This window comes from Barbus barbus, assembly GCF_936440315.1.
Source record: "Barbus barbus genome assembly, chromosome: 22".
In the NCBI taxonomy this organism is placed as follows: domain Eukaryota; kingdom Metazoa; phylum Chordata; class Actinopteri; order Cypriniformes; family Cyprinidae; genus Barbus; species Barbus barbus.
In genome coordinates, this window is record NC_136750.1 from 2,982,957 (window position 1) to 3,127,135 (window position 144,179).

The window sequence follows — 144,179 nt, forward strand, 5'->3', positions numbered from 1 at the left end:
GTTGTGCATTGTCAGAATTGATGTGTAGTGCATGATATGATACAATTAATCTTTGTTTATGGTCACTGAATCATACCATTTACACTTTCCAGGGAGTCAGCCTACAAATAACTTCTGATTATTAAGCACAAATATTTTAATATTCAAAAAAATCACTTCACACTTAACCCATAAAAACCTGGACCAATTTCTTTTTATAAGAAAATTATGGGGCATATAAAACAAACCAAATGGACCACTTATAACATGTTTCTGCAGTTGTTTCTGAAATACAACCCCTCCTTGTGAAAGATCTGTAATGTTACATATATGACACATTGGGCGTTTATGATACATTTTTCATGTTACATATATGTTAAATTGGGCGTTTATTTCTCAATTGAAAAAAAAAAATACATTTTATAATTTTGTTTTGCTAAATAGTTTTGTTTCTGTGTATTTGCTTTTCCACAACATATATTAAAATGTTTAATTTTCTGGGAAGATAAAACAAAAACCTTTTTCAGAAGTAATACAGTTTTGTTTTTGTTTTTTTATTTGCTTTGCCACAACATATTTCAAAACCACATAACTGTGACCATTGAGTTTTACAACAACTCTTTTGTAACATATCAAAATTCTACCTTTTCAGGTATATGGTTTAAACAGAAATTAATAAAAAAAAAAAATTCACAACTCAAAAATGTGCGAACTGAATAAAAATAAATAATTACCTCACACTGGAGGTCAACATGTTAAACGTGCACGTAGATTTGTTAAGATATGCTTTGAAATGAGCAGGAGAAAATATATAACACTAAAATAACTGAATCAGCTAAATTAATTGAGCAGCTCATTACCATTTTTCCTAAAGGGATAGTTCACCCAAAAATGAAAATGTTATCTACCGCAAGGGCATCCAAGATGTAGGTGACTTTGTTTCTTCAGTAGAACACAAATCAAGATTTTTAAGTTAAACTGTTGCAGTCTGTCAGACATATAATTGCAGTCAATGGGACTCACGGCTTTGAGAGAAAAAAAACATACACAGACAAAACCAAATTAAACCCTGCGGCTCCTGACGATATCCATGCGGCGGATCAGAGGTAAAAAAATATATAAATACTGTTCAGTTTCTTGCACAGATCGATCGTTTCGTGTCTTTAGACCTCAATGTATCATGATGAGCTGCAGGGTTTAATTTGGTTTTGTCTGTGTATGTTTTTTTTCTCTCAAAGCCGTGAGTCCCATTGACTGCCATTATCTGACTGAAAGACTGCAATGGTTTGAGTTAAAATTATGCGGTGAGCAAAGGCGCACCTCACAGTTATCTTAAAATCCTCAGTGATCGTGAGTATTTACACACAGAGATATGAGTCTTCTCATCTTTCTTCACTTCCATAAATTGAAAGCTGCCCCTTTCTGTCCGGCTCATCACACTGCCGTTGTGCACGGGGTCGAAACTCTTAGAAATGCAATCTCACCTTTAACCTCACTGATGCTGATGGTTCAGGCACGGCGGTAAAGGAAAGTGCTGCCTGTGCTAGTTTAAGCGAGAAAGAGACGACATGGACGGGTGATTCCCAGTGACCCCAGAGAAAGGCTTCAGGGCAAAGGCAACTGCCGTCTGTACTGTCACCTTCCGCTAAATTGCATGAGGAAACCCTTGGGGCCTTAAATAACTACTCTGCCAGTTTTCTTCCATTTCAGTCAGGCTTTGCCAAGTTTTATTTGCTTATTCAAAGCCATAAATTACGCAAGGTTTTGTTGACCGGACTGAACCGCCTGGTTAGTGTGTAAATCACAGACACCTTCTTCTCTGGTCAAGGCTGGATGGTTCATTTAGCCATTTGATTCATGACATGACTGACAAACCAAAGCAATTGGTTGTGCTCGAGCTTGCCCCCTCCAACGCTGACTTGTTGATTTAGAGGCTTTTCCATCCTTCTACAATCCCACATACTCGAGGGCCACATCAAGTTTTCCACATTAAGTGAAGGGCCGCATAATATGAAGCTTTGATTTATTTTTTATTTTTTTTCTAAATTGGCACTCACTTACTACTGTACTCTGTATACTTATACCTACATGGCATTTCTATTCTTGTATCATCTCTACCTATTTTTTATGAGCACTTTGACACACAGATCAGTGTGCAAATCAATTAATGTATAAGACACATTTTATAATTTCATTCAGAAATAATGTAAAATAAACAAAACGTTTACAAACATTAGAAACATGTTTTTATATTCCCTACACTCCACAAACAATCCTGTAAATTTAGCAGTGTTCAGAATAGAAAAAAGAACGAAAACATAAGTAAAACACAAACACAAATTATAGTGGCATTCACCATATTATAAACGCCCAGTCTAAATATTTAAAGCGAAACTGAAACTAGCGGCGTGGCTGCTGGAAAATGAACAATACAAACTCAAAACAAACTCACTTGCCTTTTCTCATTCATCACCAATCCTGATGTGTGCACTTTGCACTTGACCTTGATAACTTTATATAAATCGCTTTGAAAATCGCAGCACATTTCAGATGAAAAACGCAATTTATAATCCAGAAAAACAGTACTATATCAATTTTCATAAAAATGTGTGTGGAAAACGGAAGAAAGCATATCTTTGCAAGATAAAACGACAAATTATTTCCATGTTTTTCCCACAAAATGACAGCACCCGTGAGCAGGAGGATAACACTGGCATTTGTTCTGATACTGGAAAGTCTTTTAAACATTTTTAAAATAGTTCCAATACAAGGCATTTTTCAAAACAAATGAACACTTTCACATTTTTAAAACATGTAACTTATTTACAATGGTGCCAGTTTTGTAGTGTATATTGCTATTTTGACTTTTTATTTTGTATTCGCTGTGCGGCTTGAACACGGCGTCCGTCAAAAATAGACGCGACGCCTGTCTTTAGTGAAGCCGCGTGGAGAGCCACTTCTGAAACGTGCCGCGGATCGACTGGAGCGGTGGGATGGTGTAAATCAGGGGTTATATACTGCACTACAGGCTACAGCGCCATCTATTGGATTTTACTGATACTGCCCACCTCTGCAGATTCTTATCATTTTTTTTTTAAATCCCTTGCGGGCCGCCACAGGAGTGATAGCGGGCCGTAGTTTGGACACCCCTGATGTATAGTAAAGACAATCTCACCGTGTCTATCTAGTCATGATGAAGATGTAAATACATTTAAATTTCAGCAGGCAACTATTTTTACAGCTACATTATTATTCCAGCCACAATTAATCACAACAATGTATATGCAATTACAAATGATTATATATAAATTGTCAGTTTGTTGTTTTACACACATGCACACAAGAAATCTTCAGACGCGCCCATAACAACAAAAGACAATACTGTATTGAACCTTTTCTGATAAGAAGTGTGCGCTGCAAACGCAAGCATTTTTGACAATCATTTCTGTCCAGTCCGCTCGTTTTATCGTATTTAACCACAGCTGTCGTCAATTTTTTTTGTCTGGCAGTGGCAGCAGGTGTGCGATCAAATTTTTAATTTGAGGCTGTATTACGTCGATTCTGGCACCCAACATTACAACAAGATGATATTTTAAGCTCCTTATGTAGCCGAATCTGCGCTGGTTTGAATGGGCCGCCTCCAGTTTTCCCTTTGTTTTGCCGTAATTGATGTAATTGTGACGTCGGCCCTACATTAGCCTAGTTACCTGTGGTTGGCCTAGCCGTGCGTCACTCAGAAAACAACAGGCCAATCAGAAGATAGGCTCATGAATATTAATTAGACGGGCCAAAATCGACCTGTTCTAAGCCTGAGAGAAGAGCTGTAAAAATATATTGAGATGGTTTTTGGTACTTATACCGCAAACATATATTCCTAATATTAAAACTCCAGAAAGGTGTACAATATGGGACCTTTCAGGAAAATGTATATATTATTATTTATTAATAATAATATATACATTTAGCAGACGCTTTTATCCAAAGCGACTTACAAATGAGGACAATAGAAGCAATCAGTTGTAGTATTAAAACAATACTATATACATATATTATTTCATTTCCGTTTGTTGAAGTATTAAAATAACTCGAATTAAATAAAACTAAAACTTAATAAAAGACCTATACAGACATAATAAATTCTGACATAATTTAACTAAAATTAAAATAAATAACAAATACAAATCAAAAGACAGTAGTTTATCAATAATGCTAAGAAATAACACTACCAAACACACATGCTAAAAACACAAGAGTGTCCTAGCAATGACAACTGCGCTAAACACTAATAAGACAAGTAAATACACTTATGAGCTACTTTTAACTTCCGCTGATAAAGACTGCCTCTCTCAAAGAGTATTTCTTTACACTGTTTTCTGCTGGCGCTTGAACACACTTTCCTTATTTTTCCACAACAACTGGCCAAGCAAGCGCAGACACTGACAAGATACGCGATACAGAGCGAGACCAAACTCAATAATGATAATAATAATAATATTATGATAATAATAAACGAGATATATGCATGTAACAAAGTTCAAGACTGAGGGAATAAGGATGCATACACTGGTAAACATAACTTTAATAACAAAATAAACATAATACATAAACAACAAAATTAAAGTAAGCGAGAGCCACCTCACAGCAGGCTCCAATGCGTATTTGTTGTTTGAGCTCCGGATTGCATCAAAGGTTTCTATTTACAATGTGATTTTGCAGCGTTGAACATTGTAGCCAATCACCAACATATCTGTTGATTTCTGGAACACAATGGCCAATCGGAGGTGTTTCAGTTAGTCAGAATCCATTCCAGTTTGTTCAGTCCTGAGTTCTGGGAGCTTTTGAATCCATTTCACGTGGTGTACACACTGCAAAGTTTTGAGAGAGGCATCCACATATAAATGGGGCATTCCCTCTCGAAATCGCACTGATTGACATAGAGATAATCATAACAATGGACTGGACAAAATATAATGTGTCAAAATAGATGTTCATGAAGGCTATATTACCCTCACTAACTTCAGAAGCACCCACAGTGATTTCATCCTGAAACAGAGCCTGATCCTTCTGGAGCTTCTCCGTCCTCTATATGCTCATTAACATTCGCTCCACCAGCCATATATATTTATATACATATATATGTACATAGATAAATAGATATGCTTTACTTGCTACATGTAAATGGTTGTATATATAGTCGCGTCAATTTAAAAAGAAATAAATAGGGTTTGTAACGTAAAACGTAATATGTAATTTAAAACAAATAGTTTAATTTAGCTCAAAGGGAATTTGAACAGAATCAGTGTTTCACGGCTGATCACTGAGGCGGCAGCGATTCATTGACCAAGCCATATAACATCAACTCTGCACTGGATATTAAGATCCAAAATATAGTGAAAACACTATTTAATAGCACAGTAACAAGATCGGCAGATTAAGACATTAACTTGTAAGCACAAAACACAAGATACTTCTCTTTTCAATATAAATAAGATTTTATTTATATAAACCTAAGACATAAACGAATCTAACACATGAACACAAGCATTCACACATTCACACGTTGCAGAAAGAGAGAACGTGAGGAAAGGGTGAGTTTAAGAGAAGGAAAATGTGAAATCCCAAGTTTACAGCAATATGTGCAATTGCATAGACCAGAACAAACATCAATCACTTATTTAACCCTCGCTTTGAGTTTCTCAATGAGGCTAAAATTTGTATTAACTGCACCAATTCAGTTAGAATTTGGAGGTTACTTGCTTGTTGCTAAGGGAACCCCTTTTGTGTCGTCGTTTCAGGAAAGGGTGTTCCCCGAAGTTGCTGATTGGCTGAGAGTTCAGTAGTCGTGAAGTGACGTCTTGGGAAGCCAATGGTTGGGCGTTGGCTGAGAATGTGGAGTTGTGGTAGAAGTTTTGAGGCAGTAACAGGCTCGAGTTGAACTCGGAGACGAGGCGTGGCGGCAAAACTTAACTGAGTACACGAAACTCGTAACGGAAAAAAAAATAAAGTAAAAGAATAAAGGGATGTAAAGAGACTAGGTGGGCTTTCTTCTCATCGTGGTGTTAAGTAGCCGCTGGCATGTAGGCCAGAGCATGCTCAGAGAGCACTAAAAGGCAGCGTCAAAACACTGTGAGAGGAGACAACAGAGAAAGAGAAAGAAAAAAAAAAAAGCTTGATGGAGTCCTGAGTTTTTAAACTCGGCTTCTGGACACATCCCATTTGGTGTCTTGACCAATTAGATACGGTCCTGGCTCGGGGTGTTGCTCTGTTCCTCCACCCAATCAATAAATCAACATGTTATCTGATCAGTCACGTGTCCGAACCTTACAGGCTCTTGCAAAGTATACTTTTGAATGTGATTTCTATAACCAGAATATGATATATTTCACAAAGAATTAATTGGAAGAAACATTTAAAGCATGATTTTTCAAACTCATACATACCAAACACGCATATGAATCCTTCAGCTATTCAATAATGATTAAAAAGACATACATAATATTTGATTAAAACATGATAGTCTAATGTGTGGGTTACAAACATAATATGGGGTTCTGCATAGAAATGTCTTTTTAGGATGTCTTCTATGTGGGGGAGAAGTCAGTCTAAGGAAGCTCGTGACTTCCAGCGTGGAACCCATGTGATGGCCATCTCTTTGACCATCAGTCTTGATTACTTGCCCCCAATCCTGAACTGGAATCATCAATAAGTGTTCTTTTATCTCAGTGTTGCGAGCTGGTTTGTGAAAGAGTTGGTTAGTTCGCTTGCTTCAGACTAGTTGGAGCTAGGAATCTGATTTATGACGTCCTGTTACAGCTTTGAGGCCCCTCTGGAATTTCAGCTTCAATGTTTCGATGTTCTGATTCTTAACTTTGTCTGACTCGGTCTCTGATATCCTACAGGTTGCTCTTAAGCTTTGAAAACCACTGCTCTTGTATACTACATATGCGAATCAGCGGACGGAGCTAAAGAGGCATTAATGTAGATCAAGGGTAGGCAACGTCAGTCCTGGAGTGCCGATGTCCTGCAGAGTTTAGCTCCAACCCTAAAAAAAAACACCACCTGCCTAGCCCTAGTAATTCTGAAGACCTTGATTAGTTTGTTCAGGTGTGTTTGATTAGGGTTGGACTAAACTCTACAGAATAGCGGCACTCTAGGACCGACATTGCCTACCCCTGATGTAGATGTAGGCGTTGATCTTCTTCTGCAGAGGCGGTCTTATGTTGCGCTATGATGTCATAATGTGACAAATTCCAAAATAATGATTTTTCAGCTTGGTTTCAATAAAAGCGAGAAAGTTTTGAGTTCTGAAACTTACAGGATGTTTTTATAGTACATTGACCTGTTATATGTCAAAAGATCAAGGGAAATTTGATTTCTCAATTCATGACCGCTTTAAGAGTGTAGTCGGAAAAGGTTCTTTAGATGATTAAAATCTTGGCACTAAAAAACATTAAGAAAAGTCCTTTGAAGAATTCAAAAATGGTTCTTCTGCAAAATCCCCCATTGGAACTTTAATTTTTAAGAGTGTTCAGAAGCGTAAATTCTGTACGTCAACAGCCATCTGTGATTCAAAGATTACCACATTTTAATTAACATAAGCAGGGTCGCTCTCATCATTAAACGAATTCATAAAGGACAGAAATGCTTTATAACTGAAAGAGGATTTGGCAGAATTCTCTTCAACTCTTTTCCTTATCAACACACCAGCTAAGGAATCAATGTGTTCCATTTGCATCTAAATCCAAGGATAATCAGCTAATTAATTTAGTCATTCATTTGATTCAATAAAGTAGTCTAAGCTATGCAGCCCGTCGCAGTTGCTGCTCAAAAGTCCTTATATAGGAATAAAAGCTTCCATTTTCCCAATTACCCACATACGCTGGGTTTATTTGAGTGGGGTTGGGGTTTTTGGGTTGGAAACCTGAATGTTATTGGCTGTGATTAATCTACTCGTGGATGAACTCCAACAGGACGTCACAGAGGACAGGAAGAGCACTGGTTTGCATCTGGTCAGGGATGGAGTTGCGGGTTAGTGGAGGGTCTTCAGCTAACTCCATTTGGCCACAGTCTCAGCTGATCTCATCTTATTAGTGTCTCTGTCGTCTCAGTGTACCGAAGGAGGCTGTTCACCATCAGGTTCTGTAGAATGAATATAAAGAGAGTGCAAACAAGAAGGTGATGGAGAAGATGCTCATGAACTACATGAATATTCACCTAACTCTATTTCAAATAGAATGTGGATATCGCTTTATGAATAATACATGGACTAAAGGCAGAGTGAATAAACTGAATATGATATAGTGGTTTGATATACATAATTATTAAGCTCCTTAAAATGAGTACACTATGCTTTCTATACAATATTTAAGTTGGTTACAAAAGTTGCTTCCAGAGTATTGACCACTGAACTAATTTTCATAGTAGCCATAGCCATACTTCATATAAGAATTTGGATGGAGCACATCTGTTTAACGTTTTTCTGCCTCTTAGTTACAGTATCTTTATTAGCTGTAAATCAGAAATAAAGACAACATCTGGCAGAAAGTCTAAACCTTTAACATTTTATTTGGCATCGCTTTTCTGTTTGATAACTATGTGGTCCATTTCACATGCTTCATCTGCTGGGACATTTTTCCTTCCTTTCCCCTTATCATAAATTCCAGCCTCCTGGACTCTTTCTCTCTCTCCGTGTAGTAATGGGAATCTGCCCTGAATAAAAGGAAATGAAAGCACAAGGTGGACCTTTGATGTCTGTGTCTAGAACAGATCTGACGTTTCCACTCCTTTTTTTTTTTTTTTTATCAAAGTTAGATTTAAAGTCGATGATCCACTATAAAAATAAACCATTTGTTTATCTTGTGCTCATCACTACCTTCAAGATCCAAAATTATTATTATTTTTTGTTCACCTTTGCCAATTTTCTAAGCAAATTGAGAAAATGTATTAGCTGTATACAGCTATATACTGTATACTAATATTAAAGTATATTTTGCATTTATAAATAAAAAGAACTACAAATAGATATATACAATTGCCAAATAAAAGTAATTGTTTGTGTGTGTGTGTGTGTGTGTGTTTTATATATGTATTAAATCAAGATTCATAAAATAATATTTGATATAATTAAAAATAGAAAATTATTTTATACATAATAAAATGTAATACAATTATTATGTGTATAACTGTATATTTTTATTACACACATATGTACATCTATCTATCTATCTATCTATCTATCTATCTATCTATCTATCTATCTATCTATCTATCTATCTATCTATCTATCTATCTATCTATCTATCAATTGTTAGAAAAGGTAGAAATAACATATTATTATTATTATTATTATTAGGCAAGGCAAGGCAAGGCACGTTTATTTATATAGCACATTGCATACACAGTGGTAATTAAAAGCGCTTTACATAAACAAGTGAAATAGTCATTCATTAAAAGTTATAATCACAGCAATAAAAACAAGGAATTGGAAATATTAATAAAAACAAGGAATTTTAAAATGATATAAAAATTGATTTAAAATTAATTTAAAACAGTTAAGAGAAAATGATTATACATAAAATACAGTGCAATGAGTTTGGACATAACACAGTGCTCCTTCAATAAATCCACAGCTAAACAGATGAGTTTTGAGTCTGGATTTAAATGTGGCTAATGTTTTAGCACATCTGATCTCTCCTGGAAGCTGATTCCAACTGTGCGCGGCATAATAGCTAAAAGCAGACTCCCCTTGTTTTGTGTGAACCCTTGGATTTTCTGCTTCTAGTCAGAATCCTGGCAGCAGCGTTCTGGATGAGCTGCAGTTGTCTAATGGTCTTCTTGGGAAGGCCGGTGAGGAGACCATTACAGTAATCCACCCTGCTGGTGATAAAGGCATGAACAAGTTTCTCCAAGTCTTGACTGGAAACAAAACATATAATTCTTGCAATGTTTTTGAGATGATAGCATGCTGATTTAGTTACTGCTTTGACATGACTACTGAAACTAAGGTCTGTCTCCAGAATCACACCAAGATTTTTGACTTGATTTTTAGTTGTTTGACCCCTAGAGTCAAGGTATGCATTCACCTTGAGGACTTCATCTTTGTTTCCAAATGCAAGGACTTCAATTATCTCCTTGTTTAACTGAAGAAACTTTTGGCACATCCAACTGTTAATTTCATCAGTGCATTGGCAGAGGGAGTCAATATGGCTATAGTCATTTGGAGATAAGGCTAGGTAAATCTGGGGATCATCAGCAAAGCTATTATATAAATATGTGGCAGTGTATTTCTTTTAAAATATTTAAAATATGTTTTATTAATTACGCATATTATTCACACAATATGCAACACTTGGTAAGTCGCATGACATTTCCTCAACACAAAATTTTCCTCTTCACTACATGAAATATACTGATACATAAAATGATACCGGTGACATGAAAGGTAGTTAATTTTATATCAGATTAAAAGGTGCTGGATGCAAATGTGCGGTGACCCAGAGCCTGCTCTATTAAAATGAATAGGAATGTGCTTTGCTGATCCATAAACAAATAAAATGGATCAATAAGCCATGTGGCCACTGAGGCCTTGAGCCTCTGTCCATAAATCTCAGAAAGCCACCCATTCATTAAATTATAAAAGATCCATGAGCCGTGAAATTCTGAGGCCGAAAGATCCCAGCGGTGCCTAAAATAGACTTCTACTGACTTTTACGTTCATATTGTTTCTTCAGAAGCCTTTTAACTTTGTCTCTGTCCCAGAGGTCACCAAAGTCATGCATTCTCCTTCCCTCAGTGCAAATGTGTCTCTTTTCGTTTTCTTGTCAGAAGAATGCTCACACGTCTTTGAAAGATGTCACGGAGAGAGGTGTGTGTGTGCTGGAGGAGACAGGAAGTCTTCGCCGCAGCACGACTGCATGCTGACAGTATGCACACAACTCACAATTAGCATCGTGAAGCCGCTCGTGGCATGTAAGGAAAAGACTCTAAAGTAAAATAGATGCATGGGACTTTTTAAAAAATCATTCACATTGCACTTAGGAAAGATTATATTTTTATGCATGGAAAGAGTTACTGACTTACGAAGAGTCTTCTCCTCAGCCTCAATTTAGAAACGCACACTCACAAGTCATCTTGCCAGAGTCATTGTTTAGTGCCACAGTGTGGCACACAGTTTTCCAAACCAATCGGTTTTAAAAAGCTCTTTCCACCCGGATGGGTTTTTGGGACCTGCGATATAAATATCAACCATCTGTGTGACCATCTGCATTCAGATGCTACATCAAGTGCAAAGGCCAAACCACCCAACACCCTCATATCGCTCCTTCATTTTGAGCTTTGCTCTATTTTCATTTTTGTTTTGCTCCTTTTCCTTGAGGCAAGATAACCCAAGACTTATTGGTTTTGTAGGAGCCCTTGAGTTGTTCATGTTTTAGAGTTGTTTTGATGAGCAGCATCTTGTGATAATTTGTGTGCAATCGATTTACGCAAAAATAAAATAACAAAAAAAAACTGTCATACATACAAATTCTAAAGACACAGCCTAAATACATATTTGACAATCACATATTCAAGTCAGCAGCTAATTACGTTCAAAAAAAAGGTAAGTATTCTGTATTAAAAGTGTTTATTTGAGTATTGTTTATCTGGCATAGAAACACTTTGATTATCAATTAGGAGATTAGGACTAAACTGAACAGGAAAAAAGTCGAAATCAATCTAGATTCTAAATCTGAAACCTGAAAACATGGCAAACAGAAGCATTTAACTTGTAATCCCATGTGTAAGTTTTTTTTTCTTCTTTACATGAACTGGCCAAACACACTGATGTACTGAAATAAATTGGACTTCCAATGATAAGAGAGAAGAGTTTATGAGAATGTTAAATCTTTTGGTATACATAGATTGTAACTGTGAAAGCTATGAAATCTCAGAAGCTGATATATTTTCACAAACATTATTAAAACACAATGATAATAAAAAAAATATTTCTTAGTGAAGCCTGTTTCGGCCACAGAATACTCTTTTTTATTATTTATTTATATCTCACAATTTGACTTAAAATTTAAGATATAATAGACTTAAGATATAAGATTTGAATTGCAAGATATAAACACAGAATTGAAATATATAAACTTGCAATTCTAAAAAAAATAAACACACTATATGCTCAAAATTCTGACAATTTTCTCACAATTCTGAGTTTATATTTTATAAATATTGCAATTCCATTTTTTCCACCACAGAATTAAAAAAAAAAAAAGTAATTTAAAAATAACTTTTAATTTCACAATTCGACTTATATCTTGCAACTTTTAGATAAAAAAAAGTTACTTTTTAAAAAATTATTCATTCATTTATTTATCCATGGTGGAAACTGGCTGTCATTGGTTTAAATTGACGTGTAATGGTTTTCCAATTTTCATTTTTGAAAAGTTAGTAGTGCTGTTACTTTTAGTTAGATACTCCCAAACATTGCCTATATAAAACATTACAAAACTAAATGTACAAAAAGGTAAAAGTAAAGTAAACTCAAGTATATGGAAGTATGCTTTCCCCCACATAAAAACAGAAGTTGTGTTAAAAGTAAGTATCAAAAACGTTTCCAAAGAGAATGTTCCTTTGTGTGTCTCTATGTACTGCAGTAAAAAAAAAAAATCTATGTCTGTAGTCCTGTAGGAAAAGGAGAGAACAGAAATGGGCTTCTTATTCCTTAAACCTTAAGAAATAAAAAATACAATAAAAGGGAACTTCACAGAATGCATCACAGACTGGTTTATTCCTAAGAAGCAATGTGATTAAGAAGATGGAAAACTATTTCTATAGAGACCACAATAAATCCTTTTCAAAATAACATCCCCTGAGACAAGAGCTTAAAAAATAGCCTCCATGGTCAATTTATGTTAAATCAGGACACATATGTAGATGCCGAAATAGATACTTGTGATATGTGATGATACTCCTAGCAGTTATTCTGCTGATAATGGCCAGATGAAAGACAATCCTCAGCAGATCTGTGAGGGAAGGTCGAAAACAAACATGTGTGTGGGTGCATATGTACTTGCTTTCACGTGTAGGTCAAATGAGGAAGTTCAGGACTTTTGCAGTGCTGCTAAGCTGTTTTAAGAGGCGAACGCTCCTCAATGTGCCTTGAGACATGCACACCGCTGCCTTCTCTCCATCGGCTTGTTTGCCTTTCTCAGCCTGTTCTTCCTCAAACCCTCCATCTCAATTCTCATAGAAACAGAATAAATAAATCACCAGCCCTAACTGCCTCAAAGGGAACGAGGCAGTGTGGGAAGCTAGTTGAATACAGATCAAAGCTGGATTCTATTTAAAGTCAGTTTTCTAATCGTGTGCTTCATGAACTGTAACTGATTATTGCATCGCACATTATTACAAAATAATATGAATATATTACATATTATTACAAAAATACAACAGAGAGAGCTGCATCATATTTCTCATTAATAAATGTTTTTGCTATAACAGGTGCCGCACTAAGGATGAAATGTGTAACATTTTTGTTGTTCAAATACTTTCTATTGTAGCCTAAAATGCACAAACTAAAAGTAAGCCATTTGTAGGTTGATTTTCCTGAAAAGTGTTTGGTTGATCGCAGTCAGTGGTGTGAAAAAAGTTATGCTTTGCATAAATGCATGCGCTAAGTACTTGATTACTTAATGACTTAATTAATTGCTTTTCTATCTTCAGCCTCCTCCTGATTGTGAAATGTAGGTGCTAATTGTGTTGATCACGGAGATTTTCTATATGATGATGTTACATTTTTTAATGAGGAACATAATATGTGACCGTGGACCACAAAACCAGTCTTAAGTCGGTGGAGTATATTTGTAGCAATAGCCAAAAATACATTGTATGGGTCAAAATTATTGATTTTTATTTTATGCCAAACAACATTAGGACATTAAGTAAAGATCATGTTCCTTGAAGATATTTTGTAAATTTCCTACTGTAAATATAACAAAATGTAATTTTTGATTAGTAATATGCATTGCTAAAAGAACTTAATTTGGACAAACTTAAAAGGTGATTTTCTCAATATTTTAATTTTTTTGCATCCTCAGATTCCAGATTTTCAAATAGTTGTATCTTGGCCAATTATTGTCCGATTCTAACAAACCATACATCAATGGAAATATTATTTATTCAGTTAATTCGAAAAATTGACCCTTATGACTGGTTTTGTGGTCCAGGGTCACATATAGAATCCAATGCAATCATTCAATCATGTATAATTGACAACATTTGACATTTTAAAAATAGTATAAAAAATATAATTACTTTATTATTAGACAAATTAGATAAAGAGATAAATGTCTATTTTGCCAAATTAAAACTGTACTTTAAAATATGTATATTGTGTATACATTTGCTAAATATTTAATACAATATATTACAATTTTATACAATACATTCTGCATTACCTGCAAAAATATTATATTAATGTTGTTTGTTGTTGCTTTGTAGACTTTCAGAACATATATTACATAAAACTGTACAATATGGCATCAATAAATGTGAATAATGATGTGATTAAATTATATAAATATATACACTGGTACTGTAAAATGATTAATCGCGATTAATCCAAGTTAATCCACATCCAAAATAATTTGTTTTGTTTATATAATGTATATGTGTGTACTGTGTATATTTATTACACACATACATGTATATTTTAAGGAAAATTTTATATTTATAAATAAAATATTTATATTTATACATAATATAAATTATATATATATATACACACACACATGGTAATATTTTTAATATATATAAATGTATGTGTGTGCATTTCTGTATAGACCTACATAATAAATATAAACAGTATACACAACATACAAACTTTTATTTTGGATGCGATTAATCACGATTAATCGTTTAACAGTAAGATTCCCAACAACAATTATTTATTTATTTATCTTCATTGCCATCATTGTTATTATTAAGCACATTTATCACATGCTATTTTATGCTAAATAAAATATCTCCTTGCATTTTGTAATACCATTTCAACATAACTATATGATATCAGATAGCAGTAACACTCTTGTTAACATAATGTTCTTACACTGTGGCTTTTTGCATCCGCTTCCATCAGAGCACATGTGCTGTGTTCCTCTCCATCCAGACAGTGCGAGTGTGCTTCAGACTCTAGAGGTCTCCATCCTTCAGCATCCACACACGCGCTGTGCATTCTTCTGCATCGGCTACAGACTCAGAGAGAGAGAGAGAGACAGTGAGGGAGAGACAGAGGACACCGCGCAACGGCAACCTGAGACGCGCGTCCTCCGTCAGAGCGAACGGGAACTTTGATGATTTGACGGTGAAACCGATGGAAACGTGGAGATGATGTTCCAGTCCTTGATGATGGATTCGTCTTTCAGCATGTCCAGCTATGCTGTCCTTGTGCTCGTCTCCTATTAGACTGTGCTGATCCATTTTTCTTCTCAAATACTTCTGCTATATCACAGCTTTTGTGATTCCGCGTGAAGAACCGTGAAGGAAACGGGGCGCATTGTTTGAATTGTCATTTTTATAAGGACTTCCAGTTCATACAGGATTCGTGATGACTGCAACATACCGCTCCTTATTCCTCTGTGAGTAAATCGAGTTATTTATTTTACATTGTGGCAGGATTTTGGACGTCCAAGTTGCTCGTCCGCTTTATTAGTAGCATATTGTTCACCTTCATGTCAAATAAGTTTTAGCATGAGCATTGGATGACGTCTTCAATATGAAGCCATGAATTTAACAAATTTAACCTAAGCTTGGTAAGAAGTTCATAACAAGACCCCCACCCAGTTGAGTAAATCAAAGCCAGATGGTTTTGGGGCTCTGATGAGTTACACCCTTCAGACAGACAAACCTTGAAAATAAAGGTTCCGGTCAGAATAAAAAGGATTTTACAGTCTAATGTCGCCTTTTTAAGTTCAATGGAGAACTTTTTATTCACTAGTTATGTGGAAAACCATTATGTTCTGGTGCTTTAATAAACCCCGAAAACAATGGGATGGACCTATTAATGTCTGTTTTAATATCTAAACTCGGTGTAACCAAAACGGTTCTTCATAAAATATTATATGAGGAACCTTTATTTTAAGATTGTTCCATCATTGTGTTTGCGTCTGAGACACCAGTAACATAAGAACACTGGGAGAGATAGTACAATATGCATTTATGCGTATATTAAAGCGTATATCACGACTTGATGATGATTATGCATCATCCAAATACTATTTGGGTAACAAAAGGTCTCATTTGCCGATTGCGTTTGTGCAACGGCAGAAAATTGAACGTTCTTTGCAGAACGGAACAAAGACCGGGCACGTCGCCCAATCCAGATCTCTTAATTTGTTGTGACATCGGATGGCAAAAATAGATCCTCCTGTTAAACATCCAGAGCTGAGCCGGTGGCGCGAGGCGCTGGTGTCCGGTGGGCACGGGCGTCTCGCGTGTGTGCGTGTGCCGGGGTCAGACCCGGGGAGGATGTGTGAGAGCATGCATGCGACCATGGGTCACATTCGCGGTTCATTGTCCGATTCTCGGGCTGCACGCGCGTTTGTAACGGGAGTTTGGTGCGCGCGTGACCCGTGGTTTATTATAATCACTGCGCCAAACTTTGTCCCATCTTTCGTGCACTCTGCGCGTATGCATGATGCAGGATGAAAGCGGTGTGTGTCTAGTACCTGCCTATTGTGCTTCCTAAATGCATGATATTGTGTATTAAAATTCCTCGCGCATTCTCCGTGGCGTATTGAGAAGGTCAACGCTGCTGTTAAACCCCTGACAGAAGCATCAGCTTGCTACAACATTTCCAAGCACGCTTATTTTATAGCAGTAGAATTCCTGCGTTAAGGATTTCAGCAAAGTGTCGTATGTCGTTTGGTTTTGAAAGCCAGTTTCTGTGTCACAAATCTTAAAGTCATGATTACGAAAAGCAAAAAGAATGCAGCTGATTAAAAACACTCCCCAACAGCAGGACGTTGTCACACTCTCTGGAGGTAAGTTGTCACACTTGAAACCTTAAGAGTTTTGAGCTAAATTTAGTATGGCAGAACAATTATAAAAAACAAAATGATACATTAAATGCATGAAAATCTAATATCTAATATAATTTCAAATTATAAATGAAATTACAAAATGTAAAACCATGTGGCAGCCTTCACTTTAAAAACTTGACAATTTGATGACACAAATTTAATACAATTACTTACAATCCTCCCATGCATCAAACACACACACACACACACACACACACACACACACACACACACACAAATCAATCAGATAGTTCAACTTTTGGGTTAAAATCTATTTTAATCTATTTTACCTAAATGTAACCCATGCTGTATTTACTTTACAGCAAAATTAAGTGTTACTGTTATTTAAAATCTTTGTAATTAGACGTGTGAAAGCTAGCCTGTGTCTGTCTAATGGGAATATAAAATGCCTGGCCACACTTTACATTAGTGTCCATGATTTAATTAGCAATTAGCCTAATTGCATGCTTAATAGAAAATTATTGCTGTAGTAATTAATAAGCCCTTATTTACATATGTTATGTTTTATCTACATTGCATGAAAAGTGCAGTGTAGATATTATAGATATACAGAAAAGCGCTGCTTTGCTTATACTGCTAAAACGGTTACCCACACAACTATGGGATGCTGCTAGTTGGCGTAATCCCATTAGAACGATGGCAAGAGAAGACAGAGAGTGTGTTACATGCGCCCTGACATGTAAATATTTTGCCCTTATAAACACCCTTATATTTGCAAAGATGCATTTGTTTCAAGATATCAGTTATACTTATTTAAATGTAATCTAAAGGGACATTATCACATTTCACTTTGAGATGACCGCATTTTAAAGGTCATGCTTATTTGTTATTGTTTTCCAATAAACAATATTCAATCGACTGAGCCTTATTTATTTTCAGACATATTAGGTCATTTTAATGTGTTATTTGGTTAATGAATATCTTGGTCTGTGTATTCGTGAGAGAGGAATGGATTGAGAACTGATGCTGTGCTTGTAGTAGGTCAAATTGGTTTGTGCTTAAAATTAGTTAAATGAAAAAGCCTTGTAGTGTCATTATAAGTAAATTCCTTCAAGAATGTATAACTCCATTACGGAAAAAATAAGCTTTTAAACTGGTATGTTTGGCGTGTAGAGCTCATCTCATTGCTGAGAATCTTCAATGATCGACTGAATCAATAGTGCGTAATGGGGTAATTTCCATTTCATTTGATTTGATGCTTTCGAAGATCTTACATTACTTAAGTCTAGAACCCTGGAGCAAAGTAATATTTATTTAAAAGTCACATAGCAAAAATGAGCCGGCGCGAACTGCTGCTATCAGGAAATGTGCTAAAATAGGACAAACCAACCAAACTGTACAGAAACCACACGGATGATAAATCACTAGACTAACCCCTCTAATGCCGACTGACTTGAATGGAAAGCTAATAACAGATTGTAATTCACTTGTCAGAAATGTAATGGAAGCATAATAAAGAACTTTCTCCATGTCACGTGATCACTTAGTGCTCATCCAACACAGCCGAGAGTCCACAAAGTCACACTGACCACTAGATATGAGGATTTCCATCATGCAATGACTGAATGTATTCATCGGCCTTCTGTTTTGAATATCCGTTGCAGGTTGCCAGTAGTTACGCTAACATGGCAAAGTGTTGGTTAAAGTCACTCATTTTCTCATCCTGTGCTATATTTGGCTGATAACCACAGGCAGTAAGAAGATTTCTCGTATCTGAAAATGACAGGACGCTGCAGACCCAGAGGTTATAAAATGACATCTCAATGTGCAAGTCCCTGAATCACAGCAAATGTGCGCAGAATGAATAAACATGCCAAACACTTACAAACTTTTACTCACAGGCTTGCATACACGATACAACGCTGCATAATGATGAATGCTTTGGCATTTTAATACATTTTTCTTGTAAACACGGTGAATCTAAACATTGGTGCATATTACATTTTAAGAGAATTGGGTTTTTTCCAATAAATATTTATGAGAAAACTTTTGCAGGCTTCAAATAAATATGTTTTGAGTGGGTTTAAGTGACTGAAATTTTCATCTGGAGTTTTGTATTTTTGTTCGCCTTGTTTACTGAAGCTCAGATGTTTGGTTAGGCAACATAAGTAGCATTGCAATTTTCCGAGCAGTGGTTTGGTGTGTCTGGCTCTGTAGTGACATGAACATTCCTGAGGTTTTCCGTCAGGATATCAACCAAACCTATCTACATTTAGGGACGCAGTAATCCAGGTCGAACCATTTTTTTTTCCTCCTTTGGATATGCTCTTTGTCATGGGATTATATGAGTCCTCTACATTACGGACTCTGAGCTTCTAGTTAGCTGGTGCAGAGCTGTTATAACAAGCTTCTCCTGAAAGACAGTGTGCTTGTCTCCTGCTGCACCACATCTGAGTTGACATTGTCTCAACTCTGTAATGAAATTCAATATTCTCCCTGTGCTGTCACGCCGCTGCTCCTCACAGTGCAGATAAACAGCTCGAAGAGTTCTCCAGATGTGTTATTCTACTCGTTTGGCCTTAAGGAACATGTGGTGCCGTTTCATTTTGTAAATATGCTGTGACTCAGTCTGTAGGAGGTGCTTTGACTATGTAATAGAAGTGTTTTAAAGGTTAAATTTGTATATACATACACTGGCTCAACCAATGGCACGAGTTATATCTGTTTGTCCAACCAATAGCAGAGCAGGAGAGTAATAATGGAAAATAGTTTCAGAACTTCACCTTTAAATCTTAACCAATTGATAAGGTGTTGTAGATGACAAAGATAGTGAAATGTGAGTTATAGTAATGTACTATGTTTATAGTTATTCATTTATTTTTTAAAAATGTCATTTTTGTTTCACCATTCCTGACATTTCAAACCACCCTCCGCTCAGCTGCCGTCTCATATTTATAGACTAAAAGTAAATGTTGAAAATAAAAAAATTAGGTTGAGTAAAATGGTCATGTTTGCAAAAATGAATGACTATAACGCACTCCTCGACAGAAAAAAAAGAATCAAAGGAAGCCACAGTAAACACCGGGCCACGTTTGAGTCGTTCTGTAGCCTATAAATCTCAGACTCTTTTGACTCCCTTGGCTAAATTACTCCCAGATTACTTTGGAGCCGCTCAACAGGAACTGCCTGTTTTCCTTTACGGCTAACCTTTGACAGATGTTCATGAATGGTCCGGTTTGACAATAATTCAATCCAGCTGCATCTTGGTGTAGCAAAGCCCAGCTTGCTTACATAAGTCATTGGTCATGAGTGGCCCTCCGCCCCTCACTCAGCCCTGATATGCAGGTTTTGGCTTCCAGAATCGCATGGCCCAACAGGATTTTGCTAATCGCCACCACTATTTGCAAGTGAAAGAATTGTGTGCATTATTTGATGCAGTAAATAACTACGAAAGTCAATGATGCAAGGGCAATTACTTTTTTCCTGATTCCTGGAAGTACTTTGTTTGTAGTGAGTGTAAACAGTCTGATGAGGGTCCTCAATGAGGAACTGAGATTAGCACAATGATAAACAATATAGCCAGAAGAATTGCCAGTGAACCAAACAATGAATACCGAGAAGAGAATTTGCTAAACAGTCACTTTTTTATGTGCTATTTCAGGGAAAGAAAAGACAAAAAGAATGTGTTCAATATAGGTGATGTCTAAGATAAAAATAAATGTAATTTGGTTATATTAGCTGTGTCTTTTATCCTGTTAAGTAAGGTTGTTCACCCAAAATGGAAATTCTGTCATCATTTCACCCTCTAATCGTTCCAAATCTGTATGATTTTTTTGATGGTAATCATTGACTTCCATAGTATTTTTTATTTTTCTATACCGTTTAGCTCAATGGCTTGGTTACCCACATTCTTTAGAACATCTTTTGTGCAACAGAAGAAAAAAACTCGAAGGTGACAACTTGAAGGGGAGTAAATGATAATGGAATTTTTATTTTTGGGTGAACTATCCCTTTAACGATCAGAAAACGTGTTGTAATCGTTGTCTTGCGTATTTTATACCCATGAACAGCCACATATAAACCACAGCTTAAACAAATTAAACTCAATAATGCTGGTGCCTCAACTCCTTTTCACCACATTTTTTTAGTCAAACATCTTTAAGTGTTGGAGTGATGCACAGTAACTGGTAAATTTCTCAGTCATTGACTGAAATTTCTCACATTAGTTGGCGAAACACTCTGTGAAATCCACTTTGCAGTACACTTACAGCTGAATGGAACGATCATACTTTCTTTGTTAGTGAGTCATTGACTCGTTGTTTTAATGTTTATTGAACGCATTGTCGCACATGCTATCATGCTATCAGCAGATTTGGTCACTCCTTAGTGAATTCCGTGAATCTTTTTCATCACCCGCGCGGTGATGTACAACACAGATCGCACGCATTTGCTTTCTTAAAACATCCAGAAAGACCAAATAAGAACAGTGTCTTGGCTTTTGCATCATGTTGTTAGGAGTGATTTCATCATGGATGTATATTGACTGAACACTCTCCGCCTGAGCCCGAGGCTTTGCTTACTTCCTCTCAAGAAGGGAAGCAGTACCTTAATGAAATCATGCAGGCATGGCTGAGGCTGGCATTCTGTCTATTCTGAGCTCAAGCTGCATTTGATCTCGACTTTTTTTCAAGGTATATATTTCTGTTTTCAGCGAGGAGCAGTGATCTGTCTATTCAGAGAGACAATAAATAAATAAATAAATAAATCGATTGGCAAAAAGATAGCAAACTGCTCTAGGAGAAAAAAGCCTATCTTATCAAATTGTGTAGAGCGTACATGAGGATCATGGATATAAAAGTAAATGTTTGCTCAGGAAAGAATACCCAGGAGATAACCTGCTCTATTCTGAGAGATGCAGCTCAGTTGATGATCCACCAAGGCTGTTTTGTTGGAGCTAGAGAAATGGGTTTGTCTTGTAAGTGAAGACAGAGATGGCTGTGATAGAAAATGTTTCTCAGCGCTGTCACCTGATCACTTACTGTATGTTAATTCAAAATGATTTTTTTTAAGGATTAGTTCACCCAAAGATGAACCTTCTGTCATCTTTTACTCACACTCATTCATTTATCTGTCTACCAGCAAGCTCAAATAAAGCTACAATGGAAATGAATGTCAATGTCAAGCTCCAAATTCCACATAGTTATCTTATAAATGATTCTCAATGAAATGAGCAAACCAATATTTAAAGAAAAAATATTTAAAACGTTCCCTTCACTGTGCCTGTCAAGTCACTTTTGCACTTTTCAAAATGCATTGCACCAAATGTATTCGTTTTTTCACGACTAATTGACTTAATTTGATGCCAGAATGAATTTTCTGTCATGGGTAAACTATTCCTTTAAAATATGAAAAGTGGTATTTCTAAGGTATGTGGTTAGGTTTTATAATTGTGTTTTTTCTTTTTTACTCTGATCTGATTTCATGCAGCAGTTGTTTTGCATTCACAGGCATAATGTGTTTCTGTGCTGATGTTCTGTACTAATTTACTTGCCCGGTTTGGCATTTCTCTTTGTTTTCTCTGCTGCTTTCCACTGTGCTTTTGCATTTCCTTTCTGATAAGATTGCATGCACCTGCAGTGGTGTCTGTTGCAATGATGCAACATGTTCCAAATGAGTTTTTCTCCCTATAAAATCTTTTTGTAGCATTGCCACAAGTTTTTGTATATCCTTCCAAATCTACTGATAATTGGAATCCGAGAACCGTCTGCTTACAGGGAAATCAGAATAAGACAGTCTGAAGAGGCTGCTTATGTTTTGATTTTTTTAAGTTTTCATTGCCAATGCACAGAATGCCTGAAAGAAAGATATTCTATTACAGCAGGAAGGGATGTTACATCCTTAGGCAGGAAAGCATCTTCTGTCTCCCACCAGGAATTCATTAGCATGAGACTCCAGCTTTGTTTCCATCGGTTTGACAGGCAGCTGTAATTGAATTTAATTGATTATAGATAGATAAATATCTTGTCCACTGCAGACGCATGTTTCTTCATGTGGAGAGTGGCCTTTAGACTCTTTTTGTTGCTCGTATCTTTTTCCCGTTGTTCTGGGAAGGGCTGGAGACAGAATGTGAGGGGAAATGTTCCACGTCGCTCTATTTAGACACCCGCTGTTCCCTTCAATTTGAAACAGTCTATTAGCTCTGCTAGCAGGCCACTCTGTTTGCTGTTTTGAACCGGCTTGCTCCAATGTCTCACTTCGTTTCCATCTTTTCAAGCCAAAATCTTCCCCACCTCACTTGCACTTGTCCTAGACCAGCTTGTTTCTATCTGCTTTCCAAAGGTTTCCACTGTTGAAAAGAAGCATTTGAGTCACACCATGCCCAAAAAATAAAAAATATGTTGTTATTTCATGTGATGAGGGTGTATTTAAATTTGATTTGGTTTATTACATACAGTATATCGTTTGCCATTTTTAATTATATAGTTTTACATGTCTTTATAGCCAGTGTGATTATGTGTAAATCCACTTATTTAGGCCTACCTCAAAATAATACTGATCTGTCATTTTAAATGTCTGTTCAAAGGATGTCATAGAGTTCAAATATTAGCAAATATTCTAGCACTTATAAGCTTTATTTGTAGATGTGTACTTCAAAAATCACCATTCCGGAATGGAAAAGGCATCTGTTTCATAGAATGACTCATTTGTTGTTGGTGAACTCATTGTTTTACTTCTGAAAGGTCATTAATAAGTGGAAGTGATATGCACAAGCAGAATATGACTGCATCGATCGTTTATTGAACTGATTGATGAGACGCAGGCCAGCATTGAGGATTTTATGATACTGTACTAAATTGAGTTTGAGTTGATGTTTGTACTTCCAAGACGATGTGACTGTTATATATTCACTGTTCCCTTAATGGACCTTTTATGAATTTAAAATTAAGGAGTAAATAAATAAGTGAGACAGACATTAATGTTATATCATAAAATCGCCAGAGTTTCACTTATATTTGAGCTTAGATGATAATTCAATTCAAAGAGTCCAAATAACTGAATTTCATTCATGTCAGTAAATTTGTCATTAAATTTAAATTTTTCATTTTTTTTTACGGTGGTTCTTCATCTATTAATGATGACAATTCCAGTAAAGTCAGGATTAAAAACCTTTATATATTTTTGTTTTACCTTGAAACTTTACTTAATGGATGCAAACCAAAATATAATATTCATATAAAATGATTATTTGATTTTACTTTATTATTTTATTTTGGTCACAATTTATTTTAAGGTCCAATTCTTACTATTAATTGTGACTTTTGCCTCAGTAAACTTCTAATTCGCAGCTTATTAATAGTTAGTAAGGTAGCTCTTAAATTAAGGTATGAGGTAGGATTAAGGGATCTGAAATATGGTCATTCAGAATAAGGCGTTAATATGTGCTTTATAAGTACTAATAAAAGTATTACAAAATAGAATTTCTGGCCGTGAACCAAATTGCAATGCATAAAGTAGAAAAATGTGTATGGCAATTTGCTAAAAAAAAAAAAAAAAAAAAAGAAATGGATGATTTTGGACGGTCACCAAGTTAAATGGATTTTATTTCTGGATTTTATGATCTGCATAAGCATTGGTACTTGTACAAGGAAGTAATAGGCCTAGGTGATGAATGACTTAATTATCAGGCCTCAGTGTCAGACATTTTGTTCTTCATACTAGAGCAAAACATTGCATAAAGGAGTATCGCTGATCAATCGCAAGGCTGTCTGCAATTAACTCCCTATAATGCGCCTGATTACACCGACTCCAGCGTGCCCATTTAGCTAAGTGACTCAACCTTTTAAGCGGCCAGCGGCTGCACACACTCAGTGTTTGCACTCAAGATTAAACCTCTTGTCCAGGTGCTTTCACCTTGAGAAAACGGTATTGTGCGCTACCGTGCTGTAAAAAGTACCTACCTTTCCTCTTTACTCTTCGGAAACGGTTTCCGAACAGATGGCGTACCCACCCTCATTTTTTTTTCTCGAGTCGTTAGACTTGATTTGTTGATGAAATGGAGACCTTCCGCTACCCTGCTAATGCAGATGTGTATCTTTACAGTTTAATATATCTTCCGTGTCGCTGCATACCAGATGCAGGAAGCGTTGTATAGCCAGTGGCATCTCTGGACATTACACATTACATGCCATCTGACAGAGGCGATATCAGGAAGCCTTCGCTGTCAATGTCTAAAACACAGCAGATTTATTCAGAAACGCAGCCAAAGCCTTTGGTTGCTACTCTGTTTGGTTGAAACATGCACACTCCCACATTGAGACCTTGAGACTAGGCCTGCGTATGGCATAACAAGCTTACCGCACCTCAGGGAGCAAACATTAAAGCCGTTCTCTTCCTGAGTCCCAGCCTGCAGCCATATTCCTCTGTACATGCTTAATTGTTTAGTCATTTTTGGCTTCCCTTGTGTCTCTTTCCAGCTGATAATTTATGATTTTCATGTAGGATAACTGTCTCCATGCACCATCAAACTAGAAAACAGTAATATTTCAAAGAGAGGCACGCTTGAAATGGATGGAAGGTAAGCGATGTTTTGCAAGTCGGAAATACTAAAAATGCATGAATGTATTTGCACACAGTGCTTCATTCACTATTAATTGCACGCAAGAGTTCTTATGTGAACAGAAAATGTGCTCTCGGAACAAGTGCATACACACATGAATTTGTTTTATAGCCTCCTTTAAAGGGGTCATCGGATACAAAATTCACTTTTCAAGTTGTTTGAACATAAATGTGTGTTGGGAGTGTGTGTACACATCCATCCTATAATGATAAAAATCCACCCAGTTTTTTTTTTAAATCCCTATTTTAAAATCCCCTCTCAAATCAAGCTGTTCTGAGATTTCTGTCAGAATGACGTAGTTCTGGACGGACCGCTCCCACGATAGTTGATTGACAGCCGTCTTACCTTAGACCCACCCTGAGTGAGCTGTCATCCGTCTGCCATTGTGTCGCCTCTGGTGCAGGGGAAGACAAGTATGTCTCCGATTGAGTGATTGAAGTGTTTTGTTTTTGGATGTAATAATGAATATAGCAGTCGTCATTTAATCCCGACATCTGAGCCACTGAAGACGCAGAGGATTAATGTTACTTTTGCTTTGAAGTGTATGCACCGATCCCCAATCTGCCTAAATGCGTCTATGTTCGCGCAAATCATTCGTGATCCAGCTTCATCTACAGAAGAAGTGAGTATAAGAGTTTTTTATGAATCTTTGCAAATCACCTTTACTAATAATGTACTAGTTAGCCAGTTTCACGGCTAAAGTAAACAGTACCGCTTGTCACCCCACGGAAGAGAGGGGCGGGGTCAGCAGAGCTCATTAGCATTTAAAGCAACATGGACTAAAAAACGGCTTGATGAAAACAGAGATGATTTTAACAGGGTAAAGATGGTGTTTTTTTACACTACCATTGAGAAATTTTAACTAAAGTATGTTATAGACTTTTCATTAAAACCCTAAAGAATCATATCAAATTGTGGAAAATGGGCATCCGATGGCCCCTTTAATGTTGATAAATCAGGATTATTCTAAATAAGGGTGCAAGTGATCATCTCCATATAAGGGCTTTCCACACAACTGCTCATAGCCATTCATCACTCTCTGCAAACATTTCCCTACACTGTCTTAAGATGTACGTGCCGAGACTACACATAATTAACTGCATTTATTATATATTTCTGAAACTCATCCCAGATTTACCACAGCTGAAAAAAGACTTTTCAGGAATTTTATATTACACACACATTAATGTGACATGCTGTATGTTTGATTACAGTTTGTTCCAAATTTGATCTTAAATTCGGGGAAGAAAAAAAAAAAAACTCTTTCATGACTCTGGATTCTGGTTGAAAACATTCCCTAACAGGTTTTATGAGTGCATTAATTTAGTGCATTAACTTTTGAGAGTGAGATACAAAATACATTCACTGTGCAGTGCTTTGTTATATTTCTTTTTATTGTATTTTTCAAAAATGTTAGTTGTACAGTAAGTTTACTTCCAAAACGTTTGCAGTTAATTTGATCTGAGACACCTAATATACAGTTTCCAGGTTTTTGTAAACATATTTTTTAAAGAAATTGTGACCTCATAGACTGCTCACATTCCACGTTTAACCTACAGTACTGATGTCATTGAAATATTTGCATACTGAATGTGGATTGGTCATTATTCCTGCATTAATTTGCATTATTTCTTGTACAACTGTGTTTACACTGCAAAGATGGGCTTCCACTGAGTTGATACTTGGGACAGAAATCAAGAAGCGTTCATGTTTCTTCATGACAGCAGCAAAGTGGATCTGATGTGGCATTTAATTTACAAAAGAAGCTTTAAACCTTTAAAATTGTGGCTGTTTTTTGCTGCCTTGTAAGCAGTTGTATTTTTGGAAATGCACATCTAATGTTTCAATACTGTTATTGAGCTGCACTTTGTTCTTGTCACTACTGACTTGAAATTACATTTAAGAACTAGTTGCAGGTACAGTAAAATTAAATCCCATTTAATCTTATCTTTTTGTTTCCTATGTATTTTAATACAGACAAAGGATGTGAAGTACTCAAATTTGGCATGATTTATTGCCCTTGGTCCAGAGAGACTTGGTGGGAGAAAATAGCTAGGTTTGCAAAATAAGGCTTTCAGAATAATTAAAATCTGAGCGAGGATTGCAGCAGACCTTAAACAATGCTTTACAGCTTCAGTAAACAGTCTTATTGACTCTGACTTTTGATATATTGCAACATATGGAGCACCAGTACCAATTTTATTATTTTCAGCTCCTCTTGGGAGTTCATACATCTGTTAACTCATAGTTGCTCTGGTCTTTGTTTGCTCTTTGATTCTTCCTTGATTATGCAAAACCAACACTGTGTGATGTGAAAGGGCATGTGATCTCTTAGTTGGTTAACCTTTCCTCTTGGATGCTCTTTTGACATTGAGCAATGTGGTGGATTCAGCTCCTCACCAGCATCTGTGCTAATGAGGCAATTAAATCTCTGGTGTTGTGGTGCAGAGGGCTGGGAGAGAGGGAGGAAAGGGAGTGTGCTGTCTCAGCAAAGAGCGGCCCAGAATGCCTACTAAATTCCAACTGAATGCAGAAGCGGAGCTCCGCTGGGTGCCTCGCAGTTCCATTACATGTCTTCATAGTACTTCAGTTGAATCTTGCTAGAGACTTCAATCCATCCAATGGTTTGTGTTTTCCTTTTCTTTGTGAAATTTCTAGGGTTTCTGCACTGTTAGTGTAAGAACCATCCCTGGTTAGCATGCATCACTACTATGGTGATAGCTTATACCAGGGGTGTCCAATCTTGGTCCTGCAGAGTTTAGCTCCACCTTGTCCCAGCATACTTACCCAGAAGGTTCTAGTAATCCTGTAGACCTTGATTTCCTTGGTTCAAGAATTGGAGCTCAACTCTGCAGGAGAGTGGCCCTCCAGGAGCAGGATTGGACTCCTCTCACTTGTATAGTATGTAAGATTACAAATTTACACAACTTCACTAACTTCAAACCTCATACCTTCTAGTAGACATAAAAACAAAGAAAGAGAGAGTCAAGCCATATCAGGTGCTTTTACTTTTGCAACCCAAAAACTCCCTAGCAACCACGTAGCATGCATTTAATTAGAGAGCCCCCTGATAACTACCAAAGCTCTGCCGCATGACTTTTCTGCATTTTCCACTCACATTTTTCATATTGTGGTGGGAAGAGCAAACGACAGACACAGTGGGTGTGGCGTCAGGATTCGGAGAGGCTTTTATTAAACAGAAATAAAGTGTCCAAAGGGGATAAAGTGTCCAAAATAAACAGGGGATCTGGTGTCCTCGTTTTGCTGCGGGGTTTGTGAAGGAGGGAAGTGTGCTGAAAGGAAGGGTCCAGGTAAGGGGCGGAGTCTGGCAGCCGCACACGCTCCCCTCTGAGGTCCGGGGCGCGAGGGACGGTGGCTTCTCCAGCGGCTTCGTCTACCTCCAGGTCCACGGTGCTCGACGGGACTAGTCGGCCCAGCATCCTGGCCTGACGGCCGTATCACGGGTGCGGTTTCGTTCAGACTGCGGGTTCGGCAGCTCACATCTCTGGCGGGAGTCCCTCTATGCTCCCTTCCTGGACCCACGAGGACACCAGTGTGCATGCACAGGGAAGAGACCGGTCCCTCGAGGAGAGGCGCGCTCGGAATTTAAACAGCGGCGGTGATAAGGCTCTATTCGGATCAGGTGCGCCTCATCACCCGCCGCCAGACCTGGCTATTCAGCGCCCCTCCACTCTCACACACCCACTCCCGTCGGGAGCCCGGTGAAGGGTGGCGAATAAGGGACGGGGTGGTGATGATAATAATGGGGGAGGCAGCCAACTCGTCACATTATTTAGCAGCATTTTTTAGCAGCAAACAAGACTGGTACATGCATTTCCATGGTGGTTAGTACTGCTTTGCATATGTTTTTGCTGATTGACTAAACAGATGTTAAGGTGTAATTTATAGCTGACATGAGGTACCCAGCCAAAGACAAAGACCGATGTGCTTAGTACAGAATACACAATGATAGTTTTTGAGTATGAATTGATCATGTTGAGCAATGAACTCCAGATGTCACAAAACAACAAGTTATTAAACCTAACAACAAAAGCAAGTAAGAAAGTATTTATTTCAACCTCAGAACACCATTTTTCAAGTTTCACCGAAGTTAATCTGCTCTTCTGTCTGATTTGTGGTTAAGGCAAGAAGGGATACATGAAACCTTTGAAAATGGTGTAAAGGCACATGGCGCCATAGTTTCATCACTTTAGAGTGTTGCAGTGACAATCTTTTAGCAGTGAAGTACCTGTCATAGATTAATGAGTGGGAAGATGACATGAAGCGACGCGAGGCTTAGCTGCATTGAAAACAGATGAACAGACATATGCAAACATAGCTCACATTCAGGGCAAAGTTCACAGGATTTTTTCCACATAATGATTTCCACTGCACACGTTTAACTTATTATTTTATTATTTCACACTCAGCATTTTACCTTAAGTGTTGCAAGCCATGCATTCAGCACCAGACATGACAGATTTCTAGTACGCAAAACAAGTACTTTAAAGGACTCTGTTAGTTTATTGGCGTTACTGTGGCAGCAAACAACAGCACAGCTTAGTTATATTAAAAAAGTTTCAATTCTGTCGATCATTTTTACCCCATTTTAACATGGATTTCTAAGGAGATCAGCCGTAGATGTCGGGCAAGATGGCGGATAGCAGCAGCGTAACATAATATCCGCGTTCTGATTGGTCAGATCGCCTGTCAATCAAGCTCCCTGCGAACGGTCAATTGAGTACTGATTTACAATTTACTTAAAAAAAAAAACAACTTTTCTGAACTAAATTAATGTAAAAACTACCTTCGTTTTTCTGTAGGATTTTCTTCAACACAGAATAATTTTTATCAGAATATAATGCAGTTTTGATTTTGGTGCCGTCCCTCTGTCCATGTGCTGGAATACAGAAATTTGGATGTTTGATTTGTAGTTACAACAAAATATTTCAAAAGTGCACTGCCAAACGTGTCATTTTGCCTAATCCGGTGGATTTTTGGCAGATTTTTATGACAAATAAGGAGGTTGATCTGGGTCCAGGTCACATAAAGAAAGAGTATGCATTGTTAATTTACATATGAAGGGTTTCTTTGCAAAAACAGATAACTCCGTTTTTACACATTTTCAAAATTCATGTTTTTTATTATGTTATCATGTTTTTAATTGTGTTTTATTGTTAGTTAGCTTTTTTTTTTTTTTTTTTTTACCTAGTCAAAATAACCCAACTGCAGTTTGATTGAGATTAATTTTAAAGCACAATGAAAAAACATGATTTTTGAGAATTATTAAAAACGGAGTTATCTGTTTTTTCAAATGAACTCTTCCTATGCTGTACTACTAACATTGTGCCAATACAAAGCTGTTTGAAAATTTCTGAATTTATCCATTAAGATAGATCTAAGGATCTTGGTGGGGACAGTAGCATTCAAAACACAGATGGTGACTGGCTATGTCTTTTCAGCAGGGTAACTACTGGTGACAACCTTGCTTGATCTCTAATGTAGTTTCTATTGTACTGCAGAGTTTGGTTCTTACAAGCAAAGTAGTGCTGGTACCTATTTCTTTTCTTGCTGATGTTATTTGTTATAAGCAGGTCCTGATGCAGCTTCTTGAAGTTGTCACAGCAAGTGCTGCTTTTTTGGGTATAGAGGAATTACTAGTAAGTGGATGACATTTCCCAGGTGCTGAGCACCCCAGTCTGTGTTTGTCCGCCTCAGACAGTTTAGCATGACATCTCAAGATTTCTGTCCTTGGGTCTGTGTGTACTTGACTATTTAGGAGCGTTTGACCCAGGAAAGCATAGCCAAAGTGTCTCGGAAGTGGTCACTGAGCCCTTCGCTCATCGAGAAGAGTGTTTACCTTCCTGCGCGCTACCTCCATGACTTATTCATAGCACAGAGCAAGCCGCCACACTTAAAAGAGAAAACGTGTGCCCATGTAAACAGTACCGTCTGCTCTTCGGTGGGCAGGGGAAGCAATTTTTTGGATCTCATCTTTTGTTACTCACCTCGTTTTGACCTCTACAGCACTTTAGTGACAAACACACTCCAGGACAGAAGTATTGCAGTGAGTTTTCTGTCCCCTCTGGGCTGATATTATTCAGAGTTTGATACTGATTGTTTACACCGCACCACAAGTTGAGAATTGTGGAAATAAAGTGCCTCCTTTTGTGCAATTTAATTAGAGTGACATCAATTAGCTGCTAGCAGTGCAGTTCACTGTAATGTTACACCATGATGGAGTTTGCATTAGGGCGCCAGGCTAATATGTTTAAAGCAGACACAATTAAATCGAACGCGCCGCCTGATAACGACAGGCTTACAGCTACTCTGAATGAATTACGGAGTATAGCTTTCTGTCTTTTAATATGCAGCTTATCTGACAGATTCCCTCTCTTTTGCTGGCAGTAATGAATGGCTGGTGTGGCGTATCTTTAGGCAGAATGTATGAAAGGCAGCGTCTCGTGCTGAGCGATGCAGAGCAAGGCTCATTATCGCCACACAGGTGGGGCCTGGACAGGACACAATGGGAGAAACTGTCAAGAACAGACAGAATTGTTGTCTGTCTTGCATGTCGCAAGATTATAACTGTTGTTTTTTGTGTCTTCTTCTGCAGGAAATCTTTTCTGTGGGTAAATGATTTGATGCCCATTTTAAAATATGTGTTCATTATTGTTTTAAATGATTTTTGCATTCTTAATTTTTTACTCAGAATATTTTGGCATGATCTTTCATCATTTTTTAATAAAACTGCTAAGTTTTTGGAGATAAGTTTTGCTTTTCGCAAAAGTTTCCTCAAAATCAGTCATATGGTGCAATGAGTATGCAGACACATACAGAAAAATAATAATAATATAGGAATTTATATCATAGACTTGTGCATTATCATGAATGTGTGTCAAGGCTTGTGTAGCTTAAATGTTGAATGTTGAAGCTGAAAGTTGAAATGGGTTAAACTATTTTGATGAGTTCACACCGTGAACACACACCCGGAGCAGTGGGCAGCCATTTATGCTGCGGCGCCCAGGGAGCAGTTGGGGGTTCGGTGCCTTGCTCAAGGGCACCTCAGTCGTGGTATTGAGGGTGGAGAGAGTGCTGGACATTCACTCCCCCCACCTACAATTCCTGCCGGACCTGAGACTCGAACTCGTGACCTTTGGATTACGAGTCCGACTTTCTAATCATTAGACCATGACTGCCCCCCAAAAAATGTCTGCCCACAACATTTTTTTTTTATTATTCTTGGCTTCACTGGCTAAGTGTGTTTTACATGAACACACAATTAAAGCAACCAGTGTAATATTGTCCTTAATCTGTCCTTTTCTTTACGTAGACTTATTTGTCATTGACCCAAGTAAATGTGATTCTAGCCCACAAGTGTGCACCTGTTTTGAGGTCAATAAGCAAACATTTCCTTTAATTGAAGCCGAGTTACACTGAAAGATCTATGTAATTAGCCTTCGTCTATTTCCTTAGAGTCATGCTAGGCAAATAACTCCTTTAACAACCTTGGTTGCCTGTAGCATCTCAGAACACCCTGTGTAGTGATATATACCGCCTATTGATCTTTGGATCATGTGACCTGGATCAATACCCAGAAATCACTGCCCTGTATTCAGTGACAGAGAGGGGGACAGAAAGGCGGTCTGGCTTGTAAAGGTCGACTGTAGGGCGCAAGGACGGGTCCTTGGAAGTGCTCTGGTTTGCAACGGCTGAGCATATCAATTCTATCATGGTAAGAGGAAGGTCATCGGTTCAACACAGATGTATTTATGGCCCTGGAGGGCATTCAGAGAAGTTACTGCCTCTAGAGTTTTACAGAAACATCCGACTCCATGCCAAGGTTCTGCTCTGTATCACAGCATTTGGCTCTTTCATTAGAAAAGACTTGAATTGAAGTTGAAGCGCCTTGGAGAGTTAGATGTATGTCTGGCTTTAACAATGTAAGACATTACATGCTCTTTGGCTATGTCCAGACCTGACTTTGGCTGTAATGAGTGATTGACATGTGCTTGTTAGCAAGATCTAACAATCGCCTTGAAGATGGATCGACAGCATGGCACCTTTTTTTGCTGCAGCATCAGTAACAGACACATTGAGGCATGAAGGGGACAGGACTATTGACCAGCTGGTTACCGTTTTAGACTTCTGCCTGCACTCTGAGGCATCAAATTAATTCCAACAACAGCATCCTCATTGTGAAGAGCTAACATGGTTAACATGTGCTTTTGAAGTCAATGTGGATCAAAATTAGCTGCATTTTATATGATCTTAATGATTTTCCTTTCTGCCCAAATCTTCCATTGAAATGTGATAACCTGCTCCACCTCTAAAGTGACTGTCTTATGTAGGCCTTATGAGGAATTGGTTAATGTTAATGTTAAGAAATATTAAGCAGCATTCTAGTGTAGGTATCATTCTGCTATGGATTAATTCATGAAGGATAAAATCAAGACCCTACAACTTTTTGTCTTTAATTATTGTGTTTTATACTGAAGTATGTCACATTACCAACGTAAAATGGATTATGAATGTGATTCATGTTAACTTGTTCAACAAAGTGGTGCAACATATTTATTTTTAATTTTTTGGCTGAGCCATTCATGGGTCTGCTAACAAACTTTTGCTCTATTTCCACATTCTGCAATCTTTGCCTGTTGCCTGATTGATATTTCATACTTTTTTAGTGAATAAAAGGACTGTTTTTTTCTTAACATAAGAATAACTTTAGGATAACATAAATGATTATCTAAACTTTTTTTTAGAAAAAAAAGTGATAAAATGTAGGCTATCAAATATGATCCACCAGGCTTTAGAGGAGTGTCTATTTGTGTGTCTCTCAATCTTCTTTGTATTGCATCAAATTATTTGTTTTGCCCCCACACTAAAAACTGTATTGGTTTACAAGCTTTCAGAATTTCATCTTTTCATCATCTACCAAACTGCATATTTTTGCTCATTTTGTGCCTTTAAATAAAACTGAGGTGATTTTTTTCCTCCTCAAGTATGACCTCTACATTTTTATTATATCATACTATATGAGACATAAATAAATATTACTATTATTTGACATGTCAGACTTTATAGGGTTAACTCAAATGCCTTTTTCCCCTACCCTCCCTTCAGTGCCATTGCCACTCACTTTATCTTACTCTCTTGCATTTTGTTCTATATTTAACCACTTCTCACTATTGATTCAGAAGGATATTCATGCGGCATAGAGAACAGCATTTAGCCCTCATGTCCAGCAGGCAGACATTTTGATTTATCAAATCGATATTATCACGTGATAATATCACATTATAATCATCAATAGTGTCAAGATTCATGGGGTTTCCAAAGCCCCTATTATTTTTCCTTCTCTTTTTCCTTTTTAAACTTGTTTCTGCTTATCACAGGTGCTCTAGGAAGTCATTCATGGATTGAGCAGAAAACCATTACCTTCCTGTGAATTGATTGGTAGAAAGACCTCATCATGAGGAGTCCCATGTGTACACGTGTGTTGTAGAAGGAAGGACACAGTTAAATGAGAAGCACTGTGGTTTGCCCTTTATAGGTTCCTATCCTCAATGACTGCAGGGTTTCAGGTCTGACCAGATCCCCCTGTGTACTTAAAACATCAGCCCGCGGCAAATACCTGTCATTTCAAGGGTGCCACATTTCAAAATATCCACATTAACACTCCTGTGACCCTCACACACACACACACACTACTCCATCACTCCGTAAATCTGAAGCGTCAACCCCGATTCACTCTCAGAATTGGTATTGTTCCCTTTGGCACACGCCTATATGAGGAAACATTTTCATCGCCTCATTTTTCTGGTCTCAAACATGCGGCCGCCACTCTCTCGGCCTCCCGCTGCGTGCGATACGTGCTGCTGCAGGGGGCAGAGCAATGAAAATGATGATGATGGATCCTCATAATCGCTCTTGAGTCCTGCCTACCAGAGCAGCTCACGTGTCGATCTGATGGGGACCAAAACAGGTACCGTCGAGTCAAGGCTGTGTGCGGTCATATGTGGAAGTTATATATATATATAGAGAGAGAGTCATGTAACCTCATCCATCATCTGGCATCTTGGCCTGAGATTCCTCTGAGAAACTGTACAAACATACTTTTGTTCTGATAATGTGATCTGAAAAATGAATCAGTGTACAAAGAAAATGACAAGTTGTCTGTCGATGCGTGCGTTTGTATATTAAAATATCTTCTGTATGAGACTATGTAACATTTCTGATTAGGAATGGGCAATATAAGTGAATAAAAAAAAAATCATTTGGATTTTTGTAATGTCTATTTGTTGCACTGAAAGAAAATATTTGGTGTAGGATTTATTTTTAAACGATTTTCATTTAGAAACTGCTGTTAAATTTAACAAGTAATTACAAAGAAACTTTGCTTTGCCTTTTTTTTGTTTGTTTGCTTTTTTTTGGTTTTGTTGCATTTTGCTTTGCTTTGTTTCACATTTGTTTCAGTTTTGTTTTGTATTTTTTTTTTTATTTGTTTGGAACCATTATTTCAACCAAACGGCTAAAATATTCACTAAATTTACACAAAATATTTAAACACCTAAATTTAAATATTTAACACAATAATATTAAATATTTAACACATAAATATATGGATAGCAATACACAGCAATATTCTTTATTTTAATTTATCTAAATATATTACTTTGAGTAAGACATTAATATATAACATTTTAATATATAAAAATGTTACAGAACAGATTTTAAATGGTTACAAAACATATTTTGAATTAATTCATAAAACCTAAATAAATAAATACATACTCATACTCTAGTCTAAAACTAGTCTAATGAATCCCAAACGCCAAAGTAAAAGGTCATTATGATCATTACAATATTAATAATGTTACTTAATATTATATTGTCACCAAAATTCTTGTGAATATACCGCAAGTATATCATATGCCGTCCAGCTTTAGTTCTGTTCTATGCGTGTTTGTAAATCTGTAATTGCAGGCAGTTTGGTATCCTTGGGAGGTTACGTTCCCCACTCCAACCAGAAGTGTGAATCAGCAAGACCCAGTCACTGGAGAGAAGTGTGTGTGTGTGTGTGTGCACGTACAGGTGCCTGCTATGAACTTCCTTCCTCCTGTCTCAGATGGGATGGGTGAACCAAGGTCAATGCTTGTTTCTGAATGCTCAATGTCCTTTCTCTTCACACCATCCAGAAGAGAAACACTGCGGGGAATGGAGACTGAAAGTGAGTAAACGAATGAAAAGATAAACAGAAATCAGACATATTCAATTTAAATCTATCTTTCTCCCAGCTCCTTTATACAAAGTCCTTCTTAAATCCCTTTCTTTCTCGTTTCGCTCTCTGTCTCACTAATCGTATCATTTTCCATGTAAGCGGTAAAAGATGCTTGCGGGAGCTGATTGGCTGGAGACGCGTCGTTAAAATCGCCATCTATCCTGGCCTTGACCGATTTTATTACATCTGCTCAGAATACGACCTCAAGCCAAGTAAAGCCTTCCAGGTTTTACCACACACACACACACACGATTCATTTTCTCTCGCCCACTGTCTTACACAAGATTCATAGGTTGTCTGAATTGATCAGGATTCAATTGCAGCTGTGTTTATTTCACCAGGGGAGTAACTTCAAAAGACATGAATCAATACCAGAAAGCTTAACCAAGATTCGGGAATCTGTGAATTTCCCAGGCTTCCCTTGATCTGCACACACGTATGATATGTTAGACTTTAAACCGTTTTAAAATTAAATAATGCACACACACGTTCTCCCTTCCAGATGTAAGACACTTCGTGTTTCAGTCATGTGTAACAAAGTGCTGAATAGCACCTGACACTGGCTTATCGAGGAACGGTAATCTTTTTTTTTTATGGGGTGGCATATGTCACTTCATTCGATAATCCACAATGCATTTAAAGGATGAAGGCCATGTTACAAGCAGGAGGATTGCTGCTTTAATCCACCTGCTGTCACTCATCTTTCTACCCCGAAAAATTTCACTGATATAAAAAAATAAGGACAAAAATGGGCATCATAGAATATGTTTCATATCAGTGTTTAGTACATACTGTATGTGAACTGACATAATGGCTCTGTTTAAATACTACTACTGTAAGTCTAGTAAGCTTGCTGATAATCATGTGAAGCAACATGCATTATTCATACAAAAAGCTTGTTAAACTGTATGCAAAACTGTCATATGACCTCTCCACAATGCATTTTTAATTATTCAAATGGCCTCTAGTTACCATGCTGGACACAAATAGGGTTATTTGGCATTTTATGGCATTTGTGTGTTAAATGTGTTAACTTTTGGCAGTGCAATGAAATGACTCAAGACAAAGATGTTTAAAACTGTGGCTGATATCAACTCTAGCTCATCTGTTACACTATCTATATAGACTGCTACTACAACTATTATATGATTGTTGTTGTAGTTATAACTACATTAAAACTAGTATTATAATATTTTACTGTAAAATAAAAACAGATTTGAAAAATTGAAATGACAATAGCAGTATGTATGGCTGTTTTAGTTTCCTCAACTTTAAATGAAAATTAAACCCTTGTATTTTGACAGAAAACCGCAGGGAGCCAATTAAGCTTCACTGTACAGCATGCATGTTGTATTCTGTACTGATATTAGTATGCTATTTGAAACTCATCCTAGATACTGTAAATACACGTATTGTAATCTCTGCTGTGTTATGAGGTTTAATAAGGTGATGATGTGAGCCTAGATTGGGATTTGCATACTAGATGCCTAAATTCTGTGGAGTCCAGTTGAAAGACTTATTTTGTGTGTGTGTTTCTTTGAGTGGGGGGGTTGCTTGCTGTGTACAGTTTCAATCACAGAAACAGTGAGAACAAAGAGTGTGTACTAGTGTGTGTGTGTGTGTGTGTGTGATCAGTTAAGTGGGAGATGTCAGCTCAGTCAGTCAGTCATAATGAACGGTGCTGGTGCACCTGCTGCCTCACGCTGAGCCATTCACAACACACAACAAATACACAGTAAAGGAATTACACGGCCTTCTCTCATAAACGCAGTGCTGGAACGGTTTCATTACAGGACAAAAGCTGAGCGCTTCAGAAAAGAGCTCCTTCCTGTTTGTGTATGTATGTGCTTTATTCCCCCTCAGTTCACCTAAATATCACATATCATAGTCACAGCGATCTGGTCTCTGGGGGTTCTTCGGAGAACATGGGTTTTTCTTGGGTTTGGAGGAGACCTTTGATGTTCCTCTGTGTTTTTCTCTCCGTCTCAGCTGTGGTGCTAACAAAACAAACTTAAGATGCTGAACTCCGGCTGACATTTATCTACAGTCGGAATGAAACGCAAGAAAGACATTAAAATTAAAGACTAAAAAAATCTAAATGTTGCTGTATTTACTCCGGTGCCCAGTAAGAAAAAATCTCATATGTTTCTCCTAAAACAAGCAGATGGAGACTTTTACTTTTTGTCTCCTCACTGCAATTAATTTGTTGTACATTACCGTAAAATATAAAAATGTCCCTAAAATAATGTACGCTTAAAGCAAGTGATTGTAAATGGAGAACAAATTGAGAATTTTGTTTTTACCTCCTCTGTCAGATATCTTTATACAAACTGAAACACTTCTCATAAAATGCAATTTGTGTTTATATTACTGTAAAAAAAGAAAGCTTTTTCGAAATTGTAAATTTTTCCCCCTCCTTTATAGCGTTACGATCTCTGGTAGGATAAACTTCACGGAGAGCAGAAAATCCCAAACACAGTCTTTTAATAATATAATCCACACGAATAGAAGGAAATAACACAGGTTGTCTCAAGCCACGTAACAAACAATAACTGGCACTGAACTGGGGAGAACTCAGGACTTAACACAGGGACTAATGGGGTAATTAATGAAAGAACAGCTGGTAACGATGACCTTAACGAGACAGGCAAAAACTAGGTCAAAACAGAAACTCAACATACAGACATGTGACATATACATATTTTATTGAGTTGTTGATACAAAATGTAGCTTCATTTTATTAAATGTTAACATTTATTGTATTGTTATATGCACTGAAACTTAAATCTGAATCTGCTACGAAATAATGTGAGGTTGACTTAAACACTAATACTGTCTATTTTTATTACTTCTAGGAAATTTTAGGAGCAAACTCTGAGCGCGAAGGTTCTGAAACATAACAGAGATCTCGTATTAATTATCCTGAGCTATAAAAGAGCAACGTCTGAGCAATAAAATGTATCAAGCACTGGCTGCCTAATTTGACTCTCCGATTAAACCACTTCCATATTTGCAGGAAAATATACGGTGTGTGAGAGTAGTGTGTAATTACATCTTTTAAAGTAACATCATTAACTAGAACTAAATTACAGAGGCCGGGTGGAGACATGAGTAAAGACTTGATTGCGCTCTGGATCCTGGCTTTTTGTGTTGCAGCGAGCCATTTGTAATGATGGTGTGATAACGAAATGTCCCTCGGTGGGAAAGCGATCTTATCGCTCGTTTCTCAGGGCAGTCCAGAACGTTTCTTCGGTCACCGAGTTCAGACTTTGCAGTTGGCCGCCCATGCAGATACACGGACCTTGACGCTTCACACGCTAATGAAAAGCTATTTAGCAGTTCTTAATGATAGCGCCTCTGAGAGCTCTCCGTCTCCCTGTCTGCCTCTTTGTGCGATTAGCAGGAATGCTAATTTGTATCTTAACAGTCTGAATGACCCCTTTTCCTTGCACACTCCAACTCATTCATATTCTCTCAGATCTCTCCGTCTTACAAATGGTCACAGGTACATTAATCAGGAGTAACTGCAAGTTTGAGCTCCTCAAGTGCTCAATTAGCTTAATGGAGAGACGCCCCGGGGGATTCATTCACAACGGTGCAATTTAGCTCTAAATGAATTAGTGCAGAACGCTGGAACATTTTGTTTAGCGTTGTTTGTTCACTCATTTCATAATTCTTAAAAACCACCGCACATGAGTTACAGTAGCAAGGTTTTCAGCGTGCAGGAGAAATCCCAGTAGTCATTTTAACAGCTTTAATATTTCTATTTATTGAACCAGGAGCAAAATGCACAACTTTTGAAAACAAACTCTTTTCGTTGTGTTTCCAAACATGCATATCAAGAGAGAAGGTTAGATCTGCTATTTGGATGGACCTCCAAAATTGGGCGGGCTTAAATGGAAATATATATTGTCTTAAATTATACAAAAATGTTCACATGGCATGAACAGAACTGGGTTGGCTTGATCTGTAAATAAATGCCTAATTTTCATTATAGATTATCTTTTTTCACTCTCTTAAATAGCACAATATGATTTCTTGGATCAGTTTTTGGGCAAAAAATATCAGAACGTGTAAAAATGTTGGTCAAAATTGTAATCAAACTGAGAATTGTTTTAAACCCATTGGTAAATTTTGTTGTAAGCGTTGACATCTATAAGTTTTGGTTATATTTATGCATTAAACAAGAAACAATTTGCCAGTGTTGTAAACAAAATTTAATTCAAAATCTCAGAACACAAAGAATATGTTATCTCATTAGTAATTATCAAGTACAATTATACAGGTACAATAATACAAGTTTTAATGAGGTTTAGTTGATTCTTGTCCTAAATTAAATTAAATTAAATTAAATTAAATTAAATTAAATTAAATTAAATTAAATTAAATTAAATTAAACATACTTATACTTAAAAATATGTATTTATTTTATTTGTATTATTTATTATTGTGAGTATGTGAATGGAAACTGTATTTAAATGCATTTATCTGCAGACTTTGGCTACTTTTGGCACTAATATTTATTTAAAGATAGAGATTTTAGCTGATTTTCTTTGAAGTATCCCAAATCGTGTCATGTTTGTGCAGCAGAACCCTGTCCAACATGAAGTAAACAGCCCATTATGTTCCATCATGTAGACTGTCCTTTGCTTCAGTGAGAAGTGTGGTAGGTCATCTCTCTCCTCACACTCACTTAATGAAGTGTAATCCAGCCTAAACAAGTACATCTGTACACCTCAACTTCAACGAGATCCGAATCAATCTGATTGTATTTGCCTCGGACCAATCTACAGGAGTGTGAGAGTGGGGTTGGGTGGGGAGGGGGTTCAGCAGAGCACACTATATCAGCTGCAATTTCACCGGAGGATTATTACTGAAATGAATGATAACAAAATGATACAATGAGCTGTGATGAAAAGATTAGCATAAGACAACACGGAGAAACACCAAAGAACAAATTAATTGCGTCTCTGTTTCTCTTCGTTCAGACAGGGAGAGCATGTTGAGAGAGATTTGTTCACAAGTGTGCAGGATTAGTTTTCAGTTTGGCGAATCCACATATGTGACCCTGGACCACAAAACCAGTCTTAAGTCGCTGTGGTATATTTCTAGCAATAGCCAAAAATACATTGTATGGGTCAAAATTATAGATTTTTCTTTTATGCCAAAAATCATTAAGACATTAAGTAATAATCATGTTCGATAAAGATATTTAGTAAATTTCCTACCGTAAATATATAAAAACTTAATTTTTGATTAGTAATATGCATTGCTAAGAACTTCATTTGGACAACTTTAAAGGCGATTTTCTCAATATTTAGATTTTTTTGCACATTCAGATTCCAGATTTTCAAATAGTTGTATCTCAGCCAAATATTGTCCGATCCTAACAAACCACACATCAATGGGAAGCTCATTTATTCAGCTTTCAGATGGTGTATCAATCTAAATTTTGAAAAATTGACCCTTATGACAGGTTTTGTTGTCCACGGTCACATATGTTTTGTGGTATATAAGATGTTATGTCTACCGATAGAGATCATGCTGTACTGTTTATGCCGTGGTAGATATATCTGTAGTCAGGTGGTAAAAGTTGTAATGGTTGTGATGCAGTAAGGCGTTCACCTGTGAATTGAAATGTGGAGTGCAAAGTATAGGTTTTTGTAGTAGTCTTATTGTATTACTGTAAAATTCTGCTGATTTTCAGTCACTCGTATGTTATCTATTTAACAATAGCTTTAGGTAATACTTTTTTTTTTGTGCCATTTACAAAACTCTGCTTGATGTGCATTGGCATAAATGGTTATGTGTGGGAATTCCAACCTGGTCTCATGATGAAAACGTACCTCTTGGAACTTTTTCGCATGACGCGAAATACGTAACGTCATGTATGTTTCGTGACATATTCAATGTGAAATATTCACTGGGTGGAGCTAAAAGAGTGCCCCCCCCCCCCCCCCCCCCCCGAAAGGGATGAACGTACATATGGTACGTTTTATGTGACGTTGGTTTTGTATGTGTTACTGCAGTTCTGACTTGAAATGTCCGTTGAGAGGCGCTATGTTCCGTGCCGTTTTAAAATAACGTACCATCTGCACTACACCTAAACCTACCCGATAGTATAAACGAAAGCAAATGTGACGAAAAACAGAATCGCAAGCATGCCGTTTTAGCTTGTTTTTTGAGCTCTCATCTTTCAGGTCTTTCATCGTGAGTCATGTTTTTGACGGGATTTGTACCCAAGCATTCCGCTTCCTAAATCCAATTCTGTGCAGGCTGAGCTACTGTGATATGTACTTATAGGTACGTATTTTGCGTCTTGCGAAAACATTCCCAGAGGTACATTTTCATCATGAGACCATGTAGGGAATTCTTTGCAGACTTCTCTTATTATCAAATTATGAAATATGGATTGTATTTAGTTTAGCAATGAATTAATCTGATATCGTACGGACTCGTAGACCTTGACAAATCTACGAGTTTAGCCTGAACTGAGATATAAATAGATAAAACAAATCATCTTCAGTAAATTTACCCTCTTTCATGTCATCAGAAGAAAGCAGACTGATCTGCTCTCTTGCAAGGTCAATTCGTGTTTAGACTTCAGGCAAATAATCACGACGCAGATGCCATTCCTCATCATCATCACGGCTAATGTGCTAATCATGGAAAAACTGGGAATGATTGTCATGGAATGATGGAAACTTCTGTCTCTGGATGCTTTTACCAGAAATTCCACTTCCAGCAAATTAACTGTTTGAACGATTGCCGTCTCTATGTAGCAGGAAATAGTAATGAACAGAAATTACATGGTAATATCTACTGAAGCTATTCACCCCACAAGGAATTTCTGAAGCTCATCACTGTCAGTGGAGAATGATTCAAAGTTCACAAAATTGCTAAATGTGTAAATTGACAGTCATTTGTGTGTGAGAATGTCTATGTAAAACGAGGTATGCTTGGCTTACTCTGTCATTTTTTATGGCATTTGTCCTCAGAGAGAGCATGTTTTCTTGGTTCATTGCTTTTCTGAATATGATTTTTTTTTTTATGTCTGGACCATTTAGAATAACAACAAGCCTTCCAATGAGGCCCTTCAGAACGATCATGTCTTATTGGTGGGAGTGAATCATTGGAATGCCCTGGCCCGCTCTCAGCCAATCAAATGACCCCGTGTTGGCTCGGAGTCCTAGTCTATGGATCAGGTTTCAATGTGTGGTTTGGACACCAGATGTTTATAGTGTGAGGAGGAATGGCTGATGGGAGGGGATGAGTGTGTGGAGCCCATTTGCTCTCAGTCCCAGATGCGAGAAGGTTTGGCTCGGCTCACTGTGTTTTCTCATTGGCACAGCAAGGCCTTCTCTCTGCCTGAGCAGTGCAATGTAGGAGATGCCAACTCTCTCTCGGTCCCTCTGTTTTCATCCTCCCATCTTCCAAATCAGGGTTTCTCCTTCAACAAATCAGGACTTAAAAGCAAAAGCAATTAAACCCCCTCCTATTCAGTGCGTTCTCTTCCTCTTTTAAGACAGGCGCACCCACTGAAAGGCGACTCTTAATTGCCAAACTGTGGATACGTATGCTGCTCTGAATGACTGCTGATCAGGGACCCTTAGAAGTATCTTTTTATTTTAAATGCAGTAATGCTTTCTCATCTGTATGATTAAATTGGTTCAAGTCCCATCGAGTCCCGGTGTGGCATCTGAATTAATCAGAAAGGAAGATTCACCGTCACAGACCTCGCGGCTCTAATAAAGCACCTCAGATTGCCTGGATGTGATGAAGGAACTGAAGAAATTATTGTTAACAGTAGCCACCTTAGATAACCCAAAATCTGATCCTTGTCAACTGGTTTTCGAACCCCTAAAGAGAGTCAAAGTTCATAGGAGTTACATAAGCGTGCCTGATAAATTTGAAAGCTCCTTCCACCGGTAATAAACGGAAGCTGTTTACGTCACAGCATCTGATTTGAAGAGAAGGCAAAGCCTTGTATTTATTGCCAAACCTCAAGGACTTACTTACACCATGATGCTTCCAGCCCCCATTTGACTTCCAGCCTAAGACTGAAAGTGGTAAGAGCAGAGGGAAAAAAGATGGCCACTCATTGCTCTGTTAACCTTGTGGCCTCCCTGGTTCTGGTAGGGTTAAGCAGTGCAGTATTTACAATAAGAATGAGACCCTTGGGCCTCGGGCGAAGTGAGAGCAGGTCTGAGGATGAAAGCTTGTCACTGATAATAGTCCATACGGTTAAGGGAGGTTCACTGAAACATGCTACGCTCACTAGCTTTTATCTGCAGCTTTTAGGGCAACATCTCTGTATGACAGCTAATGAAAGAGTGAGAGAACGAGGGAGGAGGAATGTGGGTGAGTGACAGATAACGAAAAAAAAAGAAGAGCAACGGCCTATGCCGTTCATCAAAGAGTACATTATTAAGAGTGCATCTAGTTGTGTACCTCTCTGAAAAACTGGAAAATGCAACTTAAGATGGTAGTTATGTTTTGCATCATGGTTACTCTATTCTAGCTGGTCCAACTGGTCATTATCTGGTTCAAGCTAGCCATTAGTCTATCTAAAATAATTTGCTGGTTGAACCTTGTAATTATCTGATCCGATCTGGTCATTAACAGGTCCAAACTGGTCAGTAGGTAGTTCAATAGTTTGGCCATATTTTAAATGTACAGTATGACCATCTGGTAGCGTGTAAATTGTAATTTTATTACTTTTTGTAACTGGATTGCCCTTTATCTCCACAAGACCCAAGCCTGGTGAAGAGGAAAACTGTAGATTCATCTAATGGCTAATTTAATACTCCAAACTATATCACAGCCAGACATACCAAAACCATATGGGCCCCAGCACAAAGAACCCTTACATTAGAGCTAGATGGTTCTTGCCATGTAAAGTCAGGCTTGTGCCATTTACCTGTTTGCGGGCTCTTGACTTACTGCTAATGCCAGAGCTCCATCTGTTCTGAGAGAACGAGAGCAGAGAGAGATTGAAGAGAGAGAGGAAGATAGAAACTTGCCTCTTGCTGTGGCTCACCAGGCAGCAGCTAAAGAGATGGATGGCTGTGAATCCAAGGAAGGGCAGCTGGGAAACTCAGCCTCAAATGACTGATGGAAAGGTACATTATTGTCTCAATAGGACTGTAGGGGGAAATGTAGACTATGGTAGGTGAAACAACCCATACAGCTTACAAAAAGCATACTACATCCATGGCACTTTGATATATTTCATGATATTTTGATATATTCCAGTACCTTATACATTTTGCATTGATGGTGCAATAGCATGGTACTGGGGCAGTACTGTTAAAGGTACACCTATGGCGCTTTTCCACTGCGTGTTACGACTTGGCTCGGCAGGGTTCAGAACTGCACTGCTCAGTTCGGCTCGGTTTGCGTTTACACTGCAGTTTAGTATCGCTTTAGAGTGGGCAGCATTATTCATGTGTCGTTATAGCTGCGCCGCCTCTTCTGCCGTGACTCCTGAAAAACGTATTAATTCCGCGTCGCTCCCATATGCTCTCGCTGGATCCGCTCCTTGGCTATCAACGAGGGGAACATCTGTACTTCCTCAACAGATAACGAAAAGTGAAAAAGAAAGGTGAGCTCATTAAAAACAGTTGCGTTCGATCCTTCTCTGGCTGTGCTGATTTAAATCTAGCAGGTCTGTTTTTGTCTCGTATCGCAAGATCAATGACGCGGGCATGGACGATTTTCTCCAGCCAATCAGTGGTCAGCAGAGTATATACGTCACGTTTTGGTAACGGTACGGTTCGCTTGGAACCTCGGCCGAGGTGGTACTAAAAATTACCAGGTACCAGTTACTGTTCCCAGTGGAATACCCCCCAAAAGTGAGCCGTACTGAACTGTACTGTGCAGTGGGAAAGCACCACTAGATAAGGTACTAAAGGTGCATCTTCTGTAAGGTACCTGCTCAACAAACACCAAAGGATTCAATACACTGATCCAACAAAGTTCAGTATTTGTTGGACACTGTGAGCTGGCCGTAAACCAGAAAGTAATGTGATTGCAGGATTGTGGAACATTTTTCAAGTATGTTGTCAGAAGATGTCAGATATGTTGATTATTGTGTGGATGATTTCTTCCTTCTTTGCAAATGAGAATTAAAAACTATTACTAGGACTGTATGGCCGTATTGTGTTGGCTGGAAAGACACACATTTCTGTCACATTTCTGGGCCCTTTTGACCTGCACAACTGCACATATATACAACAGACCATGGCAGAGAGTAGGTCATCCATCACAGGAAAGCAGTCAATTTGGTTCCTCCACTCTTGCATCACTGACATGCACATACTGTATATTATGAAATAAATAATCAGATTTTGTTTGGCTATTTTGGTTGGGCTTATGCCGCTTATGCCTTTCCCATGTCTGTACAATCATGTCCTATCGTTGCTGTAACAAGTGAAGGCACTTGTTTTACTGTGAGCGCAAATCAATAAGCCGGTTGTAATTCCCATAACTTGTTTAAAATGTTGTGGCTTTTTAACTGCCTCCATTAAGGTATGTCAGTTCGAATGTTCATGCGTGGCAGCAGTTATTGTCATCCATTTATAATGAGCCCGCCGCTGTTCCCCAGAGTTGTAGTGTGGAGAGCAAACTCCTAAAGTGCAGTCAGGCAGATCGTCCTATAGGACAGAGGAATCTGCTCCATGTCACAGTTAAGTCACAGTTCTTGCTGAGATGGAGCAGCTGCTGTACTTGAATAAGGAATTCAGGCTTCTGACTTTAGTACTGACCTGCCTTCTGGACCAAGGAAAGTGAGGCTGTTCATCGGAATACATTGGTAGAATGGATACACTTGCTGATTATGCTAGTTAAGACATCTACTGGGGACTCCAGGAATCCCTATTCTCAAGTCTCCAGATGTATCTGGTGTAAAGGCTTGCAAAACATAGGTGCTCTCTAACGAAACTTAGGCAGTGAAGCTGGTGGATCTGTGTGGTATTTCTGGTGAAGCCAGTTAACCGGTGTAGTTTTGCTTATTAGGCAAGTTAAGTCTAGTGGTTACTCAAGGCATGTTCTCAAGTCTCCAGGAGGTTCATCTGATAGAATGGCTTGCTAAATATAGGTGCTTGCTAACAAAACTTGGATGGTGAAACTGGTGGATCAACATGGTGTGTCTGGTGAACCTGGTTGACTGGTGTTGTTCTGCTGGTTATGCTAGTTAAGAAGTGTTTTGGGTACTCCAGGCATCCCTGTTCTCAAGTCTCCAGAAGGTTTATCTGGTGGAACGGCATGGAAAACATAGGTACTCACTGGTGGATTAGCATAGTGTTTGTGGTAAAGCTGGTTGACCGGTGTAGTCTTGCTGGTTAAGCTAATTAAAGGTGTCAGCGTCCTTTCAGCAGAGGTAAGTCCCTTCAAGATCTTGGAAGATTTTTTATTTTTTTATGATTATTGAAACTTTCAGACAGTAATTACCATTTATTGTTTCTGTGCAGGACTTCTCAAATTTAAATTGTAATCCTTATCCCTCAAGTCTGTTTTAAGTGCAAAAATACTGCAGAGAAAAGGCAAAATCTTAAAAAAAAATCTAAAAAGTGTGGCTCTTCCACTTCCTCTTTCTGTCTCTCTCCCCTCACCTACCTCTTACCTCAGGTCAGTTTCTTTCTGTATGACGTGATTGATATGAGCATGGAAAATAACACATGACAAAAGTCCTGGCCAATTAGGCATATCTCTCGATGTCTCTCTCTTTCGTTCTCTCTCTTCCATCCAGCCTTTTCTCTCCCTTGAAAGGCAAGGGCTTCCCATCATGCCTGTATATGGTTGGAGTAGAGAGGAGCTGTTTGGCTGTGTGACAGGAGTGTGGGTGTCTGTGAGACTTAACAGGAAATGTGCGGCTCTCACAGCCACCACACCGTTCCTCTTGACAGGTTCAGGTCTGCTTTGTTTAATCCAGCAACTCTTACTAGCAACGGGAATTTTTGTGTTAGCGCACATGTTTTCAGTGTATTTGTGTCATGCTCTGTGAGTCTTTTAAACTATTCTGCTGTTTAAGGATGTAGAGATGTTGAATGTGTTGTGTTCAGGTGGCTGTCTAGTCATTGTGCGTTTGGCTTCAGTATTGGTTTGTGTATAGTCTGGTACTGAAGATGTGGAGACTGGACCATTTTAGGCTCTCACCTCATTTCCATGTGTCTGTAAAGTTGATAATGCAGTCCAGGACATCTTATTGTATAAACAATGTTTGTTCCAGGTTTCCTTACATGATTAAAGGACTGTTGCTACAACTTTTATGGGTATTGGAAAGGACAGGTAGCTGTCACGGCCCAGTGACTTTTTGTGTGCCATTAACCTTCAGCTGTGGGAACTTCAAATTATTTTGCAAAGGTGCATGTCCCATGGAGACACTGTATATTGATCATGCAGTCTTCAGGTCTGATGCTATTACTAGTTTAAAAGGCACTGCCACAACCTAATTCAAAGAAGGCACATGTTTCTAAAATCTTGTGATTAAAATATTATTTTTTATACCTTACAGTGTGACAAAGCAACAGTATTTGTTTAACCCGATTGCTAACACGTGGTTTTTGAAAGAATGCAACTGCTGTGTTTCTGGATTTAATACTAGAATGTTATGCATATAATTACGTATTTTACTTTCTCCTTTGCTAATTTTGATTGATGAACTATACTCATAAATCAAATTTCAGTTAATGTGAATTCTTAATTAAATATTCTGCATTGCTTGACAGTTACAAACTGCTGATAATAATAATAATGATAATAATAATTTTTATATATTTTTATTTTTGTTTTTATTGGAATTGTTTTATTTATTATTTTGTATTAAAAATAGACCCTTGTACCTCAAACGATTGCTAGTTGTCAGGGCTTGTAAGGCAGACTCTTATAAACGGCACGTGACCTCTGTTTTAATCATAGCAGCGATGACATTTTCCCTTTTGGTTTTGATGTTGAAACAATCAGCTCAGCAGCAGCGAGCCAGCAGAGTGTGACGCTACACCAGAAAGACCAATACAGAGGTTTCTTTTTTTTTTTTTTAAGTTTCCTTATTTGCCCGCATCTCATCTGTTGCCTTTGGACACAAACAACAGTGCCATTTGAGCAGCCAATTAAACGGCACTGACATTCAGAGTATGCAGGAAGAGTGACATTAAGATTAATTTCTTATAGAAGCCAGTGACATTACACTGCTGATCACTCGCTGAGAGCGCACGCACACCTTCACCGCTGTCCCTCTGCGGGCAACTACAGTCCATGCCCGCTCTGGAGTTTATCTGGAGCCTGTCGTTCTTGTAAATGTCATTCAAGTGTGCATGTGTAACAAAATTAGGTGTTTTTTTTTTATAATACCAATAGAGAAACACACACAAGTTAGATCTCTTTAACTCTCTAAAACATAAGTTAAAAAGTAATCAGCTTACTAATTACTTTACTTTCAAGTTACTTTCAAGTTTACTTTTACTTTTCATGTTATCAGACCTAAAAAATACACTACAAAGAGAAACTTGTCATTGTATTCATTTATTGGTGCAGATGCTGATATTTGTATGACCAAAAAGAAAGATGAAATTGTGATAGATTGTCAGTACATTTTTTTTTCATAAGAGGATAACAGACTACTTACATTAAATGCTTATATTAAGTATCTTTTGTCACTCTCTATATTTAAATGTCTTAGTAAGATGATATTTATTGTAAATAATATATGGTCAGAGCTCTGTAGTTTTCATTCAGGGGGCAAAACATATAATGCAGTCCAATACAATGATGATCGAGAGATAAATGTTCCTCAAAATCCTGATAATCATATTTTAACATGATTTATCTAAAACATTTGTAGATTATGTACAATGGGTTTTTCAGATTTGATCATGTTGCTTGTTTAGAGGCGAATCTCCAGAACAGCAGTGAGGCTAAATGGTGAACAAATTCACACTTTTGCTTTTCAGCCTGTGTGGAGTCAGTAAAGAAGTTTAGGAAAAACATCTGAGACAAAATTGATTCCTACATAAGACAATAACTCTCCTGAGCTAAGCTCTGAACAATACCGTGTTCCTCTGGGCAGCACATTTTTGTTTGGCAGCGTTCCCTGAGGCTCGCTGGCTATATCTGCAGCAGCGGCTAGTTTGATACACGCAGTATGACAGAAAGTCAAGATCACCCTGCCCTTCACGCTTATGCAAATATCCCTGCCTTTGTGTTTGACTGGCAGGTTACAAGTATCCCACTGTTATCTGGACCAGGAGAGACACTTGGCCTTGAAGGTCATATGATGGATTCTGTTGCTCTTTCCCCAGAGGCTCCAGCTGATGCTGCGTTCACGTGTGCAAACATGGTGGTATATGTGTGTTAGCTCAAGGGAATCCTCCTTCGCTCATTAAATCATGCCTGCTGTGTCTCCTTCTTCCTCACCAGAGGGTTTCTGGGTAATCTCAGTGAGCATGAATTGAGGAGACCTGTTTCTCAGGACACATTCACAAAGTCAGCTACATCAGCACCACAGAGAGCGAGAGAATGAATGGAACGCAAGCGTGTTTACAAATGAGACGGGTTGTAAGTGAGAACCCGAGACCTACAGAAATAGGCCGAACAGAGAGACAGCTAATGAAAAAGGGGCTGAGATAACGACGTACGAGGAAATTGAGTCTCTTGTAACATATAGCTTCTCCTCTCACGACCCCATTAGCGGACTCCTCCGCACCAGGCGACTTGTGACGTGCTGCACAGGAGGCTGTCCGTGCCTGGAATGATGGAAACACAAATACTGGAGCCATGCTAGGGCTGCTGAGCAGATTAGACCCGACTAATCCACAGAGAATATGGGTAATCTAAAACGTGCCCTGGGAACCATGTGATTAATATGAGCAGGGTGAGGGATGTTGGGGGAACTGATAGATTCTGCTCAGATCGTCTCTGTAAGGGTCTGGGAAATCTGAACAGATGACGACGTTTAGAATTTTTTCCTGAATTTTACGGCCTTCTGTGTTTTCACTGTACGGTAGGGGGCGCTATTACACATCTTCTCAAAGAGTACTGAATCTCAGGATCAAAACATTGTGAAGAAGAATCAGAAACATGTGACATCATATGTAAGCAGATGCATACATTTATGTAAAATAACGTGATCATCAAAAATTAAACGGCATAGAGATTCTGTTCTTTCTTTTTATATATTGCTTGTTCATACAACAAACAAATATTCCCGGGGATAATTACATTTTTGTGAAAATAAAAAAAAAATGCTGTTGTTGGCTGGCGGGGAAAGATAAAAATAAGTTTCTTATGCTTACCAACCTTGTATTTATTTGATCAAAACGCAGTGAAAACAGTAAATATTTACATAATTTTTTATATTATTTGAATATTAAAAAAAAGTAATTTATTCCTTTGATCCAAAGCTGATTTTTAGCATCATTACTCCAGTCTTCAGTGTCACATGATCCTTCAGAAATCATTCTAATATGCTGATTTAGTGCTGAAGAAACATTTGTTATTATTCTCAATGTTGGAAAAAATAGAAACATTTTATTTTAAATAGAAATCTTCATAATAAATGTATTTACTGTCACATTTGATCAATGTAATTAATAAAAGTATTCATAACTTTTTATGTGGATTTTTGGGGGAGGGCCATTCTCATTCTAGAGTGCATTTGATTGGATCACAATTTGGACACGCCCTTGGGTGCAGGATGATTTGTCAATGATTTTGGTTTGTTTTTCAGGACAAGACAGAATGATCTTTTTCTCCATTTTTAACTGCACGCTAGCATATTGTTGACATTTAAAGTTAATAGACACAGACTACATGCCACAAAACTCCATTTTTGTTTTTACGCCGTCTTTAATCACCCGCTGAGAGTGTTGTCAATGCCTTAGACCCAGCCATGCATGCTCAGCCAAAAGTAATGTTACTCAAATGTTACTCAGTGATGACACAAATACAGTCTGGACCAGAGGAGGGAGGAATGTGAGACTGTGGGCCTGTTTGGCAGATTTTCAAGACCGATTCATGCGACTGAGCAAACAGAGAGGGAAGGGAGGGAAAGAAGCAGATTAATCTCAGAGTGTATGGTTTTGTTGAAATGTTGCTTCTGGTGGTGATGACGGTGGGCAGACCCCTAAGAGAATCAGGCTTTAACTCTATAGACATCCATAGGAAAACATATGCATTGAAGTATTATGATATATAATACACTTATATAATATAATAATATGCTACAAATGCAGGATGCACTTGATATACTATGTGAAGGACACAGTGAGAGTCTCCAGGGTTCAGTTATCTGATAGCGTTAAGGTCAAACCTCTCGTTCTCCTCCTCGCTCCTCTCTGAATAGCACTTATTTTGCAATGAATTTATAAACATCCTTTGAGACTCTTTGGTATGATTCTGCCTCCCGCTGAAAAATAAATAAATAGACAACAATACCCACAATGCTTTGCTTTAAGTACTGGTGCTGCATGCCATTTAATTCCAAAAGTCAGAAATCCAAACTTTCTATTTGTAAAAGTGCGACAGAACTACTTGAAAATAATTGATGTTGAACATCCAGCTTTATAGGAAGGACATGTACTGTATCTGTTTTCCAAAAGCAGCGCTGGTATGTTGCTCTGGGCAGCATTGAAATATTATATAAATATTTATGTATTTATAATAATCACAAAGAATAATTTATAAGTATTCTTTGTAAAGAAAAAATAGCATTTGTATATTTGAAAAATGTAAAATAATATTGTTTTTTTTATTATAAATAAATGATATTTAAAAAATTAAAAATAACTGAGAAATATAACCAATAAATATAAAAAAAGGTATTCATATATAAATATTAGTGGTTGACTGCTATTGATTTTTCAGTGGCCCATGCCGATATCTTAAAGGGCAGGGTGACCAATGGCTGATATAAAGGCAATATATCACACTATTTATTTTATAGATAGTAAAATTACATGCATAACAACTACTGAAATTCCTAAATATGAAAAACAATCTTCAAATGCACCCTGAAGATCTTACAGCTAGATTACAGCTGGATCAAACAATGCATTTGTGATGTGTATTAGACATGTTGAAATGATGTGCATTTGCTGAATACAAGCAAAAAACTGATTGGCCGATGCCGATAATGAAACAAGTCAACTATCGGCCGATTAGCAAAATATCGGTGGACAACTAGCAAATATAAATGAATAAATAAAAATATAAATCTTTACTCTTGCATTCTAACAAGTAGTTCTGTATAAGTTGCGCAAATAACAATAAAGGATCTTGTCGATATTGAAATGCCTGAAGCTATCATCACTGTTTGTTCAGACAACAGAACAGCTTTATCAAAGGCGGTATCATGTAGGACTATCCTACTATCGGACTCTCTGAACGAAACACACGTGCATGCATACATAGATATCACATAGACGATGGAGTTGAAGGGAGGTCTCAAGCATACAACATAACTGGATCTGACTGTCATCGCCATTTCAGTGCAGTCCAAATCCGATTTTCTGCCTCGGAAGCAGACCTGCTCTATTGTTGTTTATTCAATATTGCTATAAAATGGTGGAGAGGGAGAAATTGCTTCACAAAGTCGGTGGATTGTTCTGCAGGGTGTGGAGTTCTTCTGGAGGAGGGTTGTTTTTTAACCTCTTTGTTGGATTCGGGAAGCCAAATGTCTGTCATTAATCTTCGGACAAAGCTCTCGCATCAGCAGAATCGAGGAGGGAGAAAGGACTGTATCCAAAGATGCCATTTTTTTGCGGTTTCTTTTACACACAAAGCCAGAAGTAGCCACACCAGCTTTAGGCTGCGAGCCGCTGCACCTTATTTCCTTTAAAACTCAGTCAAAAATATTACCCTTGGGCTGATACATAAAAGACAATGCATTTAACATGTCTAGCCTTAAATAAGATTCTTCATTCTGTTGCCAAAAATAAACCTCATTTATGTAGGACTCCAGGGCATGCTCTCTCATGGCTGAGAGGGGGCTTTCTCTGATTAGCGTAATGCATTCGCTCGCTTTCTCTCTTTTCCGTGCTTTCCTTTCTCTCGCTTTCTGTCTTCTGTCGCTTTTTAAGGCTGGGAAGGCATATTGGAATGAAAAGATTGAAGGTTTGATTTATGTCACGCTAAATGCAAAACAATAAAAGCGGACAGAAGGAATGAGAAGTGAAGGGACGACATAAATCTGTCAAGGAAAACATCGAGTCTGATAGGAAGCGATAATTATGTTTACTTTTATCTCCCAAAAGCCAACATTACGAATGCATCTCAAATGCAATCATCTGTAAATGTATTCTTTTTCATTCCTGCAGTGCACAGCCTTCACCCCACATGAGCTGCGTTCATTAATAATCAAGAGCTTCATTTGGTGGGAGATGGAGGGAGATGTTAGCTTTGTTCACTGATCTTTCCTCAGTGGTGCCACGGGGGAACATGCTGCTGTAGCTGAATAAAGATCCCATGGTATTGCTTGGCGAGTGCAGTTGGTGTTGGTGTGTTTACTATTTAAACAGGAAGTTGGGGCGAATGGCGTCTAGATATATTTTTTCCCTTCCCAGCATTATTTGCCATTGCTGGTTGGTTTAGGGCAATTAAAGGGTTGGTTTAGGGCACCATTATTTGCCATTGCTGGTTGGTTTAGGGCAAGATTTGTCTGGTCAGCATTAGCAGCTTGATCATGGTTGCTTTATCATTTTATTGGACGTGTTGATGTACTCCATCTATGTTTTGAATCTTTCTGAATCTGATACAGACAGTCGTTAACAAAACACAATTTTCTCCACTTTTTGTTCAAAATTATGCTTTTTTAATGAAATTTACCCATGATCAAGTGTTGATTAAAATTTTTTTTTTTCTTTGTTTCCTCTGTGTACTAGTTAGGGATGCGCTATTTACGAATCTTCATGGACATGAACATTTTTTTTTTTTACAAGCAAATGGGCCAATTCCAGTTGTTAGAGTTTCCAGGTTTTAAGGCAAGAAAAAAGAAATAATTAAAAAAGGGCTGAACTGGCCTGAACTTTATTACAGTTTGGAACAACTTGAGTTTGAGTAAATTAACTTTCATTTTTGGGTGAACTATCACAAATTTAATAAAATTTCATACCTTTGAAATTTACTAAAATCTGAAATATTTTTTAATAAATAATAATATATTTTCTACTTTGGAATTGATACTTGAGAATGCAAAGTATAAAAAACCTGGGTTAATCCATCTCAAATGGACCAAAAAGTATCATTGATATCCATGTATTCAGTGGCAGGATGGTTGCTAGTGAAGAGTTTGGGACTGGTTTTGAGGATGGCATTTTGGTAACACTTTAATTTGAAGGTCCCTTTTGAGCATTCAGTTGACAATAAATGTATGTAACTTTGCTACTGAGATGAATGCAGATTGTAAAAGCCCCGTATTCTAAATTATATGGTCCATTTACCTGGAAGAGAAAACCATGGTTTATTTTGTTGACTTATTTTTTTAAGTACACTAGCATGTTATGACTTCAAAGCTAACAGACGTGAATTAAAACCCACAAAACCCTTAAAGCTCAGCTATGATTCAAAGCAGGAGGAAACGGATGAGAGGGGGATGAAGGAGGTGAATGAGAAGCAGCTCTTAGTCCTATTAAGTTGATTAGAAGACTAATTGGCCTACACTTATATTGTGGGAACAAGTCTCCCGTAAAACAGTTGCTCTCAGCAGGTAGAATATTAGCTGGGCTTCCTCTCCCTCGGCATGATGGGAACCACATGCACAGATCTCCTACTCACTGCTTCTTTAGGAAAACTCTTTGTCTCTCTGCTGGGCTTTTGTAATGAGTCATTAGATGAGTGAATGGCTCTTTTGCTCGGCGATGTGGAGGGCTGTGATCTTTATTGGATCAAATGCTCGTGGATGGATCTGACGTGCTGGCTCACTTAAGGGGTCGTGACTTGTAGCACTCCTCCGAAACAACAGCGTGTTTGGCACTCTGTGTACCTCACGACACAGCAATGCCTGGGGTTTGCTCCAGAAAATAATGTGATTAACCTACCATTTACAAGGCAAATGTTGCACACATCGTAATAAATAGATGTAATAAAACTGAATACCCAAATGTGGTGAGCAAAGGAAGGCACATGGGTCTGGAGACAAGTCTGTTCAAAAGATTTGGATCAGTAAGATTATTTTAAAGAAGTCTCTTCTGCTCATCAGAGCTGTATTTATTTGATCAAAAATACAGAAAAAAAGTTAAATATTAGTACAAATCAAAATAACAGATTCCTATTTTAATATACTTCTAAATACAGAAATAAATTATACATAAATTGTATTTTAAAGAATATTAAAATGGGAAACTGTTATTTTAAATTATAACTAATTTACTCATATTTCACTTTTTATGAAGGCTATCAGAGAATCAAAGACTCCTGAATAAAAAGTTAAAAAGAACAGCAGAATATCATTTTACATTTCACCTTATATCATTTAATATCATTTAACATGTATATTATTTAAAAGTTTGGTTTAGTGTACGATAAAGTACTAAGCACTTCAACTAAAACTAAAGTAAATAAACCAGAACGTAAAACTATATAAAAAATAAAATTATAAGAAATTACAAAAACACACAACATTAAACAATTTAAAATTAATAATTTAATAAAATCTAATTATATATATATATATATATATATATTATAATATAATATAATCATATTAACAAAAACTTTAGTAGTATATTAATAATAGGAAAAACACTTAAATTGTTATTTATTTATTTGTTTTAATTGTTTGTTTGTTTGCTGTTACCAGAGTCAAAATTAATAATGAGCCAATATTATGAGAAATTAAATATACACAAAATGTCTAAAATTAAATGGCCACTTAGTTTCATTTAACTTAATTTTAGTAAATATTGTAATTAAAATAAATTAATTATTTGAAAAAAGGTTACAGTACATTTTGAAACTGACACTAGGACAGTCTAACATTTCTGTTAATTGGCCATTATGGACCAATTATTGTCTGATCTATCAATCTATCTTTCTGTCTGTCTGTCTATCTATCTATCAATCATCTTTTTTGTGTCATGAACACATTGAACCTAGTTTGTCATGAGTGTTGGGTACATCAGTATATGCCTGTATCTCTGTGCTGCGCTGTAGCGGCTTCATCGTGACATTGCTGCAATGTCATGGGAATGTGCATAGCTGGTTGGTCCGAGCTACATAGTGTTCAGCTGTGTAAGTAAGTGAAGGAAAAGAGACCTGGATCCAGAGAGGGAAAAAAACACAGCAGTGCCTCCCTAGAGGGTCCATCGGCAGTGCAACGGCACTGCAAACAAGACTTCCAGTCACCCACACCCAACCCCAGCGCACAGAGCTCCGGCTGCACGCCAGCCTCCACACAGAGACACGTGCTCGGCCCTCCACCGGCCAGCCGACTGGAAAAACAAGACCTCCGCTCTTTATTTGTTTTCTTCTGTCCTTCAGGGAATGTAAAGCCTAGAAAGAAATAGGCCAAATTGCACAATCCATTGCATTTGTGGGTTGCAGAACGTCTGCTGGTCGAACTTTGCGCCCCAAGGCCAGAAAACATGTGTCCCGTGGGGCGACGCTTTGTTTAGTAGAAAAGGAGTTGCTGAGGTGTGAAACTGTAACAGTTTTCTGAACCAGACTGCACATTGGCACTGAATACCATTTCTGTTCACCGTCGCTTAATTTTAGATCATTCGTTCCAGTTTAAAGAAACTTTCAAAAATGTGTACAGTTTGTCCTCGTTTTTATGAAAGTATTTCATCACATTGTTTCCACCCCTTGGCCTGCATTTCGCCTTCATGCCAATGCATTTATTAAAATACAACACATACACACACTCAAAGCATCATCGCTGCTATGTTTGAACCTAATTTTTCATATTAAACCTTTTTTATTTTTAAAAGCCCTTGTGAAAAAGAAGTGCACTTAAGTATACTTTTATAAAGTGTATTGCAGAAATAATATACTTTAAAAGAACACACATAAGTGCAAATTAAATGTTATTTCCGACGTTTAAATACATTGCAATTATAATTAACTTCAAATGTATCACATTTTAAAGTGATATTAAATGCAATAAGTTGAATTTTTGAGGGATTTTTTTTAAACCACTTAAGTGGTACTTTTTAGTACATCTTTATATGTACTTTCATAATTGTTTCTAGTGTCTTTAAAATATGGTTAAAGTGTACTGCTAATGTACTAACAAGCAATTAATGTTAACTAAAATACACTTTAATGTCAGTTAACAATACACTTAAGCATGCATTAAATGTAATGTTTTCGAACCAACTAAATGCATGTTATTTGTAATTGATTTTAAATATATTACAGTTTAAAATGACATTAAATGCAATTAGTTGAACTTTTGAGTGATATTTTTGAACCACTTAAGTGGGACTTTAGTATATTTTATATGTTAAAATAAATATAAACTTCCCCTTTCCCTTAAGACCTATTGTCATTAAAGTGTACTCTCTTTAAGTACACTTAAGTGGCCTTTAATTTACATTATATTATATTATCTGCAAGTGCACTTTTTAAAAAGTATACTTTTAATAATTGAAGTACACAGAAAGTACACTTTTACTGCAATTAAGCACACTTATTTTTCACAAGGGAGTTGATGACACTTCATTCAGTATGAACTAAAAAAAAAGTTAACCTAAAACACAATGAACATTACTTAATTTAAATGTTTAGTTCTTGACTTATCAGCTGACCAGTATATTTTATCAGTAAGGATTAAACACATTAATGATGATCAAGATAGAATTAGCACACATTGAAGTGAAATTTAGTCAGTAATATTAGTATTTTCATATTAATATTAATAGATTTGTTTGTGTGTGTGTGTGTGTGTGTGTGTGTGTGTGTGTGTGTGTGTGTACAGTTGTGTCTCTTTCATTCATTCATTTATTTATTTTTTCTACATGTAATGTTGTGATCAAGTCTTTTTAAATGTCAAAACTGGTATTTTTACTGTAGGCTAGTGACAGGGAGTCAACTCCAAAATATTTGATTAGTTGATTCTGATTAGTTTGATTCTTTTGGCACATACCCCAAAGGGTAATTATACTAAAAGACAGTCTTGAAGGAAAATATAAAACTGTCTCTTCTACACAGCAGCTGTTTCCAAGTTAGATGTGAAGGCTGTTTTTTTTTTCAGTGTTTTATTTTAGTAATCATCCTCTCAGACTGGGATAGAAGGTCAAGAGGGCCAATCGAAGAGTGAGGGAAAGTGTGAGTGTGAGAGCGAGTGAGCGAGGCGTGTAGTCAGAGCGGCAGAGACGTCAGTCAGAAAGTCAGTCCAGAAAGCCCGAGTCTCGATGTGGCCTTTTAATCAGCCTTTAGGGAGTGAAATATGAGGCTCCACACCCGCCGCTCCAGAGCCTCCTTCATCTGCTCTCAATCTTCCCTCCTCTGCTCCTCTGCTCCTCTGGATGTGGACGCGTGGGCCTTCTTATCAGGGACAGCCGGACTCGCGCGGGTCAGTGAGCAGAAGAAAGACAGCCAGACTTAGGAGCCATTAGCCCAGAACGATGTAACGCAGTGTAATGAAAAAAAAGAAAAAAAAGAGATGTGTTATTTCAAGTATTTGCTGTGTTTTAAGAGTGCTGGGTCAAATACTAGTGCGCAATTCCATAGAAAAACAATAGAAAAGCAGTGCAGCTGAATACTAATGTTCTGTGGGAGCAAATGAGGCCCTGTTTACACTAATGCGTTTTCATTTTAAAATGGCGTTTTAGAATGAAAGAGATCAACGTTTACACTGGCGTTTCCGCTGCATTTCAGAAACGATCTCCGTTTACACTACACAACCTAAAACGCATGTCACATGGCCATTCTTGCAGGTACTATCATAGATATGTATAGGTAGATTCCCTAATATTTAGATGGCGGACGCGTCTGCATGCTTGGAGCAGTCGAATGGGGAATCTACCCATACATATCTATGGGTACGATAATGCACATGATGTTATTGTTTACAGGGTCGTCAAGGATACTCAGAGCGAATGTGAGCAGCCACACCATCGTTTTCAAAAGTCTCTGTTTTGGTCCGTTTACACTGAAATGCAACCCCGGAATTTTCAAACTAAAACAGGGGTCCGCAGCATTTTCAAAAGTCTCAAAAGTAGTGTAAACGATAGGCGTAACCGTAGCAAAAGTTATGCATTTTAAAACGAAAAAGCACTAGTGTAAACGGGGCCTTAGTCACGTGGTCAAGAATTGGTTCTAATGTGACTGTGAATTCCGAATTCAACACGTCCAATAAAATGATAAATGAGTGATCAATCATGATTAATTGTTTTACAGCACTAAATAAAATAGAATAATTTCAGTATGTGATATGTTATACAAGTGTTGTTATGAAGTACTGCGGCAGTACCATCTGGTGTTGATCCTTGATATACAGTATTATAGTTTTGAATAACTATTTGCCAGTTACATATGCCAGTTTATGTACATGCACACCAAGGTACTTCAGAGAATACCATGGTAATACAATGGTACAGGTATAGAAAACAGACATTACCATGGTAGCATGTCCCAAAAATGAATGAATAAGGCCATAGTAATATCTTGGGACCTTTTGGAAGTATTTTTATATTGATATTTAATTGCAGTAAAAATAGTAAAATTGGTGATTCTAGAGAATTATTCTAGTGAATAATAATAATTTTTGGCCTAAATATTTTATTTATTTATTTTTAAATTAGCTCCAAGGATGAGAGCAATTTGCTTTATTGGACAAAAATGAAAATGGCATTTTTAAACTATAATAATTGAGTAGTCAACAGAACAGGTGGTAACCTGCTCTATTAGTGATCATCTCTAATTTAATGGGACCTTCATGTAAGCCTTACTTTGCCTTGGCAGGACAGGTGGCAGTTTGTCACTGTCACACTACCTTCACATCAAAGACGTGCTCATATTTGTAGCACATGAAGCTTTGACACCAGCTCAACTCCAGCGGCACAGCTGATGCCAACTAAACCCTCCGACTGAACATGCCTCATCAATCTCGTTTGCTTTTCTCCTCCCAACTCTACTTCCTGTGCTCGGCTCCTGTTGCAGATGACCATCGCTCACCTTCTCACATCAGAATGATCCTCAGATGAATGGAATAAGTCAGAAGACAGCTTCAGGATTTCCCTGTTGTATCTCATGTAATTCAGTGAAATTAACAGATTGAAATCAATCATGGAAATTAACTCATGCTGTTTTTGCACATCTTACATTATTTATTTATTTAAATATCTTAAAATATATATATTTTTAGGATTTGTATTTTTCTAGGAACATAGGCAAATAAAACTGCATACAAATCAAAGCAACATTTGCAATGTTTCTTAATTTTCCACAATCAGCAAATTCATCATGAGTGATGCAAATATTCAAGATATATTTCCCAGACTCAATCAGATAAGAATAATGGGACTTACTGTCAATTAGCTTTTATGTTCAAACATTTTTCGTATATACCTGTTTTTTTATTTTATTATGTAGTTGTTTATGAGCCGTGAACACAGTGCCAGAGGCTCAATTTTAAATCCTCCAGAGTATTGAATTGCTCATAATACAAGGCAAGAGAGTGGTGAGGATGATAGTATTTCACATTCGCATCAGCCTGCTGCAGTTACGGGCCGTCCATCAACCAATAGCTGTGAGATGCAGATACATTCTGCAACTCCATTCACCTGTAGTCAGCTGGATTGCCCATAATGGACTTAAAAAAAATGCAGATTGCAGCAAAATCGGCCAACTGCACAAAAGTTTATTAAGTATCGATCCGGGGAGGTCACTGCTGAAATTCAGCTCCTACAATGTGCGACAGGATCAGACGCCGGCAGCCAGAAATGGAGATTAGACGCTATCAATAAAAAATGGGAGTTGTCCTTCATTCTGGTGTCTCAGATCAGGTGCAGCGTTTAAACGTCAGGTGGAAGATGGAAACAGAATGGCCTGTGTCAGTGTTTTGAGTGGTTTCTGTGCCGGGTAATGAATCCGTTTTGTGAGGGATTCTGCTGAAGTCATGAAAAAAGTTCAGAGGCGTTCAGTAGTAATTTTTTGTTTTTTGTGCCACAGACAGTGCTTGCACTTTTTACTCCGGGAACTGAGAGGCCACCTTCCATCTTTCTTGACAGCAAAACTTTATTATGATATTGCAGCCAGATTTGAACGTACCCAAAGGTGATTTTTATGGCTCAGAGATTGCAAAAAAATCCTTAGGAGAAATAAAAATAGACGCAAAGAAGGCAAGTGTTGACGTAGAGTAATATGAATGAGGATAGCAGAGCTCAGATCATTTGGCTTTAGAAGAATTTTATGAAAAATCTTTGAGGTCATGATGAGTTCTCAGACTGGAGTTCTCTGATAAACTCGCAGAACAATTTGAGATCATTAAAACTCTAGAGGAAACATTTGTCAGATTAATCTGAGGATTGAAAAAAAAAAGAGAGAAAAGTCTCCACTGTTCTCCAATGTACCACTCGTGGCACCAATAGTCTCCTATTTTTTCTATTGAAATTTTCAAATATATTCTTGACATTGACAACATAATTGAAGTTGTTTGCAATTTGGGCTGTCAAGCTCCAAAAACGACAAAAAAGCCACCACAAAAGATCATAAAAGTAGGTAAAACAAAGCAAAACACACAAATTCAATTCAATTTAATTTAAATATTAGATGAAAACCTTAATGACATTTTGAAATGTTACCATGACAAGTAACTGAAATGGTTAAAAAAGTTAAAGCTAAAAGTTAAAGCAAGAAAATTACTAACTTGTAGATTTAAAACTATACTAAAACTCTGGAGTACTGAAAACATATACTCAAGTAAAAGTACCATTACCTTCCAAACAATGCAGTGTGAGTAGAGTAAAAGTACTTGTCCAAAAACTACTTGAGTAAAAGATTCGCCTATTTAAAAGTACTCATGAGTATTGAGTAGTGAGTACTGAGCTGTGGATTCTACCCCGTCATAATAAACGCTGTACAATTTAAAAAACATTGTACATTCTGTAATTCACATTATCTTGTTTGTCATAAAGAATGAAGAATATCTATCATCCAGCAGTTTTAATTTTGACTGGCAACTCTTTAAAACACATAAAAATACGGAAACAGTATTCAGTTGAAGAAAAGATGAAAGTTATTCTCAGTACAATCATCCCCGTTTAAAACAAAGTTTGAAAAATAGATTTAAAATCATGTGTAAAGCCACTGAGACAGCATGCTGTTGTTGCACATAAAATATTAATGTTTAGAACAGTGCAAATACAAACATCATTAGAAACTCATAGTTCAGCATCACACACCATGATATGGGTTAAAATGAGAGCCTGTATTTATCTCCAAAACGGTGCCAGTTTTAGCATTTTGCAATAATGAAATAAGAATAACTAAACTTGATCATTTAAGTTACAATTTTAACATAAATGCACATTGTTCTAGAAGGATGGCATCATTCCATACTTTATATACATTTAATTATGTCGATAAAACAATTTGTAAGGAAAAATGCATTAAATAGCAAAGTATTTCTGGGGAAACTTTGCTGAGCCGCGGCGGTCTCGGTGAATCAGCAGCATCCACAACTGAATGCAACAAAAAGTGTTGAACTTGAGAATTGTTTATGCGCGAGTGCACTTGCTAAATGAAGGTGGATTATAATAATACATTCAAATATCAAAATAACAAAATATCAGTTTGAAATATAAGAGGCAGAGACATCTGAGATATTAAATATATTTAGTATTTTTTTTCTTATGAGTACAAAATAAATGTTCATTTCCATTTCGATGTCCGTATATGCAGATTCCTTTTGTCTTTTACATTTGACCAGTTTTCTACCCCTCCCAAACGCTATTTTGGCTGACAAGTAAAGTCCAGGTGAGCTTCTCTCTCTTCCCCTCAGTCATTGTCCTCCTCTGAGGCCAGACCATCTGTTTGGGTGTCACGGTCAGGAATAAAGCTGAACTTTGCAGGGACAGACGTTTCTGAGTGTGTGAGAGAGAAACACACACCAGGAGTGAGAAATGGAAAAACTAGTGCTTCCCTTCATCAAGTACACTTCCAGTAATGGATATTTCCTTTTCATTTTCACAAAACCAAACGTCTGCCAGGGAAAATAACAGACTGTCATCCTTAGGTGAATGCTTTAGAGAAAACAAAAGTGTCTATATCCTGGCGAAATTGGCCTGTTTTGTCACAGGCAGGAGATGAAAGGAATGTGGCGCTTACCAAAAATAAGCTTTCCATTTAGACAGACGCAAGTATTTACACAAAGCTTTATTTATTCTGACCCACACACACATTTATAGATATCTAAATGATAGCAAAGTAAACATATGTTTCCTCTGAAGCTAATTATCCCTTGTGAAAATGTACATTTTTTAAGAGTATATATTGCAGAAATGTAATGAATTTAATTGCTTAATTGCTTGTGAAATGCAACTAAATTAAATATATTATAGTTTGAATTTATAAAAAAGCTGATTTGTAAAGTGCTTGATTTGACCTACTTAAGTAGGACTTCTGTTGTCTTTAAAATATGATTAAAGTGTTCTGCCGAATGTAAATATACTTATTAGGAAAAATAATATAGTAACAATTTAATTATTAATAATTATTAGTATTGAAACTTCTATGTCATGTATTTAGTTGAATTATATATTTGTAATGATGAATTTACAATTTAGTGTTTAAAATGTATTAACTTTAAATGCATTGATTTTACATGTGCTTTAGTATGTTAGTCAACACATCACTAGCCGGGTTTCCAAAGTTGCGAGTTTAACTTCTGTGCAAAATTGGAATATCGCATACAACATTTGCGAATAAGCACCGTTTCCATCCAACGAGTCAAAAGGAACAAAATTGTCACTTTCTGATAAACTGGCACTAAATATCACAAAGACAAGTAGGAGAAGCCACTGAATATAATAATTGTCATGTATAATAAATTACCTGCGCTTCAGAGTGAGCGTACGGAAACAGTAAATGCGGTCATTACTTCCGGAGGTGGAGTGGTTTAAGACAGTTCTGGGAAGCAATTATACGGAAATACTTTGACGGCAGACTTTGCTCAGGCATTTCAAAAAGAACAAAACATTAAAGTGTCAGGATTTCTATGAGAGAGGACTCAAATGCAGGATAGAGTTGGCAGTTTATTAATAAAACAACAGACAGGACAAGAGATGGTGAGGAGGGGAGAGAACACAGTCCCGACAATAGGCAGGGAATGAATGACGACAGGCGGCCTAGGTGAGCGGCCACAGAGTCCAGTCCAGGATGGCAGACCACCAGAGAGCAGTGAAGGCAGCAAAGCTGGAGGCCGGAGGTTAGCAGCAGTGGTCAGACACTCCACACTAGAGATGTCACAGGCTCGGCACAGGCCTAGCAGCGTGGTAGACCCAGGGAGGAGACCGGTTGCCCAGCCTGCTGGACAGGACAGAACAGGACAAAACGAGACGAGACTAGACTTGGGACTGACGAGACTAAATCTACAAACAACAAGGTAGGGAATAAGCGTTTTCACAGGACTGGTAAGACAGAGCAAACAAACACTGACGTAGCACAATGAACTGGCAAAACAAGAGGGAAAGGGAGAACAATATAAAGGACAGGAGAACATGAGGAACAGGTGACAACACTCAGACAAACAGGGACTCAACAAGGGGAGAACGAGAGGAGCACATGTCAGACAATAACAAGGACAGAGCCATGTGCTCAGACACAAAACAGACATGGAAACATGAAATACAGACAAGACTGACAAGACAGTGAGGGCGGGATCCTGACATAAAGATGCTGTGCAACAAGATCGGTCTGCTGGTTAGTCAGGTTATGCCGTCCCATAGCGCAGAGTCAAAAGAATTTTTAATGCACATGGAGGAATTTATTCGCCAAATGTGTTTCCATCTCCCATTATTCGCATTAACCCTTTTTTGCACAAATCAAAAACCACCTCAAGCCAGCGTAAAAACATTGTTGTGAATTAGGAATTTTTTTTTTTTTTTCGAAATTTGGCATTTCCGTCACTCTTTTCTGATGCGATACTTCAAAATGCGCATAAAAACATTTACTTCTTTGTGTACTTCTTTAAATCATGGCAAAAGAGCATTAAACCATGATAGAAATGTACTTTAAACTTTTACTTTGACATTATTGCAAAGTGCCCTTTTTAAAAGTTAACTTACACATGTTTAGAAATTTAGTCATGAAAGTATCAAAGAGCAAATAAGTGGCCTTTTATTTCATTAATATTACACTTCCAGGTTTTAAAATGAAAAACAACTCAAGTGAACATTCAATACAATTAAGTGTGCTTCTCTTTCACATGGGATATGACAGCTAGTTTTGGACCGGTTTAAGCAGTGTGGAGTGGAAGCAGAGTTTTGGAAACACTGTTGTAATTTCAGACAGTGGAAGGTGTGGTGTGTTTAAGAAATCATCTTGTTTAGTCTGTAAATCATCTGTTTAGTCATCATCCTCTCAGTTTGGTTTGGTGCCACTAGTAGTGCAGAAATGACACACTGCGGCTTTAAATTCTGTTAAACAACTCTGTGTTGACCAGCCATTATTTAAGGCTTCCCTGGCCTAAAGGCATCCAGCGATTAGTCTCAGAGTGAGACAGAACACTCAAAGATTCATAGGCATAATTAAAATGTAAATGCCGAACATCTATTCTAGAAACCTCTAACCGGCTTTGAGTGAAGCGTCAGACCGTGGGCTGGGTGTTCGGTGCCTGAGACGTGGGTGTGAGCTTTGAGCTTCAAATGTCCTCTACCCTTTTCCATTTTGTCATGAGCGTGTTCTAGGTTTACAAACGGTGCCAAAGCATGACGGGAAATCTGACGGTGTTTCTGGGAGCGTTGTGTATGAGTAACGCTCATTTTCTCTTCTAGTGCACAAAGTGTCCCGTGTGACGTGAATTTGGAGCACATGGCCAGGTTTTCCATGATCCAGCAGCATTCCAGAGGGGACAGACTCTACTGGACTCGTTGCAGTAAAAACACTGTTTCCTAGATACTGATTAAATCCAGATTAGGTGTTGGAATATTTGGGTATTTCCTGTATTTAATCAATAAGAGTGATTGAGTTTAATGCGTTTAGGCAAAATCATGATGTTGTTTTTTTGCGTTTTAATGGGAAGCAGATGAAGTCTATAGAAAGTTCCAGTGCAGAAAGCCACTATTAGCCACTAAACACACTGTGTTTGTCATGAAGGCTTATAAAAGCAAGTGACTTCAGTCAGGGTAGATGCCATATTTAACTAACTTGGTATATCTTGAGCTTGAGAGGATGGGAACAACAGCAAGCATGAAGTTATTGTTATGGCATCAAGACACATTTCAATCCGATCTAGATCAGACTTCTTATAAGTGTTACATTATTCATGTATAACTGTGATATGATTTAGACTTCTTTGTTAGTACATTAGTGGCTCCCTGACCGAGAACTTCTTCTAAAATAAGTATATCGGAAATATTTACCCTCCTTTTTGAACATAGACGTGAAAATGCACTTAAATGGTTGTAATTCATGAATGCTTTGGAATACAGACATAAGTTTGTTCTCTTTTTAAAGAAGAAAATCAGCAGATTTGTGCATAGATTAAAGTTTAAGTTTAGGATTGAAGTTAGATTAAAGGTTTAAGTGTGCTGCCAATAATTTGTTTTTTATAAGAAATAAACCAGGGTAAATGTCCAGTCACCCGGCTGAAGTGCATTATTCACATCCTTCACTGTTAGCATTACAGCTATCATGACCCCCACAGGCGTTTGTCAAGGACGAGCTGTGCTGGTATAACTGCAGTGTAAATGAGACGACCCCGCTGAGGTTACGGTGACCACCCATGACATTACGCATGAGGATTACGCTACATTATCCCACAAAAGCACCGTCTTTAGTCTGAAGGAACAGCAGTCCAGTCAGAAATATCTAGCATGTATGTGTGTGTGTGTGTGTGTGTGTGTGTGTGTGTGTGTGTGTGTAAAACGTAGCAGACATTTGGCTGATGAAATGATTTTGATTAAGGGTGTGCCTGCTGGTAGAGCTGTTAGAGTACTTGCAAAGTGTATTTTAAAAACTGGGAATAACGATGTTGGAAGCTAATAAACTTCGTAACAGATGAAGGCTACAGATGATCTCACCGAGGAACAAGCTCTGAGTCTTCAAAACAGCAGATGGAAAGTCTGTTTGTGTGACTTTAACGCATTTTGCATGTCATTTCTGTCCATCCAACACATTCAAGTGTGACCGAACAATCATGCACCATTCTAAATCATCTGAATCATTACAAATGTATTTATTTATTTGGAAAGAAGTGCATTTATTTACGATGCAATTCATAAAGCTGTTTATTTATTAAAAGGTATTATTATGATTATTATTATTTTGGACTATATTGTATGGAAGCCCATTTCCACCACGAAACAAAATAAAATAAATGAATTAATAAGTATATAAATAAACATACAAACCTAAATGTAATTGCAATTTTTTACACAATTCTGGCTTTTTATGATTCAGTTAATAAAGCAGTTTTTATTAACTGAATCATAAGTTATTTTATAATTATTTTTATCATTACTATTTTATTTTATTCTTTATTTATTTGGAATATATTTTATGGAAGCACATTTCTGCCACAAAATGAAAATAAAAAGGTAATGGCGACTTTTTATCTCACAATTTTTCACTGATTCATTTTAAAAAGCTGTTTGTTTTAGCCCATTTCTCCCATGAAAATAAATAAATAAAAAAAATTATTAAGACTTAAAGAAGAGCATTTATTTGTGATTTAATTCACAAAGTTGTTTATTTATTTGAGTTATTTTATAGTTATTATAAAATATAGTTTTTGAGCTTGCATAATATTGTATTGGTTTCTCCTCACACAGAAGGATACACACATATATTAGTTTTATTGTTGTTGCTGTACACTTTTTCTCACCTCATAAACTCTCAAACATATCCAGCCAAGCTTCCAAAGAAACAAAAATACTGTTTTGTCTGTTAATTCTGGCACCTGTCTGGAAGCGCTGTAGAGATGAATATGTCTGTGTTTTCTCATCGGCGACGGCACTTTATCATGTGTCAGAGAGAATCAGATGATGTGTGCTGCATGTCAGCAGCGCCCATGAATTTATTTTCATAAATGAATTGAATTGAGTTCAGTTGAGATGTAAGACAGGGCGAAGCAGCATCAGGGGTCCGAGAGTGTTTACACAAAGAGTTCAGCAGTTTTTAAAGGGACCATGAGCAAAAAGGACTATCCTTTCTCTTTTGAGATAAAAAGTGTCATGTGTTATGTAGATGTAGCCTACATTGTTATCAATGCAAAGCTCCTTCCCCATGCAGTCCACATAGATCATTAATAAAATTAAAAAATAAAATTCATTCATTTGGTTTTGACATTACTTCGCATATTTGCATATCATTGCCTATTGAGTGTTCAGAAACATAGCCTGTCATTGTGAACTGTGCATGACGTCACAACAGATGTAATTTACATACTGAGACTTGTAAAAGTACAGCACATGTATTCATTTGATCCAAAGTGACAGTAAAGACATTCATAATGACACAGGAGAGTTCTATTTAAAATAAATGCTGTTCTTTTAAATGTACAATTCATCAAAAAAATCCTAAAAAAGTAACAATAGTTCATGAAATTATGACATTAAAAGACTCAGTACTAAGTGACTATGTAACTCAGTAACACAGTACTAAGTATCAGACTTAGTACTATGTTTTTTTTTGTTGTTTTTCTCACACACACACACACACACACACACACACACACGTGTATGTATGCTGAATGACAATGGAACATAATATTTCACCTATATTTTGACATTTAATTATCACAAAGTTACCTGAAACATTAAAGCAGACACTCTACTTGCATTTATGTATGTATGTTTTTTTTTGTGTATATAAAATCACTTTTGTAAATTGTATTTGAGGACACAAAAACGGGACGTCCCATATATATCATAGTATATGCAAAAATAATGTTACCCGTTTCAGCGCTGAAAATAATAAGAAATGTCCCTTAAATAAAAAATAAGTTGAAAATAGCAGCAAATCTGCATATTAGAATAATTTCTGAAGCTGCTGAAATTTCAGCTTTGCATCACAGGAATACGTAACATTTAAAAAATGTTAAAATAAAAACACTATTTTGTAATAATATTTCACAATATTACTGTTTTACTGTATTTTGTATCAAATAAATTGCGTCTTTCAAAAATATCAAAAATTTTACCAAACCCCAAACTTTTGAACAGTAATGTGTAAAAGTAACCAGATGTAAATGTAAATAACATAGAATCTCCAACCATATATTATTTTTTATCTGATATGTTTAGTACAAGCTGTAAAGGTACAACATGCTTAAACAAAGCCTTGATGTTAGTTAATGGCAGTTATTGATTATTCTGTTAAATTCATCAGGAAGGCTGTTTCAGGGTTCAGTGTTGCTTTACATGTCAGCAGTTGTCCCCCACAGACAGAGAGCTCACGTGAGATCACGGATAACAAGATGAGCAGCATTAAGACATCTTAGCTCTTCTTGATCTTGTTCTTAATGTAAGACTCTTAGAAGTCAAAGGTTTTGAGTTTAGACCATTGCTAATGTAGAAAGACTTACGCTGGACAAAAGAAAATCAGACATGCCACCGCAAGCCTGATTTGCTTTTGTGCCAGTTCACGAGGACAGTTAATTTCTTATCATATGTAGGTTAAAGAGGGATTGTTTTGTAGTACTGTATCGAGTTTAGAAGCTGATGTGTTGGCTTGTGCTGCAGATTGAATTATGAGATTATTGCTTATTAGCAGTCATTGTTTTGACTAGTTGGCAATCTCCTTTGCTGCCTTTGTGCTCTGAATGCAATCTAGGGCTGGATGTGGTCGTACATTATATTTGCAGGGTTGAGGGCTTAAGGATGTTTAAGGGAGGTTTGAGGTATTGGTTACTGCAGTGTTGTGACTAACACAGGGGATGCTTTCTATTGAGTGTGAATTTACTGGAGCACAACTCCCCCTAGGGCATTTTCACAGAACTCTCTCTCTCATATATCCATTTCATTTCCATTATCTTTTGTTACATTTCCTCTAAAGAGGTAGTTCAGTCTAAAGGGCAGTTGAATGCAGTGAATTGACAATTTAAACACCTGCAGCAGAAGTGGAAAGAGAAGCAAAAGAAACCAGGACTTGACTGTTACTCGCCTTGAAGACTCTTTCACTCACATCAGGCCTTCAAACAAACCACTTAATGCATGTTATTTGACTTCCACATAATAAATGTTGCAGAATTGTGCTAAGTTGTTACGGAGCAAGATGCTGTACACAGTAAACAGTGAGAATAACCTTGAAGTTTGAATACTTTTAACAAAAATATTGTCCATTATTAACATTCTTGATGGCAATCCGTTCGTCGGTTTATGTGAACTCCAATAATGTCTTGTTTGAAATTTGATTGTTTGTGGCACTGTGGAAAGAATAAAGAACACATCAAATGCGTACAGTTTTCAAATCCAACATCATATCACTCTTATTTTCAGCCTCAACTGAAGTATAAAGCAGACCAATGTGTGAAGCAGTGCTATTAAACCACCTGGCAGGCAGTATGCTGGATATTTTTGCTGCTGAGCTTTACTTTCCTTGAAGGAGGATGAAATTAAAACAGCTTTCATTTTGTTCTTTGATTTCTTGCCAGCTTGTTCCAACACATTATTATGTCCATCCGTAACCGGTAGCAGGCGAGGAATGACTCAGCAAGCTGAGCTAGAAAGTGTCTAAGGAAATATGCAGTCAGAGGTCTGAGCATAGAGACACACTTCTCACCTCTAGGTCTGGATGTGCAAAGAGGACAGGACCGGTGGTTATAGCAGAGATTTAATCACACATTTCTGAATTCAGATTTATCAGCACAGAGCTAAACCAGTAAGAATGCCCCCAGTAGACTTAATCTGGCCAAACACATACCGAATGAACCAATATTGTGTCTGCTTCTTCTCAACACAGACAATTAGGAAAAATCATCAATAGTGATCAGTAAACCAATGGTGGGTTTCAGTTACTGATGCCAATAAGCTGGCTGATGATATGCTAGTATATATTTAAAATCACTACATTAATTTAAAATCCTTCAAACAATATTTAAAAACAGAAAATGCAGTATCAACTGAGAAAGTTGTAAGGTATATTTTGACACAACTTTGTTAATCAGCCTAGTACTGGCCAATGTCTATCTTATCAATATATTATGAATTCAAAATTAAATTATTCATGTTTATATATCCCTTTTTTATAGTTTCTAAAATATTTTTAGTAGAACTATTTTTTATAATCTTTCACCAAACTGTCTGTAATGTTGATATAAAAAGCCTCACATCTGAATAACAAATAGTCAACCAACACCTGTCATGTTTTCTGTAAGTCTCTTGAGAAAGCTTTGATGAAGCATTTTGACAGAGAGGAAATAGCTAGTTTAAAATCAAGTGAAAATTCTTAACTTTTCAATGTCACTTTCACAAACACTTGTATTTTTCTTTTGTTACTAAGCTGTACCATTCCCAATTAATTCAACTGAACTTCAGAGTTTAATACACACACACACACACACCTGACTATGGAGATCACACCAGATGATGGAGGATACAAGCAATGCATTAAAAAATCATGAGCAGGGCTGACTGCAGGGGAGCTCCATGCTGCTTTTTTGCTGACTCATTGTTTTAGTTTGGCAGTTCACGCGCAGAGACAAAGAGCCATAGCAGCAGAGTAATTTCTCTAATTCTTCTCACTGCCTGCAGCCTATTGAGCCCTTTGAGACTGTAGAGCTGAAACTCACCCTTAATAAGAATGACTTCTGGATATACCCTGAAGAGACCCATGCATATCTCATTTGGGTTCTCTCATTAAACCTCAGAATATGTGCAGATACTACATATCAGCATTTCCACATTATGCTAATTAAGTTCTTACTGTTTGAAGGACAACGTGTGTAGGTGCAATATGCTGTAAAATAGATGAACCATACACTTTTATTTATAGATGAAATAGGAGATGAGGAAACATCATTTGCCAGACTCAAACTCAAGCCACTCATATCAGCATCAAGGCTTTCTGAGCATGTGTGTTAAATGTGGCCAGATCTGACAAACATCAAGTGTTTGTGGCTTTGAAGCTTTTTTTATAATTCTTGAGGCTTTTTATTACTGTATTCTTCAGACAGGATAGTGGAGCGATGACATTAAAGTATTGGGTAGAGAGAGGGGAGCAGGATTGGCATAGGACCTTGAGATAGGAATCGAACTCTGGTTCCTGTGAGCTCAGTTGCACTGTATATGTCCACGCTCTAATCACAAGGCTATCAGTGTCGAACCTTAACAATAAACTACAAACATGTTAGTTTGAACATCCAAAATGCTCACAAAAGTGTCAGACTCAAGATATCCACATTAGCTTTAGCATTACAGATCAGTGACTTGGATCACTTGCGCTAAAACTGTTAGCTAGCTCTTGAAGACAACATACTGAAGAATATTTGGCTTTAAATTGGGGCAACAAACTTCAAAAAATGTTGGTTCGAACATCTAAAATGCTAAAAAAAGTATCAAACTCAAGTCATCCACATTAGCTTTAGCATTAAAGCTGAGTCTATTGGAGCTCATAAGCTAACTGTTAGGCAGGTCTGGAAAATAATGTACTAAAGAGTTTGCTTTCAATTAGGGCATCAAAGATAAAAAAGAAGGTTTGAACATCTGCTGTCAAGTGTCAGACTCTAGTCACCCGTTTTAGCATTAGCATTAAAGGGATAGTTCACCCAAAAATGAAAATTTGATGTTTATCTGCTTACCCCCAGGGCATCCAAGGTGTAGGTGACTTTGTTTCTTCAGCAGAACACAAACAAATATTTTTAACTCAAACTGTTGCAGTCTGTCAGTCATATAATCCAATAATTCAATCCAAGCAGCCGAATCCTTACCCATCTTCAAGAAACGGCTAAAAACTCATCTGTTCCATCTTTACTTGACCCTCTAACTCTAGCACTCTCTATTCTAATTTAATTTTATCTATATGTCTTTTTATTTAAAAAAAATAAATAAATAATAATAATAATAATTATCTGTACTGCGTTAGGCTAACCAAGATTTGTAATAGCACTTGCACGTTGTTGCTCTTTTGTTGCTTTTGATTGCTTCTTATGTCCTCATTTGTAAGTCGCTTTGGATAAAAGCGTCTGCTAAATGACTAAATAAAAAAAAATAAAAAAATTTAAATATATAATGGCAGTCAATGCGACCCATGCTTTGAGAGTCAAAAAAGCACACAGACAAAACCAAATTAAGATATCTGTCGCGCATATACATCTCTCATTGTTTGCATACGCCACTCATGAGTGACATATACGCACGACAGATCACTTCCGTGCATGCGTCTACTATACCAGAGCACGTTGACACATCACGCGCTGGCTGTTGTGAACGCGCTCAGGACAAGTTGGACATTGCGGTGGATCAGAGGTATAAAATGATACAAATACTGTTCAGCTTCTTGCATAGAACGATTGTTTTGTGTCTTAAGACATGAATGTATTGTCAAGAGCCGCAGGGTTTAATTTGTTTTTTTCTGTGTACGTTTTTTTTACTCTCAAAGCCGTGGGTCCCATTGACTGCCATTGTATGACTGACAGACTGCAACAATCTTTGTTTGTGTTCTTCTGAAGAAACAATGTCACCTACATGTCACTGGATGCTCTGGGGGTAAGCAGATAAACATCAAATTTTCCTTTTTGGGTGAACTATCCCTTTAAAGCTTATGTGTTGGAGTTCATATACTGACTGTTAGGCCACATTTTCAAAAAGCAATGCACTGAGGAGTTCTTGGATTTGCATTTTGACAACAAGCTCCAGAAATGTTTGTTTGAGCATCTAAAATGCAGACAAAAGAGTCAGACTAAAGTCATCTGTATTAGCATTAGCATTAAAGCCCAATGTATGGGAGCTCAAGTACTAACCGTTAGGCCACGGCTCTGGAAAACTATGTACTGGTGCATATTTGGCTTTACTTTAAGAGGCTTCAGAAAGGTTTGTTTGAACAGCAGGCTAAAAAAATGTCAGCCCTAAGTCGTCCACATCAGCAATAGCAGTGAGTATGTGCATTACGGTTAGATCACAGCTCTGAGAACTTTCTGAGTGTACCTTTGTGGCTTGCATATTGTAATGAAGACGTGTCGCGGTCACCTAGCCACATGCCCTGGTGGACTCCGGAACCGTAAATCGGATGCATTACAGCCCATTGACTTTGTATCATGACGCAGTAGGACCGGTGTTTTGGCACAGGTGGTTGAGGACAGTCACTCATGCATGTCAGTCAACTAATACCGAGCCGTACTTTGCCAGCGACACGTGTCACATGCATTCTTAACATGACATGATGATTGCCAAATGAGCACAACCAGACAAAACCCATTTAAAATGGCACATCCATCAATCCCAAGCTCATTCCCTTCCCTATTCCCGTGGGTTGAAAAGCTAAACTGAGGAAATGTCATAATATTTACAGAAGCAGAACGTATGTGTATGCTGGAATCATTTTAGCAACAGTTGCATACGTAAAGAGTCTGCAGCTATTTGTGATATTCGACAGCAGATTAAGTGTAATGTTATGCTAATGCCAGAGCTCCATAAATATCTGTTGGTTTTGCACATATAAGACTGGTGAAGCTGCGAGTATGCTTTATTGTTTGTCTTGCAAGCTCCTCTCACCAGGTGGAAGAAATTGCGCATCTCATCCTGTTCATCCCTCATGGGACCTAACTAGTCTGCAAATCCCCACGACGCCTGTCTGTAATGCTACTCAAGCCTCCGGCAATGTCCAGCAGCCAGCAGTAAATTAGCCAGGATCGCTGTGGCAGAAAAGACTCTGGGTTCATAGAGGCCCTGTCTGAAATAGCATACTTGATGTGGACTTGCCGTTTTGTGGTGCATTTGTAAATAGTTTGAAAATGTGCCTATCTGGGATTTTAGGACTTTGCTAACCTTCCAAAGTTGCACTAAAGTATTTTTACACGCTGCTGCAGTGTGTTTTGTTAGACTGAATGATCATTTCAGTCTTGTAGTAGAACTTTATTGTCGAAAATTTAACCTGTAAAAAATGTTGAGTACTTTAAAAACAACATGAAATGGCATTCACAACGCATGTAGCTTCTGAATCGTATTCCCATGTGAAACATTCAGTGAGAAATTGTGAAAAAGAGGCTTTTTATCCACCAGGATTTGATTGGATCATAATGGGATTTGATATTATTGTTTGAGATTATTTGTATCCGCCCAAAGGCCTTAATTACATCAGCATAACTAAGAGTTTAAGGTTTGGCTGGTTAGCATGGTGCAGTTAGCCCCTAATTTTTTTTCATAAGAATAGCATGACTGAATTAATCTTCACAGAAAAACAACAAAAGGTCATTGAACATTGAACCTATACATACAATTCACTGCAGTTTCCAGTTTGAAATCAACACAAAGTAACAAAATACAACAAATTGTTATGCCTTTTCGCATAAATTATGATTATGGTGCAGATTATTGATTAATAAAGACTTATTTTGTGCAGTTTCTTGCACAATGCTATGTTACGCCCACAAAATACCATAGTACGTGATTTGTTAACAAATTAATTTTAATGTTTGCATCACATAACCAGCTCCATATATTTGCCTTTTCTGGCATAGTAAAATTGCTTGGTAGCGCACCCAGTACAGCATTAGACTTGTGATGTGCAGCACTCGGGTACTAGTCCTGGTAAAGCTCAAAGACTTATAGAAGCCAGCTAAAATGGCATGGTTGTTTCAGAAAATATGTTTTGATCTCACATTTGTTTGTCTTAACACTCGGTTAGAGTTAAGTGCAGATGCTATGCGATTAACATTTCATGATATATACCATTGTGTGATCTCATGGACATGTTGTGCGTGCTTCTTTTTCTACAGTGCTGTTGAGTTTACTCTCGGCAAGGGCTCAGACCGAGATGAAGCGGGTTGTTGGGGACAACGCCACATTGCCTTGCCATCACCAGTTCTGGCAGTCGAATGGACAAACATTGGACATTGAATGGCTCCTGCAGAAACCCAACGTCAAACAACGTGTGGTGAGGAATATTTTGCTTTTTATGCCCTCTCAAAATTTGTCTTGTTTACACTCATTTTCTCTTGTTTATTTTATTTCAGTTTCACTTATATTTTGTTCTATGGACACAAGTTTTGTTTTTGCATCTGTCCTTCTGATCTCCTTCCAATCACCTCATCTTACTGTGTACTTGTGAGGTGATTTTAGCCGTACAGATACAAGTGACTTTATTTTGGATTTGTGAATGTTAATATTTTATTCTCTATATCCTGGAGAAAATTTCTAGCCAAATTACTTGCTATGTAGTTTGTTCAGGGTAATGTTGTGTTGCACAAATTGTACAAAAACTGAGTAATACTTTATTTGGATAGCTCACTTTAGACATTGAACTAATTTTAAGTAACTTTTCAGTCATTAGAATATTAGTAGACTGTCTGCTTAATATCTGCTAACATTTTATTTTGATGGTCCCCAACATACATTCGACTTATTACAAATAAATTAGCAAGTATTTGTTAAATTATTCAACTAACCCTAACCTAAAAGTCTACTAAAACTACTAAAAATGACAGTTAACGTAGTTACTAATGAATTAGTTGCCGTAGTTGCAAAGTAACATATAGAATTTCTAAAGTGGACTATCGAAATTAAGTGCAACCAGAAATTATTTTCGAAATCTTTTTTGGCAAGTTGTAAGACTACAGTTCAACTAACCTGGTTTATTTTTCAGTGTGTTACTAATGTCTTTTCCCTGTATTAGCAAAATATGCACAGTTTGACGAAAAAAAAAAAAAAGGAAATATTATTATTATTAGTGCCCAACTTGTTATAATCCTTAAAAAACTGAGAAAAGTGAACGTCTACCCTTCATTAAAGATTTGATTCTGTTTGTCAGTACTACCATGGGAATCTCTCAGAACAACCTAACAACCACCCAAAACACCATAGCAACCTAGTTTTAACTGTCGTCTCTCTCAGAGATACAGCAGTCACAATGGCTGCCTTCATGGTTTCACGGTAAGAGGTTTGTGAGCACAGTGCTTCTCCCGTCCTGTCACAGGTCTGAATCAGCTTTTTCTACACATCTCTCTTTGAAATACATACCCATCTGTATCAGTACACCTAACAGACGCTTCGCCCATCTCTCTTCTCTCTCGCTCTCGCATAAACACATTCAGATAAGAGCTTTGTCTTATCTGCCTGAAGTGAGAATCTTTCAATGTGAAACGAACATTGTTTGAACACAGCTTTGAGTTTGGTATCCGTTATGTATCAGTGCACCATAATTCATCAGGGGGAAGTCAATACGTGCCAGTCAGGCGATATACTTTCAGATTAATTTAATTATCTGATTGCGATAAGGCTTTTTATTCCCCCACATAAGAGACATCTTTTTCTTTGTTTGAATGTCAACGCAGATCTGTTCGTAATCAATTGAGATTTCATTTCAGAAGACAGAAAGGCCTGAAACTCGCATCAGAGTCTGCGAAGCCTATGGGACGGGTTGCCCATCACATGTAATATTTATGATGTAATAACATTTGAGCCGGCATTAATTAAAATCACATGTCTGAAAATTTGATTAGGAATCAAACCGAGCCCCTGGCATAACGAATAAGTCATTCCTTTGTTCCACTGTAATGCCTGTGCAACTAGAAGCGTTCGGCTTGTCAACATTTAACCACAGCTTGTTTAGTAATGTGTAGTAGACTCTAAAGGATTTTCTTCTCAAGATCATTGTCGTTAATGGCAAAGGGTCAAGGTTTACGTAGTCTCGCGTAGTCAGACCTTCAGACTGACGGCTGAAGGTCTGGAATAGATGCCCGCTTTCATTGCCCGCCCATGCCAGTCCATGAGGCCGCTTGACCGACATGTCAAACAACCAATCATAGTTCATTTAGTTTAGAGTCACGTTTCGGGGCGTGGAAATGTCTCCACAATAACAAACCGGTGTGTGAAACTCTCAGATGTATTTTAAAGATTATATGCCACAAACTTTAAATATTTCCCATACTTTTGAAAATCCAGAGTTTAGTTGACCCTGATAAGTGTTTGTCGTCACATTTGTAAACACGGTGGCTTTCTGTGCCATCTTTGTTTCCCGGCGGACCGAAAATAAACGCAACACTCGCGTCTCCCGGAAATCCGCTTTAATTCAACCAGTCAGATGACGACTTCGACATTCCTGAAGTGTTTCCAGAAAAGTGTGCCATATGCATCATATATTTAGCCAACGTTCTGTGAGGCTGAGACTAAGGTTTACATGGTTAACGTGTCCCAGTTACCCCTGCTGGTAAATGCCTTAACTGCACCATCTTTTTCCACTGATGGCCTATCAGTAGATTTTGATTATCTCTGCTCACCAAAGCTGCATTTATTTGGTCAAAAGTACAGTAAAAACAGCAATATTGTTATTAAATTATTACAATTTAAAACTAGATGTCAAGACCATGATGTTGTCCTGAGAAAGCCTGAACTAAAAGTTTAGATAGATAGATAGATAGATAGATAGATAGATAGATAGATAGATAGATAGATAGATAGATAGATAGATAGATAGATAGATAGATAGATAGATAGATAGATAGATAGATAGATAGATAGATAGATAGCTGTGGATGATTACAAGCTGGTTGTTAGGGTGTTGCTAAATTACATTTACATTTATTCATTTAGCTGACGCTTTTATCCAAAGCGACTTACAATTGCTATATATGTCAGAGGTCGCACGCCTCTGGAGCAACTAGGGGTTAAGTGTCTTGCTCAGGGACACATTGGTGTCTCACAGTGGATTCGAACCCGGGTCTCTCACACCAAAGGCATGTGTCTTATCCACTGTGCCATCACCACCCGCAGATTAGGTGGTTGTTAAGGTGTTCTGGGTGGTTGCTAACCAGGGTGTTGTGGGTGGTTGCTAGGCAGTTGCCAGAGTGTTGTGGGTGGTTGCTCGTTGGTTGCTCAGGTGGTTGTTAAGGTGTTCTGGGTGCTTGCTAGCCAGGGTGTTGTGGATGGTTACTAATTGGTTGCTGGGGTGTTGCTAGGCAGTTTGCTAGGCCATTGCTAGGTGGTAGTTAGGGTGTTATGGGTGGTTGCTAGGCAGTTGCTAGGCCACTGTAGGTGTTTGCTGGATGGTTGTTAGGATGTTCTGATTGGTTGCTATGTTGTTGCTAGGTGGTTGATAGGCTATTATGGGGGTTGTTAGGCAGTTGCTAGGGTGTTGCTAGGTGGTTGCTAGTCTTAGCTCATTTAAGATGGTCTCCCAGTTTGCTAATCTAAAAAGTACCCCAAAACTCTTTAATAATCTGGATAATAGACCAGACTGAGAGACCATAAACACAGTTTAGGAAGGTTATTTTTCTTCTTCTTCTTCTTCTTCTTCTTCTTCTCCCCTGCAATGCACACTTGCCTTTGACTTTGTGTTCACGTAGTACTATGTAGCATGTAGTTTACACAGGCAACTTCTATATGACATCCATGCAGCTGCCATTGTGATGAATGGAAATGCTAACGGATAGCTCTCTCCAGCTATGTTACACCTCCTTGGCTAATGCTAACATTACAGAAACTCTTTCTTTGAAGTGAAGCCATAACCCCATGACTCAGATGTTACTCGTGTTCAAGAAGATTATACTAGAGAAGATTATTCTGCTGTCATTTGTAATCTACATAAATAAATATGACAAAGAGCATCATGTTATGTCTGTCAGTGATACAGAATGCATACAATAAGAATGACAGATGTTTTGCCAGAAATGCAAATGAGTAGCACATCAGAGTTTTCTCCTGTTTGTCATGCTGTAGTGTGTGTTTGAGACGAGCAGCAATCGCTCTGGCAGGTGGACCCGACCGCAGGTCTGCTGATGTGTAGTGGCATCAGTGTTTAGTCCTTTACCGCAGGCATTCAGGAGGCTGTCACCGTCAAACTGTGTGTGAATGTGTGTGTGTGTTGGCAGCTGTGTTTGTGTACAACAGCCATTTAGCATCTGTTCCATGGCAGTCGGTACAGGTAGAGGTTCTTATATTAGAAACACTTTTGTCTTTTGTACAGAGCAGTACAGTTGTCGCAGAGTACCCATCAGATGAAAAATAAAGGAACAACCAGTTTTGTAGATTTTCTGAGGAAAATAAAAGTTCTTTCCAAAGCAAAGTTCCATGCTAAAATTATATATTGCTGCGAGAAGTTGCCATTAGAGCATTACAATAGATATAGATGTCTCATTAGTGGCTGTTTCTATGGGCCACTATTTGTAAAGAGTCTGCAATATTGGAATGGTTAAAGCAGGTCCGTGAATACTCCAGATTATGTTTAATGCAATCATAGTTAGTAACTGTAGTAAACTGAAAATGTAATCACATTATATTACATAAATGCTTATAATCGGATTACAGTTACTTTTTTGTAAATTACATGATTACATATTGTGCACACAATGGCAGTAAATTATTCATAATTTGATTCGTCCCTAATTCTTCATTTTTTTTTCTCTCTCACTCTCCTACATTTTCCTTTCTGAAGTTCTACTGCTTTTATACATATTTCTAAAGTAATCCAGCTTTTCATCAACTCACAAACCACCTGTAGTTTATTCAGGATCTCCAGTTTGGGAAACCTTGGCATAATGCAATGTTTAAGACACTTCAAGATGTTGATAAAAAGAATGGAATATATTTTAGGTCAAAAGTAATCTAAACGTAATCAAAAATAAGTTTCCTAGAATTTAGGTACTGATGTTTGCCTACAAGACAACAACTGGCGCTGCACCAATATACGTAAACTTGCTAGTTCAAACTTATGCACCCTCCAGAAGCTTGCGTTCTGCAAGTGAACGGCACCTTGTGGTGCCATCCCAAAGAGGCACAAAATCACTCTCACGGACCTTTTCCTGGACTGTGCCCAGCTGGTGCAATGTCTCAATCTGAGTCTTTAGCCATTTTCAAAAATCATCTAAAGACACATTTTTCGCCAGCACCTGACGAACTAATACTAGCACTTACCTATTCTATTCTGTTCTATTCTATTCTGGATAAAAGCACCTGCTAAATGAATAAATGTGTTAAATCTCGACAACTTTTACACCTAGGGCTGCACAGTGTCGTGGCATCTTGGAAATCTCATAGTTTTTACTGTGAGTGACGACACACTGACCGTTTCAAGACGGTAGATGCGTCAACACGTCTGGAGTAGTCAAATATGGCATCTACCTGTTCATATCTACGAGCTTTACTATGAGTTTGTGATGTGTTTTCAGTATGTTGCAGTTTGTGCATTCTACGTTGTGGTTGGTTTTTTAGGTGGTTGGTTGTTGGTCGAAGTCAAAATCCACCCCAGGTTTCTATGATATTCAGGTTTGTAGTGTTTTTTGTATGTTTTTTTTTTTTTTTTTTGTATCTATTAAGCCACAAATCATAAGTCTGATCTACCATTAATGCCCATTTCCTTAAAGGGTACCTTTTATGCCCATTTTTACGAGATGTAAAATAAATCTCTGATGTCCCCAGAGTGTGTATGTGAAGTTTTAGCTCAAAATACCCCACAGATATTTTTTTTATTGCTTGTTTAAGTTGCCACTTTTAGGGCATGATCCAAAATGTGCTGTTTTTGTCTTTGTCTGCTGCTTCTCACTCAGAGCTGTGTTTATGCTATTAGGGCAGAGAGAGTCACAAATGGGCGGAACTATGGTGACGTGTACCTAGGGAGAAATCTGGACTCGCTTGTTCTGGGAGTCTGTTTATGATTTATTGGGATTATAAACAAAAAATAGTGGGTGGAGTTTTTACCATTACAGGCTGGTTGTTTTCACACATTGCAGCCACACAGGTGTTCAAACACCTTATAAAAGTGATTTTTGTATAATAGGTCCCCTTTAAGATTTATTGTGTTCCTCTATCACAAATGTCAAGTTATGTGCCAAAGATTTCAAAATTAGGGTTTGGAGTTTAGTATGCTTTCCTACTACAAGTCAACCACGTTTGCTTTCATTATAGACCATTATAGTCAGAGTAGATGTCATATTTCATTTGACATGAATGAAAATAAGGTTGTGATGGATTGAATTATTTGTTTTTTTAGAGTTTTTGCACTGGAACTTTGTGGAGGGGTCAGTGTTTCATCAGCGAGTGATGCATCTTTTTTACTGAGTCCGCTCAGGCTATTTTATTTTGCGTCAACTGAAATATGGTGTCTGATTCCACTGATTTCTTTCATCTATATTTATATGAAAGCTCTGTCGCTCTCATTTCAGATCATCACGTTCTTCAACAACGAGGTCTACACTAACGACAACCATGCTAGTCGTTTGTCCTTTGCGGGCGACTACCTGAATGGAGACGCCTCTCTCCTGATCAACGATCTGCAGCTGACCGACTCTGGAGAATACCACTGTAAGGTCAAGACCGGCGGCAAATACCACTGGAGCCAAGTCAACCTCATTGTGCTGGGTAAGGCTCATCTTCCTGGAATCAGCGCCCAAGCGTTTCCTCCATCAGCCAGCCTCGCTGTGATTCGATTTGATTATTCAAATTACAAAATTTGCCCATTATTGACATAATCTAGAAATATGATTGGTGGCATTTGCTGAACAGACACTCTCAGCTCTGGTGCTGTTTGCTTCACTTTGGATGGTAAATGAAGAGAATGTTAATTTGAAATGGTGGGATGAGGGAACATTGATTGAGCTCTATCTCTTAAAAACGGAAGAGACAGAGTTAGGAGCTTATGTGATTTCTCTTCTTTTAGCAAAACAGTTTACTGTTATCCCAAATGAGGTTCAGATGAGCTTCTTATGATTTGATATTTGGCTATGTCTGGTTTCCATTATTAGACCGCAGGGTTTCCAAGCCATCATTCAAGCGCAGTATCTCTGAGACCACAGCTCTCAGCCAAGAGAAGAACTGGAAAGAAGCATGTTTCTTTGTATTTAGCCTCATCTCTATCATATGTTCTTGGTGCATAGTTCCTATTTTCAAGGACTCGCAGCTTATGCCAAGCAATTTGAAGTTGTATATCATGTCTTAATTTTATTTCTTAAGTCATTTTATTAACAGATTAGTACGCTAGCCACAGAGGGACAGGATATTGGCGAAATGTTGAAAGAAAGAGAAAGAGAGAGAGAAATGGGAGGATGGATTGATGTAAATCCGGCCTCCACCCCAGAGTTTCTCTCATTTATTAACATATCACAGAAGATTAGCTCAATACTGCCTTCCCGTAATCCCCCTTCTCCACTCCCTGTCTCTCTCGCTACTCTTCTTCCTCTTTCCTCTCCATCACTCTATAAACACATTACCGAGAGAGCTAGTGTTCACATTATTGTATTATTTTCAGCTTGTATTTTGCCAGTTTATCGAAATTTGCAGTTGAGAGCGAATAGAAAATGATCACAGTAGGGTTGAACCAGTTGTTCTCAAGTTCTTACTTGAATTAGACACACCAGAGGCTTAGTCACTAGAGTCAGGGGACTTGAACTTGGACTGAAATTATGAATGAACTCTAATTCGTAAGAGTACATGAAACATACATGAAAAATAAGTATCAACATAAAATTAAGATAACAAGACATTAAAAACTTCTCACACTCAAATTTAATTGGTTAATGATTTGGACTGGGACACAACATTAGTAAATGGTTGCACCATTGGTTTTTAAAGCAGAATGCAGCTTGTAGGATGTAAGTAATGCATAGTCACACAATATGACATTTACCTTCAGTGATCAAACAGCAGTCCTGAAATTCATTCAGTTGTAAGTGAATTTCAGTTTATAGTAAAACTAACTTCCCATTGAAATACGATACTTAATCAGGAAATAGTTTTATATGTATATGTCTGTAAGGCGCAATAAATATATGGTGCAACCAGCCCCAGTAAATTATGCAAGTCTCACAGGCATTAAACATTAGGCTGTGGGTCCAAAACTGTGATTTTTAATAAATTGCCTGCAACAATATTCCCTCTAAGCTCTGCTTGTTTCTTGAGATTTCCTGAATCAGAGCTAAATGAATGGGCATCGTTTCGATTGGAGTTCATCCGCATGTCCATTGATTTTCAATATGGAGCTGAAGCTGTGAAAAATCTTGTTTGCTGACTATTTTATGAGATAAGGACCACTTCCTACAAGAGTAAAGTTATTTCAGGTGCCAAACGGGTTTCTAATCAATACACTCCACAGAAGCCATGCATTATTATTTTACTGCCTTCTTGTGAACAACAAAACAAGGCAACATCATTATATTAAATCATCCTGACCAGTGTCATTTTAGTATCATTGAGATACTGTTGTAGATTTTATTCATTTTTAAATTATTTTTGTATTTTCTGTTTTTATTTTAATTTTGTATAAAAGAAGGATCAAGGTACGCACATCCAAAAATGTTTTGGCCAGGTGCAAGATCAAAGAGTATTATTTTAATTTTAGTCAAAGTTTTAGTAAATTTGTTGTGTTTTTATATATTGTTGATAATTATTTTTAAATATGTCTGCATAGTTTTTATTAATAGTTATTTCTCTTTTAATTTTAGTTATTTTAGTACATGAAGTTAAACTAAATGAAAATGTTGCCTTGGCAACTAACTGAAATAATATAAATAATGTAATAATAAATAATAAATAATAATAAAATTATATAAAAATTATAAAGTTAAAGGTTTTTTATATATATATATATATATATATATATATATATTTTTTTTTTTTTTTTTTTTTTTTTTTTTTTTTTTTTGTCAAAGTGTATTTTATTGAAAGTAACACAATTTTTATGGTTTTAGTTTTTGTTTTAATTTTAGTTAACTAATAGTCTTAATCCTGATACAGTTTCACCTAAAAACATAATATACAAAATTATTAATTGCAAATTATATTATCAGCATAAGAATTTGAGTCAGAAAAAAACAAAAACAAACAAAACAAGTGTATACTGTATTTGTGTGTTTTTAGTTATGGTGTAATGTAAAATGTGATAAATTGCCTAGTAAAATAATCTATATTTTATAATATTAGAATTTTTAAAAGAATTTAAAAAATGCACTGCACTATATAGCCTACACTGAAATATATGCAGTATTCTGTTCAGGTGGCTAAAGCATCTTCCCATTTACGTATAAATAGATTTTGCTCTGCTAGAACAACAATTTGAGGATATATTGACTATGAGACCTCCATATATTTAATCATTGCATATCCCATCCATGCAGATAAAATAATATTTTGGCTGTGGACCCAAGACAAACAAATATACACAGAATTGGTGCCTGTGTCCTTTTGGTGTGTTTGTGTGTTTACAGAGAGGGTCAGTTGGGCCAAAAGGGGCCACAGAGGTCTACAGGCTGTCTCTTAACTGACATTCAGCCTCCAGACAAATCCCTCTGGTCTAACTGACCCCAGAACAGTTTAGAGCAGTGCTGCTGTAAGCAGGATGCCAGTGGGACTGGTCTGAGGTCACTTGGTAACTCGTGTGAGGCAGTGAGATCTTTGATTTGGCTTCTGAGTCGATTCTGATGTGCCGCGTAAGGTCAGAGGGGAGTTCAAAGCAGTCAGCGCGCAGGACAGCAAATCCTGACCCCTGCCTCCCCAAATGTCACAATTCAGACTGATTGCCTCTTTGATATTGATTTCCCTCCAAAAATGCCAGTGTGCTGTTTTTGCAAGTTTTAGTTTCATCTGAAATTTTGAAATACTGCTTCAACGTGTCAAACTATATATTGTTTGACACTATATACACAACCAGCATAAAAAAACCTAACTCTTAATGTTATATTTAAATAAAACCTGTAACTAAATGGTAGTTGGTTCACAACCACAAGTGTTGATCCTTGACGTTTCACTGTTATAGCCATGAAAACGGCATTTAAGAAGTAAGCTGCTTTGGATATAAATATTAAATGACTAATTAGTAAACTTAACATGAACATTTTCTCGTTCACAGTGAAGCCGTCTAAACCCCGCTGCTGGATGGACGGCCGGCTTCTGGAGGGCAGTGATGTAAAACTGAGCTGTAAGTCTTCAGACGGATCTGACCCTATTCACTACAAATGGGAGAAAGTTCTGGATAAGGGCAAGAGCGTGGGAAAACTGCCTCCCCTCGCACTCATCGGTGAGTCAAACACCCCAAAGACTAGAGCGTATCATAACTTACAGTTCCTTGCTGCTGACTGTCTCAAATAATAATCTCGAAAGAACTGATGCCATGAACTTCACACACTTTAGCAAATGCATGGAGTAGATTTTGCACAGAAGTGCTGATTGTTGCAGATTAAACCTGTGCGTTCTGAATCGCAGACGTTGCATGGCACACAGACAATGGGATTAGAAGAGATCTCAACAGCTCTATTGATATTAGCCTCTATGCATTAGGGCTGTGCGGTATTATATCGGTAAATGCAGTACGAACGAAAGCACAAGCATATCACTCACACATATTTTTTAGATTCAGTTCTGTTCAAAGGTTCTGTTCAAAAAACATTAATACAAATATTAAAAACAGTAATATTGTGAAATAATATTACACATTTCAAATAAATGTGTTCTATTTGAATATATCTTAAATGTTTTCTGAAACATAAATTTTTTTTCTGAAAAATGAAATTTATTCTTGTGATGCAAAGCTGAATTTTCAGCATCATTACTCCAGTCCTCAGAAATCATTCTAATATCATGTTTGCTGTTAAACAAACATTTCTTATTATTATAAATGTTAAAAATGGTTGTGATATTCAGTATTTTGTGGAAACACAATATTTTTATTATATAAAAATATATTCTATTATATTATATTATATTTCCTGAGCATGTAGTAAATAATTGTCATCAATACTGTTTTAGTATGATCGAGATCTTAATTTTATTTGAATGTTTAATTAATTTTTGCATATTTTTTCAATATTATTTTTTATAGTAAAATTAAATTGTAGTCATTTTGCTGTGCTGTTTTTTTTTTTTTTTTCTTCCCAGTTTAGGCTTTATTTATTGCATCAAGTTAAAATGAATACAATTTTATTTTAATTCAGTTAAAGGGTTTATTCTTTGATGAATAGAAAGTATTTTACAGTCACTTTTGATCAATTGATTCCATCCTTGCTGAAGAAAAGTATTAATTTCTGGAAATTAATTTCAACTTTTGAACCTTTGTTTCCAACTGAACTATATTATGAAATAAGCTTTTACTGTGATACACTATGAAATTAGAATTACAAATTTCAGTTACACCACCCACATCTAGAATGCATCATATGGACCTTGTGTAGGCTAAAGAAATGACTAAACAATGTCTCAACTACATAATAAAATACAGCAAAAGAAGATGTTCAACAGCCTTTGGCAGTTATTCCATTAGAATTCAATCTCATTGGGTTCTGCTTGGGAAAACAAAACAACAAAAATGCAAGAGCTACACAAATTCGAGTGTAATATGGCTTTGCAGATGGGACAGAGTAATGCACTGATACAGAACGATTTCTCCTGCTGACACCAGATCATCAGAGCCTAATATTGTTTTACAATCTATTTAGCCGTATGCAGTCGGTGTGCTGCAGACCCTCACCCAAATTCAGCAATTAACCAACCTCATCAATGACCACCTGCTCACTCTAATCAGCTTTCTTTGGCCGATAAACTCTCCACCTCCCCAGAATTCACCAGATGATGGGACTGGGATGCAGGGATGAAAGAGGAGGCGTTAGATCCTGGATGAGTAAATGATCCCAGCGTCTCCAATCGCTCCGGCTGACAAAAGCTCCTCGGCCGAAGACGCTCGTGAGGTTCTCAGTTCTCAGGACACGAGCGCTCTCTCACCGGCTACAGGAAAACATTTCCTGTTCATCTCATCCGCCAGAGTTCAGCAGAACCGTGAATCACCTTGACACACTCAAACATTAATTCATTCACTGCACTGGGCTCGCTCTCACTTCACTCCCTGATTAAAACACTCTGTTTGATTGAAGCCTGTAAAGTAGTGTGGTAAAGGAAGTAGTAAAAGACGGGTAACACTGCTAACAATGTTTTGTAGCTTCAGGACTGGAGAGTTACTAATATTATAATCCTGCTTCATCAGCAATGTGTCCTTGAGCAGTGGACATAAGAAAAAACCTTCAAAATATGACAAAACACACCTATATCTAATTCTTCTTAGGGGACTGGTGGTGATTTTAACCCTTTGAAGTGGTGATTTAAAGCAGCATCAGATTTTTTTCTCAGTCGTGGTATTGAGGGTGGAGAGAGCACTGGACATTCACTCCCCCCACCTACAATCCCTGCCGGACCTGAGACTCGAACCCACAACCTTTGGGTTACGAGTCCGTCTCTCTAACCATTAGGCCATGACTTCCCCAATGTATATAGATTGTGGTTGGGTTTCAGCTCATATATTTACAGCTATAAAAATTGCTTTCTATTTTCAGATCTGAAGAACCCAGAGATCGTGACCTTGAGGAACTTGACGCAGGACAGCTCTGGGGTCTACAAGTGCACCGCCAGCAACGATGTAGGAGAGGAGAACTGTATCATCGAGGTCTCGATGCAATGTGAGTTCTGCTCTGAGGTCAGCCTGTGCCCTGGGCCGCAGACGGCTGTAATTAGTGTGGATGTTATGATACTCTGATCTCAGATCAGCCGGTGGAGCTGCTTTTAGCTTGGAGCTAAAGCCTCAGTGTGATGGATGGAGGCTGTTTCCACGTTGTAGAGAGCTGGCTTTTATTATGGGGATCAGGGGTATGACAGCAGTGGTTTGTCACACGCAGCTTAAATGTTGTGTAGTTTCATTTTATTTGTGTTCATTTATTGAAAATGTATCTTTAAAAATTATTTAAAAAAGGTAATTGTGACATTTTGATCTCAGAATAATTGCAACCTCCTTTTTTTGCATATGTGAATTTACATCTCACCATTCTGACATTATTTTCTCAGAATTCTGCTTTTATTATTTTTTCTGCCACAAAATAAAAAGGTATTATAAAGGTATTATACAAATTCAGTTTGTACATTTCTTCTCATAATTGTGAGTTTATATCTTGCAATTCTGTTTTTCCCCCAACCAAAAAAAAAATAATAATACTAATAAAGGTAATTGGAACTTTTTATTTTACATATTCAGGGAGAAATAAAATTATCCCTCGTAATTGCAAGTTTATACCTCACAACTTGAAACCTTTGGCTTTTTTTTATAATTTTGTTGTGTTTTTGAACTTTTAATTTCAGTTTAAGCAAGTACACCATTAAACTAAATGAAAATTACTTATTTTAAGTAACAGAATTTTTTATTATGATTTTAGTAGTTAACTAATAACCCTGAATTATTTTTTTTTTTTTTTTCAGAATTGCAAATTTATATATCGCAGTTCTTTTTTTCCTGCAACAAAATAAAATAGGTAATTGTAGCTGTTCATCTCACAATTAAGACTTTTTTTCTTTCTGCTGTTTTAATATCACTCTGTGAGATAGAAACTCAGAATTGTGAGAAAAAAAAAATCTGAATTGTGAGATTAAAAAATTGCAATTATCTTTTAATTGTTTTCATCCCATGGCAGAAACAAGCTTCCATTTAAAAACTTTTTTCATGTTCACTTTGCGTCCTTTCCTCTCTCTCTCTCTCTCTCTCACACACACTTTCATTGAGCACTAGGAACTACAGAAATCTATCTATCTAGTGTGGCTATTTGTCATCAGTCTTGCTCAAACAGCCATCCTTCAGTGTTTGTGTGTAATGGTTTTGGAAGAGGCAGAAGAATGTAATGCTCACCAGAGGAAAAGATTGAGAGAGTTATATAAACACTTGACAACTGTCCTGCACTTAGGCCTTGTGCTAGTCTTTCTCAACACAGTAAATGAAAAGCATTTATGTGGAAGAGGCATTTTGGGGTTGTGGCTGGCAAAGCTTAATTTGGGTCGGCCTAATTCAGTTTCAATCACAAGATATCTCATGATAACACTGATAAAGTGTAACTACCAAATGGGCTCCCCTGCTAATATAACGTTAAAACAGTGAACAAATCAAAAGCTCTTTGTCAAACAAAAATAAATGTCTCTTAAAGCTGCGCTCAGTAAATTTGATATGACAGTGAACGTATACTGGTGAATTTATAATGAATTTAGAAGCTAAAGTTTACAGAAACTGTAGAAACAATACTGTGTTATTAGCAGTCAGGCATGATTAATTTATTAAAGCTGCAGTCCGTAACTTTTTTTGGTTAAAAATTATCCGAAATCTATATTTGAACAAGTACATAACCAGCCAGTGTTCAAAACTATCGCCTTACTTTAGCCGATTCACAACGGTTAGCTTATAATAATGTTTTCTAATTTGAGTGGTACGGGTAGGTTTTCGCAGGAAATTCGAGCATGCTGCTGTATCATTACGTCACGTCTGTAAACATAAAGAAGTTGTCCCTGCTAGTAGGCTATCGCATATGAGGATCTTGCAGGTGGCAGATCGTTTATAGCCTTTTCTCACAGCAGCTGGAATAATTAAATCTATCATTTTGATGGCGGATTGTAATCCAGAAAGAATTATGTGTTTATGAAACACATGTGAATGAAATTAAATTATATTCCAGTTTTAAATGTGCATCTGATTACAAATAGCCTGGGATTACACATGATTTGTATTTTAAAGACAACCAGTTCGAAAGGAGCATAATTTGCTTTTTGGGTTAAAATAATTTATTAATATGGAATTTGAATGGTATGACAATTAGAGATTAGACTGTACAGAAATTTAAATCTACACGCTAATACACACTATACCCATAGGCACGCAATGCTGATGTTGTTAACATTAATAATAAAGTATAACAATAATAATAACTTGCACGGTTTGATGTGATATGAGCTAACCAATCTTTAGATTAAATCACTATTGGTAGCGCAGTTTATTGTAATTATTTTTTCCTCAGTTGGTCAGAACAAACGTGGCAGACTTATTACTTACTTGTTCAGATGACAATCTGGTGAAAATTCTTATTTGGGTCATATAATCCAAGACGTAGGCTAGAATCTGTGATACACATACTCCTCGAAACATTAGATTCATCAGGGCTGGAGCCGTGCCGGAGCACAGCCCACACAAGGAAGATAATTCCCCAAATAGCTACAATTGCAGGTTTTCAAACAGAGATGGCAACAAATAGGCAAAACTTACGGACTGCAGCTTTAATCAAGCAAAATAACCAATGCTCTGAGAAAAAAGGTAACACTTAAAGTCCCATAAATTGCATTAACTAACAATTACAAACAACAAGCAATCAATTATTACACTATTTAGTGTAAATAGTTACACTATTTATTAAGCTTTGTTAATAATAGCAAATCTTTAATAAAAAATGTTGTTATTAGACTCATAATATGACTGGGGCTTTCATCTCATATGAGAGGAAATGATTTTTAAGTTTTTATTGAGATTCAAAATCATTTGATGCACCTTTATGTGCTAATAACAGATGTTATATGTCGAGTAATATTTGTTAGTACAGCATTGCGTATCAAACAAATGTTATTTGTGACCCTGGAGCACAAAACCAGTCATAAGTAGCACGGGTACAATTCTAATTCTCGAAGCGCCTCTTCATTCTAGTGGAGCGCCTTCTGGAGTGGGCTCAGCTCAACCTGCGCTCGCTGAGAGCAGCGCACTTGCCGGGCAGACTGAACCAAGGAGCGGATATGTTATCTCGGAGCAACGTCCCCTCGGAAGAGTGGATTCTCCATCCCCAGACAGTTCAGACGATCTGGAAGATCTTTGGCAAGGCCAAAGTAGACCTTTTCGACAACTTTCACTGCCCAGCTTATTATTCGAAGGTCAAGGACGCGTTGGCCCACGACTGACCCAACCTCCTCCTTTATGCATTCCCTCCAGTCGCCCTGATTCCACAGGTCATCAGGCAGATCAGGGAACAAGGACACAAGGTCTTATTGGTGGCCCCCTTGTGGGAGACCCAACCTTGGTTGTCGGAGCTGACTCAGCTGCTAACCGCAGCCCCCTGGCCCGTGCCCCTGAGACGGGACCTTCTCTCTCAAGTCAAGTCAAGTCACCTTTATTTATATAGCGCTTTTAACAATGTAAATTGTGTCAAAGCAACTGCACAATATCCAAAAAAAAAAGGAAATAGTGTGTCAATAGTGTAAAATGAAGAAAGAAAAAAAATTGCAATCAGGTCGACGATATTGCTGGAAATGAATTGTCCCCAACTAAGCAAGCCAGAGGCGACAGCGGCAAGGAACCAAAACTCCATCAGAGACAGAATGGAGAAAAAAACCTTGGGAGAAACCAGGCTCAGTCGGGGGCCAGTTCTCCTCTGGCCAAACGAACCAGCAGTTCAATTCCAACTGCAGCAAAGTCAGATTGTAAGGTCTCAACTGGTTCTAGTGGTCATTTGGTAATTCTGTATGTTGTCTGAGCATTGGCATCCTCCGAAATCCTCTGAGGGGTTGGCATTATCTGTTGCAACCCCGTCCCGATCTGTGGGCCCTTCACATTTGGCCGCTCAATGGGAGCCTTCCGACCTCCCAGAGCGAGTGCTGAACACCATTTCTGAAGCTAGAGCCCTGTCTACGAGACGCCTCTATGCCCTTAAATGGTCGGTTTTCTCTGAATGGTGCCTAAACCGCGAGTTAGCGGTGATTCTGTCCTTCCTGCAAGAGCTGCTGGATAAAGGACGTTCTCCCTCTACAATCAAGGTGTTCGTAACGGCTATAGCGGCCTTTCACGCCCCTATAGCAGGCCAATCAGTTTGCAGAGACAATGCAATTGTCCGCTTTCTAAGGGGAGCCAGGAGGCTGAATCCGCCTCGGCCCCCTACCGTCCCTACATGGTACCTACCCACTGTACTGAGGGCCCTGAAGGGCGCTCCTTTTGAGCCGCTACAGTCCACGAACCTTCGATCACTGTTGCTGAAGACTGTTCTGCTATTAGCACTGGCGTCGGTCAAGCGAGTAGGAGACCTACAAGCGCTCTCTGTGAGCCCTGCCTGCCTGGAATTTGGGCCTAACGACTCCAAGGTCGTCCTAAAACCAAGGCACGGGTACGTACCTAAGGTACTTTCGACTCAGAGCTCAGGTCATTACACTCTCCGCACTCCCTCCCTCTGAGGAGGACCGGGAATTATTTTTGTTATGCCCTGTTAGAGTTTTGAGGATCTACTTTGAGCGTTCCGCCTCCTTCAGGCGTACGGAACAGCTCTTTGTTAGCTTCGGTAACCGGGCCAAAGGGCACCCGGTCACGAGGCAGAGACTCTCTAAGTGGATAGTGGATGCTGTTATGACGGCATACTCTTCTTTGGGCCTTCAATGCCCCATTGGAGTGCGAGCCCATTCGACTAGAGGCATCGCCTCGTCATGGGCCTGGTCTAGCGGTGTGTCCATTACAGACATTTGTGCGGTGGCCGGCTGGGCCTCGCCGTCCACATTTGCAAGGTTTTTTAAACTGGACGTCCCGGCCTTACAGGCCAGGGTCCTCTCTGCTTAGATGAGCATGACTTATACGTGTGGGAACAACCCTGACGAAGAACTCTTGACTGCAAAGCACTCAAGCTCTCTGGTGGGTTCCTTACATACTTCGGTCCTATATGTACTGAGTATGCAAGGGTTACATGGAACGATCACCCAGGCCAAGCATGACCTCTATGAGTTTAGCTCGCTTTAGCCCGGAATACACTATAGTGCTTCCCTATGAGCATTAAATGCTTATGGAGGTATATTTACAGTCGTTCCTCTACCTTAGCACGGCGTGATTGAATTGTGTTCCCATAGTGTCTTTAACAAGACGCAGTACGAGTGGAGTATCGATAGGGAACGTACTCGGTTACTGTCGTAACCTCAGCTCCCTGAGATATGGAACGAGTACTGCGTACTTTGCCATGCCAGGTAGCTGCACGACTCAGTCGTCGCTTCAGTCGAAGTAACCTGAGGATCCTATGGCGAAACGGCCGCTTATATAGCCAGATAGCCCCGCCCATTCTGGCGGGATCTGGCGGGCTTCGTATCTCGGTCAAATATTGTCCTATCATAACAAACCATACATGTATGTATGTATAAATCTCAATTTCAAAAAGTTGACCCTTATGACTGGGTTTGTGGTCCTAGGTCACTTTTGTTCTTACTTCACTTCAGATACATATTTTGAGAGTCAAGTTGGTGTACAAATGATTCATATCCATGTGCATTGATGTAAAACAAAAAATTACTTTGAATAAAATGAAACATGGCTTGTAGACATTCGGTTATAGTTGAAATTAGTTTTTTTTTGCTTATAAAAGCTCATTTATTGTTGTAACAAATCATTTTACCATTGATATATCTTAATAGCTATATAGATTTTTTTAAATAACAAAACAATTGTATCACAGTTAAGGATGGATAAGTCAAATGTTTCTCTGCTTTGCACTTCACCTAAGAACGCCCCTTTACCAGGGTAAAATTATTTTTGCACATTTATGTATGTGTACATTTAAAAAAGAAAAACAAAATGAAATTAAGACTTTTTATCTCACAATTCTGACTTCTTTTCTCAGAATTGATTGATATAAACCTTAAACTGCAAGTTATAAAGTCAGAATTGTATGATATTACTCCCAGTTGTGACTTTTTTTTCTATAACTTGCAATTACAAGTTTATATCCTGCAATTTTGACTTTGTTTCCTGTAGCTGTGGATTTATATCTCTTAAAAAATCGAATTGTGAGAGGAAAGTCACAATTATCTTTCCATTTTTTTTTTTTTTATTCAATTCAGAAACAAGCTTGGATATAATCCAAAATATAAGCATTTGTACTTGCGTTAGGCTTTTGCACCCTACTGTAGATAACTATAATTGTTTCATTTTGTATTTTACTTGACATCATATGAAGACGTGGTGTGCTGTAATGAGGCGTGACAGATGTGCTGCTGTGTGCAGATGTGCGGGGCATGGGTGTGGTGGCTGGAGCCGTGGTTGGTGTTTCATTCGGTGTTCTGCTCCTCATTCTCATCATCTGGCTGGTCTTCCGCAAGAAGGAGAAGAAGAAATACGAGGAGGAGGAGACGCCTAATGAGATCAGGTGAGATCTCAGTATTGATTGTGTTTTTATAGATTCACTTTAACTCTTAATATTACTGCAGCAGATAGTACTGTGTTTTTGAGTTCAGGATGGTACACTCCTCATATTGTCTTCAGGACAATCTTCATAATAAATCAGACAGCTGTTTTTTAGGTCTATAGTGACAGAACTGTACTGTTTGTGTTCACATCAATAATGCGGCCACAAACCACGGCTGTACAGTATCTCTGAATTATGCACAGACAAACATACGGAGAGCGTTCCTGTGCACGTTGACTGTCATGTCACAGTGGAATCTCTTGATATGTTCAGTTGTGGAATATTATCCCAGTTTAGCATGTTTAGCACATTTATTTTTGTAATACTGGACTAATACTGCAACCTTAATCAATGATGTCTAACTTGCAGGATACCAAATTTGTCTAGTTGATACAAATACAGCTAAAATGTAATTATTTTCATTATAAAGAAAACTAATATGTGATTGCTAACGATCTCCTTCATTATAAAAAAAATGTATAATGAAGACATAAACAAAGCAAACAGTGCCTAAAGTTTTTCTGTCTATTAGAATTAAATATTTAATCTATTTATTTATTTATAAATTTGTTAAATGGTGGCAATGGTGGTCCAGACTACTTCTATTGATTTGATTGATTGATTGATTGAATATCAATGTACCAATATTTTTTACATCTGTAACCAATATCCATATTTCTGTTATTTTTGCAGAGAGGATGCAGAAGCTCCTAAAGCCAAGCTAGTGAAGCCCAACTCCCTCTCCTCATCTCGCTCTGGCAGCTCCCGCTCCGGTGCCTCCTCCACACAGTCCATGGTGCACAACAGCGCACCCCGAGGCCAGCGTCCACGGCCACCTGCTGTCGCTACCCTCAAGGAGAACGGACAGCCCCATGGGTATCCCCAGTCTCCCCCGGCCTACACCCAGGTCGTGCCTAAAACCCCAGAAACCCCGGCCACCCCAAAATTCAGACCCCCCAACCCTCCAGTGGGCATGTCCATCCCAGCGGGCATCTTGGTCCCTGCTCAAAGCAAGGCCTTTCAGACAGTGTAGAGAGTAAAGGAAGTGCGGCCTGGTGCGGGTCTCCATACAAGACACCCACAGTGACTCTTCCAAAAGTTGCAACTATGATTGGAAATATAAAATACACAGAAAAAAATAAAAGCATAATTAAAAAATAAAATCAATCATGTAAAATCTAAAAAATTGAATGCATATTTACAAGGGAAAATACACAGTGCTTGCCCCCTTCTGAAGTATTAAAAGAAAACAAGGGAGAAACTGAAGAACAATAATTTTTTTATTCTTATTCTTTGATTCTCTACCCTTCTTTTGATCTCATGGCACAGTCTGACCCTTTTTTCACATTATTTGTTTTGCTTTCACTTTTTGAGCCCTTGAAGGCTTTGTGGGCGGTGGGGTGGAAAGATTTCCCCAAGTGAAGTTTATGTATTTATTGCATCAGAGAGGCTAAAGGTCCAAGGGCAGGCTGGGTTTATGAAATATGATAGCGAGTGGAAGGACCAGCCGACTCTGAAGAGAAATGAAGGATATTATCCAAGAACCTGTTGTTTCTGTCGGTGGCGAGGGGAACATGAACTGTCCATCTCATTCCCATTCAATTTTCCCAGAATGCAATGCAATATCGACTGTGGCTTAGACATCAAAATCGAAGGCAATCTTATTAATACCTTATCAAACCCACTAAGAAGAAGTGAAGTGATCGGAAGAAATGGTCCCCGATGGACATTTCAGCATGTGGATGATGCAGTGTCATTGATGTAGCGGCACAGAGAGACTAACAGTTCAGCCATCATGTAACACACTGTGGGGCGAATTCACTGAACAGTTTCGCTACCTTAGCACGCTATATTTAATAAAAAACACCCATTTAACTGTATTTAAATAATGCCATTGTCATTGGTTTTTGCGCAAACACACTTTTTCTATGTAAATTAGGCTGATATTGTATCTTTTCATCAAAAATCACTGCTACTAATGTTTTACTATTACTGCCCACAGATGCAGATGGTAAAAGAAATGCAGTATAAGATGTTTTCTAGCAGCGATAATTCATCAAATGATGATTAAATGATGGAAGAAGAGCATACTATCTGGTAAACCTTTATTTTGGTAATCTACTTCCAATAGCTATAAGTAACTTTGCAAATACATGTCAACTAGCAGTCATTAGAGTATTAGACTGTCTCTACTTAATATCAGCTAAAACTTTATTTTGATGGTTCCCAACAGACATTCAACTGATTATAAGTAACCTTGCAAGTTCGTTAACTTATATTAACCATATTCCTAACCTAACAGTCTACTAATACTACTGAGAATTAGTTGTCATGTAGTTGCAAAGTTACTTAGTAGAATGTCTGAAGTTGACTATCAACATCTATGTCAATGTGTCATGCAGTCAAGCGCATTTTAATCATTTGTTTCAGGTGCCTTGCATTGCTGTATGTACATTCCCAGTAAAGTACGCCAGATTGCAGTAATATGCTGTATCCTTCACAATCTAGTGCTCAGAACTGACCTGTGTAATAGCGGCGCGCATAGAGTTGCATCCAGTGATTTCCACAATTCCATAGGTGAACTGGGTGTTAAAAACACGATGTGTGGAAATCAGCAATGGCATTGGCGGGTGCAATCGATCCTTAGTGAATTCCCCCTGTGTGTCATCTGCTCTCTACACACTGCTATGATTTTTTACAGTTAAATCTATGTATATACATGGAGTGTACTGTACGTCCTTGACAGAAAGTCTGCGGTCTGGTTTCGGATGTCATCCTCAGCGTTTCATGGACTTAAGTTTGTATTACATACCGACTGCGGTATATCTGTTACAGCTGTATTTCCAATGATACTGAAACCAAAACCTGTCAAGAATACTATGAATGTGTATAAGTCGAAGATAGTTTTGTTTTTTATTTATTTTTTCCTTCTTTTCTAGAATACCCAGCGGTACTGCATAATAGCATATGAGGCACAAGTAACTTTGTAGTATAATCGCACAGTACTGTGGACAAGTAAATGAAAGGGAATGCCATAACAGGGACTTATGTACAGAGTGTGTGTGAAACTAGTGCGTGTGTGTGCGCATTTGCGGTACTCTCCTTCTAGTTCGTGTATGCACCACGGTACCGTCCCAGGACTCTCCTAGGACCCTCTAACAACAGGCTGTCTCAAGATGGCTGGCTCTTTGTGCCAGCCACCCCGCAGCTTCCTCCGCCAAGCGCTGTCAAAACCCTCTCCATTAGCGGTGTCTCGAAGCCCCTGGGAAGACCTTGCTTGGTGCATTTGTGAAATTTGAAATGGACAAGTTGCCTGTTTTGTGTGCCTTCACAGTGAATTCTTCCCTCGAGATTGCTTTTGTCCTTGGTTCTTTGCAATGTACCAGACAAAAAAAAAAAGGGAAGCCATGTGTAAAACAGCCCCTATCATTGGAGGGAGAGAGAGCACTCTGGCACAAAGAGGCGGACCAAACGCAGCCCCACGAATAATGTACACTCTGTAGTCATGATGCTGTTTTATATTGTACATACAGATAAATATACGCACACAATATCCTTTAAGTTATCAGTTGAAGATTGGGGTTATAGGCCATAATAAAGATGTAGATGAGGTATTATGCATTTTCAGAGAGTGATAATTGGTCATTGTAGCGCCTGACCCGCTAAGCTCCCTTTAATAATTAAATAATTTCCTTCTTAATGGCTACTTGTATATCTGCCATTGATGGACCTTAATATTTAAGAGAGGAAACGCCATAAGACGTGAGGAAGCAAGCATACAAAACTCTTTTTGGGCCACTTTCAAGTGTGTGTGCCAAACTTGTTCGTCATTCTTATTGGGTTGCAGTCTCTAATGCAGCCGAGTGCTGCCTATGCCAATTCTCCGCCTTCCTGTTACCTTCCCCAGCAATTGTGTTTGATACACACCGATATACTTCTTCCCAGGTGTACACACACACACTACTTCCCAAGTGTATACAGCCTAACACGACCTCATAAATAGAGACACACTCGAGACACGCTCTCCTGAGCCGCATTCTCCACGAGGCAGTGTAGGCGGTGTTGCTGGTTGAACTGTTGTCAGTAAGTGTGATGGATGGGCTGTCATGCAGAGTGGGGAGTGAATGATGGGAATTATAAGGAGAACACAGGGTCCAAACCCTACAGAGGTTCTCCTATACCTTTACCCCAGAGAGCGAGACGAAACCTATCCAATTGGGCCTTCACAATATCTAGCGTCAGCGTTAGTTCTGGCAGATGACGTGAGTCAAGCTTGCATCAGCTGACTCTCAGCTGATCACATCTACCTATAGGAATACGACACCTATCACGGCATCCCTACAAGCGCTATTCAGTATTAAGGCCCCGATATACTTCAAACGAAATCGAAGAATGAACTGATATGACGTCATTTCGAATAAAATCAGGCCGAAGCAAAGTTTGTTTTGAGTTTGTTTTGGCGGTTCGAAACAGCTCACCAAAGGGAACTTTCTGGGTGAGTTCGTTTTTGACTTCTAAACACCTTTGAGCTACCATTGGTCCGTGGCGATTATGCAGTCTGTGGGTGTGTTCTGGAACTCCGCCTTCTTTGATGCGCAATTTTTTTTTCCCGGTTCGTTTCTCATTCAACAAAGGTCAGGCAGGAGAATAACATCTACAAGTCACTAGCAACATAAATACACTGTGTCGAATAGCTCAGCTGCCACAAATATATCCGCACCTGTATGATCGATCGCGGAGAGACTTTAAAGATTCAGAGAAAGCATTTAATTCCTAGAAAGAAATTGCAATGAAGCTTGGTGTCAACGACCCGGAGTTATGCAAAAAGTGACGTAGAGAAACATCAGATGCAAGTTTTCCAAAGGCATAAAAAGAATGAAATGAAAGAGATAAGGATATAAGGTAGCAAGTACCAAATACATGTGTTTCAAATAAATGTTACACCATACTGCTGCTGCTGCTGCTGTTGTTCTTTCAAAAAGTGCATTTAAAAGGTATACAATAAATGAAATGCCAAAACAACATACAATAATAAACCTTTGTTTTGATCAAATTATGACAACACATAAAATATTTAACATGTAATAATTTATCCAGTTTAATAAAAGACCTAGATACACTATCATTGCATCGTTGTTGTGTTTAGCGCAAGCGTCGCGACACGTTTACATTAATCTACAGCCCTCCTCCAGCAGCGCGGGGGTGTTAGAATGTTCGAAAACAGTATACCGTCGCTGAGCCTTTTCAAAGTTCTTTTTGCCCCCAAACGAAGAACGAAAACGGACTTTGTTTGAAGTATATCGGGGGCTTTTTTCAGCAGCTTTGCTTGCTCGGGAGCAAATTATCTTCCTCCATCCCCAACTCCTCTTTTCTCCACAGTCAGGACTTGGCTTCTGACATTCCTGTTGAATCAGACTCCCTAAACTTGAGTAATGTGGTACACTAAATGCAACTAAGTACATTGATGAAATCTGCTTGGTTCTGTTCTGTTAACCCAAGAGGGGTTATTATTATTGCTGCTCTCCCTGCTCATTCATGACAGGCTGCATGGATGGGCAGGGAGTTTTTGTCCAGAACAGAACCATACTGCCAAACCCAACTGTATGCTAAGTGTCTATCAAAGTGTCCAAGTGTTGAAATATTGGTTCTGTTCCAAAACCTATTGAGCTGCCTTTCTGTCTACTGCCTATATAGGTAGCTGGCTCAAAGGTTAGCATCCTAATAGAGTACAATAGTGCCAGTCCACTTTCAGAGGCCTTGGTTCCTGAAGTATTTTTCCCATTGATTGATTTTTAAAAAGTCTTCATTCAAGCATTATAAGCAATGAACCACACTTAACAGTTACAAGGTAAATCACAACATTAAACACTTTGATTTGAAGCAAAAGTATATTTGAACATTGGAAAATAAGACAAAATGTACAACTTTACTCTGAGTGATACTTAGGGTGACCATACGGGCCATTTTTACGGGACGCGTCCTTGCCAGGATTTCTATATTGCCTAAAATTTCCAGGTTTTTTTTTTGTTTGCACTGTGCAGGTAGATCGTTGTGTGACATTCATGAGAGCAGAGCAGATGGCTCCTTATGCTTTCGAATCTTTCTCGCGCCTACCTTGGTGTCTTACTTGATCAGTGCGCAGCAACGTTTCAAATCGAACGAACAAACATGTGCGCATATTGAATCGCTTTGATCGTTCTCTGTAGATCTCACCTTCTTTCGTGCAGCGTCACGATTGGTCGAGTATGTACAATTCCTGCATGTTATTGGTCAAACTACTTTGGATGATTTAGGCAATATTAAAATCCTGGCCAGGACGTGTCCCATATGTACGGCACATATGGTTACCCTAGTGATACTGTATATACGTAAATACATAGACAATTGGACGGGAGCTAAGGAGTTTATTTGGCGCAGTTTGCTTGTTGTGATTCTCTGATTGGTGAAGATTCCTTAGCAGTATCATGGATAATATTATTTATCCACTGGTAAATGCAAACATTTAAGAAACAAGTTGACAATGTGAACTGATGGTGTCAACAAATTTGTTTCCCTATGGAAAACAAAAAAGAATGGGATTTTTATTTCCGGAACCCGAATGTTGAAATGCAACCCCACAAGACTGATGTGGAACACCATCAACAGAGGATAAAAGTCATTTAGAGTGTTATGATTTCAATAGAGCTTGGCGTAAGATATTGCGAAGCTAACGATACACTCTAGTTATAGTTTTTCACTCATTGTCCACCATCTTAGATGGAAGGTTTTTTTGGTTTTTTTCTCTGATCTGAAGTCATCGGGTGATTGCAATTTACAAAATGATGCCTTGCTTTCTACTACCTACATAGGTGAACAGCCTCCAAGGCTGACTTATCCTAATCTATAGCATACTGTTAAATTAGAACCATGCTAATGCCAAACTCGGAAATTAAATGTTGAGGATTTTGATTTCAACACAGCTGCTAAGCTAAAGGTACAATTGCTCCACATATACAGAGTTTCAGAATAAAAAATACACAATACACAAATATTGAATAGTCCATTTTAATTAGATTTATCTGAGCTTATTGCAATTCATCATAAGAATCCAGGTGATGCTGCCATTGGAAGGTATCTCAGAACCTTTTGGAACAACCTTATATGCTTTAAATTGCTGCCTACATAGGCAACTCTGTAGGTTTTGGAACAGAGCCGTTGTTGTATGTTTATTTTGGTCCATTTTCTGTTTTAGGACATTACAGCACCAAACTAGCCAAGATCGGCCCACTTTATTATTGCTTCTATAACTGCCTTCCAGCAGTTCTGTTCTTACATGCAGGCACTTAAGGTGATTTTTATTCCTTTATGAACCCTCCCCAGCATCTCACAGCAAGAAGAACTGGTCTATTTCCTCCGACAATTCATCTTTAGTGGCTATTATATCAACACTGTTAAAGAGCCGGCATGGTGTTTAGAAACCATCAGTGTATGTACACTCTTCCATAGAGCCGCCAAAAGTATCTGACGTGGTGCACACGTTGCAGGAGGACATTCAGTTTTGAATGGGAGCTCAATCCAGGGAATGAGTTAAGGTCCAACTGTGATGTATTTTTGAAATAACACTCTATTTAAAAGATGTACTTGACTGTCTATGTAGCCTCTAACCGATCATTGTTACCCAACACGGTTGTTTTAAAATAATGTCTAAAAAGGCTCATTCGACTCCTCTTAGAAACTGTAGCAGTATGTGTTACTTCGAGGGGTGTAAAAGGGAATTATTTTCCATTGGAAAAGCAAAGGGATTGCATGTTATGGCCTAAAGGTCAGATATTGGGAATGCTTTGCTTCTGTGTTCATACCTGTATTCGGCTGAATATGTAAGTGTAAATATGACCAACATCCTCTCTGTCTCTTTTTTTTTTCGTTCACATTGCTTTGTTTTAACATTTACTGTGCTTTCCTCTGTTATCTTGAGGGATTTTTGTTGTTTTTGTTTTGTTTGTGAATGTGGGAACTCGGGCCTGTATTTGCCTGAGAGTCCTCGTCTGGTGAGACTGAAGGGAAATTAATCACGATCTTCATTTCTCTTTGCTGTTGCACACATTTTGAGTTTTGTAAACCAGTTTGTTCATTTTGAAGAAGATCCATTCTTGTAAATATGTCCCTCGACAAGTAAAAAATTGTATATTTTTACGGACTCTGAGTTATTAATACTTCATTTGCAAATAAAATATTCAACGACAAGCTATTTCGCAGCCCATTATTTGATTAGTCCAAAGCGAAACCACACACATTTGTGTAAACAAATGTGTGTAGAGAGGAAAAAAAAAAGCTTTATCATCAGCAATGTGGAAATTATGCTGAAAACAAAAGGTGTAATTCAAATATCATTCAATAATATTATAATTTGATTTGAGCTATTATGTAGACACAGTGAAATGAGTGAAACAAGTGATATCATTATACAGCGATAACATTCCCACACTCCAGTTTCATGCATCCTTGATTCAGAAAATTATAATTTAAATGAAGATGACATTTACATTGTTGTCGTGACTTTTTCATACACACCATTTTCCAATTTGATTTAACTTTTAAAACCTTCAGCTGAGAATTTAGGACTGGGTTTCTCAACTCTTTTCTAAAGCGTAGCTCCAACCCAGATCAAACTCACCTGTCACTTTGTAATAGTCCTGAAGATCTTGATCTTTTTCAAGTATGAATACTATGATTTCAGACATATACTCTTCTCACATAACTGTTACTGTTTTCCTCCTATAGAAGTAGGCAAAGTTGGACAAATTTAAGGCCATGTATTGAAGATGTCACATAACACCGGTGTCAACTCTTCATGAAAAGTCTTTAGCACCCAAGGAGGAACGCAGACAAGACCAGCAGCCTTGGCTGCATTCACTTTATGGAGTCTAGTCTTAACTTGTCCGGTAATCAGAGGAGGTAGACTACAATTTGGCATCTTGCAGGTAACTTCTTAATGGGCGAGCAATATGCTAATGTTTCATGTTGACGTCAATATGAAACGATTTAGGATTAGTTTTTAAAAATGACTCGTTTCAATGATTCAGAGTTGACTCTTTCCTTTAAGAGACAATAACTTTATACATGGTGCACTTTCAGATTTAAAACTTTGCAGGATGTTTTCATTCACTTAGAGCTGTGTTACACACTGCATGAAAGGTCATTTTCAAAAATCCATAATAGGGGCACTTTAATGTTTGATTAGATAGACATTAGTATTTGTATTTGTATGATGTCGTCACATCTCTAATGTAAAATCTGGCTCCTGAAGCAAAACCATGTGCAAACGCAGTACTCTGAAAAAGTATATTTTATAGACAAATAGCCCTCATGTTCTGTTGAGATTGAATTTGCTGTGTTTATGTTTATGATCCCAGAGGCTCTGGTGCAAAAATAAAAACTTTGGCTATAAATTACTTTAAGAAGTTCCTCTGATGTAGCCAAAAAGCTGATATTGTTGAAGCATTAACCCGGCTTTATCAAAGTAGTCTAGCACACATGGAAATGTGAATCTGTTCTAGTAGCTAATGATGTTTATGTTTGAGGTCGATCTGACCCCAGAAAAAAAAAAAAACATGTTAGAAAAAAAAGTAGCCTGTGAAATAATAATAATAAAAAATCTGAATAAATAGCTGCACAGTTGCTAAATTGGGTGAGAGAATATTTCCATATGAAAATGCATTTTTATTGTACACCTGGGTCCTCTAAAACCCCAAGCATGCTTTTGACAGTTAAGTAGAATTTTTGCCTGAGAACAGCAAATGTCATTTCAACTTAATGCAATGTTAAATATTATATTTATTAGATTGTTTTTTTTTCCTTCGGTTAAAATTACTTTAGTACGGTGGCGCGCTGCAAATAGAAAAAAACACCTGCAAACAAAGAAACGCGCTGCAAATAAAATTCTTTATTTGGTTTTGGTGTGTGCATTTGCAGCACGTTTCTTTATTTGTTTGCATTGTGAGCATTTGCAGTGCGTTTCTTTATTTGGTAGTGTTGTGAGCATTTGCAGCGCTTGTGTTGTCAAACTGATGAAGATGTTTTCTTGATTTGCTGGTGCTTTTTCTATTTGCATGTGTTTTCTGAAGTTGCAGCGCGTTGAGCTCTCTCGGCCACCGTACTTTAGGGTCTCTTATGCGCCATAGAAAGCATGACAGACAGACATACTGTATAGGCACACACAGCAGCATTCTGGCCTGTTAGTCACTCACTCAGCTGCACATTTGTTGTCAAACTCTGCTCCCTAGTGTTTGAAATGTCAGAGTGAGTCCACGTTTACATCCTACAGGCTATTTTCAGACCATCATTTGGACTCAATTTGATTTTTCAACCAATATGCCAAACAATAAATAAACCAGCAGGTATGGAAGAGCAATAAGAGCAGTTAAGACTATTTAATAAATCAGTACTGTATATTTGTTGTGGTGGCTGACAGTTCTGTAGAATCTAATAAGTACATGAGTACTGAAGAAACAATAGTCACATACATTATCCTTTGCAACATGGGTTACAGGTTTTTACGATTGCTTAGGCACGATTTAAAAACAAGGTTAATTTTGTCAAAAAACTACACACAGTTCACACATCTACACACACAAGTAGCAGAACATCTCAGATCTTTTGCTAAATGAAACACTTCATTCAAAACTTTACAATAATAAAACCCAGTTTCAGTACCATATGATGCACACATGGTTCATACAGTCAGATTCTGTTTGAACCACTTACACACTGCTGTGCACAACCTTAAACACTTGTAACATTTCTATCTTTCTAATGATACAGTCTGGGTTTGATTTTTTGTTTTAGTTTTTTTTTTAGATATTGTTAAAGAACATGAATTTACCAAACACAATACACGAGACAAGTGTTGCATACTGATGAAATTATTTATTTCTTACCACATTGCAAAATCCTTCAGTACATCATTGCAATTAGGCTGAAAATCAGAACATATTCTAAATACAATAATAATGGATATAAAATACAATGGATATGGCCACTTCGTCCACATCACAGGCAGTGTCCTCCCTCGCAAAACAGCAAGGGAAGAATCTTCTCGAATGGCGACTTCATCCTTGCCCAGACTCTGCATCTATTAGGTCACAGGCCTCCTCCATAGCTTGAATGAGGGGTATAACATAGGGTCTGGAGATCATAAACCTTCCACTGCCATGTGGAAGGGAAAAAGGAAAGAAAGGGAGAGTGTTGTGGGAGGTACTGGAATAATGGAACCAGTTTCTGGTTGCATTAGTCTAATACCTAGTCTGTCCAATACTTAGTCGTCTAAACACATGAGTATGCGATCAGTGTTGTAAGGAGCTATTTTGCCATGCCCCCATGGAGGACCACATTCTGCGTGATTGCAGCATATATTGTGATGTTACCACCACGTTGACCCGGGACATTCAAAACAGCTCTGTGGCCAAAGATGTTTCTCCTTATTCCTCTTCCTGCACCACTGCCTTTCATTTTTGTTGAAGACAAAAATTGACCTGTTGCCTTTTTATAGTGCTTACTCCTTGATTGTTAAGTTTACAGTTAAGCAGCTAAGTGTCTGCACACCTGACGGCCGTGTTTGATCAATTGGTTCATATGTGTAGTATTTTGGATAGCAGTGCCTTAAAATGGCAAAGAAATGACAACATGTTAGATTTCGGTGTCTAATGTTGAGAATTGTGTTTAGTGTTTTGCAGAAAGTGTGAGGCTGAGAATGTGCTTAAAGTTGTGCAGATTTGGGCTGAGGTTTTGCTCCTTGGGTGTCAGGTTTCACTAATTGTCTGTTATTTTTTAATTTTAGTGTGTAAGCAATCATAAAAAAAACTGTAATACATGCTCTCTTTTGCTTAAACATAAAAAAAAAATCAACCAATCAATCAATACATAAATCTCAGTTAATATTATTTTAAAATTTACTAATATTACTAAAATCCAAAGTTGTCTTTGCAAATATGTATTAATGGACCAGGACAAACATGAACTTACACTAACAGTTGTACTTTTATGAATTAATGTTAACAAAGGTTAATAAATACAAATGAATTGCTAATTTAGCTAATTAATGCGTTAATGTTAACTAATGTACCTTATTTTAAAGTGAAAACTTAAATAGTAACTTTAACTATAATTAAAATATTAACTGAAAATGCAAAAACTAATTTAAAATATTAACCAAAACTATCCTGTATCAGATTTATGATAAAATAGCACTGATATAAACCATGTAAAAATCAAAGTTATGAATAATTATTAAGTATGACTGTGTCTAATATTCACATGCTCATGCATATTTTTGCACACTTATATCTTCCAATCTCATTTATTTTGTCTCCTGTGACACTATAGATGATGAAGATCACATTTTGTGACCCAAATTAAAGCACATTTCACCGTATGCAGAGCCTAACTACGCAACAGCTATAAAGTCAAATGGAGAAGTTAATGGGATGTTATATTTTACAGCCATTCTGCATGATCCTCCTTTTAAAAACCTACATGCCAACAAAGCGCTCAGACGGCGTTCATCAGACAGCTCACCTCTCATCTGTGTTCATATGAATGCAGTTCTGTCAGATGAGGGAAATCCAGTTGCTCATTGAGTTCAGTGGGTCGGCTTCGTTCACAGTCTTACATTTCCAAAGATTAATGGCTCAGTTTTAGTGAGCTGTCACCAGAGACCTGTGGCCCATTTGTGGAAAGTACATTGAAAATTTCACCCTAATTATACTTTTTGAGGTTAGTGATGGATTTGAGAGGAAATTGTGTGCAAGGAAAGCTGGATTACAGAAAACTTTGTAAGAAAAAAAAAATACTACAAACTTTTGATTATTTTAATATATCTAGATGTGGCATAAATATGGAATAAACAACAAAAAAGAAAAGTAAAAATATTTTCCTGACACCCTGAATGCATGACGAGCAACTGCACTTTATTTATAATTATCTTCCAAAGTAATATTTTAATGCATTTTTTTTGTGTGATAGAAACTTTTTTGTCATGAATAGCATGAATTAAATATCAAGTCCATGAGGTTTGTTTTACAATTTGACTTTTAACAATCTGAATGGCATAAACACTTTAATTAGATTCTCAAAAGCAGTTTTTTTCTTGTGTTTTCTTTTTTTCTTTATTTTTTTTCCTTTTGGAACATTATCAGTATTTTTAATCCATTTTCCTGGAAGAGAAAGCCTGTACATATTAAATCTGCTAAAATGTATTTATTTTATTGTTATTTATTTATTTATAATGGCATATAAATGACATTAGAGTTAAAATATGTTTTGCTTTTTTTTTTTTATTTTGTCAAATTTAATTTCATAGCTTTTGAAAATTGGGAAAATAAACCAAATTTGAACAAAGAGGCAGATTTGAACAAGTTGTGTCGTAAATAAATAAATAAATAAATACACTGAACAAAATTATAAACGCAACACTTTTGTTTTTGCCCCCATTTTTCATGAGCTGAACTCAAAGATCTAAGGCTTTTTCTATGTACACAAAAGGCCTATTTCTCCCGTGAATGTTGTATTTGTTGCCCGTAAATTGAATGTTCATTTCTCTACCATAAGCCATCTCCAAAGGCGTTTCAGAGAATTTGGCAGTACATCCAACCGGCCTCACAACCGCAGACCACGTGTAATCACACCAGCCCAGGACCTCCACATCCAGCATCTTCACCTCCAAGATCGTCTGAGACCAGCCACCCGGACAGCTGCTGCAACAATCGGTTTGCATAACCAAAGAATTTCTGCACAAACTGTCAGAAACTGTCTCAGGGAAGCTCATCTGCATGCTCGTCGTCCTCATCGGGGTCTCGACCTGACTGCAGTTCGTCGTCGTAACCGACTTGAGTGGGCAAATGCTCACATTCGATGGCGTCTGGCACTTTGGAGAGGTGTTCTCTTCACAGATGAATCCTGGTTTTCACTGTACAGGGCAGATAGCAGACAGCATGTATGGCGTCGTGTGGATGAGCAGTTTGCTGATGTCAACGTTGTGGATCGAGTGGCCCATGGTGACGGTGGGGTTTTGGTATAGGCAGGCGTATTTTATGGACAACGAACACAGGTGCATTTTATTGATGGCATTTTGAATGCACAGAGATACCGTGATGAGATCCTGAGGCCCATTGTTGTGCCATTCATCCACGACCATCACCTCATGTTGCAGCATGATAATGCACGGCCCCATGTTGCAAGGATCTGTACACAATTCCTGGAAGCTGAAAACATCCCAGTTCTTGCATGGCCAGTATACTCACCGGACATGTCACCCTTTGAGCATGTTTGGGATGCTCTGAATCGGCGTATACGACAGTGTGTTCCAGTTCCTGCCAATATCCAGCAACTTCGCACAGCCATTGAAGATAAGTGGCCAACCTGATCAACCCCCCCGACCCGCCCAATACAGTAAAACTGTACATTTTAGAGTGTCCTTTTATTGTGGCCAGCCTAAGGCACACGTGCAAAAAATATGCTGTCTAATCAGCATCTTGATATGCCACATCTGTGAGGTGGATGGATTATCTCGGCAAAGGAGAAGTGCTCACTAATACAGATTTAGACAGATTTGTGAACAATATTTGAGAGAAATAGGCCTTTTGTGTACATAGAAAATGCCTTAGATCTTTCAGTTCAGCTCATGAAAAATGGTGGCAAAAACAAGTGTTGTGTTTATAATTTTGTTCAGTGTAAATAAAAGTCTCTTATTATCCCAGCAAATCCTCAGCCTTGTACTCTTTTAATGATGGAAAATAACTAAACACATTTTTTTTAACAAGCAGTTAGAAAACGAATAGAGAGTACAACTGTTAGAGGGTCAAGTGTTTTTTTTTTTTAAGAAAACAAAAAAGAAAACAAATAAAATAAAAATTAGAATAGAGAGTGCTAGAGTTATAGGTTCAAATAAAGATGGGAGAGATGTGCTTTTAGTATTTACATAACATTAAACATTACATCAATGGTTTTTTTTTTTTGTGTGTGTGTTTTGTTTTTTCATCAATGCTCCAAATACAACATATTTTCTGTGAAATGATCTTTGATTTCATGGCCTTTTCTGCACCTGATGCAGACGCGCATGCGCGCCGGTGAGCTCAGCTCCTGTCACGCTCCTTTAATTTTCCCGGTAATCCCGAGAACGCCGATTGAGTGCTCTTCTCTTATCCACGGGGGAAACAGATGATGAAGGAGTCAGCAGAGCATCACACCACCGTTGCATCACTCGCTGTCCCGCCATGGAAGGAAAATATGTGCTGATTCCTCTGTGCAGCGCGAGCGCCAAAGATCTATAACTCTGAATGACAGCTGCGCTGCTCGGAACTAACCCGGGTTTCAGCTCTTTTCATTCTTGATCTGAGGACTGAAAGAGGAGACTTGGATGTTTAGATAGATGGCGTTTGGACACCTTATACCGCAGCTGAAGCTGGAGGAAGCGTCTGAGGCCAGTTTACTGAAGAACACTCTGAGACCCTTCACTCATCTCCACAAACAGAGCAGCTCACCTGGGAAGAGCAGAACTCAGCACAGGTATGACACAAAGTACTCTGACACTGCTGTACGATCGATATTTTATGTAATATAGCATCTGGAGACCCAGAAAAAAAAAAAAAAAAAAAAAAAACATTATTTGTCATGTTTGGACATCATAATATCATTATTAACTAAAACAAGTAAATAATATCGAATAACATTGTAGTAGTAGTAGTATAAATAATTAATAATATATATATATATATATATATATATATATATATATATATATATATATATATATATATATCGTAATAATTTGTATGCTATTTAATTTAACAATAGATTATTATTTTAATTATTTATTTTAATTATTAGAATTATGATTACACAAAATCTTAAAATGTGTACTATTATTTAAATAGTATATTAATATGGTTTAAATGTTTAAATATTATTATAGAATTTATTTAATTACTTAAATTCCATTATGTGCTCTTCAAGATACGCCAGGATTTTAAACGTGTGGTCAGAGATATTAACAAATAATGTGTCTGATTTATGAACAAAAGAATAACAAAGGACACAACAGGCATTGGTGTCATTGTGGTGCACTTGCTCTATCTCTACTCCTCAGCACAGGCCTGCACATGATGTTAGTCAATGAACCACCATGCTGGAGAAAAAGCAATAATCGTGTTCCATGTGCACCTCAAGAATGTGCTCAGATTAGGGAAAGCTGTCTGAAAATTTTATCACATTTCTTGAAGCTCTTCCCAGGCTGAGTCATGTCCAACGAGAAAATCAATTTGCCCTGATAATCTCATCTTGTCCGTGTTGGGGATCACAAATTACATTTTGAGCCGTGCCATTGATCCTGAAGAGCAGCACTCATGTGAGACACGTTTAAAAAAGATCCTTTTAGAGACTCACACACTACGGTATCGATTCTTCAAGAGGTTGTAACATTAGATGTGATCATCCTTTCCAGTTTAATAGAGCGTGGCTTTCAGGCCTCTTTAGGACATTTTATATGTTTGTCTACAGAATGCAAGAACTAGGATCCAGTCATCACTTTCAGGCACTAATGGCAGTTTCGTACCTGGCATTACGGTTTATCTCAGAGTTTTGTGTGCTTTGAAATACAAAATATAGACTGTAACAGCAAAGGTCACCTCGAGGATTTTTATACCGGTCAACAAAGCCATTGTGACAGAAACTGTATTACCCAGAGACTCATATAACTGGATTTAAAGGCATAGTTCACAAAAAACATCAAAATGTACTCCCCCTTAAAGTTGTTCCAAAACATTCTTTCTTCTGTGGAACACAAAAATATACATATTGAATAACTGTTTTGTCCATATAAAGATAGTCAAAGGGTTCCAAAACAACATTTAACCTCAATGACTTTCATTTCCTTGTACATTTATTAAAACATCTGCTTTTTTGTTCCACCAAAGAAAGGAATTCAACATGAGGGCAGGTAAATGATTTAAAACTATTTCTTTAAGAATGTTTCTCTCCACTCAATATTGTCACTGGATATGGTAAATAATACTACATTATGTTGATAATAACTGATTTTGGAAAAGAGTCTATTACACTCTTGCACATTGATATGCTTACACATTGCTTTTATGTGACTCTTTTGTTTTACATTACTTATAGTTATTGATTGATCTTAAGTGCCAGCTTTCATACTAACATTTATAGGCACAGTACTCTGCAGAGTAATGCAGTTTTGAAAAAGAGGTTAACGCACACACCAGTGCTTTGCTGTTTTTGCTTTAACTATCTAATTACTTAAGGCCAAAGTGTAAGGCCATTGTAAGTTTAGCTTGCTGCCCATGCAATCTCTCTCTCTCTGCTTTAGACCTTTTCTTTCTGTCTATTGTTATAATATGGGGGTTGTACTCAGCACTAACCATAATCACTTTTTGAAAATAAAAAAAGCCACAAAACATGTTGCAACTCTTTTTAATCATAGCAGGAAGCCAATACTTGTATTTGATATCAAGAATGAGTTGGAGGACAAATTATCACTGAAAATTAAAGGTGCACTTAGGTTTTGTTTATTTAGCTTGCTCTTCTCTGTGATCTTGGATGGACACATTTAAAATGGATTAAACATGGATAAAATAAAACCATTAGCTACAAAATCCATCTTTGTACTGCAGAAGTGGCACAGAAACTGCATCTGAAGGGGCTTTCAGATGTATTAACCCAGACTGTTTAATGCAGCTCAAAGATGCAATGAATGCGTTTACACTGCAGATACAAATTACAATTGCATAAGTAATGGTTTGACATTAATGTTTTAAAAATAGATTGAATATAGAACTATGAAGTGATACTTTAACCAATGTCAGAGAACTGTGAACACGCAAATGTGATAATTAATTATTAAAATATTTATTTTAAAATGTCAGGGGTACTTAAAGGGGTCCTTGATTATGATTATGATTTTTTTTTTACTTTAGTTAATGTGTAACTATTGTTCCTGGTTGAGCATAAACAACATCTGCAAGTTCAATGCAAAGTGAAATTTGCTTTTTAAGGCCTACAACAAACGGCTGGTAGGCACTACAATGAGCTTTTTCCTTGGTTTGTGATATCACAAACCCTAAAATTTACATAAACCCTGCCCCTGGGAGCACCAATCCACAAAAGCAGGATGTTAGTGAGCTCACACAGCTCTCACACAGTGTGTGCATACATCTATGTGTAGCCATTCAGCCACATTTGAACAGAATGGACAGTGAAATCCTGTAAATACAGAATGAAAAGGAAGAAAAAAAATCAAACCTGCTTTAAACACAGCAACACAACTGTAGCTGTATAACTTTACAACAGCAACACTTTTTTGGAAATAGGCTCATTTTCCAACTCCCCAAGAGTTAAACAGTTGAGTTTTACCGTTTTTGAATCCATTCAGCCGATCTCCGGGTCTGGCGGTAGCACTTTTAGCTTAGCTTCGCATAGATCATTGAATCGGATTCGTTCTATTAACATCTCGCTCAAAAATGACCAAAGAGTTTCGATATTTTTCCTATTTAAAACTTGACACTTCTGTAGTTCCATCGTGTACTAAGACTTTTCTAAGCCGATATGGCTAGGAACTATACTCTTATTCAAGGAACTTTGCTGCCGTACCATGGCTGCAGCAGGCGCAATGCTATTACACATCATTGGTCATTTTTGAGCAAGATGTTAATGGTCTATTTCGATTCAATGATCTATGCTAAGCTAAGCTAAAAGTCTGCTACCGCCAGACCCAGAGATCGGCTGAATGGATTCGAAAACGGTAAAACTCAACTGTTTAACTCTTGGGGAGTTGGAAAATGAGCCTATTTCCAAAACAAAGTGGAGTGTTCCTTTAAAAAAAAAAAGAAAACAGCAAGACTTATTTGACATCAAAACAAAAATGGAAAAAATGCTATCTAATCGCTTTTGCGGTACTTTGATGTCACACACAGAACGGTCTGTGCAGTGCTGCTTCAAGTCCAACACCTATTGTGTTTTATTAGGAGACGCAACAGTTCTTCTGTGGCTTTATAGGTAATATTTTCACGTACACAATTTAGCAAAATCAGACAATATTGTGTCTACCACATTAGTAACTTTTTATTATTGAATTGTTGTAAATAAATATCACATTTGCAACTGGTCAGTGTTCACAAAAATGCTGGGAAAGAGTGATTACTGATAAACTGTCTGAAAAAAAGAAAGTCACGTTTTAGAGAAGAAAAAAAATCATCCACTGACTTTCAAAGCTGCTACATAGTAATGACTTTCTACTTCGAGGACCTTGATAGAAATGTAGTGGAGCGAAAAGTACAATATTTGTCTTTCAAATGTAATGAAGTTAAAGTCATAAGTTTCCAGAAAAAAATATACTTAAGTAAAGAACAGACACTCAAAAAGTATACTTAAGTACAGTACTCAAGTAAATGTACTTAGTTACTGTGAATTTTATACTTCTGCAGAACGCACAAGAACAAATTCGTTTTAAACAGTTTTGTCCATATATTGAAAGTTAACGGGATCCAAAACAACACTAAACCAAATTAACTTTCATTTCATTGTACACTATTCAAAATATCTATTTGTTTAAATGCATTTTCTAAATGGTGAAATATTTGTCTCATACAATATGTCATGTGACACAATAACCAACTAGATTTTTCATCTTCTCCACATTTCTGTATATGAATGAAATTTAGGTAACTAATGACAGAAGTATCATTTTTGGTCAACTAATGCTTCAACATAAGGTGTAATTTCGACTTTGGTCGTGCTTTTTGTGCATCCATATATCCGTCTTGACTACACCATCCTTAATGGGAATGGTTGTTAATGTTATGAGTTGTCAGATTAAATTCTGCTGAAATCCATGTTATAATTATGCTGTTTTGGCTGTATGGTGCATTATACTCAATTCCTAATAATGATACATGATTCCAGTCATCTGCTGCAGGGCTCTATAATTATTCCATTTGAGTCTCAGCTCGAGATTACAGGGCCGACTGAATGTGTTCGTGTGAAATTTAGGAGTTGAAGCAGAGTGTTTAGGTGGTCCTGTAACATCAGGGCCTTGAATTTGATGCAAACAGACAGCTGAGAGAGACCAAGAGTGGTGTGACGTCTAAAGATGACTCAAAGATCGCGCATGCTCTTAATTTGTTTCAGGATGTAAATTCCAGGTGAACATGTATAGATGGACTTGTACAGAAATAGATTTCTTAGCCGAGGGCTTTAGATTTTGAAGGGCACCTTTGTTGAAGCACAGAGAAGAGAGATATTAAGAGACTAATAACTCACTCCTCATGCTTAATACAAGTCGCCTGTCCCTAGATCACTTCAAATCCCGTAACCAATATTGTTAAGCCTCTTTGCCATCGTGGTTCCTGTAATAGAGAAGAGAATTCTTCAGAGACTCTTCAGCTCATCAGCACCCTTAGTTATTCTCATCTATTCCAGATCCTTCTGAGCCTGAAACGCCTCCTCTACCCTTCACTCATACTCAGTTGTTTTGCTTTATAGTTATTGAGACATTTTGCATTTGATTTGTTCTGCCTCACAGTAATTGGTTTTAATTTTAAAGCAAAATCTCCAGGCGAACCTTACGAAGAGAGTTTTTATTACTGGGTTAATGATACGCTGGTCTCAGATGACATACCCACAGTCTGTTTTTGTCAGTTTTTCAGATAAAAATTCCACACAAAAATGTCAAGCATTGACAGGATTCACCCGATTGACTGGCCTGGAAATGAAGGCATGATTCTGAGGTATTGATTGATGCAATGAGCACTTTTGAGTATAAAGCAATAACTGGATTTGCAAAACTTTGTCAGTTTAGCAAAGCAAATGATGCGGAGTTTGAATCCGAAACATACAGTGTTTAGTCTAGTCCGATTCCTGAACAAACGACTCTAATGAAGCAGCTCTTTTTTTAGTGAATCAAAATTATACAGTGCAACTAGTGTAGTCTGATTCCTGAACAAACGACTCCTATCAGCCATTTCTTTTTAGTGGATCAAAACACACTGTACTCTGAAACAAGTGTAGTTTTATTCCCAAATGAATGCCTCTTAAGGCAATTGTTTTAGTGAATATTTTGTTTTCCTCAAAAGTACCAAGATAATTGCTCATCGTTCACAGAATTGTTAGGGGAATAAGGAAAAAAATACACCCTGTATGCATCTAAATAAGAGATGCTCATATTATATTAGGCTGCTTTTGCAAATTAAATTTGCCTTAAAAAGTTCAGCGTGGATCCATATTAATCACTAAACACACATCTGGCACTTTTCGTCAATGCTCTAATCATGATGTGACTTCACATTTCTATACAGGAAGATTGATGGTTGTTTTCAGCTGAACTCAACACTCACTCTGGAAAGCTTGTAGCAGTGTAAGCTGTCTTCCCTCCAGAGTAAATGAGCTTCTACTGTACGAGAGAGCAGCGAGCACAAGCCAGCGCTGGGGTAAAATAACGTTAGCTCTGCTCTCATTGATGATATATGCTTTGATTGAATTGTATTGACTGCTTTGTGCACTGATCTAATAAGGACAATATAATTTATGGATGTGCTGGGATTTTTTAATGTTTTTTTTTTTCAGTATAAAGTACTTGGGGGAGATATAATATTCAGTGGGTGGATTTTGGTTATCTTTTAATCTTTTTTCATGGAATCCACTTGCAATATAATGAGTATAAAGTTCTTATTCTTTTATCTTTTTAAAACAAGTTGTTAAAATCAACCAAGTAGCTTGGGGGGGTTCCGAGGGTCAGCTTGTTGTGTTTATTATGAAGAAGGTTTTGGACAATTGTATGTGGCATTATTGTTTGTTGCATTAGCACTGTCATATCTGACTATTACATGTCTATAACACACTCTCACACATTTATCATCATTCATTCATTCATTCATTCATTCAATCATTTATTTATTTATTTTTTGGAAGAGTTACATTTATATATGTGGTTTCAACAACCAGATGCATTTACATTTGCATTTACATCTGGAATGTGTCTCAGACCACCTCCTAAAGTATATTGACTAAAGGGCATTTACAGCTGGTCTTTTCACAGTCAAATAACTATTTGTTCAGAGAAAACGCATGAAGTGACCAGGTGTAAACAGGGCAGGCACATATTTAAGTATGGTGTAATATTTAACACCATGTACTATAGGGTTAGGGTTAGCGTGTAATTATGCTTAATTTACTGTTATTACTACAGTAAGTAAATGTAATGTGTAACAGACACTGACAATAAAGTGTTAAAAAAAAAAAAAAAGAAAAATTTATTTTTACTGGAGCCAGTGTCCATTTTACTACCATTTTAAGTTACAAGGTGGCGCCAGCGACTTTAACTTCTATTCTTATATAAAGATCCCATGGTGGGATGCCATCTAAAGTACTACATATGTTGCTATGGGCAACATTAAATTATTTAGTTTACCGCTCATTATATTATAATATTTGACTGCTCAATTCCATGACTGATCAGTCACAATGAAGTGCCCTAGAAATCCCTCTTTTGCAATAGAATACAATAGTCGGGTTCCAGAATGTCAAAAATGCCATTCGTTTTCTCGACAGAAGAAAACTATTTTTTTGCGATAACTTATAAATCTTTAAAAACAGACCTACTCTGAGCTTGACAGCAAATGCTTTTGCTGAAGCCGTCAGCCTGCATTATTTCAACTATTTATTTTTTTAAATAATTGTGTTTAACAGAATTGGTGAAAAACTACATTACCCATGATTCTGCAAAGGAAATATTCACCAATAAGAACACTAGAAATTGTGTCAAAAGAACACTTTAGAACACTCCCATGAAGCACTGTGAATGACGTAATCGAGTATTTTACACATTTGACATCACGCATTTTAGGTAAAATAATCTACTAATCAAAACTACTTTTTGATTACTTTTGACCTGACTTGTAATCACATATTGGTTTATAATTAAGGATTTGTATCATGGCTTATAACTCTTTAACAAAGACTTAAGTTAATTTTGAGATCCAGACTGGTCTGGTGGGCTACAATCACTTTCAAAATTCCATTTAAAAAATAAGCTACTTAATTTTTAAAAAATGGCAGCTACAACTGTACAAACAGACTTGTGTAATGCTCAGTGGGAGTTACACAAAGTCTTTGAACAGTCAAACGAGAAGGTGTGGATGTGGTAACAAAATAAGAGTCATGAGGCGCTAATATGCCTGTGTACCTCAGGAGGCATATTCTACCCAAACACATCTCTTCTGCAGGCCTCATTTGTCTCTTTCATATCTTCTGCTGTTGGCGGCCTGCTGTGAGAACTCAATTAAAGCCCTAGAGTAAACAATCACAAACCTTTATCCTGCCAAATCTAGCGTGCCAGCTTTCTCTGATTAGCTTTTGGCTGTGCCGACTTCAAAGCGCTACAACTGTGAATTGTACATTTCTAGCTCTCTTTCTCTGTGGTCCTCTCAGTGCACGGAGCTCTGTGAACTACAGGATTACCTTTTCATGGCGGCTTAAGAGAGAGAGAGAGAGAGAGCAAAAAATGAGAGGAGGCCAGTGACTTAGATCTTCTTTTCTAGAAGTCTTCTGCTTGTACTGGTGATGGTCTCATGGCCTGGAGCAAACTGTTCTAGCTGGAGTTCACAGCATTAAATGCTTATGAACACACACACACACACACACGCACACACACACACGCACACCCACGCCACACACACGCACACCCACGCACACAAACACACACTTTATTTGCCTCTGTATTTGTTTATCTGTCATCTCTAGTACTATCACTCCAGTGTCTTTCATAAGTAATAATTTAAGCAGTAACAGTGGGAGAGTTGGTACAGAAAGTGTACTTGGCCATTCTGCAACTAAGCCTGTTAGCCACTTGGTGTCATACTTGCACACAAAAAAATGTAGAAGCTAGAGAAATGCATAGGGACAGGGTTAGAAAACATGTTTATTGCATTAAAATATAAATACAAGCTCAATGGCTTTTAATCATATTAGTTTTGGTGTTTTTTATGCATTTATTGATTTTATGTATTTATCAAGTTAATTGAGGTTATTTATTTATTTTGGGGATGTATGAAGTCAGTTCTCCTCTGCTTCACACAGATGTCCTATCGGAGTAACCGCAGCTATACTGAAACATATTAACTGTCAACATGATGGAAATTTTATACAAATCTTTAACAGTACACTACTCTTCTAATGAATGGGGTAAGTAACTTTTTTTTTATGTTTCTGAAAGAAGTCTCTTACTGTGTTTATTTAATTAAAATGAAACTGTAAAATTAGTGTGAACTATTATTACAATTTAAAACTACTTTTTTGAATATATGTTAAAATGTACTTCATTCCTGTGATGCATCAGCATCATTACTCCAGTAGTCTTCAGTGTCACATGACCCTTCAGAAATTATGCCAATATGCTGGTTTGCTGCTCATTTTTTATTATTATCAGTGTTGATTTTTGTGGCTTCAGGTTTTTGTGCAAACCATGATACAATGTTCCAGGATTCTTTGATGAATGAAAAGTTCAAAATTTATTTGAAATAAGCATTATAAATGTATTTTCTGTCAATTTAATGTGTCCTTGCTGAATTAAAGTATTGATTTCTTGTACAAATCGTAAAAATCTTACTAACTTACAGCAGTGCACTGTGTATCTTTGTAATTTCTTTTATGAAATGTTTTGCTTGAAAGTGTACTTGTACTACTTGCTGTATAATGCTTTTTGTTTTTTAAAATAATGCATACTTCATTAAATGTGTTCAAATACAGTTTGTCTCCAGTGTATGTTGCAATACAGTATATAATATTTATAGCTGCAGTTCATTGTACTGTGTTAGGTCTGGTGTGCCGCTGGGTTTTAATAGGGAGGGTTAATGACTCTTTGATCCAGTTACTTTGCTTGTTTCTATGGATTTATCTGGGAAAGTATAATTGGGTTTTGTCGGCAAATTACATTACAAACTTACACCTTTGTTTACTTTGTGTGTTGCTTGGCAACCACTTTGTTCCCACCATAGGTTCCAACCACAACTGTTTCTGAGGAACTACATTGTTTGGTAGAAGAATACTGTTTTTATTAATATCACTTATTTGCTCAGTAAGGTTTCACAAAATAAAACAAAGTATATGGAATAACCGTTTTATAAAAGCAATTAAGCCTCCGCTCCGCATCGTGCCTAACAACGCCCGAGGGCTTATTGCTTTAATTTAGCACGAGTGTAAATGGAACCCAATATTTTGGATGTTTAGATTGTTCTATATGTGGCCGAGTTGAATATGCAGTCAGAGAATCCCTATTCTTGCTTGTGTTTGTAACAGTCGAGCAAAATTACCCTGGGATTTGTGCACAAACTTCCCTTATTTTATTTGAACAGGCACTTTCCACATAAATGTAGCAGCAGCTGACAGCTGCTTTGAAACCTTGATGACAAATGCTCCCTCATCTCCAACCATCTTCCTGATCAACACAGACGGAACATCACGCTGAGCATGATTCATAACATTCTCTTTTATGGCAAAGCATGATTCATGATTAATAACTTTTCATCCTTTTCATCTGAAGGATGAAAGTAGTTTTATTCTTTCAAATGAGACCTTTGTTTATTGCCAGAATCGCCCACCCTTGATATTGAAATGCCACAAGAGGTTGATTCTCAGTCACAGAAGCTCTTGTGTGACTTGATGATGTCAGCAGCTGACAGTGCAATATGATTTCATTCTCCACAAAAAATATCAGCTCTAATGTTCACTTTATTCTCATCATATTCCGATCTCGTTCTGTTGACTTTAACAACAACTGTGTATCCTTATATCCTATTGATTTTATGCATATTGTAGTAGGTGGAGGAGGACGCTCTGTAAGCCACTGAACCTTTTTTCTTTAAAAAAACAAATAACCTTGAGCCATGCAATCACTTTCTGTACAAAACGTTGTTTGCAGGTGATGTGTACTCTGATCATATTCATAATTAAGTAACTCAAGAACAAACATATATGCATGATTTCTTTTTTTAAATTATTATTATTATTGTCATGACAGCGAGCTTAAATAATATATGAGATCCTTCTCTAGAAGTCTTTTAAATTCTGTAAAATTCCTTCAAACCAGCATCATGCATTTTTTAATATATTAACTTTAAATGTAATGTCAAAAATCACTAGTTAACAGAGAACAAAGTAGCATCAACACACTATATCCATATAATGAACATTAAACTCAGGCAAAGACAAAGGGAGAACTGAGGATTTATAAAGGAACAAGAACAAAAGAGCAAACAAGATGATTAATACAAAACAGGTGAATGGAATAAACGATGATTAACTAAACTAGGACAGGAAAACCCAAATAAGGGCAAGCAGGAACTAAACGGAAACCGACACCTGACAGCAACTTGATTCATGATATTAAATCATACTTTTGACTTGAATAAAACCCAGTTAATTTAGATGATACCACTTGAAGCATTTTTATATCACCTGACATAACTGGCAGTGTTATTCTGCGAAAGCAATCAAAATTCATTATTCATATCTGTATTCATACAGTATATAATGCACATTTATTAAAGCTGTCATACCATTTGGGTGTCATGATCAGGGTTCATTTTGAGACATTTTTTAATTATTGATTTTTGTCAAATGCGAAGCTTTGCTTCAGTAAAAACTGAATGTGAAACCACTGTGTTACTGATGTGATGAGAACACACACACACACACACAAACAATGGAACTGCATCAGATGTGTCGAACAAATTGATTTACAACACAATCGCTCAAAGAATGAGATGGAGAGCAGGACTGAAGTAGATTCATCTTTGTATTAGCCATTCACAAATCACATTCATTCCAAATCATGGATTTTTCCTTTGATATGCAAATCCAGTGGTGCCAAAGCACGTGTCTCCATTCTGCTGTTTGCCAACGATATGAGTGCGAAACAACAGACCAGTTCTATAAATAATAAGCCTGTAAGAACCAACAGCACACGATAGGCATGAACACACATTCAACCTGCCCTCTTATATATTGTAAGAGGTTCATGTATAAGAATAAAGGTCCTTTATTTACATATGTGACCCTGGACCACAAAACCAGTCTTAAGTCGCTGGGGTATATTTGTAGCAATAGCCAAAAACACATTGTATGGGTCAAAATTATTGATTTTTCTTTTATGCCAAAAATCATTAGGATATTAAGTAAAGATCATGTTCTAAGAATATATTTAGTAAATTTCCTACCCTAATTTTATTAAAACGTAATTTTTGATTACTAGCATGCATTGCTAAGGACTTAATTTGTATGTAAGGTATGTAACTTCAGTATTAATGAAAGCTGTTTGTCTGATCATATGCCTGTAATGTTTAACATATTACTCTCATATTCACCTTCAAGTGAGCACAATGATGTATATTACTCTCGAGTATTAACTTCCTCAACTGCAGAGGAATTCTCCATGCATATTTAGAGTCCACAGCTAGAACCATGTTAGAAGTGCCATCTAATAGCCACAATACTGAGGATCTAACTGTGTTGTTTAATGAGACTTGTACAAATATTTTAGACTTACTTGCACTACTAAAACCAAAAGTCTTTAAAATCGAGTTCACACCCTTGGTTCAACCATCATACCCGTGCACTTAGTGCCAAAAAAGCAGAATGTAAATGGAAATCAAATAGGTTACAAGTATCCAAGGATATTTTTAAGAACTGCATGTTGGCCTATCAGTGTGCTGTTAAAACAGCTGAAATTGAATATTTCTCAGATTTAATTTCTAAAAATTCACATGATCCAAAAGTGTTGTTTAACTCATTTGATAAAGTGGTTAATCCCAAGAAATCATCATTTCCTAATGCTAACCCTGAGTTATGCACAAAGTTTAGATGTTTTTAGGAGTAAGATTTATCCAATTGATCTTGATAAATTGATAGAGTTCATTTTAAAACTAAAACCGTCTACCTCTCCAGCGGATTTTATGCCAACTCGTCTCTTTAGAGAGGTGTTAGGTGTGATTGGTCCAGCTGTTTTGACTTTCATCAATAGCTCGCTGAGCTCTGGCGTTATTCTATCTTGTCTTAAGCACTCAGTGATTCGGCCATTTCTGAAGAAGCCAAATCTCGATCCGTCTGATTGTAGTAATTTTCTACCTATTGCCGTTTTTGTCGAAAGTGTTGGAAAAGATTGTCTGCATTCTTAACAGACCATTATATTCATGACCATTTTCAATCAGGATTTAGGGCCCGTCATAGCAACGAAACGGCTCTTCTTAAAGTGTCAAATTACCTCTTGCTCACTTGGGATTCTGGTAACTCTGCTATTTTAATTTTGCTCGATTTAACTGCTGCCTTTGATACAATCCACCATAGAATTTTGTTAGATCATTTACAGCAGAAGGTTGGGATTAATGGTATTGTTTTACAATGGTTTTCTTCTTAACTGTCTAATAGGTCTGTATCTGTTACAATGGGCAATCATTCTTCTCCTGCAGTTCCTCTTTCTTGTGGGCTCCCACAAGGGTCTATATTAAGTCCAATTCTGTTTTATCTATATACGTTACCGTTGGGGAGTATTTTTTAGGAAACATGAGATTCTTATGCTGATGATACTCAGTTGTTTGTCCCATTACACCCAGTTGATAAGTCTTGTGCTACAATTGTTAAGTGTCTCGAGGATGTAAAATCCTGGATGGCTAATAATTGTTTTCATTTAAATGAGAGCAAAACAGATGTGGTTGTTTTTGGTCCTCTTAGCTCTTCACCACTTATTTCTAGTTATTTGGGGCCTCTTTCTAGAAATGTTCATCCATTCGCAAAAAATCTGGGTGCATTTTTTGTTTCAGAGATGAATTGTCAAACAAGTTAATACTGTGGTGAAAACTAGTTTCTACTATAAGGTTAATATCTAATATTAAACCTTTGCTCTTCATCTAGAAATGCTTTTATGTTGGATTATTTTAATGCTGTGTATTTAGGAATTTCTCAGTCATTGGTAAATCGATTACAGCTTGTTCAAAATGCTGCTGCCAGACTATTAGGTAGGAGAAAGAGGGATAGAATAACTCCAATTTTAGCATCCTTGCATTGGCTACCTGTTAGATATCGGATTGATTTTAAGGACTTAATAATTTTAAGTAATAATTTTAAAAAAAAATGTAACGGTCTCGCACCTTTGTATTTGTGAGATCTTGTTACCTTGCATAAACCTGTTAAGAACTTGAGATCTGCTGACAAGCAATTACTACCGCGGTCCCGACTTGAGCGAAAAGGGGATCGGGCCTTTTTTTCCTCAGCTATGGAATAATGCTACAAACATGCTGTAAAAAAAATAAATAAAAAAAATATATATATATCAGAAGAGATGAATTCATTCACTTAATAAGATGTTTAATTCAAGCAAGTATCATCTTCCTGTGCTGTGTGTGTGTTTGTGTGAAAATGTATCTTTCGCACTGCCAGATTTCTTCAGATATTCTGGTACTGTGATGTCAGTTGCTCTGTCAGATCACAGGTGGTAGTGTATCATTTCAAAAGGGGCATGAAAGAAATGTTAAAGACCTTTGAAAGGATTGAATGAACTTTCTTATCATCCAGACGGATTTCTTTTTCTAAAACAAGCTTTTCTGACAGGAAGTCGAAAATATGCTCTTTATGCTTCATTTCACTGGAAATGGTCTAACAGAGATATAACCAGGAATTGCACTCTCTCAACACTGAAAGGGGTTTTCTTTGCATATCAAAGAAGTGATAGGACTTAAAGATTGCAAATATGTCTGTTAGTCAAACATTACTGGTCATTTTTTAGTTTGAAACCAAATATGGAGCAAGAGAATAAGAGAGAAACCAGGATGGGTGACGGTGACACTGTTAAACATGGTCAGTGTGGAGGTAGGGGAAGAGGAAATATATTATATACTAATACTTTCTTGACCCAATAAATTATGAAAAATTATTCTCATCTCATGCAGCTGAAGTAGAAGTGATACAGTCAAAATGAATTAAAGTGCAATAATTCAGTAAGCTTATTTCTTGTAGTATCAGCATATTATTGTGCATGTAAACATGCTTGGATAACCTCTGACTTGCTTGGTTCTTGTCCGTGACGTGATCATTACTGTAAACGCTCTCCACTGAGACACATGGGCTTATACTTGTATCCATAGCAATTGCAATCAGAGATTATCTGACCATTCAGGATAAATACAACCAACCAGATCTGCCCTGGAGCTTCCACATCTTGTGTTTTTAAATGAAATAGATGCATTTGAATTGCTGAATGTGATCCAATATTCTCAGGTGATTGTATGTTGTAGTAGACATACATTTATTTTTATTTGTAAGGACACAAACAAATACAAAGCCTTGATCCATGAACAGAGATGTACAAATGAGCGTGTGTTTAGGTTCATAAAAATATTGAATTAATATGATTCATTGCTGCATTTCTATGGCAGAATTTCATTGTAAATCAGGATCAACAAGCATGAAACACCATCCATGTTGTCATTTGCATGTTTCAATTAATTTTTTTTTTTAATTGCACAGATCAAGTTGAAACTTCACATTTTGAAAAACAACTTTTCATAGTAAAAACATTTATTACATTGAATTGACTGAACCTGTAGCACACTTATACCTATCTCACTTCTAGAAGTCATTCCAAATTGTTTATATTTTTAACTGTTTACTTATTAATACTTTTACTTATTCAGAATATTATAGATGAAGGCCAGGTTTCCAGTGTAGTTAGTGAGGTGTTGTGTAATTCCTCTGAGAGACGTTAAATCCTGCCAATTGCATGGTTCACGCACATTTTATTATTTTGTGTGGTAAGGGAAGTGTATTTCCTTTAAATTGCATAAATGTGTCAGAATATGATTATAATAACAAAATGTTTGTATTACAGGAGACTGCAGGACATTTTATCAAACGCATAAGCAGTATTGACACAGACACAATGCTTATCGGGTATTATTTTATCTTTAATTGTGGCCGATTCCATATAAAGAGACTTTATAGTCTATAAAAATGGAATTTATATGCAAACTCACTTCCTTATGATTTATGATTTTGAGATGCCCTATTCATCCTATTGTGTATTAATAATCTGGCCTTTCAAAAATCAGATGGTTTATGAGAAGCAGACTTCATAGTAAAGCAATAGATATATAATCTCTCTCTCTATTCTCCTATCACTCAAGAGCAATAATTCATAACAAATCTCGTAGTTCTCTCATCGTGCTGCATGCATTCATAATGAGACATGAGCGCAGTGCTGTCACGGCAGTGAGTGCCATGATAAGATATCTTCTCACACACTGTAAAAACCTCTATATCCTGCGTCTTATTTTCATTTATGTTTACATTTATTCTATTTGTGTTTTAAGTGTAATCTTGTGTAATCTTAAGTGTAAAAAAGTTAGGGGTTTATAAGTATCAACTTTCAATCTGTTATACTTATACACTTCAAAAAGTCATTTAGGGGACCTGTTAACTTAATTAAATGCATGGTTGTAAGATATAAATTCTAATTTGTTGGTTTAATTAAACCTTTGAAGTTGCAATATTATTTTGATTAGTTCTATTGACGTAATAATGTTGATCGTCACAATTTTAATATTGTGCTTTTTTTTTTTTTATTAAGTTCTTCTAGTTCATATATTTCTAGTTCTCAGCATGCTGTTACAGATGAGGACAGAGGCAGATGAACAGTGCAGGTAATGTTTATTGATAACCAGATGGATAGCAGGATAGCGGGTGAGTATGAGCAATGGAATTCTTGGCAGGGGTGAATCGGAATGAACTTGCGTAATGCTTTCTTGCAGGTGACGCCGCACACATGGAGAGGAGTGAAGAGAGCACACACACCGCCGACTGGGAGCCGAGACTCAGGAACTCTGGAGCAGACGAGGAACTGGATCCTGAGGGTACAGAGTGCAAGTATCATAAGTAGCAGGTAAGTAAACTTCGTAGCTATACACACAAAAGCTTGGAGTAGCAGAAGTAGTCCTCCTTTGTGAAACGAGACCGGACGTCGAGTGTCAGGCGGTGTGTGGTTTTATGGGGAGCAGTAACGAGGAGCGTGACGAGGAACAGGTGAGTGTAATCAACACAGGTGAGAGTGATTGCTGTGGTAATGTGGTGGCAGAGCCTGGCAGATCTGTAACACATGTAATTAATTTTAAAATGTGTGTTCATCATGTTACTTGAATATGATTTCGTAAGAAGTTGTTATAACTCAAAAAGATTTATGCAAACTTTTACTTTCATGCAACTTTAACATTGCATGCAATGCTAAATATAATGTTCTTGTTCAGATTTATATTTAGTAAGAATAGCACCTGCCAGTGGATGCTTTTAGCCATAGCAATTTACAGTATAGTTATTACAGTGATGGAGAAACCTGAGGTTAGACACACACACAAGATAATAAGATCTTGGGAGCACTTTAATTTAGCGATTGACCTATATGGATTTTTTTATATCCAATACCGATGCAGAAGTCTTATAGAGCAGGCTGACCGATGGCCAATATATTATATTACACAGTTTAATTTTTCAATTTTTCAAAGTTTTAATTTAAAGACATTAAAAACACATGCATAACAATCACTGAAAATAAATGTATATTTATTTTACATAATATTTACTTAATTATAAATAAATAATTGGAACATTAAGAAATATGAAGAAAATATTTTATATTATTTAAATTAATGGTAACACTTTAGAATAGGGAACGCATATTCACTACTAACTACAACTTTTCCCTCAATAAATTCCTAATTTGCTGCTTATTAATAGTTAGTAAGGTAGTTGTTAAATTTAGATATTTGGTAGGATTAGGGATGTAGAATAAGGCATTGATATGTGCTTAATTACTACTAATAAATGGATAATATTCTAGTAATATGCACGCTAATAAGCAACTAGTTAAGAGACCCTAAAATAAAGTGTTAACAAATTAATAAATAAATAAAAAATAAATCTGCAAAATGAGATTTACTGTCACGAATCCTGTTCATGCACTTCCGTTCGCTCACCACCAGAGATCACCCGCTCACTACTATGGACTCTTGCACCACAATAACTGTTGCACTTCACCCTGGACTACAGTTCCCATCATCCATTGCACTGATTACACATACACAGCTGAATTAAATCAGACATGCTGCATAAGCCATGGACTTCCTCTTTCTCACTGCCAATAATTTTTCAGCGCATATCACTCTCCTAGCGATAGCTACATTACAGAGCCGGTCTAGTTTTCCCTGTCATAATGTCTAGTCTAGTCTTGTGTTCGCCTGTTACCTGATTCTCGCCTGAGTATCTTGGATTAACCCTTTGCCTTGCCGTTTGGATTCTGTTTGCCCCTGTCTGGACTATTGTTTGAGTTTATGGATTACCCCTCTTGTCAAGCCCTCTGGATATCGTCTGCTGATCGAAGACCCACGCTTGTCCTAGCATTACTCTTTATCTTGCCTGTGTTTTACCTGTTTGTCGTCTCTGAATAAAAGCCTTGCAATTGGATCCGCACGTCTCACGTCTCGTTCGCCCCATAACAGAATACTCGGCCACATGAGGACCCAGCGGCTTTTCTAAAGGACCCTGGCCAGGAATGGACCCAGTCGACCAGCTGCTCGACCTGCGACAAAGGAGTTTATCCATTCAGGAGAATGTCACTCAATTCTGTGAGTTATCTTATAGGGTACCTTTTGATGAGGTCATATTAAAAAGACATTTTCCGTTTCGGACTAAGTGAGCCCATAAAGTCATGGTTACCTGAGGGGAAGTTTAATTGTAGTTTAAAGGACTTTATGGACTATGCTTTACTGTGTGCTGGCTCTTTGTTTACGGTGTGTGTCGCGGAGGAGGATCGCGATACCGTGTCTGTGACTGAAATGGTGACTGCACCAGAGCGCTCTCACAAAATGGCGGTGACAGTGGAGCCTGATCGCAAAATCAAGTCAAGGACACCGCAGATCTTCATGAATCAAGTCAAGTCACAGTTGATCTTCATGAGTCAAGTCAAGTCACAGCTGATCTTCCTGAGCCAAGTCAAGCCACAGTTGATCATCGTGAGTCCAGTCAAGTCTCGTCACTTCTCGTCTGTTCATCCAGAGTCCTGTCACTCCCTGTCTGTTGCACCCGGATATTCAAGGTCAGTCCTTCGATATCCCAGTCTGGTATCCAGTGTGAGGGATGGACCGCTGGTGTCTGCTCAACAACACGCACACGCACAGAATAAAATTCACAGGAATCAAAGCAAGAATCATCATCTCTGATACTCTCATCAACTGACTCTTTATCTATTTCATCGTTTAAACCTTTATCAGCTTCTTGCATCTCATCATCTTTGTGATTCACAGCAGCAGTAGCAACACAGCCATTAGACGTACCTTCTTCATTCATTAAAAGCATTAACATTTACCTCAACTCGATCACCATCATGATCTTTTGATTGTCCTTCCTCTTTTCGAGCCTCTTCAATGCTTAGTGGCCTTTCCACTACATTTGTCTCATTCTTATTTGACAAACCTGAAGTCCCTTCAACTTCCTCTGCTCGTTGTTTATGGGGCAGGGAAATATTTTGTGACCGATATCACCGCACTCAAAACAGCGAAAATGATCAGTACTCGCATAAACCATGTAACAGCTCTCTCCACACATCACTCGAAAAGAAACATCCAGCGTTTTAGTTGGAGATGACAAAAACATGAAAACTTGCCGTCTGAAAGACAATACATGTTTAAGTTCGGCAGATTTACAACCCAAGGGAATCGTTTTCACCGCACTTGCCATTTTTCCAAACCGTGTTAATTCTTGTACAATTACATCATCTTTAACAAACGGAGGCAGATTGGAAATTGTCACCTTTGTAGCTGGGGCATGTAGCAGTGTAATGGGCAGAAAACTTTCTTTCACTCAAACCCTGCTTTCAATTAGTCAATTAACCAAACTTTTTTAGGAAAACCACAACCGCTTTTATTCATGCGAAACACAGAAACAATGTTTTCGTGGCCTACCTGTTCTCCTGTTGCTATCAGCACCTCTTCAATCGTACGGTCTGTCTCCGGAACGCACCTGAAACCATTCCTAAGCGAGATAGATGGCTCTTCCCTCACAGGGGTAGACGCCATCCTACCTCACTAAAACGCTGCGTGAAAAATCCAATGTCAAAAAAAAAGAAAATGAAATTAAATAAAATAAATCATGAAAAAAAAGAGAACAAAAAAAAGTCTTATAGCAAAGTTTTGTAGAACTTCACGCTCCCACACGTGCCTCTCACATGTCACCCCACTCCCAGCATCCACCAGAGAGAGAGAGAGAGAGAGAGAGAGAGAGAAAGAGTGTACAGGAGGAGAGCGAGACAGAGAGCACTCCAATGAGCTGAAGGCAAAGCTGGAGTAAGACTGAAGAAAGACAGCAGGAGGGGAACGAAGGTGGAGAGAGAGTGAGAGAGAGAGCGAGATAGAGGTGTACAGTAGCTCCCTTCCTTAGACAGATCCTACAGGAGGAGTCTGAGAGAGAGAGAGAGAGATACAGAGCCCGGGAACGTCAGAGTTGGAAGACAGACTTGGTCCTGGTCTTTGCACCCTGTGCTCGGAGCAGATGGCAGCGCTCTCGTAGTGTGTTTCCTTCAGCTGCTGCAAGGTAACGGAGCATCGCTCACTCTCTCACACACTGAATCCATGTCTGCATGAAGCGCTTGTCTTGCTTTGTGTGTTTGTCACTCTGCCTTTTTTATTTTGCACTGTTTTTCTTGTGGCACGTTGTGTGTTTTTGTGTGTGTGTATACACATGCATACGGTCGTGAGGAACAGGGCTGTCTGACAGTAAATACTCTCTTATTAAATAACCGTTAAAGCTTACATTACTTATGCTGAGATGCATTACATGTCTATTAGATTTTTATTTAAAGATTTTATATTCAGATGTATTTGAATGTAAGGGAAAGTGTATGTTTTCAGGGCTGTTTTCACTATTTTAATCACTTTTTCGCCATCCCTGGTTCATTCCAGCGGTCTTGCAGTGTGACAAATGAAGTTCAATTATTCCAATTAATTTAAGCTCATAAAAACTGCATGCATAGTATTAAAAACCCATTAGAAAAAGTGCTGTTTAAAGTAGATTTAGATGGATTGCAGCATGTTACATTGCAGAACTCAATAACGTTCTGTAACTATCTCAGTTGCAGAAGCAGTTTGATTATGTTTTTATCAGTTGTCATTGTGTAGCACACAAATAAAGAGCTGATGAAATGCATTTGACCAGAAGTGCAAATAGTAAAGGGAGTGAAGTTTGAATGGCAGTATCATGCAGATAATGATGCAATCAATGTAGTGCGCAAGCGTAATGAATTTCATCTAGTATAAAATGTGGTTTATATATAGGTCTATATATGAAGACAACTATACATTGATTAATTTTGATGATTTGGAGTAATTGCATGATTTGTTTCAACCAATATTGTCTAAAAATATACCTTGAAATGGCAAATTACATTGTTGTCATTGATGATTCAATTACTGAATAGACAAAACTGGCTTTAGAAATCAATGTGTTTGTTTTATTTCCACATCTTTGAACAAATCTACAGCCCACAGTCATGTAGTTTACATCTGAGCTAGATTTTATGTTCTGTGCTATTTTTAATTATTTGTTTTGATTGAAAGTCTTAATATTTTTACTCCAAATGTTAAATGTTCTTTAGTAGATCTCCTCCCTCTTCTTGTCCAGTCCTCTTATTCACATTCTTATTCTTATGCCATTTTTAATATACTAAATTATGTGTTTTCCATTTTATTTATTTGGATTCGGTTTTAACAGTTTAAATAAATTTAGGGAAATTCAGTAAGGATGTCTAATGCATTGAATTACATTGGATTAAAAATTTAACTAATTAATAATTTATTAACCTTTTAACAGTAATAGTGTCCTATGAAATTTATTTTTTTCCAGAAATTCAGTGTTGTTTGTTTAATTGCTCTGGATTCTGTGTTATGATTTAATTCAGATTTATAAAAAAAAATGGGAGTAATCAAATCAGAAGTTTTTTAAATTCATTTTATTTATTTTTTTATTTTTTTAATTATGGAAATCATTTTTATTCTCTTATTTCTTATGCATCTATTGAAGTTATTTTATGATTATTTTTACATTCGTTAATCTTTTACAATGTAATCAAATGTAATTTGAACAATTATATTTTATATTTTGGCAAACAAAGTGGTACACAGCAGAGGTTAACTGTGTAAATAAAACATGGATGAACAATTATGCAATATTTATTAAAAATAGTTTAATAAAATGCATTATTGTTGTTATTACTTAAAGGAGTACATTCTACTGTACAATCGTAATCTATTTCGTACATTATTTAAGTTTAACCAATCTTTTATTTTGGCAGCTTGAAGTGAAAAGCTTTTGAGTGTGTAACTGACAATAGATTTGATCAAATTAAATAATATAATGCAGATGAAGTGACTCTCAGAGCAGAGATAATGAAGATGAAGTTTACAGAACATGCATTTTCTTATTAAATAGCAGTCTTTTTCGTCATTAATATTCACAGACACTAGTACATATCGCAGTTTAATTAAGTGTACAGTATTTGTCCAAATTCCATCTCATTCCGCTGTATACCTTAAATTCAATTTTTTGGACCAGATTCCACACTTCCATCTGCATTTTCTGCACTGTGGAATTCATAGGGTCCTATATTATGTGTATATATTTCCAGGATCTGAGATGGTTTACTCGTATTGTTAAGGGTTTGGAAAGAAGGAAAGGCATCAGCATGTTGATGAAAACACATCATGAAGAATGTGTGAGACATTTGTAATATTGAATGAGCACTGAGAGGGTAATAGATGGATGCAGAGAGGAAAATCCATTAGGGTTAAGTCTCCTGCAGTGGGGACGGTCTAAGAGTCATCGTCCTTCACTTTCCATCCCCAGAGCAATCATAACTCAAGAGTGTTGAAGATACGTCTGTGTAAATAAACTCTGTGGATAGTGGCCTGAGCTCAGGGCACAGGCAAATTGCTTTGAAGTGGTACTAATAAAACGAATAAATGAATGCTTTATTGTGAGAATTAAGGTCAGCAGAAATGCCTTGAGAAACAAAAACCTATCTATCAGTTTCACAGAAGAGAACAGAAATATTAAATGCAAGTTATTCCCCAAGGGTAGAACAGGTTTTGATTCTGAAACACAGTACGGTTTCCATTCAGTTACATCAGAAACATACTCTAGCTGTTTGCCTGAGGAGATGAAAAATGCTGAGATGTTCTGAAAGAAGCACAGAGATCGCACACCTTTGTGATCATTCTCTCCCAGCGTGTGGAATGTCATGTCCAACATGAGTAGTTATTAAGAAATAATCCACCCACTTTTCTGCACCAACATAATAATAATGGAATGTTGGTGGCCAATTCACTGACTTTTCCAAAGCCACACGATATTGACTAGACTAACTGATTAATTCAGAGTCTATAAGAAACAGTGTTTGTGACCAGTTTTACTCAATGTGGCGTATTGTAGTGCATCAATGAGAAATGTGTTTGTTTGTCTGTTTGCATTTTTTTTCATCCATTCATTCTTTCATTAATTAATTAAGTCATTCATTCATTCAATTATTCATCCATGTACTTATTCATGTATTCATTCTTTCATGTATTTATTTGTTCATTCATTAAAAAAATATTTTATTTATTCATCTATTTATGCAGTCATGTATTTATTTATTATTCATTCATGTATTAATTTATTATTGATCATGTGTTAATTCTTTCTTTCTTTCTATCTTTCTTTCTTTCTTTCACTCATTTATTCTTATTTTATTTAGTTGTTCACAAAGAGCTCAGAAACCTCTATTAATAAAGCAAACGGTTAAAGTTGATTTCATGCTGGCTTTATTACAGTTACTCTGATAAACAAGGTAAAGTGCTAATTAATTTGGGAAGGTGGTTGTCCCTTAATCAGTCATTTCACATGGGAAAAGTGCTGTTCGCACTTATAAAGACCTGGAGCGGTTGGAAGAAACACTCCTCCAGGGACTAAGCAGCCATTAGCAAGTCTTTAGTAACCGTGAAAATGCACCATCTTCCACAGCGTCTTTCTGTGAGTCGTTAAATACACCAACACAATGCTCTGTAATCATGTGTGCTGCTTGTTCCATGAGATCAATTAATAAGAAGTCTTTTTTTCATGCAGTAATGCTATAGCATTCATCCATAGAGATTCACACTGCTGGGATGGTTTCGTTCCACAACAGGAACAGCCATCTGAAGCCTCATTCGTAATTTACAGTGATGGAAAATGGTGTTGCTACTAGCATATAAACTGAATCTGGTCAGACATAAGGAAGCTGGCATTAGGATTATACATTTCTGAAATAATACTAACAAACAAGTGAATTCACTTTGATAGAAAAACAAAGGTGAACTCCTTTTGCATTAGTATTTGAGTACTGCAGGTCTTTTAAAGCACTCCGGTCATGATTATGCTGATTATTGTTGTTCTCTTTTGTACCGGAACATTCGAAATATAAAATATTAATCTTGTTTTGAGACACTGAGTGCGTTTACACGTACAATATCACACCAGTTATGCTTAATAAAATCATGTACACTTCAATCAAAACCCAATTAAAATATTTTATACAAAATCAGTCAAAATTGAATTCTTGAGAGAGAAAATAACATTCAAAATCACATATTGGTTATATTTTATTATTACATTCCAAAATATTAAAATACTGGAAAAGTAAATGAAACTTAACATTAAAAACATATTGCAGTTCCCTTCACTCAACAACAAATCCTTTAAATGTAACAGCATTCAAAACAAAAAAGGAAATAAACAAACACACTCTCAGAAAACAAACAAACAAACAAACAAAAAAGGTACTAATATGTACCATTTACTGTAGGTATTAATATGTACACTTGAGGTACTAATGTGTACATGCAAGGTACTAATATGCACCATTTAGAAGACAATACGGTACAAAGGTTTACTTTTGCAAAACGTTACCACCCCAGTGATTTAAATAATAATAATTAAAATTATTTATATTCCAGAAAATACAGTACACTGACTTGAAAGTGTTGCTGCTGTTATTGAAGTAACTGGACACTGAGACAAACCTGTCTGAAATGCATAGCTCTACTTCTACCATTGAGAGTTTTTGAATAGCACAGGATAGGAAGGGATTCTCCCATGAAGTCAATGTGAAACAGCATTCACAGCCACTTGGCTTTTGTAATTTACTGTAGTGAAACTGGGAATTTAGTGACAAAAGAATAGGGTGTGACTTTATTTTTCAATTGGGAGTTGACTGAATCATGAAAATGTTTGGAGGGAAGTTATTTTTGATTAGAAATAAATAATAATAATAATTTAGATTCACTGGCTGAATGACGCCATCCCGGACAGCGCTTTACATCTGCCTAAGTTCAAGCTGATCGCGACGCAGAATCAATGAGGAAATCGCGTTGCGGCTGGACATGCTTCTAAATCAATGAAAGGTGGTGTACAGATGTAACTGTGTTAAAGAAGATGTGCTGTTCTGATCTAGAAACGCTTTTCATCAACTGTAAACCTCTCTACTCGCCGCGGGAGTTCTGCTCGTTCATTCTTGTGAGTGTCTACATTCCACCGCAAGAGCACATGAGCTCAGCTTTACAGAAACTCGCTGATCAGATTACAGACACAAAACAACAACACCCGGACTCTGTTTTAATCATTCTAGGGGACTTTAATAAAGCAAATCTCTCCTGTGACCTGCCAAAATACAGACAGCATGTTACATGTCCCACCAGAGACAGTAATTACTGGATCACTGTTACACAGCAATAAAGGATGCATGTAACTCTGTTCCATGGGCAGCTTTAGGACTCTCTGATCACTGTTTGTTTAATCTTATTCCGACCTACAGGCAGAAACTGAAATCAGCAAAACCTGTATTAAGAACTGTAAAGAGATGGACTATTGAGACAGAGCGGGTTTTACAAGCCTGTAACTGATTGGACCTTACTGGTTGGAGTGTTTTTGAAGCTGCTGCAAACGATCTGGACGAGCTCACAGAGACTGTAACATCTTATATCAGTTTCTGTGAGGATATGTGCATTCCTAGGACTCATATAACTTGGTTCCATGGACAAACCATGGTTCACTGCAAAACTCAGACAGCTCTGTCAGGCCAAAGAAGATGCTTACAGGAATGGGGACAGAGTCTTGTATAAACAGGCCAAATACACACTGGAAAAGGAGGTTAGAGTGGCAAAGAGGAATTATTCCGATAAACTAAGGATCCAATTATCTTCCAGTGACACGGCTTCAGTGTGGAAAGGTCTGAAAGACATCAATTAAAAGACACCATCCGCCAGCGCTCTGGAGAATCAACAACTGGCAGATGAGCTGAATGAGTCATACTGCAGGATTGAAAAAAAAACACCATTCACACCTCCAGCAACCCCCCCCCCACTCCCCATTCCCCTCCCTCCCCCACACCGGCACTGCAGATAAGAGAAGATGACGTGCGCCAGGTCTTCAAAACGAACAAGAGAAGAAAGGCACCAGGCCCAGACGGTGTGACACCAGCCTGTCTGAAATCCTGTGCTGACCAGCTGGCCCCCATCTTCACACAGATCTTCAACAGATCAGTGGAGCTGTGTGAAGTCCCCTTATGCTTCAAACGCTCCACCATCATCCCCCTCCCAAAGAAACGCAAGATAACCAGACTTAACGACTAGAGACCTGTGGCTCTAACATCTGTGGTTATGAAGTCATTTGAAAAACTGGTTTTGGCTTATCTGAAGGACATCACTGGACCCTTTCTGTGGAAACAGTGGAGTCATTCAGGTTCCTGGGCAGCACCATCTCTCAGGACCTGAAGTGGGACATTCACATTGACTTTATTGTCAAAAAGGCCCAGCAGAGGTTGTACTTCCTTCGTAAGCTGAGGAAGTTCAACCTGCCACAGAAGCTGCTGAAACAGTTCCACTCTGCCATCATTGAATCCGTCCTCTGCACTTCCATAACTGTCTGGTTCAGCTCAACTACCAAATCTGACCTCAGAAGACTACGGAGAGTAGTCCGTACTGCTGAGCGAATCATTGGTGCAACCCTCCCCACTCTCCAAGTGCTGTACTTATCCAGAGTGAGCAAAAGGGCTGGCAAAATCTCTCTGGACCCCTCACATCCAGCACACTCCCTCTTTGAACTGTTACTGTCTGGCCAACTCTACAGAGCTCTGAGCATCAGAACGGCCAGACACAGGAACAGTTTCTTCCCCCAGGCAATCCATCTCATGAACATTTGAACTCTTAACAATAAACATGAAACACACAACACTATCATACTTTTTTATTTTTTATTTAACACACACTTATTACATTTCAAATTTTCACCTAACATACTGAATTGTCTGTTCCCTATCGATACTCCACTCGTACTGCGTCTTGCTAAAGACGCTATGGGAAAAAGCCTTTTTTCTCCTTTACTGAAGCCTTATTCAATCACGCAGTGAAACTGCACGATCATTGGTTTGTGCAGTGTGATAAAACGAACCAATGTGTCGGCAGCGGAGCTGCACGAGCCTATGGCGACGGAGCCCGCCAGATCCCGCCAGAATGGGCGGGGTTATCTGGCTATATAATCAGCCGTCTCGCCATAGGATCCTCAGATTTCTTCTCCTTCAGCGACGACATCTCGCCTTCGCTGATCCCAAGAAGCCGCCTCGCCGTTGACACGCCTCGCAGCTGAGCCAGAGACCTCCTGCCAGCTGAGACGCCGCTTTCACCGCGCTCCAGCCCCGCAGAAGCCCCGGTCTGTTCGCTGCCGCCATCCGGTGAGTGCTATAAAAATGCATATTTATCGGCGTTGTTGCAAATGCCGCAACAGCGAGTGTGGCTCGTGCAGGGGATCCTGCACGATGCAAAAGAGCAGTGAGCGCGTGCCGCCTGTCTGGGTCTCGCCCACGCACTGACTGCGCGCTTACTGAGACAGCTCGTTCGAGTATGAGTCTCGCTCTTCCCGCTCGCTGTCCGTCTCTGTGGAGGCAGCTCCGCTCTCCCGTTTCCCCTCTCTCAGCAAAGCTCGGAGAATGAAACATCAGAGCCACGGAGCTTCCTGCAGCGCTCGGATCCGCCGGTGTTCACACGTGAGAATCAGAGCTCCTCCTTCATTGGGCGGCTCTATTCTCTTTGGCGGACCGGAGTGGAAAGTTATGTGTGTGCGTCACTGAGACTGCGCTCACACAGGCAGCCTGCTTTCACCGAAAGCCGGGCTTTACTCTGATTTGCTCGCGGTCCTCTATGTAGCAGGCCCCGCCTCCCCCCTTCTCTTCTCCCAGTCACCTCGGAGACAGGAACAGCGAGTGAGGCTGAGCAATCAGGTTGAGTGATTTTTCGCGCCGGCTTAGCCCCGTGTGTTTCACTCTGCATACAGCGCTTTGATCTGCCAGCGCGTGTGGATTAGCGCGCCTCATTACATTGAGTGGCTCAATCCTTCTGCGCGCATTGTAAAATGCTGCGCTGGGCGGCCACCCACTCGCGTTTATTTTCTCCCAGTCACCTCGGAGAAAAAGACGGTAAAATCGCATGGCTGGGCGTTCAGGCTTGAGTGATTTTTCGCGCCGGCATAGCCCCGTGTGTTTCACTCTGCATACAGCGCTTTGATCTGCCAGCGCGTGTGGATTAGCGCGCCTCATTACATTGAGTGGCTCAATCCTTCTGTGCACATTGTAACATGCTGCACTGGGCGGCCCCGACTCTCGCGTTTCTCTTCTCCCAGTCACCTCGGAGAAGGAGACGGATAAAAAAAAAAAAAAAAAAGGCTTGAGTGATTTTTCGCGCCGGCATAGCCCCGCGTTTTTCACTCTGCATACAGTCTTTGATCTGCCAGTGTGTTTACACTAAGTATTAGCGCCTCTTGCAGCTCTTTGATCTGCCAGCGCTACTTTCATTATGAAAGCTTCAGTCTGTCCCTGCCGCGCTCACGGTCCCTTTCTTCAATGAAGGTGGCCACGCCTCCCCTGCTCTAGTGTTTCTACTCTCCCAGTTATCTCGGGGAAGAAACTGCAAGCTCCAGGGTTCGTGCGATCAAGCTTGAGTGAATTTACGCCAGGGCAGCCCCGCGTTTCACTCTTTGATCTCGGCTCGCCTTCTTCAGTGAAGATGGCCCCTCCCCTCGTCCGCTACGAGCGGATCTGAGAGGATGCGCGCGGCACTTTTGATCTGCTGGTGTGTTTACACAATGGTAATTAATACCCCTCTTCTAAGAGTGGTTGATCCTTTTAGGCAGATTGAAAGCAAGTTGTCACTATGATTATAACTGACAGCTTCAGACTCCTGACGCTTCTGGGCTGTGCCCACGGCCCAAATGGCCTCTGTCATGCCTCCAAACACCCCGTTTAGCTCCGGGTGCCGATGGCAATGAGTTTGTGGTAAATACTGTTGTGAACACTGGGCCCTTTCAAAAAGCGCCCACACAACTGATCGCTGTTATAGCAAGGAAATAAGACACAAACATTTTCAAAAGGGAGCACATTCCTCTCCCTCTTATCACGAGCTTCAGGTCCCCGCTTGGCGGCCTGCCACTCGAGTTTATCCAGCCCCTTGCCACGCGGGCCAAGGCCTGGAGGGCCATCCCCGGAGTGTCAGAATGGGTTATACGGATAATAGAACGAGGTTAATCACTCCAATTCGCTCGCAGACCCCCGCGCTTCAGCGGCGTGGTCTCCTCTTCTGTAGACGGCTAGAACGCTCACGTTCTACGTTCAGAAATGATGATGCTGTTGAAAAAAGGAGCCATAGAAATGGTTCCTCCAGCTCAGAGCGAATCAGGCTTTTACAGCCATTACTTCCTCGTTCCCAAGAAGGATGGCGGCCTCCGGCCCATCCTCGATCTCAGACGCCTGAATCGCGCCCTCGTGAGGAGGTCGTTCAGGATGATCACACTGAAGCAGATCCTCTCGCAAATTCGCTCAGAGGACTGGTTCTGTTCCCTGGACCTGAAAGACGCATACTTTCACGTCCAGATAGCCCCCCCATCACAGACGATTCTTGAGATTCGCCTTTGAGGGAGTGGCTTATCAGTACACGGTCCTTTCCTTTGGACTGTCCCTGGCCCCACGCACTTTTACGAAGTGCATGGACACGGCTCTTTCCCCTCTCAGGCAGATGGGAATCCGCATTCTCAATTACCTCGACGACTGGCTCATTCTGGCCCAGTCAGAGGTACAACTACTCTCACACAGAGCCCTCCTCCTCAGCCACCTAGAATGCCTGGGGCTCAGGGTCAATTTTGCCAAGCGCGCGCTGTTTCCCAGCCGACGGGTGTCGTTTCTGGGAACAGTTTTGGACTCAGCTCAGATGAGAGCTGTGCTAGCGCCGGAACGCGCTCTGGCCATTTAAAAGCTCGCAGCCTCCTTCCAGAGCGGCACCGCTCGCCCCGTCAAAGCGTTTCAGAGGATGCTGGGCCTCATGGCCACAGCATCGCCGGTGCTACAGTTGGGCCTGCTTCGCATGCGGCCCCTTCAGCGCTGGTTGAAACCACGGGTTCCACCCCACGCATGGCGACATGATCGCCTACATATCAGGGTGAGCCAGGCCTGTGTAACAGCCCTGGTCCCCTGGAAGAACCCACGATGGTTCAGAAAGGGTGTGGCCATAGGGATGGTCTGCAGCAGGAAAGTTGTCACAACAGACGCCTCCAACATGGGTTGGGGGCGCTGTGCGAAGGCAAACCGACCTTTGGTCGAAGGCGGAGCAGAACCTCCACATCAACTGCTTAGAAATGCTAGCAGTGTGTCGAGCCTGCCAGTTTTTCCTGCCAGAGCTAAGGGGACGACATGTGCTGATCCGCTCAGACAACATGTCAGTGGTGTCCTACGTAAATCACCAGGGAGGTCTCTCCTCGAAGCGCCTCTTCCTTATGGTAGAGCGACTTCTGGAGTGGGCTCAGCTCAACTTGCGCTCGCTGAGAGCAGCACATTTGCCGGGCAGATTGAACCAAGGAGCGGATATGTTATCACGGAGCAACGTCCCCTCAGAAGAGTGGATGCTCCACCCGCAGACGGTTTGAATGATCTGGAGAATCTTTGGCAAGGCCGAGGTAGACCTTTTCGCCTCCAAAGACAACTCTCACTGCCCAGCCTATTATTCGAAGGTCAAGGACGCGTTGGCCCACGACTGGCCCAACCTCCTCCTCTATGCATTCCCTCCGATCGCTCTGATTCCTCAGGTCATCAGGCGAATCAGGGAACAACGACACAAGGTCTTGTTGGTGGCCCCCCTGTGGGAGAACCAGCCTTGGATGTCAGAGCTGACCCAGCTGCTAACCGCAGCCCCCTGGCCCGTGCCCCTGAGACGAGACCTCCTCTCTCAGGCGAACGGTTTATTGTGGCACCCTCGTCCCGAACTGTGGGCGCTTCACCTCTGGCCGCTCAATGGGAGCCTACCAGCCTCCCAGAGCGAGTGCTAAATACCATTTCTGAGGCTAGAGCCCCGTCTACGAGACGCCTCTATGCCCTTAAATGGGCGGTTTTCTCCGAATGGTGTCTAAACCGCGGTGAGGACCCCCCTACATCGGAGTTGGCGGTGATTCTGTCCTTCCTGCAGGAACTGCTGGATAAAGGACGCTCTCCCTCCACACTCAGGGTGTTCGTATCGGCTATAGCGGCCTTCCACGCCCCTATCGCGGGCCAATCAGTGGGCAGGGACAATGTTATCGTCCGCTTTCTAAGGGGTGCCAAGAGGCTGAATCCGCCTCGGCCCCTTACTGTCCCTACGTGGGACTTACCCACTGTGCTGAGGGCCCTGAGGGGCCCTCCTTTTGAGCCGCTCCAGTCTACGAACCTTCGGTCGCTGTCGCTGAAGACTGCTTTGCTACTAGCACTAGCGTCAGTCAAGCGAGTAGGAGACCTGCAGGCGCTCTCTGTGAGCCCTGCCTGCCTGGAATTTGGGCCAAACGACTCCAAGGTCGTCCTAAAACCAAGGCATGGATACGTACCTAAGGTACTTTCCACTCCGT

At 38.0% G+C, this 144,179-nt stretch overlaps 1 protein-coding gene across 2 annotated transcripts; it reads left to right on the forward strand.

The window, feature by feature from the left end:
- The first annotated feature begins 15,135 nt into the window (after positions 1-15,135).
- LOC306888461 (CXADR-like membrane protein) lies at positions 15,136-101,992 on the forward strand. 2 transcript variants are annotated; one of them, XM_079446780.1, is made up of 8 exons: positions 15,259-15,602; positions 67,837-67,937; positions 77,937-78,094; positions 84,315-84,510; positions 87,992-88,159; positions 90,462-90,584; positions 96,944-97,085; positions 97,818-101,992. In XM_079446780.1, exons 2-8 carry the CDS (start codon positions 67,874-67,876, stop codon positions 98,155-98,157), a joined length of 1,191 nt encoding a protein of 396 aa, XP_079302906.1. In that variant the 5' UTR covers positions 15,259-15,602; positions 67,837-67,873; the 3' UTR covers positions 98,158-101,992. The 2 variants fall into 2 exon arrangements, with proteins under 2 accessions (XP_079302907.1, XP_079302906.1); XM_079446781.1 differs by lacking the exon at positions 67,837-67,937 and having other exon boundaries at positions 15,136-15,602.
- Positions 101,993-144,179: the final 42,187 nt, after the last annotated feature.

Coding starts and splice junctions, on each gene's coding strand:
- LOC306888461 (XM_079446780.1), top strand. CDS start 67,874: ATGGCCAGGTTTTCCATGATCCAGCAGCATTCCAGAGGGGACAGACTC. Junction 84,511..87,991: donor AGTCAACCTCATTGTGCTGG/GTAAGGCTCATC, acceptor TCTCGTTCACAG/TGAAGCCGTCTAAACCCCGC. Junction 88,160..90,461: donor GCCTCCCCTCGCACTCATCG/GTGAGTCAAACA, acceptor TTCTATTTTCAG/ATCTGAAGAACCCAGAGATC.